The sequence below is a fragment of the Aulonocara stuartgranti genome, assembly GCF_965226115.1.
Source record: "Aulonocara stuartgranti genome assembly, chromosome: 15".
NCBI classification, from domain to species: domain Eukaryota; kingdom Metazoa; phylum Chordata; class Actinopteri; order Cichliformes; family Cichlidae; genus Aulonocara; species Aulonocara stuartgranti.
Genome location: NC_138951.1, coordinates 13,515,798 through 13,659,976, shown reverse-complemented (window position 1 = coordinate 13,659,976; position 144,179 = coordinate 13,515,798). Strand labels below are relative to the sequence as shown.

The window sequence follows — 144,179 nt, the reverse complement described above, 5'->3', positions numbered from 1 at the left end:
ACTCAGTCATACCCATTCTATATCACAGCTTCCAGTAGGTTTGGCAGAAAGTTTGGTGTCTTGGTTTTATTTGTCCTGAACTCTTCGGGCTCTTTTTGATGTTTTCTGGTAAATTTTTATCTGGCCTTGCTGTTTTTGACAGTAAACTGGTTTTTATCTTGTTGTAAAGCCTCTTTATTTCAATTCATGAAGGTTTTTCTTCATTGTAGACTTTGATACTGGTATGTCTGCTTCCTTGAGAGTTTTCTACATTTGGCGAGACGTGACGAGGTTTTTCTTAACCATGCTATCATCCTAATGTGGTCCTTCTGGCCTTTTGGCTGTTGCTGAGCTGACCAATGCATTGATTCTTTTTAGGAATGTAGCAGATTGCTGATTTTGACACTCGTAGGGCTTTATCTCTCTGATAGGTTTATTTTGTTTTTCAGTCAAATTATGGCCTCCCTCACTTCAATCAACATCTTCTTGAACCTCATATTTATAGCTCCAGTGATGTTTAATATGTGGAATCAAATCCACATCTTCTATCTGCTTAATTTGTCATGAAATAAGAAAGAAACAACCATGGAATTGCTTATCTGTCACTCGCCCAATTACAATTATCAGCCTCCCAAAAACATAAAATTGTTCAACCTCAATTCCAAAAAATTTGGGAATTTTTGGGGAATTGGCTTATAAAACCATAATCTACTGATGACAACAATCCTCAAGAGGTTTTAGTAGACACTCTGGGTCACTCTGACAGATAATAAGTAATTAAGTAAATACTGCTTTACCTAAATTTCGATCAGGACTTATGTCAATTTATTTGGCAAATAACTGAAGGTTACAACCTTCTCTTACAAGTTGTCCATTTTTTTCAGGCAGCAAAATTAACATAAACATTTTTCCAGAATCAACTGAATGTAGTGTAAGAGCGATAAACCTACAACCTACACACCTACAAGAAATAAAGCTTTTTTTCTAGTCTTTCTTTATTAGATACTAGCCCTCGCCTTAAGATGTTCTACAAATTCAGTAATATTTTTAAGTAATCCAAGTGCTTTCTGAAGGCATTCCTGCACCATGAACAACATTTGAGTTCACAAATGGCTGTGGTGTCACACTGTCAGATACTAGAGTGTAATTTTCAATATTTTTCAAAACAGAGCTTTAACAGCACACTCAATTGGAAAGACCCAAAAGAAAAGAGAAACTAAAGAATGGGGGAAAATATGAGAGTCGGAGAAGCTAGTGGTCATTTAAAATGACCAGTCATGAACACTTTAGGGTGAATGGGTTCTATGGTGCAATCAAGCAGATCTCAGTGCTACTTACTAGAGATTAGCTTGCTGGTGCACTAATGGGCAACACGAGAGAATCAGGAGTGTTAATGTGTAAAAACTGAGTGCTATTTGGTTTTACAAAAGAAATAGATTATATCTAATATTCTCTCCAGCTCCATTTTCTATAATTCCTCTTTTTGTCTTCTCTTTCTTTTACTCTTTCCATCATTCCTTCCTTCTTTCCCAAACTTTAGATAGTGGCAGCTCAGTCGACCAGAGTGAGTGCATGTTTTTACATAATCTCAAAGCCTAAGCAACAGATCTCCTGGTTGATACAAGGAGCTGCAAGCCAAACAATTCTACCCAGATTTATGACTTGGCACAATTAACAGAGCTGGCAATCTAGTACTTGTTGCCCAATGCATCCAGCATCCAAATCCTTCCCTTTCCTTTCACAGTTGGCCAAATAGTATTGGCAAATATGACAGTGATTTGTTTTGGTAGTTTTACCTCCACGGAATAACAAAAACATATACGGAAATTTTTTAAAAAGTACAGATGACGTTTGAAGAATATGTAAAGGGAAATTATAGGAAATCTTAGTAATATTAAACTCATGTTAACAGAAAAGGCATTATTAAAGCACTAAAGATTATACATCTTCTAAAAATCTCAAAGATTCGCTAATTAACTGAGTAATGAACTTTCCAATGACAATGTATAAAAATACAAGTACTAAATGTTGGTCTGTGAAGGTTCTCAGTCATCCAGGTCATCGTAGTCAAAGGAGCTTGCAAAGAAAAGCGTAAACGCTTTTCTTTGCAAGCTCCTTTGACTACTAAATGTTGGCTTTAAATGAAATAATCTATCCTTGTTTATTCTGTCTTTTGCTGTTTTCTTGACCGTTTTAAACAGCGGTTTGCTTAAAAAAATACATATAACTAAATTTGGCACTTTTTATTAGAACAAAAATGTTTAAATGCTACATTTTTAAGGTATCTGACTGTGACACTGTCAGTCACAGCTGTTTACTTTAAAATCAGATTCACGTTCATTCTTTATCTTGTTTACGGTTGGTGTTGACAGTTCGGTCCTCTCTCTCGCTCAGCAGTGGCAATGGTATCACCAGACTCATTTCAGTTGAAATCAACTGATCTAATTTAGACATCTTTGTAAACCTTGACTTTTATGTTCTGAAAATAAATGGGCAGACATGCTGCAGGGTAATATGCAACTTAAATCTACATCTTCCTCTTCAATTTGTGTGTTTACATTGCGAGTAAACAAAGGGTTCTTTTTTTTTTCTTGCTTGAACTTAAAAAGTAATTTTGTACTTCCCCTCTGTGCTTTGGCAGTTTTATGACCTTAGGGACTATGCCTCATTTAACATCGTTTACACAAGGAAGTCATTATTGCTCACTAGCTGACACAGAAAAGGCCAGCTCATGAATATAAATAAAGCAAAATCAAACCCATTTGCAAAAGTTTTCCGACTACTTACTAAAACGTAGGAGAATGTCATTTAAACGTTTTGAAATGACTGCGAGCAATTTAATCACTCTCAAAAACATTTATGCTCCAGTTTTTAGAATAATTAACACCATCCATTTTTTAATTGCACTATAATTTTGATGCTGCTGATAGATTTTTTAAACATAAACTGGCCACTAAATTAATTTGGATTTTCATTTTGTTTTTGATTAAAATAAATAAGCCCACTTTTTTTTTATTTTAATTTGTCAAACATTTGTGTGTATGGCTGCTTCATTTCTTTGTATTTATTTATTTTTTACTATCACAAATGGACCACTGCCAGACAAGAAAGGTGTTCGCTACAAACCCAGCTGTGTAAATTGTTAATTTTGAATCAGTAAACAAAAAACCTGAGTCGTCTGCTGAGGCAAATATGATAATTGTTTGTGGATTATGGAGATCTGGCTGGCAACTCGGCAGAGGCTGTGAGTAAACGAGAAGAAAGCTCAGCTCAAACAAATGCACTTACTCAGTCAGTCCGGCATGATCCACATGGGAATATCCAGCCTGTGGACCCAGGAGGGTTTCTGCTTGGAAGATTGGTTCAATCAGTAAAACACACATGAACATCTAGAAATAACTGGATTCTGTTTGGTCCCTTCAACATATGTTACAACTTTAAAGCACAGCAAAAACCCTTCCACTTTCCATATTAAGCTATGTTTCTATTAGACACTAGCAGCGCCTATGAAATGAAGGAGATATTCAACAATTGCTGTTGTTTTGTGCAACAGATTTTTTTGGGGGGGAGAGAGAAAGCGGGTTAAAAGCTACCTTAAAATGTACCTTTAAGTCTCAGTCACACAAAGGAGTATAAATGCTACATTAGGAAAAGAATGAAAGAAAAACAAATGAATATGTATTTTCCTTTTGGCTTTACTAACAAGGAAATTACACGAGTAGTCATTTTGTACTGTGATGAAGCCATTTTTACCTTCAGAATCGCTTTAATTCTTCATTCCAACCCCATCATCTGAATGTTGGAGGATAAATCAAAACTCATGAGACCAAAAACATTTTTCCAATCTTCTGTTGTCCAATTTTGATGACTCATGTGAGTTGCAACCTTGGGTTCCTGTTGTTAGCTAACGGGGGCAGCACCTGGTGTGGTCTTCTGCTGCTGTAGCCCACGGAACCATTCCTCAGAGATTTTGATCCATATTGATATGATAGCATAAGTTGCAGCTGCAGACCGGCTGACTGTGGAGATGATGTGAATACAGTGAACTTATTGTAATGTTTAAGAAACTAGTCTGAGATGATTTGAGCTTTGGGACATAGTGTGTTACTCTACTGGAAGTAGCCATCAGATAATGGGTACGCTGAGGTTATAAATGGATGGACATAGACAACACCAGATACTCAGATATGCCGTGATGTTTAAATGTTTTATAGTTTGCACTAAGGTGCCAAATGTTTGTCAAGAAAATATCCCCCACATGGTTATACCACCACCAGCAGCCTGAACCTGTGATAGGAGGCAGGATAGATCCATGCTTTCATGTTCTTTATGTAAATTCTGAGCCTAGCATCAGAACATTATATCAGAAGTCAACGCTCATCAGATCAGGCAACCTTTTCCACCTTCAGCTGTCGAGTTTTGGTGACCCTGTGTGAGTTGATGCCTCAGTTTCCTGTTTTTAGCTGACAGCAGTGGCACCCAGTGTGCTGTAGTCCATTTGTTTCTAGGTTCAGTGTGTTCTCTATTCAGAGATGCTCTTCTGCATACCTTGGTTGCAACGACTGGTTATTTGAGTTACTGTTGCTTTCCTATCAGCTCAAAGCACTCTATCTATTGGCCTCTGACCTCTGGCATCAACAAAGCATTTTCACCCTGAGAACTGCTGCTCACTGGATGTTTCCTGCTTTTCACACTGTTCTCTGTAAACCCTAGAGATAGTCATGCTAGAATCCAGAAATCCAGTAGATCAACAATTTCTGGAATATTTAAAGCAGCCTGCCTCGCACCAATAACTATACCACATTCAGAGTAACTTAAATCAACCATTTACAGTTTCTCACTTTGAACTTTAGCAGGTTGTCTTGAACATGCCTAAATGCACTGAGTGACTGCCATGTGATCGATGAATAGATATTTGAATTACAACCAGTCTAATGGGTGTACCTAATAAAGTGGCTGGAGAATGTATTTCTGTATTTCTCTGCCTTTATGAACACACCATCCTAATCAGTTTAAGGGCTTTAAAGCTACTACTCAAGCTACTCAGTAGCTTCCATTTAAATGGCAGAGCCAGAACATAAGAATTTAGCTTGACCATTTCAGAAACTCATCTTAAGCTCCAAGGATGTCCCTGCTGTAGCAGCAAGCGATCACTTCCCTAGCTTCACTTGATGGACTAAGAAAGGAAACCTTGTTTTTAAAACATTGTTCTTGAAAATCCAAAATAATAATAAAAAAATCCTTCCAATATAATTTTTTAATATGACACAAATACACCTTTATACCCTGATAAACATTATATTCATCTAAAAGCTGCCACTGTCATTGCTATAATGATGTCAAAATGTTACCAGGCAGGTAGAATTATAGAATTATAACTTATTTAACAAGTATACAGACAATCATATCAATATCAATGTCAGGAAAAAAAAGACAATATATCCTAAAACATGTAAATAAGTTTTATAAAGAGCAGCTCGCCTTTTTTTTTTGTTCATTAGTTGCAATGGATGGATAGTTCACAATGGGAAAGAGAAAAAGGTTCTTTCTATTCCCCTGCTCTGTGTCAAAGTCCTCCTTATTGTATTTATTTATTTAAATGAACATGATAAGGGCATGTATATGTAATCACCAGCCAATCTTATAAAGGTTTGCTTACTATTTCTCAAAAAAAGGTTTATTTTTTTTAATTTTATTTAATTTTTTTAAAAGATTTTCTCCATTGATTCCATAATCCAGTTGTTAATCAGCCATCTATTTGTTGAGTATTACATCTCTCTATACAGTCCCCCATCGTAGCAAGAGATGTATTATATATTACTTGTTACTTTTCTCAAAAGTAATGCAGTACATTACTTAATTAGTCGTTAAGTAGTTTGTTACAGTACTCCTTGCAGTACTTTCTCATTAGTACATAAAATTACCTTAAAAACATATTGTCTCATACTTACCAGTTAAAAATGTAAATCACAGGCCACAGCTCCACACAACAACACAAATCCCTATTCTAATAAGGGCATACCTAAGATCTTTATTTTAGCGTTTACATATGAACACAAAGCTGACATCACAAAGCGAAGATTCAAACCAGCTCAAAAAGACTTCAGAGCGATCACCACAGTTACTCTACTTTAGAAACATGAACAGGTAGAAATTGAAGCTATAAGCCTGACTGCTCATCACTGCCTTTGTAACTGCTGGTGTTCAGTTTCTGGATTCTAGGTTAAGGTCACCATTCACTTAGCTTTAAAATCACTCTGGGTTCTTGGCTAGCTTTGCATTAGCATGCTGTTTTTGCAGATCCTTGCAAAGAGTTGAACTTGTGTTAGCAGTATAATCTGGTTGTTTCTGTCCTGGATGCAGTTCCCATTTTACTATCACATGCAATAAAAGTAAAAGTAATGTCCATATCATCACTCTTCAGTTGTATTGCTGTACCACTCCACCATTTCTCAACCATCCTCCTCAGCAAATGCATTTTGATTTCTTTCTATCCACCCAGCATCCAGAGAAGTGATGAACCTTTGTAATGCAAGTAACCATATAACTGTAACTGTAATGTAACTATTGAATTTAGTATAGTAACAGGTTACATTATTGTGATTGCAGTAACATGTTGCTTTGTAATGTATGACACCCAGTACCCAGCAATTTTCCCATCAAGTTTCAAAGTTATGGCATCACAACAATATGATTTAGTAATGATGTTTGCAGGAGAATATCAATCATGATGTTGTAAGAATAATACCAACAGGAGGACTTCAGATGTGTTCCCTGGAGTGATTTGGAACATGATGAAGGATAAAACTGAGTTGGACCTGCTACCAGTGTGTTCTTAGGGTCTATTTCTTGCTCTTTTGACTAAATTGTATTTCTTGCATCTCACTTAAGTTTATTTTTAATATTCGTCATTCCGCCTCTTTTGTGTCTGCTGTCAAGGGTAGTGTAAGAAGCAAAGCATACAAAATACCACATGCAAATTTGCCAGCTGGAAGGGAAGTTGCAGCGTCACCCAACCGGCACTTGTGCATTTCTATTTTAGCTACAGAATGTGAGCAAAGCAGTTTTGTGGTGAATATACTCTGCAACACACTGGAAGAATTGTACCCTAATAACGTTTTCCCAGACATGTCATCTAAGTGCTGGGGCCTTGTAACGCTCCATGGGATTTATTATGAACGGGTCATGGCCAAGAGTTTAGCAGAAATGGGAACAAACTTTCCAGTGACATCAGCCTGCAGAAAAGGGTGCTTTAAAAATGCAATGGCATAAAAAAACAAAAAAATACCACAGGGAAAATTCAACAGTCTGTGATGTGCTGCTTATACAAACTTTGTCATTTTAAGTATGACTGACATCCTCCAGCGCAGCATCTATTAACCTTTAAAGTGGCTGTTGTAAGTAGCTGCTCTTTAAAGAACTGGTTATCTGATCTTTTTCTTTGTAAGAAAGGCAATAATTCTTTTTAGTCGTGAGATCATCTAATCTCTTCTCCACTGAGACCATGTATCCCAGTAAACCTTTAGATCAAAGCATGCCAGGGACTCCTCAACATGGTATCCCTTGATCGCCTTTTCTACTACAAAAACTAAATTCCAACAAAGAGTGTGTGAACTACCCACTCTGAGAAAAGTGAAAAAAGAGACTTTAATGTCTGAAACAACGTGAGTCGCTCGACACTCTTGTCATTGATACACACCCGCTGCTGCTGTGTCCCTTCGCTGTGTGAGGCAATGGTCTTCAAGGATGGGTGGTCCGTCTGGGACTCAAGTCGGACGTATGTGTAGGGGTGTGTGAGCTCCCTTTGTGTCAGGGGAGAGGGGCCTTTGTTCTCTTAACCAGGGAGGTGGGACCAACAGATTAAGCCTTTAGAAGTGCAACCGACCACCATGAGGGCACGCCACAAGGGAGAATGTGTTTTGTGTGTGTGTGTGTGTGTGTGTGTGTGTTTGAGTCTTTGCACGTATATAAGTCTGTGTTCATGCACAGTGTGTACTGTGGAGTTTGAGTGAAAGTAGTAAAAACATGAAAAATGAAAAGAGAGTGAGAGAAAGGGAAAGAAATCAACGGAACAAGCGAAACAAAAACAGAAAAAAAAAAGTCAGAGCAGGCATTTGTACCCATTTGCATCCAAATTAGGATGAGTTAGTGAGACTCTGATGCAGGTCACCAGGTCAATAGTTCTTATCCATCTGTCCTTCTGATGGCATGCCTCCCAGGTCAGTTTGATTCCTCTGTGAGAGAGCTAATCTCACCCCAGTGCTCAGTGAGCCTCTACAGCATCCTCTGATCTGCTCCTTCAAACCCCTTGCTCCCCACACACACAACAGAATGGGCTTGAGCTGAGGGGAGAGGAGGGGAGTGTCTCTCTCTCTCTCACACACACACACACACACACACACACACACACACACACACACACACACACACACACACACACACACACGCACGCACACACACGCAAATGGTTTAAGATGCAAACACACAGAAACAGATGGATAGCTGCCTTAAGTTCATTTTTACCAAAATATTCTCCTGAAACGCTTCAGAATGAAATATGTCAATTAAGTTAAAACTCAGCACCTATTAAATTAAGCGCTGAAATTTAATAGATGTTACTATTTCCAAAACATATTTTTTTTAAACCTGAGCAATTTGAAGGTAAATGTTCCACATAAGGACCCTTATAATAATGTTATAAACTTCTTAGTGATGTAGGTATTTCGTGTAGTCTTTTTTTTTTTAATGTAGGCAGGTTACAACATATGCTTAGAATTATTTTTAAATACTGTTTGACCCATCTCTGTGGAGAGTAAAGCTTTTGGGAACAGGACAAGCACACCATCTGTGATGTAAACCTCCATCCGTCCTGCAGCTCATGAAAAAGCATGACCTCCTCCTTCCCCTCCTCTCAGATTCTTGTTTCTCTCTCTCTCGCTCATTCCTTAGTTTTCTTCCTTCGCAGCGTTCCTCCGTCTGTCATGGCGGCTGTCTGAACAAACAAACACACAAGGGTCCATAGCGAGCCAGACGGCGTGATGAGGGATTGTTTGCTTTGGTTGCTCCCGTGCGGGCGAAAGTTTTCTTAAGAGGCACACAGAGGTCTGGAGCTGAACGGAGAGACCACAAAACAAATATTTACCCTCCTGCCTCCAGCGCCTGGGCCCTTTCCTTTCCTCCTTGGATGACAAACAAGAGGATGGACCCACTTTTGGTTCTGAAGAGAAAAAGAGATGTGGTTCAGTGATAAATAAAGATTTGACTCTTGATTTATGGGCTGTCATTGGTCGCTCAGATTAATAATTGAGAGTTAATGCTAAACTCAGCGTGTAATAATTGTACGACCGTACAAACCAAACTTGCATTTCCACTGTTACACACGTGGATCTGAAATCTGTTGCCCATCACTAGGTTCAGACTGTAGTTTATCACAGCCTAACGCTTCTCCTTCAGTGATGCCTCTTTGCCAGTTGTGCATTGCTCCTACTCTCCCCTTATAATCTCCACTCTCTTTGTGCTTTCCCGGTACCATCAAACTCAAATCAACAGACATCACTGTCCCTCCAATGCACCCATTAAGTCCAGCCTCTATCTGAATTTAAAATGTCTCTCCTGTCACTCTTCTGCCAGTAAATATGTACATGTTTGACTGTGGGGTCAGTGAAGGAGACAGGAACTGAGCAGAAATACCTACTTCCTGGAGGAGACAGCACAGCAGGCACTGCTCTCCCAATCATGTGTCAGCATGCTGTCACACATCTAAGATGAACAATAAAACAGAAGGTGAGAAAGAGGGCGTCCACAGGAAGTGGCTCATTCAACCTGCTGAAGAGAGAGAGAGAGAGAGAGAGAGAGGCCTGTGTTGGACAGATATGCAGGTGTTAATATTCTGTAGAAAGGAAATAGTTGTAAGCTTCACTAACCTTTAGTGAGCATGGGACTGTCCTCAGGCTGGGTACAGAATTCATAATGTCTGGTCATTCAGTCCAGCTCCATTGAAAGTGCTGACTACATTCTTAGATGTAGGTAGATTTAGAGAAATCGGTCCATATGCTTTAATTTTGAAAAAAAGAAGAAAATAAATATACATATTACAGTTAGCATATTTACAGAACTTCCCTTGCAATACCTTTACAGATATACTCCTTTGTTTATGTTCAGCAGCATGGACAGTGTGGACTATTAACAAGATTATCCATAGGACTGTAGTGCCCCCTTGTGTTACATATTATTCATCATTTTTTTACTAGCTGCCGGCAGATTGAGCACATTGAAAACATGCAGGCAGACAGAAGGATTTAAGAAAAGTATTTAGACAGAAATGTAAAGAATCGCCTACTGACTGAAGAAAATCTGTGTGTAGTTGACCGACCCTACCAGGGCTACAAAGCTTAAACAACATTTATCAAAAACTGATAAAATAAGACATATTTTTTGCAGGGTGGGAAACTATATAAGCCAGGCTGAATTGGGAAAAAGGACATTTTAATGAACTCATCCCTCCACTTTGAGTCCAGAGCAAAAACCAAACAAAACAAACAAACAAAAAACCCAAATTAAATCTCAAGGAGTTGCTTTGACAATATAGGCAAGTTGTAAAAGATGTTAAAATATAAATGTCTCTGTTTGGTTTTAGGCATTTAATTTCTTTACTCCTGAAGTTGTCATAGCTTGCTTTGCTTCATTCTATGTGATTTTATGTATATCTATAAATTTTCTCCAATTCCCAATGGGGGGTGCTGCAGCCTATCCCAGCTGTCATAGATAGTGAAACAGGGTATGCCATGGATAGGTCTGCAGTATATGACAGGGCTAACACAGTGACACAGAAAGCAATGTCACAGAAAGCAACACACCTACGGATAATTTAGAATCATCGGTTAACCTGATATGCATAATTTTGGACTGTGGGAGGTAAGCTGGAGTACTTCCACCCACACAGGCCAGTGGAGACCCAGAACCCAGGGCCTTCTTCCAGCAAGGCAACAGAGCTAACCATGTCATTATTTATATGTGTGCTTATTGTGTGTAAATCATTATATGTGTGTAGTTCTGTTACCACTGGTGCTTAAAATGCTGCTCCTGGCTAGGACACTTCTGCAAAATACATTTAAAATCTCACTCAGATCTCACTATCTGTTGGTTATATAAAGGTAAATGAAATGAATCAATGGATCAATAAGTGGCTCATTAAATAGACAGGATCCAGACATATGGAGCCTACCCCAGCCGCCAAAAGGTAAAAGGTGGTGTTCACCTTGGACAGACTACCAGTCCATCGCAGGGCAGTCATCCACACTGACATTCACACCTACGGCCAATTTAGAATAAATTATTACCCCATGCATGTTTTGAGGCTGAGGCAGGAAGCCAGAGTAGCCTGAAAAAACCCATAGAACATAGGGAGAACATGCAAACTCCACACAGAAAGGAGCTGGCCTAAATAAATAAATAACATCTGTTTTATCTTTTTGTCAGTCTGTTTTTATTGTTTCTAGCTCTCCCATATTCATTTGGGACACCCACATAAATTTGGGAAGGTCACAGAATTCTAGAGTGGCTCCATAATGTAGTGGTAAACATAATCACCAAAGCGAAAGACCCTGGGTTTGATCCTGGGAGGCGTCAGAAGTCCCTTTGGTGTCATCGGGAGGGGACTCTAGTGTTCTGGAACTTTTAAAACTAAAGACAACTAGTTATTGTATTCTGCTTGGATTCTTCACAAGACACATTTCAATCATTTCTAAACACATACTTAGACCTTTTAAATTAAAAAATAAGTTCCAGTATCAATTTGTATAGTATGTGTAAAGGGATTTTTGAATTTAATCTGGATTCCTGGGCCTGTGTTTTATTGTCTCAGTGTTTACATCACTGAGCTGTGCTCATTTATCTTTCCACTAGAAGCTTGTTAGCTGCAAAGAGGCTGCTCTGTGATTAATCCTGACCACTGATCACCCTTGAGGATGGCAAACAATAGCAGAACTACTCTACTGGGATCAATAAAAAAACCTTAAGGTAAAAGCAGTACTATCAGTAGGTGAAAGCCATTTCCTCCACTAGGTGTCAGTTTAGTTTTACCGTAAAACTGCAGAGGCGTAAACATGAGTCATAAAATTGTTGCTCTCTGAGATACAGAGTGAATAAAGAGTTGCACCCAGTGCAATAATGCACAGACATTAGTTGTTTGTTTATACAGCTCAAATAACATTTTCACTTTTTATGAGTTCTCACTTTCATTTGCTTCTTTCCCTCACGTCCTCCTTTCATCTTTCTCTCTTTGCTTCTCTGTGTCCTCAGTTAATCTGTGTATAATATTCCATGTTATGTCATGTAGTCTTTATTCAGTCTTTAGCATTTGAAAGATAAATGGTAACTCATTAGAATAAACAGGAAATGCTCAGCTACTGATTGCTACGTGACTTAATTTGAATTTATACTCTCCCATTCACAGTTAATTTAATTGACTGCTTTTGGCATGCAACAAAAAAGAACAAATTGTGTGTATTAACTTTGGCCTTCAGAGAAAAACTTACAAGAAACTATACATAACCAATACTGCATGACTACTATTACTGTTAACAAAAAAAGAAGGCAAGATTGAATGACAGGAATTAAGACAAGCATGACGATCCTCCCCAGCGACCTGTCTGGGATACACCCTCTTCTCATCGAACAAAAGTTGGGATAAGCTGAGCTTAAAATAACATATTCTGAATGCTTTTCTTCTGCATCGTCTACTGCATTAACATATTGAACTGCCACAATTATATTTTCATTCATATCTCAAAGAGCTTCCCTCATTTAAGCCATGTTTCCAGCTATTGACTAAAAAGCGCCCGGGTGTTCTGTCACAGACTTCCCTCGATCCCTTAGGACTCAGGACCCGTCTGACCGTTTTTAGGCAACGAGGCCGCTAAGAAAGGACTGTCAGCGGATATGGATGCTTCCAGAGCTCATTAAATAGCTGTCTGCAGCATACCAGGCTCTGGGAGACAGAGCCGGAGATAGAAAGCAACATCATAAAGGAAATTCATCCATCATGTTCTTCCATGACATTAATATCTGTCACACACCTCTGACAATGCAATACTGCACCCCTGGAGTGAGACATCTTTCTATCAGAGTTGCAACGCAAGCCAAGAGGGGCACTCAAGTGTGCACGTTAGTGTTTATATGCATGTGTCCCTGTGTAATTTTGTTTGAAGGAGAGCTGGGATGGGGTTATGAATTTGGCAATTCTTCTGTCTTGTTCCTATTATAAAACACCAATGGTGATATTGCTAAAGGCGTATGTGCTTTTCCCTACCAGTATAGCAACAGTTCTGCACAAAGGAGGAACTTTCAGCACACAGACTACCTAAGATTGTTGCACCAAAACTGAAATTTGAACCACTACTCTGGGATCTTTGCAATGATTTGTTTACGGAGAAGTAACATTAGGGTAAAAAAAAAAATGAACCCAGAACATCATAGATATAAATGTGAATCTTTGCTGCAGGATGTCCCAGCCCCCTGTCCTATTTTCTTCCCCACAGAGCTCAGACGCGTCCCCGAAGTTTTCTTGCAACTTCCTAGTCACTGACAGGCTCTTGATTATCAGATGAGATAATCATTTCTGTGTGACTTTCAGATTTAGACTCCACCTTACCTGGATACAGTGTCTTGCTTAAGGACACATATGGAGTAGGAACTTAAATCAGATATGGAGCTATGGATATTCTATGTTTGTTCACCTGGTACATGCACAACATTCATTCTTTTTTAGCTTTGCTTTTGGGCTCTACTCACCTTTTTTCATATCCACCACTGTTGCATTTTTTGTATGAATAAATGCTATAATTTGGCACCAGACTACGAATAGGTCTGGAAAATATACTGTTTCATTTATTGCTATTTTGGTAAACAACAACAACTGCCACTGAAAGCTGTGCTTTGTCATGGCTGCAGAACCTCCTGTTTCTGTACCCAAGCTCATAATGTTATGTTCTTTTTCTATTACTCCCCAGACTGAAATCAACCAGTGAAGAATTCAGCTCACATTCATGTTATGGTATTATTCTTCAGATGCCTTATGTCTAGCATGAGGTCTCCATTTGCTCGCTCTCCCTCTTCGCCTTCTCTCCCTGTGAATCATAACCAGACTCAGCAGTTTTAAAGTGAATAATTAGCCAATAAAACTCTATATCAAGGCATTGTGGATGGATTTTCAATTGCACACTGCTTTTCCCTAAAGCAGATACCTTACACATAGCTTATAATGAAGCCAGAGTTTCGCGAGCTGTCACGGTCATTGCACATATGGCTTTCTGCTGCATGGTGATGCCGCATCCCTTCTTCCCAGTTTATCAGCTTATGTTTTAGACAGTTTTTTTGCAAATCCTTCAGAGACACCTGGAGGGTTGGGAGACTGTCAGAAACAAACAAATCCCACAGGTTGTTTGTGCAAGCAGTTCACTACAAACCATAGTTATGTTTCTTTGTGACACTACCCTCCAGTAGCCCAGCCTGCCTTTACTCAGATTGATGCAGCAGCACAGTGCTGACTGGCTCTGACAGGACTCTCCTTGGACCTCTACTCCAGGTCATTTGTCAGCAGGCAGGCTTTGCACAACAGAGTACAGATTGGCAGTTGACTGTAACAGCGTTCAACATGAACAAGCATAGGCACCATAGGGGCTGTGAATGAGAAATAATACAGAGCCAAGCTGAGTAAACATGATACTCCAGTGTAATGAATCAGCTCATAGCACTTCCTTGACAACAGAAGCCTGTCGGGTTTAAACGAAAACACATGCATAAATATTCTCCCTAGTTAATATTTTATCAGCTACACCAGCCCAGCTTTTACATGAAACACCACATTGTGATGAACCAGCATCCATCCGAGCCATGACCATATGCTGTTCCACATTTGTTGTTCACCGTTTGTGAGTTCGGTGTGAGGCGCAACCTGTGTACTACAAGTCTCTTCTTCCAAGGTGATTAATCATAATTTCAGACATATCCCTAAAGTGAATAACTCCTAATTCTCAGGAGTGTTATTTGCTGTTCAGCACCTGTGAAACTTATGCAACCAAAAGCTTTCGACAAACACTCATTTTGCAGCAGGTTAGTTAAATCCCAGCTGGTTTAAAAGAATAGGGGACTAGTGGATTTTTTAAAGAAAAGAATGGAGACATGTGGTTCCAATTAGAACAGTAGCCATCTCTGCAGACTTACTGTCACTGCTTGTGCTCTAACCCTCTCTTTAATTACACAGAGACAAAAGAGGATGTCAAGTGAAAATAGCAAAATCGGCTCCATGTAAGACATTCTGTATGATTTCTGCTGTGGGGTAGCAGAGATTCAGAGTTGGCATAAATTCTTTAGACACTCAATCAATCACAAAGCACAAAATGCAGACTGAAACGATATATATGTTGAAATGGCTTTAAAACCCAAGAAGTATATTAAGCAACAGCTTGCAACTTTAACAATGAATTATTTTAATGTTATTTATTTTATTTTATGAGATTCTTGGATACCAATCTTAGTTAGGTAACACATAGGCTGACATGTCGCAAGATATTTCAGCCTATGGCATACCTACAAGGAAATTAGCCACATTGTTGAAACCACCTGCCTCATTATGTGTGGGCATGCTGCAAAAATAACTCTGTTGCAGCCTGGAAACAGGACATGCACATACTCTGTGGTGTCTGGTTACTTTTGGTCCTCAGGGTACTTGGGTGGGGCCTCTGTGCATGGGGTTTGTAGTGACACATCACCAAGATGCTCAGCTGGATTTGGATGCAAAGTGTTTGGAGGCCAAGTCATAGCTTTGAGCTCTTTTTTTGTGTTCGTCAACCCATTCTTGAGCAGTCTGGTGGGGCACATTGTCCTGACAGGGAAGGATGCTGCCAGTGGGGGAACACCATTGGGATGGAGGACCACGTGGTTTGCAAATGGGTAAAACTGTGCATGTCAAAACCTCTGCAAATTTGCCTGGAGTCAGTGTTTCCAGAACACTGTTTTATAATTAGATGATTAATGTTTCTCACTTCACCTGTGAGTGTTTTTAATATTGTGGCTGATTGATTTAGTATAAACATTAATGGTACTCAAATGATAAGTCTGTAACCTGTGAAAAACACAACATAAACTAACCTAATTAAACTAAAAATTTAAGCCAGGTAGCAAAAACTGATATAGAAACTGGTGCCGCCTTTTCTGTTTAAATTAGTCATAAACATAGTGACTAATTCAACCTTAAGCTACCTTCTTGAGAATCGCAGGCACTCTCATATTAAGCCAGGTGCAAACTTAATACGAAATGTAGCATGAATTTATTATCTCTAAAATGTCATTACCGTGCTGCCTAGCTCCATCTTGACATGATGCTGTACCAGTGTTGTGAAGGAAAACTAGTTTCAGATTTTCCAGGCTGACAACTGATGGGGAAATCCAAGTATCCTGACACCTATAGCATATCACAATTACCCACAAGCTTCAGGGCTGTAACTAAGAGCGGGGAGGTATGTGCTTCTCCCACATGGGAAAAAGCAAGAGAGAAGGAAACAGGAGGAGACAGATACACAAACACAAAGTTGGTGTTTTCTCAGCGAAAAACAAACCCAAACAAAACAACACTGCATTCTCTGGCTTGCTGGTGGGTCGCACACCTCCACAGTTACCATAGTAACAGCCGTCCCTGTGGAAAAGGGTTTTGGCTCAATCCTGGAGGCCAGTGTTTGATTGAATGGTTGTCAGGAAGCAAGATGAATGATGACGTGTAAGAGCCCCGCTGACAGACACACTTCACACAGAGGCACACTTAAGAGCAATACAAGGTTTGTGTGTATGCACATGTGTGTGTGTGTGTGTGTGTGTGTGCGTGCGTGTGTTCGGGCAGTGTAAGTGTGTAAGTGTTTTTACAGCATGTATTAAATAGCGGGTCAGTGGAAGGTCTGAAAGGATTTTTGAAGGCCTGAGAAAAATATAAATGAGCCCCAAAACTTTTCACTCACTGCTCATCCTTGAAAACAATGTCTTTTCTTATCTCTTAAATTCTGTTAGAATTAATGACTTCAACCGTAAAATAACCCAGCAGAGTATGGGCAGTACGTGTAATACATATTTACTGCAGCACTAACTGACATGCAGGAGACACAGTAGCATATTTTACCAATACCGTGCAAAGGTTCCAAAAACTACATTCTACATTCTACAGATTGGAAAAGGATTGATGCAATTTGTGGTAATAGTCTGCACCATTATCCTGTTTCTTTCCTGCTTCTTCCTTGCACTCACTAATAAGCAGCACCAACAAATAACCAGCAAGATATCAGTAGCCCAACATTTCGTGTGACCTGAAAGTGTCGCAGTCACTGGGAGCTGCATTCGAAAGGAATATTACCAAAATCTGCATTTCATAAGTGCTGTGTCTTCCCTGCCTTCATGCGATGTGAAGTTCATTCCCAGTGATAATTAAACCCTTAGCACATTTTCATCTTCTTACCTCTACTTTACATAATTATCCTCAGGCCACTTTCTCTTGCAGGAGATATTAACTGCTAGATATAGAAGGCAAAGATAATCCCAAAGGATATAATGTGTATACAGGAAAACATTCTCTCTCTCCCTCTCTCACTTTCTGCTTGTATCTCAGAATTGCAAGATTTTAAATTAACAGATATTCCTATATCAACCAAAGATGTGTAGCATTAGGGAGGAGCTGGGAGCAGCAAAAGCTCCTGCCAATAGCAGGACTAATTTCCTTTGTTATAGTTACATTTATATGTCACTTCATGCCCCCTTTGACCATCTGTTTCATTAAAAAACAGGCATACAGCAGTTACACTTTATGCACTGTGTCAGTGTGAACATTGCATCACAGCATCGAGCCACTACAGATGACTGTACTAATGCATTTTGCACTGAAGGAGCTGAGATTCTCAGTAATATTTATATAGATACAAAGGTGTGAGGCCTTTGTGCTTTAGCTTCATTCAGATAGGATGCAATGAATAAATTTGTCAAATGTGCTCAGGGCCTATACGCTTCTAAGGAGTAAGTGGTGGTTTAAGTGGTTCTTAAATAATGAATACATATAAATACCTTATTTTCAATTTTACATTTACATGACAGGTGTTCAGCTGACTCTCTGCGATCAAGTGACGGCTTAAGAATCAAGTCTGTGTTGTTTGCAAACTGAAATTTTACACAGTTTCCTGGAACTTTTCTGCGAGAGGTCAGATGGCCCAGTGAAAGCAAAATATAAGATAACACACCCTGATAGGCAACGTGACATGAAACCAAAATTGGGGTTTCCCCCCGATTTAATCACAGCTACCTCCGTCATCTGGCTTGAGTTGTCAAAATAAAATGTTTTTATTAAGCAAATAAATGCAGACTACCGAAGTATACCCTCATCAATCATTTATCCTCGAGATGTGTTGCTCAGTGCGTCATATCATCACCACATTACTTCCCACATGGTGGTGAAAGTCAAATATGTAAATGGGCAAATGGGGCTGATGGTCAACACAAACCCTCCTTCATTAGAGGAGCATGGAGACACCATGGAGACAAGGAGTTTGGGGGGTAGAGAGATAGAGAGGGTGGTATGTGCATGTTTGATGGGGGTGGGGGGGATGATGAATGAGTGTACACCATGCTGTCATTTGTACTTTGGCATCCAGTCCAAAGCACAATTTAGTGTAAAATATTGCACCAGCCCCTTCAGATGACAAAGTGTAATGCTGATGTATGAATAGACAGAAACCATCCCCAGCTGCTATTGAACAGTGGGAGGTAGATATTCTTCTCAAAGGGCATTTAATTAGCGTACACACAGCCACTGCAGAGGGTGAATACTGAAAAAAGGCCAGTCATACTCTGGTCCTTAAGTGCAACAAACAAACATGGCTAGAAAATAAAACAGGTAAGGTAAACAAGTTTGTTGCTCTTCATAGATGTGTCACATATTAATAGATTTAAAATCTTTCTTTTGTTGTTGTTGTTTTTTAGAAATTGTTCCCATTTCCTTAAAAGTGACTCATATTATTCTTTGCTGCTTTATGTCTTCATGCACTGCCTTTCAGCTATTTCAGAGAATACTATTTACACAAAAACTATCTTTTAAATTTTGTTCATCAACTTAGAGATTATCACATAAATGTGAAGAACATCCATCTTAATAATTATCTTGTAGAAGAACTTAATGATTTGTGACATGATGAAAATATCATGTGTGTTCCTTTTTCTGCAACTTTTATTTTCATTTTTTAAGCAAGAGAGTTCTGCATTAACAATATTTCATATTAATAGCGCATAATGTGTCGCTTGCCACAAATCTAAATAAAATCTTTTCGTACGCATTTCCTTCAGCCTATGTGGATTCTTTCAGCATCAAATCTTTTAACTTGTTGAATTGCTTTTAGATCTGCAACTTTAGCCACAGCTAGTTTTGTATGAAAAAATGAAAGTAAGATTGTCCTTAATATCTCTCAAATTGTTCAACTTTGTTGGCTTGCTCAGTATAATTTCATAAAGAGCTAGGCTAGTTTGACGTAAATCTGGGGAATGCACTTGGAGTACATGGGAGAGCTTTCCAAAACAGTTTAGTTTAACCTCATTTAGAATAAAACTTAATGTTCCCACACAGTTCCTGAGAAAGATTACCAACCTTAAATACCCACAACAGTGAAACTGTATCCAAAATAACACTATTACTGCTTCTGACTTAGGGTACAGGTGCTATGCACAAATTCCTATCAGCCACTTGCACCTGAATCATCCTTTTATATTTGCAAAGATAGCATGACAGCTGCCTTTAACTGTAAGAGTGAGCCAAATTTCTGTCTGGATTATGGGATTCAGTGCAGCTGTGCAGTTTAAGATGCCACACAACCTTCTCTAAAGGACAAGAAGGTAAATAAAACGTTCTATCTATAATGGAGGATAGCAAACAGTTAATTATTAATCAATGGCACTTAGGTTATGTGAATTTGAGCCTACGTTACTTTGTTTTTTTACAATATACGATGCTTAAACCCCCTTGAATTTGTCTACATGAAACAGCAGCAAAATTTGTTTTAACATGACTATGAGAAGAATGGTGAAGCTGTCGACCTCTAACCAATATATTCTAATTTCCTTCTATTGGGATTTATGGAATGAGGAAATAAGTGAAATAACTATTGGCAAATATTCTCAAATTACATTTGAGAATTAGTTTCCTTGGGTGTGTTCTGGATGACGTAATTGCAGTAAGTGGTTTTCTTTACCCCCTACAGGTAACTAGATATGTTCCTGATTGTGGGCCGTATATAAGAGGAGAAGCTGTCAGAAAGGTTGCTCATTTAGCCAAACAGTACTTCATACAAACAAACTGACGACTGAGAACCCCTGTCCTGGGTCTCTTCTGGTTTGGCAGGGTAAAGGATTTTCTCTTTTAAATTTGTTTGGTTTTGAGCGTGATGCTTCTTGGTACTTATATTTAAAACAATACTTAAGAAACCTTGCAAAAAATACATATAATATACGTAGTACTATAATTTAGTAGCATTTTGATGTGGCATTATGTTTTTAATACAGCTAACTTCAATCGATATACAGTGGTGTGAAAAATTGTTTGTCCCCTGTCCATTCATTTTTGCATAATTTTTGTAATCCAGCCACATTGGAGGGTTTACAAGCATGAAACACCTTTTTATGGTCATGCCACAGCATATCCATGGGATTCAGGTCAGGACCTTGACTAGGTCACTGAGTAAGTCTTCATTTGGTTTTTCTTAAGTCATTCAGAGGTGGACTTGCTGGTGTGTTTTGGAACATTGCCCTGCTGGAAAAACCAAGTGCGCTTCAGCTTGAGGTCAAAAACTGGACTGGACATTCTCCTTCGGGATGTTTTGGTAGACAGCAGAATTCTTGATTCCATTTACCACACCAAGTCTTCCAGGTCCCGAGGAAGCAAAACAGCCCCAGGCCAACACACTACCATGACCATATTTTACTGTTGGTATGATGTTCCTTGTCTGCAACGCTGTTAGTTTTTATGCCAGATGTAACAGGACTCAAACCTTCCAAAAAGTTCAACTTCTATCTCGTCTGCATAAAAGAATGTTTTACCAGATGTCTTGGGGAGATGTTTTTGGCAATTGTGAGATGAGCCTTTGAGTTATTTTTGGTCAGCAGAGGTTTTCTCCTAGAAATCTCCCATTTTTGCTCATTCCTTTTCTTATTGTTGGATCATGAAGTCTGATCTTAACTGAGACATGTGAATCCTGAGGTTCTTTAATGTTTTCTGGGTTATTTTATGAACTCTTGGATGAGTTGTTGATGTGCTCTTGGAGTAACTTTGGTAAGCCAGTCAAGCCTGGAAAGCTTCACCACTGTTCCAGATTTACTCCATTGGTGTATAATGGCTCTCACTTTGGTTCACTGGAGTCCCAAACATGTAAGTGTGAAAAATATGCAAAAGACTGGAAAATCAGGAAGGGGGCAAACACTTTTTCACATCACTGTATTAAAAACTAAAATATTGATCTCATTGTCATTTTGTTTTAAGGTTCCTCTACAATCATGATGCGACTGGTAATGTATAACTTTAAATACATTTTAAGTTCAATTAAAATTGAATTTCCTTCTGTTCTGTAATACACATGTTTTCACATTACAAGCTCAATTCCGAAAATGTTGGGATTCTGCATAAAATCTAAATAAAAACAGAATGATATGATTTGCAAATTTTGCAAACTAACATTTTATTCACAATATAAAATACGTGAAATAAGTTTAAACTTATTAGTGGCTGATTTAAAATAGTATCAAATAGTAAAAGTTCTGGCCTGCAGGGAAACAAGTTCAGCATCTATACACTTCAACTTTAATATTGTCTTGTCATCACCATCAACACCCCCATCACCATCAACGGCGCTGCTGTGGAGAGAGTGAGCAGCTTCCGGTTCCTTGGCGTACATCTGGCTGAGGATCTTACGTGGTCAGTACACACAAACAAAACAGTGAAGAAGGCGCAGCAGCGCCTCTTCTTTCTCAGGAGACTGAAAAGATTCGGCATGAGCCCCCGCATCCTCAGGACCTTCTATCACTGTGCCATTGAGAGCATCCTCACTGGATGCATCACCACCTGGTATGGCAACAGCACCGCCTACAACTGCAAAGCTCTCCAGCGAGTAGTGCGGTGCTCTGAACGGATAATTGGAGGTGAGCTTCCCTCCCTCCAAGACATCTACAGGAAGCGCTGCCTGAGGAAAGCGGGGAGGATCATCAAGGACTCCAGTCACCCCAGCCATAAACTGTTCAGACTGCTTCCATCAGGAAGGAGGTTCTGCAGCATCCGGTCCCGTACCAGCTGACTGAGAGACAGCTTTTTCCATCAGGCCATCAGACTGCTGAACACGTCATAGACACCTCAGCTTCACTACTGGAACTTCAACATTATGCACTCCACACTGTATATAAATGCCACTTGTTTTGCACATATTCAACTCTGTATATTTTATATATTTTATTATTATTATTATTATTATTATTATTATTTTATTTTATTTTTTTACTATTTAATTTGTAAAAATGTGTATACACACACACACACACACACACACACACACACACACACACACACGCACACACACACACACACACACGTAGGAAAATATTTAGTATACACATCCAGAAATGCATACACTATTATATATTGTACATATATTTATTAGTTTCAGGTTGGCCATTCTTGTATTTTGCTCGTTTGTGTTGTTGTGTTTGCACATCTCTGTTGCTTGTGGGGCTCGCACACAAGAATTTCACTCGCATGTGCTGTGCCAGTGTGCCTGCACATGTGATGTGACAATAAAAGTGATTTGATTTGATTTGATTTGATTTGAAATATGTAAGGCCTTGACCAAAAGAAACATAATATGGATGGGAGCACATGTTGCTCTAAAACCTGTTCACAGCTTTCAGCACTGATGGTGCTTTTCCAGATGTGGGAGATTTAAAATTATCTGACTGTAGAAGTACACGCCAGAAACGATGGTTCTGCACACTGTTATTGTTTTTTATTGAGAGTTATGCACACAAAGAAGGCAGTCCGTTTCAGTCTAGCTCTCTCCTCCTCCCCGCTCGACTCTGCCTTCACTATAGAGACACGGAAAAGAGACACCGTCATCAGACAATCGCCTGTGGCTCACCTGCCTCCCGGTGCCGCCCCCTTGAGCTCACTGCACCACTCCTCCCTTGCAGCTGAGCCAGGGACCACGCCACCACCACACTGATATATTTCATGAAATAGCAAAATGACTCAGTTTAAATGTTTTTAATGTTCTACTGAGAATAAAGTGTCAGTTTATGAAATTTGCAAATCATTGTATTCTGGTTTCAGTTACATTTTACAGAATTTCCCAACATTATCAGAATTGATTTTATACATTCAAGACAATATGTATAAGCAGAATGCAGTTTTATGTGATTCCAACATAATTATTTTTTCTATTTTTTCTTGCAGTTGGTTGTTGCCATTACTGGCATTACTTTTTGGTGGGTTGTTCTCAATAACTATTAAATTTGAACAATTCTGCAATTTATAAGCAGTGCATTTAATCAAAAAATATGCAATTAAAGCATTATTAGCAAAACAAAATGTTATGATTGTGTTTACCAGAAAACACATACAAGGTGGACAGTGCGCCCAGCTCTGAAAAACAAAAAGATAAAAATGGTAAGACCCTTCCCAGTAGGATGCTACATTTCATGACCAATGTCCTGTATCTTAGCTAATGTAGAAAAACATTGTAACATGTTAATTGTATATTCAGATTTGACAATCTTAAAATAGTAACATCCTTCATCACAAGTTGATTAATGTTACATACAATGTATGTTATTTCAGTCTCAGATGAAGAACTTTGTATCTACTTCTAAAGTTAATAGTTTCTGACAAGACTATAATATCTCAAAAGTGTTGGCAATTGCAAAAATACAACATTATTCTTCTTACTAGGAAGTGAAAATCAGGCTTCCAGTGGCTCCAGTTCTAAGAACCCAAAGGATAAAAATGGTGAGATCCTTCATTACAACTTGAATAATGTTGTAATTAGTTTTATGTGTGTACATAAAAGGTTTATATTTTCTTCTGAAGAGCTTTGTATCTTCTTGTAAAGTTGTTTTTTGGCAATTATGTCAACTGGCAGAACTGTATACAGTCACAAAAAACAATAGAAATAGTTCGATCTTTCATAACAATTTCATTAATGTCAATACATTGTGTATTATTTCAGTCAAAATCACAACATTATTCTTCTTAGTAGGAAGCGACCAGCAGGCTCCCAGTGGCTCCAGTCCTAAGGACCCAAAGGATAAAAAAGGTATTGCAATATGATTAATGTCACATAAAATGCGTATTATTTCAATCACTGCAGAAGAGCTTTGTAGCATTTTGTAAAGTTATTCAGTTTTGACAGCTGTGCCATCATAACTGTGCACAATCACAACAGACATCATTTTTTGATTATATTTACTAGAAAACTCCACGGACTCCAGTCCTAAAGACCGAAAGGATAAAAATGGTGCGATCCTTCATTACAACCTAATGAATGTCACATAAAATATGGATATTTTCAGGCGGTGCTGAAAAGCTTTGTATCTTCGTGTAAAGTTGCTCATTTTTGAAAATTACCTAAATTGGCAGAACTGTAAAAATAGAAATATTGAGATCCTTCATAAAAATTTCATTAATGTCAATACAGTGTGTATTATTTCAGTCACTGGTAGAACTGTACAACATCACAACATTATTCTTCTTACTAGGAAGCCACCAGCAGGCTCCCAGTGGATCTAGTCCTAAGGCTCCATAGGATTAAAAATGGTAGATCCTTCATTGTAATATGATTAGTGTCACATAAAATCATATTATTTCAATCACTGCAGAAGAGCTTCGTAGCATTTTGTAAAGTTATTCAGTTTTGACAGCTGTGCCATCATAACTGTGCACAATCACAACAGACATCATTTTTTGATTATATTTACTAGAAAACTCCCCTCAAACCAGTCCTAAGGATCAAAAGGATAAAAAAGGTAGATCCTTAATGAGAATTTGATTAATGGCAGTACAGTGTGTATCATTTCAATCACTGCAGAAGAGTTTAGTAAAAGTTACTCATTTTTGACAATTTTGCACAATCACTGTGCACAATCACAACAGACATCATTTTCTTACTATATTTACTAGAAAACTCCACTGACTCCAGTCCTAAGGACCAAAAGGATAAAAAAGGTCAGATCCTTCATTACAACTTGATTTATGTCACAAACGTGTATGCACATAAAATGTGCTGAAGGACTTTTCAGCTTCTTGTAAATGTATTAAATTTTGACAATTTTGTAAACTCCCAGAACTGTACACAATCACAAAAGATCTTTTTATTCATTTTAACTAGAAAAGTCAAGTGGCTCCAGTTCTAAGAAACAAAAAGATAAAAATGGTGAGATCCTTCATTGTAACTTGATTAACACCATGTAAAATGTGTACATCTTCAGTCTCTGTTGAAGAGCTTTGCATCTTCTTGTAAAATTATTCAAATTTGACAAGAATTGTACACTGTAACAAAGTACAACATTATTCCACTTAATAGGAAGCAAATTGCAGGACTCCAGTGAATCTAGTTCAAAGGAAGAAAAGGACGGTAAGAGCCTTCAACACTGTGTATCAGTATCACATACAGTGTGGTGTATTTTAATCACGGTGGAAGAACTTTGTAACGTCTTGGAACTCCATAAACTGTAAGGACTGTTATTCTTCTTCTGTTTACTAGAAAGGAAACAGCAGGACTCCAGTGAATCTAGTTCAAAGGAAGAAAAGGATGAAAATGGTAAGACCCTTCACTATGTGTCACACCCAACGTGTAGTCAGTGGCATACTTTGAAATGAGAGAAATATTTGCTTATATTGTGATGTCAAACAATGCCCCCAAAATGATGATGTATTATTCTATACATTTACATCTATATTCTACATTTTTTAATTGGTTGCTAAAGCTTGGTTGCTAAATGCACATTAAACTGTTTACTGGAATATGAGTTAAATGTGTTGATGTGACAGTGGAAATTCAGATTTTTTCTTATCTTATCTTATCTTATCTTATCTTATCTTATCTTATCTTGTCTTATCTTATCTTATCTTATCTTATCTTATCTTATCTTATCTTTTAAGGTGTATTTAATTAAATTAAATACATTTAATTAAATAACTTTGGCAGGTACACAAAGCCATTAGCACTGTACACCATCACAAATAAAATAACATTATAGCATTTATATTTACCAGAAAGCAACCTACTGACTGTCTGTCTGATTTTAAGGAACAAAAGAGGACCCTTCACTTTAATATAACCCAAAGTGAAGTGAAGTTTCTAAGTTCCTAAGGTGGAAAATTTAATGTTTCATTTGTCACACAGGAGTAGCTATTTTATCCTTTTTATCAGTTTCCTGATAAAATAGGACTTTCCTCTTTTTTTTGGTAATCACACAGTATTAACTCTCATTTTCTCACCAACTAAAGTATCGAATTCATTGTATTTGAAAAACAATCAATGCATTTTAATTGATCAGTTTGTGCAATTTTTAAAGTCTCACTTTCTGCTGTTTTTTCATTTTCTGCATTTCAGTAAAGCCCTGCTACTATCCCACCAACATTCGTAAGGAGATCACATTTTATTTTCTCATTTGCAGTTACAGTGTGAAAAAGTGTTTGCCCCCCTGATTTCCTGGTGTTTTGCATGTTTTTCACACTTACATATTTCAGATCATCAAACAATTGTTAATATTAGACAAAGATAACCAAAGTTAATATGAAATTCAGTTTTTAAATGAGGATTTCAGTGATTAAAGGAGAAAATAAGGCTTTGGGACTCCAGTGAACCAAAGTAGCAGCCAGGAACAACAGTAAAGCTTCCCAAGAGTGACCAAAATTACTCTAAGAGCACATTGATGACAGCTTAAGAAAAACAAAATGAAGACTTTGGAGCGGCCTAATCAAAGTCCGGACCTGAATCCGAAGGAGATGCTGTGGTATGACCTTAAAAAGCTGTTTCATGCTTGAAAACCCTACAATGTGGCAAAATTGCAACAATTATGCAAAGATGATTGGTCCAAAATCCCTCTACTATTGATTCCAGTTTTTGCTGCTAAGGGTTGGCCCAACCAGTTATTAGGTTTAGGGGGCAATCACGTTTTCACACAGAGCCATGTAGGTTTGGATTTATTTCCCTTAAATCATAAACACCTTCATTTAGAAACGGCATTTTGTGTTTACTTATGTTATCTTTGTCTAATATTTAAGTTTCTTTGATGATCTGAAACCTAATACTTTTTCACACCACTGTACATCACAGCCATCTTTTTTAACATTCACAATTTGTCTTAGTCAAATGAAAACATTTACAGAAAAGCTTTCAAAGTTGCTAAATTATCTGAATTTGACCCTTTTCCAGGATGCTGGACAGAATGGTTCGATAGAGACGACCCTTCTGCATCTGGAGACTGGGAAACTCTTTGCAGGCTCCGCAAAGAGAACCCTGGAAAGATCTGCCCTAGACCAGCAGCTATCGAAGCCAAGACTCTATCTGGGCTCACTGTGGCTGCAGCAGGGGACGTGATTTACAAGTAAGAACAGTACAAGAAAAAATATGTGAAAAAGTGTGTGTGAGTGATATATTCTATGGAATTGGCAGCATTTGCATCTTCACTGTTTAAGTTGGACACAGTTTGAGGATTCACCAAAGTGTGACATGAACCATATGCCACAGCAATCCATCCAGTGTTTTGGAGATACTGCAGCCTGTACCACAGTGGTGACAAATCAACAGACAGACAGATGGGCTGACAGAGTTTGATTGCCATGCCTTTAACCATGCATTAACATGTCTAAAAAATGCAAATACACTTAAGTGGTTACAGCTATTAGGCTGCTCTTAGTCAGTGTCATGCTGGTCTCCTTTTCTTTTTTCTTTTTTAGAAATGACATAACTTCAGGATTTATCTGCAGAAACAAAGACCAGATCAACAATAAGAAGTGCAACGATTATCGTGTTCGCTTCAGCTGCTATCCCCCGTTTTGTGAAAGAGGAGGTATCACTACATTCTGCATGTGGAATATTAAGCTCCTAATGCAAACTGATTTCTTGCTTTTTTTATTGCATAAAGAATAGACAGTCATTTAAAATGTTGCTTTGGTTCTGTAGTTTTCTAACAGGCATGCTTTGTCTGTATTTACTCACTGCAGTGTGTTGGACCAGCTGGTTTAATCGCGATGATCCTGGTACAACAGGAGACTGGGAGGTTTTAAGTGAACTGAAGAAACAAAAAAAAATTTGTGACAACCCTCTGTATGTGGACGCTGTTACCACTGACACAATGACCCCAGCCATCTACACAGGGGAGACCTTTTACATGTAAGCTGCCTCCTAAGAAAACAATAAAAGCTTCACGTGTAGTACAAACAACCCAATGATCAAACACAGTGTTCAGCAACAACGCCTCTTGCCTCAAGTTTCCAAATTTTAGATATGTTCTGCCTGAAGATATTTCTTAAACAACGAATGGGAATTCAGTTATATTTGTAAGGGTGATCATTTTTCCTGAGGGATTTCAAAATAATGTCAAAATTCATTCTTGTATTACTGGGTTTGACTAGAACAATATGTGTGTTATGAGAAAGAAAAAGTAATACATGACATGAAATGATTTACATGTGATTATTTTATCTTATTTAAATTGGATGTTTGAGACATTTCACATTTACACTTATAAAAAAACAAATTACACAAGACATTTTGAAGAGTAAAATTCATTTTTATTGGACCTGCCAACAGCACTATTGCGAAACCAGGTCATCTATTTTTATCATTAAAAAAAAGACAACTGCAACAACAAAAGTAAGTATGGTTTAACCAAAATGCCTCATTAAACAGTGGAAATGAACTGACATTTACATATTACTTTACCAGTCTTGTTGACTGTGGAGTATAGTGCTGGAGAATAGAAGGTAGATTTAACCATACATGTTTACTCTGCTTTACTCTGTGCACTTTAATTATTTTATGGTGGGCAAATTAGACCTACTAACTAGATATGTATGTCTTTGTACAATAAACACAAGTTCCTGTTTTAGATTATTATCGTCATAATAATAAAATAAGAACATTAAGCATATTTGTAGCTTACTTTGTGGTCATTTTTTTCAGGTACAATCCAACTGACGGATTTGTTTGCCGCAATAAGGACCAGACTACTGGCAAGTGCAGTGACTACAAAGTAACAACTGAGCCCCGATTGAGTCCACCACGCTTAGAATTGTGGGGAGAAAAGAAGTTCCTCTTCATATCACTTTAATTTTCCTCTGCTATTTCTTTTGTTTAATAATTCATTTTTTACTGGGCATAATATCGGGAGGAATTTGTAATGGGCCCCCTTCGCAGACATCTTCACTTAGCGGCGTTGCAAAAGCACAGGTGTTGCTAAATTAAAGATGATCTTGTTTCACTGAAACGACCATGGTGATGTGAACGACACAAAAGCAGCTAAAAATGAAGATTTAGTGTTAAATATGTACGCAAATGTTTTCAGTGGTACAGGAGGAAGTTTTTCTGCTTTAACTTTCTTTTCTTTTCAGTGATTATGAAAGCATGACATTGTTTGACTAATGAACCAAAATACTAAAACGAATAAAACCACTAACGAACAGCAAGTCGGTTTCTTCTCTTGAGCTTACATGAAGCTATGACTTGATGTGAGTTATGCAGATGTACAGTATATGTTTTCAGCAGATGGTGGGGACTAATGTGATACGCATGCTGTGTTGTTTGACAGGAAAGTGAAAATGTGGAAAAGCGCAACTCAGTAAATCTGAATTTTATATCAAAATAATTGGCAACACTAACAAGCAAACACACAGGTAGAACTAATGTCTATTTATAGAAAAAAAGACAGTTTGTTTTTTTAGTGCAGGATTAGTGTATTTACAGCTTCCCTTTCTCGCTGACCTACATAAGGCCTTCGCCATATTTCCTTTAAAATCAAGTATTCTTGATGCAAGCCTGTACGTGCACATAACCCCTGCAAACCCAGAATGTACACATATAGGCACACAGATACATATATACATGCACACACATACACACAGGCACTAAGGAGAGCAGGGAGATACAAGGTGATTCCATAACACCGCCAACAATTCCTCGGGAGATGAGCACTTGTGATAGGTGCTGAAAAGAAACTGCAGGGCACTGTACGGAATATAAAATAAGGAACTTTTCCACAGTCTGCTCTTGGAAACGAATCTGTTCTTTGGAGGGTTTTGCTAATGCTTGCATGTTTGCATTGCATCAACAGTTCTGTACTTGGTGCCATTTGGCTTTGAGCATGAACGCCTGTCTTCCAGAAGGCTGAAGACTGTGTTGAAATAGGCAACATATCAAAAGACGAAAAAGAAAAAAAAACAACCGAGAAGGACGGATGCAATCTGTTAAATTTTTCCTCTTAACTTCTCATGATAAAACTAAAGAGGAAAAATTCTGACACTGGTGGCAAAATAAAATGAAATTTGCATTATTGAAGTGCAACATAAGTGTCGAAGCTTTGCAGCACTATGGCGTTCCATTCTCTTCCATTAATCTACCAATATTCCATGGCTGTGAAGGCCTATTTATAGACCAGGGGATGATTAAGTGGTGAAGCTCTGTGCCACAAAGGGAACCAAGCTCATTTTCTTTTTCCTTCCTCTCTCTTCTTTGTGTATTCTCTTCCTACTTCTCCCTCTCTCTTTCTATCCCTCTGTGCCCGAGTCTTCTTTCCTATCGTCTCACTCTTTCTCTCTGCGCTCCTCTTTTCCATGAGCTTATATATTATATACCCAACTTTCATTCATATACTTTAGTTTAGCTGTCATTAAAATTATGTTAGACTCAAGGGGTAAGGATAAGTCCTTTAATTTCTTTTTTTTTTTCATTAGGCATTTGACAAAAGGATTTACAGCAGTGTTAATTGTTATGAGGCTTCACAGCAAAGACTGACAGGCTTAACAAGAGAGGATGGAGCTCAGTTCTATATGTTTCCATTGCTAAGGCAAGCTGGCTCAAGAATGAAAAGTGTTTTTAGTTAAAAGTAGAGGAAGAACATTTGTGCAGAGAGCTGCTTGCAAGGTGTCCTTGAGTGGAAGTGGAGCAATGCACAGGGTAAAGGGTTAAGCTCATTTTCATGTGTGCAGACATGATTAATGGAGGAGAGGAGAGGAGAAGAGAGGAGAGGAGAGGAGAGGAAAGGAAAGGAAAGGAAAGGAAAGGAAAGGAAAGGAAAGGAAAGGAAAGGAAAGGACCTCACCCAGTTTAGGACCAGCCTCGTTTCATCGTTTCCAGAAGAGCAAGGACATAAATGAGCTCAAACCCTCCTCCGTGCTTCCACACACTCCAGCTACTGGTCCATATCCAGATTTTTCCCTGCATTTACAAAGGCTTGGATAACAGCATTTTTGTGAAGAGTGGGCTTAGTGCAGAGCTGTAAATACTGATGACCTCAATAACACCCATTTGCCTATTAAAACCACTCAAAATATTTGTAGAAGGAGGTGAAAATGGACTATTTGAATATGCTGAAATGATACTTATTATGCCAGAAGTAGATTTATTTTTAATGCAATAAAAAATGGATTCTGTGTTAGAAATTAACCATAAAAAGTGCAGTCGTTTATATCATACATACTGAATATCAAAGCTTATGTGACAGAAATAAGTCACCATATTTGTCCTCATCAGAAATGTCTTTTTTCTCACTAACTGCAAGAGTTTGGGACTGAAAATAGCAACATTTAATGCATCTGAAAGCATCTCAGCATCCTTAAATCTAGAACAGCTCTTTGCAATCACCTAACAGCCGGAGCTTGTATTTAAAGACCAATTTGTTACACTATTTAGAATTTCTGTTTATTTGTCTAATATATTTTGGTATAGCTGCAGTCTTGGCAACCCATGAAAACACTTTAGCTGTACAAGGCAGTCCATGTACGTTGAGTTATTTTTAATAAATCCTTAACCAGGCAATTTGATAATTCCCAAATCCATCTGTCAAATAGCATTTAATTTAAAGACACAAATTTATCACATTCATGGCGGTGTAAATTTGATTAGTCCTGAATTATGTATAAATGAATAGCTCTGCCTCCATCCCTAGACTCCTTGGGATGTCAGACCCCAACTTTAAATCCCTCTCACCAAAGCAATATGAGCCTGAAAAGCTATTAGAGCATGACTCCTGAGAGATGAACAAGACAAAAGCGTTATGCCTGTACCTCCACGTAAGGTGCGAACAATACCAGGCTATTTTCACTCTGACAAGCCATATTAGTCGTGCCAGCTTTTGCCTGCTGGCAACTCCGACGTGATAGCTGTCTGGGACATTTTGTTTCCAGTCACAGTAGCTGATCCCTTGATTAAAAACATTGAATGCTGAGAGCGTGTTATCCCTGTTTGGAGTTTCTGATCCTGGGTGTCTCAGGCGACTGCTGGGCTTTCTCATCCCCAGCGGCAACAGCTGATCCCAGGAACTTTAAGGACGCAGAGTGGATTGCATTACTGAGGTGGAAGTCAAAACATGCCAGAAGTGTTTGCCTGTCATAACCCTTCGCTGAAAAAAAAAAAAAGAAAAATTCTGGTGTGTAAGCTGATTTCTAATGAGGAAATAGATGCATTGTTACCCAACTTTCACTGCAGTATCTTTAAGACAGCAAACGGTCTTTGTAAAAGTTGTTTTTTTCCCCCGCATCACACCCTATGGCCTGAAACAGATTTATATTATGTGGTGACATAATGTTAGCTTGGTGGCATTCATGTTCATGGGTGGTTTCCGTGTCTCTTTTGTCAATGGCTTATAAAATGGCAAGAATTACACCGCTCCCCAATGAGTTACGACTAGGCACCAAGAGAGCCCATTAACAAAGGCCCAGATGCACACAAATCACCAATGTGTGTCCAATCTTTGTTTACACTATCACATTTGGCTTTGAAAGGCCCTCCACTTACACCCATTCATGGGCATCAGAGATGGAGATGTCTTTGGAGAAAGGGAAGTTTATTGGAGGCTTTCCTGTAACAGAATGCAAAGCCTTATGAGTTCCTCTCATATTCTCCAGTCTCCTTCTCTGCAGGCAAACCCTTGGCACTGGCTAGCCCAATAGGGAAAGTCACTTTTTGCAAGCATTGCCAAGATTTCTATTTGAAAGCCAAAACGTGTAGGCAGACAGATGCATCTGTCCACATTCTGTCTGTTCCTCTCTTTCAAACTTTCCTCACTGGCTCTCACTATCTCTCTCTCTCTCACACACATGCATATGCACACACATCCACTCGCTCACACAGGGGGCTGTTTCCTCATCGTTCACACTGAGAAATGCCCTGTAAGGATGTCCTTATCCTGCAAACCAGACTCTGCTGGATGCTATATAATAACAACTCCAGCCATCCACCATCCAATCAGCCAGGCTCACTGCTGTGGGTGCGCGCGTGTGTCTGTGAATATGCATGATTTTTTTTCTCTCCCTAAGATCTGAAACCACAGCGCACAGAAAGGATTTATTTTTCCTGACAAGATATAAACAACTCATACAAAATCAATTTTAAAAAGGAAAATATTTATTCATTTACAATTGTTTGTGGTCGGATAGAGGCTACTGTGTGAGGAATTTCAGCTGAGAACCATAAATATTACCACAATGATACATTAAAAAACAGTCCATGGTGAGCACAAGGATGGATAGAGGTGGATTATGCAGCAGGAGAAGTCTGAGAATTTTCTGTGGACATTTGGACTTTCTTGCTCTGGAAAAAGTGGGGCATCTTTTCCACTAATTATGGGATGAATCCAAGCTGACTACAACTGCTACAAACCTTTCAGACCAATATTTCAAACCAAAAATGTGTTAAATAAACTGTATTTGAGTTATTAATGAAGCATTCATTTTAAGTGGCACAATGAATCATAATCTGTAATGTTTCAATGGATATTAAATCTCTATGGCAATATGAACTATAATGTTTCATTAGTATAGCCTTGATGAATCTTTTCTGCACTTATGATGTTTTTTTTAAAAAAACAAAAAAACATGTGAAGCATATGGATCCAGAGTTATATTTAACATATTATGTTTTAAGCCTCTTTAAAGGTCTAATCAGGCACATATGATTCAAAACTGGGTGTGCACTGGAAGACTACAGTCAGGTGCTCATTAATCCAAACATCTAATCAAACGTGGAACCGGCTCAGTGGATTCGGGCATGTAGACATGGTCAAGAGGATCTTCTGAAGGAAGGAGCTGAGCATTAGAATGAACTGGGATTTAATTAACTGTGAATGGGACATGCTTGATAGTGCTAGACAGGCTGGTCTAAGTATTATAAAAACTGCTCATCTACTGGGATTGTTCCACACAGCCAGGGAGTGGTGTGAAAAAGAGAATCTATTCAGCGAGTAGCAGTTTTCTGTGAGAAAATGTCCTGATGATGTCAAAGGTCAGTGGAGAATGGCCAGGCTGCTTGGAGCTAATAAGAAGGCAACAGTAACTCAAATAACCATTCATTACAACCAAGGCATTCAGAAGAGCTAAAAACATCAAACCTTGGAGCAGAAAGTAAACACTGGGTGCTGTTCCTGTCAGCTAAGAACAGGAAACTGAGACTACAATTCACACTGACTCACCAAAACTGGCCAACAGAAGATTGGAAAACCATTGCTTGGTCTGATGAGTCTTGATTTCTACAGCAACATTTAGATGGTAGGGTCAGAATTTGATGTAAACTATGTGAAAGGATGGCTCCATCCTGCCTTTTCTCAATGGTTCAAGGTACTAGTGTTGATGTAATGGAGTTGGGGATATTTTCTTGGCACACTTAGTACAAAATGAGCATTGTTTATATACCATAGCCTACCTGACTATTGCTGCTGAAGATGTCTTTCCCTTTATAACCACAGTGGGATCATCTCAAAATGACACTGGTACTCAGATCGTCTCCGCAGTCATCAGATCTCAATCCACTAGAGCACATTTGGGATGTGGTAGAATGGGAAGATTGACATCCTGGATGTGTAGTCGACACATCTGCAGTAACTTTGTGATGTTATAATATCAATATGGAGCAAAATCTCTGAGGAATGTTTCCAGCATCTTTGTATAATCTACAAAAAAACAAAAAAAACAAAGCCCCAAATAAAATAAAAAAACATCTGAAGGCAAAAAGAGGTCCAACCCAGTAGTACCATGGTGTACCTAATAAAGTGACTGTTAGATGTATACACCACAGTGAATGTATGCTGGTGAATGTGTACATTATATTTTAAGTTACTTTAAAAGAAAGTAAGAACATTTATAATGCCTCAGTCACAATTAAGTGACTCAGTAGGCCGTGACTGTGAACCAGTGTGCACGAGAGCACAGCCCCGGAGCTGCTGAGCTAAACAAAAACGTTTCTGTTAATATTTCTGATTACACCTGCGCTTTTCCTTATCTTAAGTCATCTTCTCTATAAAAGACCCATATTGTGAAAATCAAGGTTACAATCACAATGGAGGTGTAGAGGCTGAAATTACTGTGGCAATAACCTCTATTGATTACGACTGTCATTTTACATTGCAGTATAAATGCACTAATATGGTAGGACTGCATTACTACAAAAGCACTGTTTAAATCATTGCATTTGAACCACTGTAAAAATAAATCAATAAATAGAAAAAAATGCATGATTCAAAACATAGCATCATACACCAGAACTGAGAAAAACAAATGCAGAAATGGAGCTTTGATTTTAAAATGTCTGTTTATTGTTTATATTTCAGCAACAGCAGCTCTTAGATATTGTGACTTTCATTCTAATGGGTTTCTTGGGGTGGTAGTTAACAGATTCACCTTACGCTTTGTCTCGTCTCTGGTTTGAGACCAGAATGACACACAAACCAAGATTCAGAGGATTTAAGCTACTATACTCCTTGTGCCAATCCCAAGTTTGGATAAATGGGAGAGCTGTGTCAGGAAAGGCATCTGTGCCAAATCAAATATGCATATCCATCCACTGTGGCGACCCCTTGGGAAATAAGGGCGCAGCCGAAAGGACCCAGATAATGTGTTTCTTAACCTCTACCAGGACTCTTTAAGAGTGGTGCACTCAGTGCTTATTGGGTATTTGACATTTCTTCAAACTACTTTTAAGGTTGAACAGCACCAAATAATTATTATTGATCACACCATCATTAGGGTAACTTCTAACACAGACTACCATTTTGTGCCTGGTAATTCAGCATTTATGGACGGGTAACAAATTCAAGGGAAAGCCTGAGTGCTTAAAACCCACAGTGAGGTGATTCACTTATTCTGTTATGCTGGAGGGAGCACCGTGCTGACATGTTTGGGGTCCACTAGTCACTCAGTACAAAGTTGTTCTGAGTGATCACCTTCATCCTGAAAGGAAACGTTTCCATTCTGATAAGAGGGGTCTGTACTAGGATGACACAGTGCTCATTCATAGGATAAGAGGGGGAGTAACAGAAGGGTTTGATGAGTTGGAAAATGATGTGAATCGTATGCTGTGGTCTTCACCCTCATCAGGTCTCAGCTCAGTGAAAAGCTTTAAGGGTGATTTCGGACAGACATGTTAGACAGCCCTCTCTCCACCACCTTCATAGAAACACCAGTGACTTAGAAAAATGGTATTCTATTCCTCCTGTGAAGCTCTACCTAAACTGTGGTGGTGGCATGTGGTGCCCTAACACATCGATTAGACACTTGATTTTTCCTTCAATTTGAAACGTGTCTACAAATATTATAGCTGTTAGCTTCTTTTATCAATTTAATAACAGAACCACTATTCTCACCTAAGATAGTCAAGTATCCATACTATACCAAGACAGTTTTGGGGTCCAGTGGTTACAAAATAAGATGCTAAATGGCCTGCGTATAATAACCTGACTGGGTAGTGGCACTGTCTGCTACACTGCAGCACCTACTGTGACTAAATAAGGAGACTTCCTCATGCCTACTTTATTTTCATTAACCAATAATGAAATAACTTTAATGTTGACTCACAGATAATATGTAATATAACTCATAATTGGACATTAAATGTTACTTGGTTTTAGCTTCAGTACTTGCACAATAAAATTGTGTCTTAAATAGGCTCAAATATATCATCAAGCCTTTGGGTTATAACCCAAGTGCTGTGTGCTTTTGTTTACAAATGTTATCTAGCTTCATACAAATAGCTTTGGCAGTTGTCTATGTTGTTACGTGATACCTTTGACAACTGATTTTGCATTTCATATAATCCTTACATGATTATCAGCTTATTAAATTAAATAGTTTATTATATATTATGCATGGCATATGCTACTTATGAAATCGCCTACCTTTGCAATCAATTACCTGCAAATAGAAGAAGCTTGCCTCCCAGGTTTTTGCCAGACAGTTTGAACAATAACATTTTTAAATGATCATGCTCTAAAGTTAAACTAGTCATGCAGCAGTTTTGTCTCTTATTCTAACGAAACTGCGACTGAAACTGAACACCTTAGGGTGCGCATCACCTTCATGAAGTGCACCCAACAGGGCAGGCGGGCTAATGTCAGGATCACTGCTCTGTGTGCAGTTCAGTTTAATGGAATCAAAATTTAATTAACGCTGCCTATTTAAAATATTTTGAGCAAAAATTGAGCATACAATATATAATTCATGAAGGCACTACTCACACAGTCTAACTGCATGAAAATTCATGCAGTCGAACTTCATTAGGGTGCATTAATTTTAGTTTCTATAAAGGTATTGAATAGAGTGGCGGATGAGTACAAATTTGATTTTCAAATTATTCTGAGCTGCTGTATCATTAGTTATTCTACAGGGTACAGAGCATTTAGTTATTTGTGACGATCTATCATGGCACATTACCACAATGGGCACAAATTGACCATAGTTCTCAACTATAGTTGCACTGAGTAAATTACCATGCCATTATTGAAAGTAATATGGCAGATAGAAGTTACAGATGGCTGTCACATTATAAAGTCAGAGCGCAGTACCAGAAGTAAGTCTGCCTGAGTCTAGTTGCCGTGGGGGGGATTTGTGGGCATCCATCAGCACTAACTGGAAGTGACAGTGTGCAGAGAGGTCCTAATTACTGTCTCACTTGACTAATTGTCGCCTCTGAAGAATGTATTCCCCACTGAGATCCCACCTCATTGACAATACTGCTCAAGACATATAGACCAGGGCTGCCTTCCCCGCGCTCAAAGGAAGTGTCCGCAAATGGGAAATGTAAACACAGTACACTGCGAACTCAGTGCTACTGTCGCTGACAAAAAAAGAACAGGTTCAAATCATCTTTGTGAGTTCCAATGAAGAAAGAGTATGTGTTCCTTGTAGGGGCCCTTGTGTGGCTCACCAAAGTGTTAGTTACAGTCATCACTGAACAATGTGCTGATGAATTGAGACCATTGTTGCCTTTCTGGAGCCAACCATGTTAAAATAACTTGGGGTATTCAAAATAATGCTGTAGAGATGAGTCTTTAGTGCTGGGCTACTAAACTGAATGAATGTCTTCTCTTTCAAGGTCTTACCATTCAAAGTGCATCAGCTTCTCGTTTCCATGGTTTCCCCTCTCTGCGCCAATGCTATCTTTCCACCACTATGCCTGCGCGGGAGAGAGCGAGAGGGGGAGAGAGAAAGCGAGGGAGAGAGAGAGAGAGAGAGAAAGAGAGAGAGAATGACAGAGGGCTTTCAGCAGTGGTTATCTCTCCTTTGCATAAAGTCCCCTTTGCATTACTCAGTGCATGAATGGCGTTTGAATAAACACACCAGCCAGCTCATATGGAACCCTCCACGGGTTACAAGCGAGTGGGTGTGTATAAACTCATCTAATTTGTGGTCTTCTTCAAAAATGACAAGGTTTGATCATAGATGGAAGAAAGTACATTTCCCAAATGGCACAAGGGTATTTTCCTATTAGTCACAACAAGCTAAAGGAGCAAGAGTCATTTAACATCATAATGTGGCAATTATTTGATATTCCCATCTCCTTTCCCCTTTTATAACTGGTTCACACACAGTTATCTCCACCTGAGCGGCTTTCAGGGAAGTGAAAAAGGGTGTTAACCTGAGACATCTAATTGAAAACGAAGATCAAGATCAACACAGAAAGCATTAATCTAGTGCAGTGGAAATTGTATGTTTGCCCATGCATTCCCTGTGTTCGGGCTTAAAATATTATTTAGATTCTTGATTAGAAAATTAAGTCGCAATCATTTCTTGCTGCATTAATTTGCATGCATTGAGTGAGGAGGTACCTGAGGACTTAACGCATTTGCAATGCCTTAGTATTAGGCCAGAGGGCGCTTTAATTTTAAAAGGAAAACAGCGTGCCTGTCAGTTGATGTCTTCTCTCGGAGCTCAATAAGCATTCCTTTCATGCTGTGTGAAGCTCTGCTGACTTATATGGAAACCCTGAATTTCTCCATAATTATGCTAATGGTCCAGATGGTAGCATCACGAGTGCCATTCTCTTTGATATTCTCACACTGCAGAGGGCTGGTGTGCAGACCCACGCAAACCAACACACGCTCAAAGTCAGTGTTCACACCACCTACTTGAGCCCATGTAAATTAATTCGCGGATCCTTTAGCTGAAAAAAGCCCACTCGTCACTATTAAATGCATGTGCTTGTATTTGTTTTGGGGATTTGGCAATTCTTGTAAAGTACAATAGAGTCGCACTTCAACAAAAGGCGGGTGTAGGTGTCAGTATCCTTTATTTATCTACACATTTGCTCATGATTTACTACGACTTTTACAGTCTAATAAAAAGAACAATAAACGGCGATGTGAGTGCACTTCAAGAACATTTCAGTGACATTTGTGAAGGTTGAAAAAAAAAAGCATGCCAAGGTCATACGCTGTAAGGCCATGAATAAATATTCCAGCGAATTTTATTTTAGAGTCCCCCCCCACCCTTTAACCACACACTCGCGCACAAACATACACATACGCGCGCACAGGCCAGCCATTCACTCACTCGAGCCACACAATAACTGTGTTCATCCAGGCTTGGACTCTGGTGGCGCCCATCAAAGAGCTCCTTTCACATCTCCGTGGGGATTAAATGGGACCTCCACCCTTTCTGGGCGGCTGTGCGCCGTTCTACCTATACCTCCAGCTGATGCACTGGCCCATGAAGAACTGCCCATTTCGGGCGGATGCTGATAAGGTGCATGTAGTGTTAAATCAATAGCACAGGCCTATACGCAAGAGCGGCAGATATCCATCTTCTCGGTGCAATGCATAGCATAGGATAGAAGCTGTTTTTGAACCCGTTAATCAGATAGAAACGCGATATGCTCAGCAGATATTGGATGTCTTTCCCCGTGAAATTTAACCAGCGGTGGAGTCTTTGTGTGTATGACGCACACACCTTCACTTCGGAGGATGGCTCGCACTTGAGAACAGTCTGTTGCTGGAAGGCTTTCAAGTCTAAAGTGGAGTTATTTGCATAGGTTAAATATTCGTGCCTTTCAGCAGCTTCTGTCGATATTACGGATTTGCTGTTCTGCCAATTTTAATTCCTTTCATTCCACTCCTCCCACATTTCTGGAATGATGGTGAAAATTGTCGGAAGGTTGATGCTTGAAATCCCGTAAAAGAGCTTCTGAAAGGGAAGTCACGAATGACAAAACACAAAGTGGGCCCACATATCCCACTGGGGTGCAAAGGAGGAGGGGGGGGGGGGGGGGGGATCAGTGCAAAGCTATCCTGCTGACATCACATCGCTTGTGCACGGTGCATGGCCATTTAGAGCGGTGTATAAGCTTTACAGTGTTTTCTTTATCTGCCGAATTCAGCAAAAATACCTGAAGTGCTAAATCACTGCTGGTTGTTTGAACCCTGAGTGAGATTGCTGCTTATTTCTTTGACTAGACTGTCTCTGGCCGTGGTGCTGAAGAGAGATCAAGCGGAAACGTACTAATCGAGTGTTAAATAGAGTTAACATTTGCCCTTTATCACATGCCACTTCGGTTACAAGATAATTTAATTTGATCAGTGGCATAACTTTGTTTGATAATTATATAGTCCAGAGCCTCCTGTCTCAGATTTACTTTGCCTTCATGGGTGCATTCAAACCTGGTAGTGATTTGAACTGGTTGCAAAAGTTAGCTACCATTACCGTGTGCACTTTAACGATTGCACATTTATAGACACACCTATAAATGCCTGCGAACTTGGTGGGCAAGTTATGAGAGGAAACTGGGAAACAGCTTCCTAGAAACGTGGTACGAAGAGAGAATTAAAGTTTTACACTGCTAGCTTTCAATTATTTTTCTCCCTTATTCCGCCATTCCATCCCTCTATTTCCCTCCTCCCTGCTCGGCATGTCTCTCCGTCTTTCTATCTGTAGTCTATCTCCATCTCCCCTTTCTCCCCTTCTCTCTCAGTCGCGCTCACTCTCTCTCGCTCTCTGTTGCGCGTTCACAATACTAACCTTGGCTCGACGTCAGAGCCTGTGCAGCAGTGCAGTATAATGGGAGCGCAAGGAACCCAGAGCGCCTCATAGGGGGGTGCATATCGCTGCTGTATCCTCTGCTTGGCGCTGTCTAGCTCCTTTCCAACCCACTCCAGTTCCTCACCTATAGCCCATGCTTGGGCTCCCTCCTCCCCACTGGATCCGTACCCTTCGACATGGATGTCCCGCCGTCCCGCGACCCCGAGGATTGCTGTTTCTTGGCGCAGTGAAGAAGGAAGAGGAGAACGGGAAGGGGAAGGAATCATGCCGGGACTGCTAATGGATTTAGGGAAAGCGCAAGTGACCATGCCGTGATCTTGCGCATCCAGGGCCGCCGTTACCCTGCCTTGCCCAACAACCGTAGAAGAATTACGAGGGAATCGAACCCGCGCACCGAGGGGAATAACCACTGTGCATTTTTTTTAAAACAACATGAAGATTACCTCCCATCATCTGATGATAACCAGTCTTGCTTTCAGGTCCAACCTCAGGCTGATCCCGCTTCTGCTGCTGTTTCTTGGTTACTCTCGCGGGATGCCACACGTTTTAAGATTTGGTAAGTAATCTGTTTATAACAATGTATCATCGACGTTACGATGTCTAATCACAACAACTACTCATAAGATTGGCCACAGCGGCACGACACATTGGCGGGATGCAGGCTGTGGAGATATTTTTGTCCCACTTTTGTCACGTTTTCCGTTAAGAGTTTGCAAATAATATCGTCTGCACTTTTAAAATAGCGTTTAGCCCGGCGAATATTTCATAGTGTGCCTTTATAATGTCACTGTATTTCGTAACAGTGTCTTCGTGGGGTTTTACTTAGTGCTTCATACGATCAGCGACGAATGACGCTTTCCAGTGAACTTGAAATCACCGTTACAGTAACTCTGGACGCTTAAAGGCAGGAGTAGTCTATGCAACAGTTCACGGCTATGAAGCTCACCACCAGAGCCGCCGCTTAAATCTCCTCACCCTGCAACCTGAATCATCCCGTAGGTCTTTTAAACTGCTGACTCTCCAGCACATCCTCTGCGGTGAATGTTTACATGTAACCATTAGCTTGCTTTCCGAGAGTGGATCAATTATTGATCTGTGAAAAGTGTCGATCAATGCGCCGGGCAACGGGCTACTTTATATCCGAAATCAGAGCGAAGAGCTTCCCATCAGGGAATTCCCACGATTTTGCTTAATTCACACGGTTGTTGCCGTTTAAACAGATACTTGCTTGTTTCCAGTGCTCACTGGATGTGCCCTTACCCAACACTGTGTCTCAGATTAGCTGTGTAATTCGGTAGTCTAAAAGTTGAGGCACTCCTTTAAAAAATATCCTGGTGAGTTAATTAGACACTTTAAAAGGATTAAAGAAGTAATTCTTCAACACTTGCCACTACGGCGAATTTTCCCCGGTACATAACTTCAAAACAGTGCCATTAACGCCCGTGTTCCTGTCTGGAAGTCACTAAATCGCAGCCTCCCGTGGCTTCCTCTGATGCTTAATTAGATCCGTCTCAGGGTGGCTCTTTCTGCCGCTCTCTGTTGCATTTACAGAGAACATCTTGGAGTGACAGGGGAGCCGCCACGACAGCGGATGTCATCAAGTGTTGACAACACATCCTTACAATCCCCAGTTCTCCTGAGGGTCCTGTTTAAGAGTCAGGCCGCGTCCGCAAGAGCCGCCGCTATGGCAACGGGATGTGCTTGTCTTCCTGCTTCTTCCTCAGCAAGACGCGCGATTTCCCGTCTCGCGTGTTCCCTGACAGACGCCGGGCGTCTATTCAGTAATCCCCGGAGGACGGTAAAGTCCTTGCACTGGCTAATAGCAAAGTTTTCAAGGCGGCAAATGATATCGAACATTCCCAAGAGACAAAATCCAGATATCATTCTGACCATGGTTACCGCTTTATGCATATTTATTGTTCGTGTGTGCGTGTTTTATCAGTGCAAAGGTTAGACGTGTACCTCCCCATACCAAAGATGTCGCCTGTGCTAACAAGCTGGATCTGTAAGGCATCTGGTATCAGCAAGACAGACAGAACCATGTAAGATAAGAGGTGTTTCGTGTCACTGAGATCTTTTGCCCTGGGTGAACCCATGCTTGATATTTTCTCCTTCTTCTGGTGGAAGTGACAGTCAGAGCGCCTGGCACGCGTCTACGAGCCGGGGCTCTGTCCGTGGTCCTGAACAAGCGCTTGTTTAGTCGCACGGACTTGGCAGCACGGCCGCCTGTTGCTGAACAACTCTTCCTTTTCACAACACACTGATACACCTTCTATAAACGACTTAGTCTTTGTTTTTTGTTTTTTTGTTTGTTTTTTTATGCACTATAATATCTGTCATTCAAGCGCCACACACGCTCTATTGTAAAATGGCTCCATTTTCTGCACTGTAATTCATTCTCCTTAGAAAAATAAGTTTATGTGTCTGTATTTGCTTCTGAAAGAGCCGAGTTTCCTAAAGAGAAATGTAGTTAAAATAGAGATTTATGTATCAGCTTATATAAAAAATAACACAACATGTCAGTCATGCATGCACACGGGAGAATTACAAATCCCTTTAAAGACATTAGAGTCCATCCAGTACATTTCTTGTCCTGGAGGATGTGCTTACTCATCAGATAATCCCAGCTGCTCCTGCAGAAGGCTGGCTAAATGAGGAGGTCAGCTCCCCTGGGTCCGTCTGTTCCTTTCCTGCCCCAAGATCCCTTTTGCCCAGACAGGCGGCTCACATTGTAAAAACCACTGTTCTCCTGTCAGGCTGAGACCTCTACACAAAGACACACTGTAACACTACGGCATAGTCAACCTTTTGCATTCATAGCTCCAGTCTCACCATGTAGAGCGACAAGTGTCGGAGGAGAAAGGAAAAAAAAAACAGTGTTCAGGCCACCAGCTGCAGGCAAATATGCTGAGCCCATTCCCATACTGAGTTGAGTTATTATGTTCAGTGTTCCTCATTTATAAATCTTACAGGTAATTTATTTAGTTAGATGCAGAAAATAGAGCCAGCCCATACAAGTTGTAATAAAAAACCTCTTGAGAAAAGATTCTCTCTTCATTACTACTTCACATTTGCCTTCTGGGAGCACTGAATTACACTTTTTTTAGCTACTGATGTTGCTAAGGGTCTTTGGGATAGAGAACAAAATGTTTCTGTCGTTTAATTTTCTTTTCCCACCCTTACAATGAAGGCTGCACACATAAATATGCAAAATGCCCGTTTTGAATATAATCTGAAACACAACTGCTTAAAATACATAAAATTCCAATTGTGTAGAAACATCTGAACTAGCTTCCTGAAATAATTAAATAGCTTAGTGTCAGACGCTTCTAAAGCTCAGTTTTTCTCACTCACAGATGGCCTGTTAAAATTCAGTGAAGTGGAAATTCAATGTTTTCTTTCAAATCTGTCCCATAACCTGAAGGATCTCATTTTATTTTTTTATTTTTTCCATGCAAATAACATTTTGTGCATGATCCTATTTAGCTGCCCCCAAATGTTCTGTCACACAAGCAGTGAGTCATCACATCTGCTATTCCAACCCAGATGACTTTGACTTACAGACCCGCATGTTACTCTAAAAATAAAGAAATTCAGTTGGAGAAATATCAACAGTGAAGCTGAGACCGCCTTTTAATTCTGATGTCCGTAGTCGGTCTGTGACTGTGAGGTTGAGTGATAACCTTATCACTGCCATTTGGAAGCAGCGCTGGCAGATGCAGTGTGTCCCTGGGCTGTCAACTCCTGCTGAAAGCATTGTTGACTCAGAGATACTCATTTCATTTGTTTATTTCCTGCTTATACTTACATTTCCCCAGTACAGACGTGTGGGAATATTTATGACTAAAACACAACATTCTTTTTCATTTTGGAAAGGAAATCAAGCTTTTTTTTCTCAGTCCACTGGCAAAAGACACAATCCCCTCGGGTAGAAGAGAAGTTTATCTAACTCCTTCCACAATGCTGTGCCAGAATATAGGCTCTCTTTTGGGTGTCTAATATTTAAACCGCTTTATCCCCTCGTGGTGGTAAAATTAGAAGGTTGTTGAAAACGAGCAAGGATAGAGGGAACACATTCAATGGGAGTTTGTGGTTAATTGACTTTATTTGCTTTTGCTTTCTGCCAGCCTGAATTATCAGCATGCTGGAGTTTAGTTTAGGATTGCAGGAATTATGGCTAACACCCTGTGCCCTGGCCCACTGCCAGCATGTTCACAGCAAACATATTTAAAATGGGCACAAAGCTGCTTAAAATATTCACGTGTCACTTGACCCAATCAAAGCTTATAGAAATATGAAACTATCTCTGCTCGCAAATGATTTCCATGGTATAAAAATACCCACCGTGGGTTTCAAGAACAAAGAGGAGATCTGTCTTACATTAGCATGCAGCACCACACATGGGCTTGAAGCAGAGAACTATCTAGATGGATTTCTAAAACATGTTTACAGTCCAGAGTCTTTGAAGGTCTTGCTGTCATGCCTCAGTTACAAAAGGCTCAATGGTGATTAATTCAGGGTACATATTTCTTGCCATTTTGAAATGGCAAATATCTTTGAGGTATGAAATTAGTTTTTTTTTTTCTTAGCATTAAGTCTTTTTCTTTTCTTTTTTTCTTTTCTTTTTTTTTTTTTTTTTGAGGTTTACCAGCAACTTTTGAAAAGATTATTTACATTGAAGGAGGCTTTAGCTGATTGACCTTGTTTGCAATGTAATCCTTTCTTGCATAACAGCCTCTTTTAACACAGTCTGCTTTTATTTATTTATTTTTTTGTTGAAAATCAAACAGAATAAATCTGAGACCTGTGCTCCTTTACTTCCCAGCGCAAGGCTTGCCTTATGTATCGGCTTTCATTATTCACAGTCTGTCACTCTTTGTCGTTGTCACTCAGGGATTTTGCCGGGTATCAGAAGGGTTAGAGGTTATATGTGCAATTGCTCTGTGAAACTGTCCCTTGAGAAGAGCCTACAGCACGTCTTGCTGCGTTGCTGCTGTGGCTCGGAGCCGACTGAAGGTCGGAGCTGAAAGCACTCACAGGGAATAATTTTTTTCTTTTCCTTTTTTCTTTTGCATCTTTTAATACATGTGGGACTGTCCTTCTCGCTATCTCACCAAGGGAGCTGGAAGTAAATTTGAAGTCACTGAGAGGTGTAAGAAAAACAAGAGTGTTTGTTAGAGAGGAAAAGAGAGAGAAAGAGAGAGTCTGTGTAAAGTGTGAGTGAGATGAAAAAACAGTGAGTGTTGAGTCGTATACAGAGTAAAGATAGATTAGTTTGCCTCAGAGCGGTCCACTCTCAGCCCACTCTCAGTTGTGGTCTTTTATTACGGTTTTTTGATGGCTTCTATGAAGAGAGACGGAAAGGACAGTAGAGTATGTGGAAATGTAGTGGGAGGCCAGGAGTCATGCACTGCATCTCTGAATAAATGTCAGCAGTATCATATTAGCAAGTTGAAAATTTGCCTGGGACTGCAGATATGTATGAAATAGCTTTTATAGGAGTGAAAAACTGAAAATAGGTTGGTAACACAAATGTCCTTGTAGTTCCTTAGAAGAACTAAAACCCAAAATGTGTTTTCATTAGCCAGTCGTGTGGACATGTTGGGTTTGTCTCCACTTCAAATAGACTATAAAATAGTGTGAATCAATAAAAATCAGCATGCTGGGTTGCTTCGTTGAATATTGATAAAGGAAGGAAAACTGGCAGCATAGCAAATAAGGAGTGCCAAATCCCGGATGTCCCCTTTTCGTGTATCACAGGTTACCATCTGTGAGAATACAAACATGAATATTACAAAATAAAAAGCAAATGTGTGCTCAAAGCAGAATATGAAGGATTGTGCTAATATTGCATTGTGCTGTGAATTAATGACTTAAACAGCCACAAGCAGCAGCAGCTTGAGCAGGACCACATGGTTTTGAAGTGTTCCACACTTCTGAACTGGCTGTACTTCCAGTGTTGTCACAGGAGACCACTCAGGAGCAGGAACAACATGTCATGTTTTGTGTTTTACTGTAACAGGAGGTAAAAGGTGCAAGATCTTTAACTTTATACTAGCTCAAGTGCACTAATTGCCTTTTAAGTGATTGCTTAATAGAAAGAAAATAAAACCTGGCTTGTCACCTGTTTATTACGGTAAGATGGCAACGGGGCTAATTGTTAGTAATTGTTTACAGTGTATTTGTTGTATGATTAATGCATTAAGACAGTCTCTGATTGCTTTTGTTGGTCGTGGGTTGTTTTTTTTTGTTTTGTTTTTTTGCTGAAGGGCTTGTTTACCAATATGTACTCATAGTTTTAGTGTTTTAAAGATGTGCCTTAAGTTGAGGCAGTCAGATGTGAATTTCAAACACACAGATCAGGTAAACATTTCTGAAGGCATATATGCCATAAACGATAGCAGTGATGTCCAAACTACATGGGATTCTGAAGTCAATCGATTGCAGAAAGCCCTCCGGCTGTGTTGGCTATGATGCAAGGCACCAAACAGGTCAGGATGTGGTGATTCACCTTCATTTCCAGCCAGCTGAATAAAGAAATAAAAGAAGGAGCAGAGCTATGGGTTGAAGGAGAGAAAGCAAAATTCGGGCTCCCATTGACAGCATAGAATGTCAGATGTATGAACATTTCTCTGTGTGAACCAAGGACACAGGGGGAAATGGGCTCTGTGGGAGGACATATTGAGGCAGGCTTACTTAAAGTCATGTTCTTTGAACCAGCATGACGCTCCATTGTCAAGGCTGCACAAGGGCTATGCAAAATGCCTCCCCCTGCAATGTTGAATTTATTTTTTCTCTGCTTTCACTCAGAGGATTTGTAAGTGTTTGGGTAGCTTTCTGATGTTGTTTTGATGACAGTTTTGAATGAAAAGATGAGATTAGACATATGTGAGGGGGGGGGAAACCGCAACAGTATAGGAAAGCCTAAGAATTATTAAATAAAGCAAAATAAACCACAGAGTTTGCAAAAGCATTTTTTGAAGCTTTAATAAGATAAGATAAGGCTTTAATGCTACCTGGCTTGGCTGCAGTAGGTTTTGATTGTGTTCTGCTGTTTGTCATCCACGCTCAGAGACAATCCAATTGAAATGACCTACTAAATCTGGCCCTTCTCCAAACATAACAGTGGACTGGAATAGGCTTGGTTTGATATTCCCATCTTGCACAATTTATTTTAAGAGCCTGAAGAGACATAATGGAGCCAATTGCTTCCATTTCTCTTACACAGCTTCCCATGAGATATACCCACAGCTTTTTAAAAATGACAAAGAACCCTGAATTTGCTACCCAACAGAGTTCGATTGAATGTGGGAAATGGTGAAATTACCTTAAAAAATAAGAAGCAGCAGATCAGGAGAAAGATTAAAGCAGGAGCCTTCATTTTTCACCCATTTCACCTCTTTAGCCTTTTTGCTTTTATCCTGAAAAGATGTTTTCTTATTTAGTTTGAAAAACTACACAACTGCACATATTTGAGGAGCTTTGCTTTTTAATCTGCTTTTTTTTTATCACTTGCCCTCTGGCTATTTTCCTGCTAAAGTCAGTGTGCGAGTCTCTTTCATTTCTTTCTCTCTTTGCTACTGCGCAGCTGCCTGTGTTTGCAGAACAAGCAAGACAAATTGACACACCTTTGCAGCAAAGTGTACCTGTAGCTCTGATTATCAGCTAGCTTGTGTACAACAGTGGCTGATGGGAGGCTGATGAACCCAAACTAGGAGCTGACATTTTCCTGCCCTGTGGCTAAGGGAGAGAGGAGGGGTGCAGGTGTCCGTTCGGGTCTAATGCACCATCCATTCAGTCGTTTAATTGAGTGTCTTTTATCTGCCTCCGGTGACCTCTTTTATTCTCAATTTCTCCCTCTTCGTTTCCTTCCCTCATCTATTTTTTCTGTGCCCCACCCAGCTCTCTCTTCTTCTGTCTCTCTCTTTTCTTCCCAAGTCAAAATTCCTCTTTTTGCTTGTTTGACAGCACACCCATCTACCTGCATCTAGCTCTGACTTTAGACATAATGGCCTGCTGTTTTCTAAACCAATCTGATGGGCTGTGAGGAGACAGTATCATGCTGAGGTGCACTTTCAGCATCGAATTAATATCCAGAAAATAGACTTTTCTGTCCATTTTCCTCTTATTTTCTCCATTTCTTTGCCTTTGTCCTTCACTGCCCTTCCTCTCCATGTCGTCTTTGTTTCCCCTTTGGCTTTCAGCTTGTCTGCTTGTCATTCCTCTACTTTGTTCTGTCTCACTGCGATCAAACCTTACTTCTCCCTGTCTCCTGATCTCAGCGTCCTTGCACACAATGATGAAAATCCCCGTACTTTGGCATACAAAGTCGAAATCTCAATTTCAAAGCAAGGAATACCTTTTCAGTCGAATATTTTCATTTTCGTACACCCAGTCTGGAAAAGGAACATTGTATTTGGGCTTTTATCACCATTTAAATTGTGCCCAACATATAGAGCATATGCTATCATTATTACCTCTACACTCTCCATTTCATTTTCACAGCAGAAATAGCTCTGGTTAACTAATATAGATTTACTGCAGAGGAAAAACACTCTTGTTTTAACGCATTGCAACCCACTAGCTGTTAGTGCTGTTAATGCAATCTTATCCACTGCACATATGTTTTTCTTTCTTTTTTTCCCTCAATATCTTTTTGGCTTGTTAAAGTTTCCAGGCATCCATGTCATTATCTCCCTGAAAACAATAATGCCCTTCTTTGCAAAGATCTCTAAATTTATGAAGATTAAAAATTATTATAATTAGATTCAGTAAATCCAGCGAACGGGCTCATTTTTCTACCCTTCTCCATCGCCCTGTGAAAGCCCAACTGTTAGAATTAAAGAGCTGCCTCCTGAATTAATTCTTGACCTTTGCCTCTAACGGGAGATAACATCTGCCCTTCTACAAGAAAGAAAGTCTAATTTACTAGCCATTTTGTTCAAAATTACATTGGTAAGGGTGTAATACAGGGCCATTTTGATGAACAAGAGAACAGTGCGAATTAGAATGAGTGCAGCAAAAGGAGCAAGGAGGACAATAGACTCTCATATAATTTGCCGAGACTTAATTGCAGCATTATAAATTGAACTTCTTTTTGGCTCTGCACCAGGGCTGGATACATATGATAAATGTTATATGTGTTGTAAGTTAAGGCTATCCTGTTAAAATATTCTCCCTATATCGGAGTGTTTTTAGCGCCTGAAATGAAATGTTAAGAAATGGTGCGATAGTGAGATGAGTGTCTTAACACCCTGCTTTTTGGCAAGTATGCTGGAGACAGTTAGAAATCCCTATGCTTAACTTTTAAGACTGTGAGATTACTGTTAGTCAAGTTCTTATCTATATTTATTTTGTTGAGTGATACAGCTTGAGGGCTGAAGTATCCAGGGATGCTCAACACACCAAATCCATCCTGCATTACGCTTCCCAGTTGCGATGCCGTAAATGGCGATATTATCACAGTGGGGAAAATTAATATAAACCAAGGATGCACATGCATGGTCACAATGTTCTCCAGGCTGGACTCCTTTAGCCTGCAGTGGATAATTAGCATCTCTCACACGTGCTTAGGCTTGATTAAAACTCAGTTTACAGTGAGCAGTGCTGTGAGGTCGCCATCTGTCACCTGCCGAGGCCACCATGAGATGTACTCTAGTCTGAGGGAGGGAGAAAGACCCTGTGTGTGTGTTTGTGTGGGTTTGTTTCATAGAGTAGAGAAAAAGATGAGGCATACGAAGAGAAATGGCAAAGACAGGTGAGGCATGAAGCAGCAGGAAACATTCTATTAAATAAGTTGCGCTGCTCAGTCCCTATGGCCTGTATATTAGACACAAATCACATATTTTCTGTGTGGGCAGAAAAAGTGTCTGACTGCACTTTTGAGATTTGTATTATTTACGTGAACTGCATAACCTTGTGACTGCAGTTTTAGGAATGCTCATGTTTATACATGGAATTCAGATGGGAAGTCTGAGAGCTCTAAGGCTCATAAAACCTACAGTGTGTGAAAGCCACTGTATTTTTCCCCAAATGCATGTGCATTAGTCAAATAAGACTTTTTGTTTTACCCCCCTCTAAAATACAGAATAAAAATACAATGCTGCAGCTGTAATATAAAGTACATCACAACTGCAAAGTGTATATTTGTTCTGATGATGATGAACCAAAGACATTTACATACCTCACCACAAAATGTGGAAACAATGCACATAGACTTTTTTTTCCCCACAAATAAATAAATAAATCTTATTTCCATAGTATCGTGAATATTTCATGGTATACCCTGGAACAGTTGGGCAGGTGGGAAGAATGCATTAAAAAATCATGCTGCAGCAATGAGGGGGCCAAGCACCTCACCGAGACATAGTTTTCACAACCTTGGTAAGGGTTGCCGAGTCTGTACACCAAGTTTGGTGTTAACACACTTGCTGAGATATGATCTTCTTTCTTGGGATGTACTGCTCCGATTTTTTCCATTTCTGATACGATACAGAAACCTTGGCTTCAGGTAGCTGCTGATACCACGTACTGCTCCGGAACCAGTGTTAAATTAGTAAGCTTTTCTCCTCACTGTGAGGCCGGGAATCTTTTATATGTAAGGCAGCATCCGAGCTCAACATGAAGATTGCTTTGCAAACTTTATAAAATATAATAAAATAAAATACGACAAATAAGTACGTCAAAGAATGTAAATTTACTGAATTGGTATTCATTAGTGAAATGCTAAATTACACAAGCCAATGAAAAGTTACAAAAGAAAATTACCAGTGTAATTAAAGCTTCTCATTGGTGCATCCCTACATATCTTTACAGATTTTGATTGGCTGTAATGCTTTGGTAATGTAATGTTTAAATCCAGATACTCCATTTTAAAAAAAAAAGGATTTGAAAAAAAATCCTCTACTTGATCCAAGGAGACCAGTGACCATATTTTGTCAATTTAGCATAGGTAACCAAAGTTATGTGCATAAGTGCACCTCCAACTTTGGCTTGTTCATGGCCCTCAAAGCACAGACATTAAGATAGTAGACAGTTCCCAGTCAGGATGGTGAGTTTCACAATGTTTTGCCATGACAGAACTGACTCCAATGGCAGAAAAAGAGGAAGATGTGATCATGTACATAAGAAAACGTAGAAGCCCAATTTAATCCAAAGCACTGTTGCCTGTCACCCAATAAACTCCCAGTCTCTGTATCTGTCACAGAGGCGAGAGAAAAAAAAGCCTTTCAATGTTCCCCACAGAGAAACAACATAAAGACAACTGAAAGCTATTTGCCTGCGAAGAGTGAAAATGACTCCTCTTCCCGAGGCACCACTGAATGATGCCTCAGCAAGAGCTCAAAGGTGTTACCACCTGTGTACATCTCATATTACAACAACCATAATGTCTTTTGTTGTGTACCTCTGATGATTTGTGTGTAGCAGAAGTGTCAGCAGATATTTTCTAAAATACCTCTCATCTAACCACCCCCATGGAAAATAGGGAATTGTCATTAGATTGTTTTAAACCATTTTTAATACGTTCTAATATACATACAGTTCTGATAATATATAAAATATTAATGTAGCCCAAAATGTAATTATCTCCACTTGTTCTGTAATGTTAATAAATCATTTTGGGGTAAAAAATGATTTCTCTGCATGCCTGTTTGGGAAGAGATTCTCACTGGGGGTGTGCAGTGTGCAATGTGGGAAACAGATTTGTGATACTAACTGAAATTTTAAAGCAATTTTAAAAAAATAAAGTAACCCTTATTAGTATTAAACTCCTTTGTGACCTTTTTATGGGTTTATAAGGAGCTTTTTAACAAGCTTTGTAGCATGTATCTATGTGAGCGTGTTTGGTCATACAGCAAAACAACCACAGAACGTGTTTCTTTAGGGAGGTTGTGCAATCTCAAGTGCAGGCACATATTTTCTGTGAATAGTCAGAATGTGTGTGTGCACCCTTATATGCCTATGTGTGCAGGCGAGTGTGAGCACTTAGTGCTTATACATCTTATTTTCACAGTAGTTGGTATTTCTTTTCAGTTGCTTTCACAATTCGAGAGCAGTGAAGAGGCTGGAAACCGCTAGCAGACAGAAGTCATTTAGGAATTCAGCAATTCAAGGCCTGTGGAAGTGTACTCACAGTTTGGCACAATTAGTACCAAAAGGGGTCCCTGCTTGACAAATTAGCACACAAAATGTCAGCCGGTAGTTTAGCACATCCACAATAAGCCCTTGCAAATTAGCACATACTTTGAGGAGGGAGCTGGCACATTATTATGAATAGAGAGAGCCTAGCAAATTAGCACATCTGTTGCCAGCGCCTGGAATTAATACATGTTATATGATCACTGGTTTCCCACTTGGAGCCGGGTCAGGGATGAGGGCCATGGCACACATTCTAATTGAAGACAGTATGTGCTCATTATAAGAGATTGATGAAATTGATCTTTTTGCAATGGATAAGCTCATTATTACTCTGAGTTCAGCTCAAGTTAGGCATCTTTAAATGCTGCAGGCGGGAGCTATAAATTCTCTCATCAGCCACATTTTCCTTGTACTCAGTGGATTCTTGCATGACAGCTTTGTTTAGTTTCAATCTTCGAAGTGCGTGATTGTGTCTGTTTGCACTTGTATGTTCAAGTGTGTGACTCACTCTGAGTCTTAGCATCCAGCAGTGGCAGGTGACAGTCCAGCCCAGTGTCAAGAGGCTTTAAGGTGACAGGAGTGATTCTATTCTGGAGAAAACAGCAACAAGCCAGACAAGCTAGATAAAAACTGTTGTTCACACACAATAGCTCCTATGGGTTTCATCTTCAGCTTCGAACGGGTTAGCTGATTATAGATTTGTTTTTTATTGATTGGTAGTACTTGTTTTTTTCCCTTATTTTTCATGCTGTATATCATATTCTGTTTTAACTATGCTTGGTACTTTTGCAGCAAATGTGCATTCCTGATTTTGTGCCACCAGTGACGAACGTCGCAGTTATTTTGATTCACCTAAACGTATTGACTTATCAATCTCTGGCAACCCCTCATCATCCAGTCCTTGATTCGGAGTTATATTTAGGAGCTGCTCATTAACAGCCCGTTAATTATCAGGTCGCTGCTGATTCCTTCCTCATTTGTTCCTCAGCTACATTTCACATGTTGCCTGCATCACACTCTAAAGTGCTACTCTTGGGCTCACTAGACACAACCAAAAATGTATTGAGCATCTTTCTAAACACAATATTGTTTTATTTGCTAGTTTTACAGTTTCCTCTGTCTTGCTCTTTCAGTATTAATGCTCATCAAGATAATAAGACCATAAAGGATGTAGTTGCCAAACAATGCATTGGCATGTATAGTCTTGGCTACAAAATGTTTAAACACAGCATGCATGTCTTATCGTGCACACAGACTAAAATAGTGAAGAATGTCACACCTCCAAAAGCAATGAATATTTACAAGAAGTATTTGACAAATAAGCCAACATCCTGCAGTGATCCAAATAGTTATAATTTTTGTACAGACTGCAGAAGATTTTTTGTATGATTGGCTGTCATAACACGAGAGCGCTTCCAGCAGAGTTTGAGCATCCTGTGTGCTGGTCAGATTTTCAGGGATCTTCAGGTCGAGATAGAATTGGCTCTTGTGTGGCATAGGAAGGTCAGTCATCAGCTCTAAGAAGGGGAGCTTCAGATTAACGACCAGGGGTGGCGAATCTCTGCAGGCCTTCATGCATCATGTCCCATTCACCGCCAAACATGTCAGGGTGCGCTCCCACTGGGAATTTCAGGGATATTTATGGAGCGTTTCCATCACTTTTGCCTCCTGCCTGTTGCACTGATCCTCTCTGGCTGAAAGATGGAGGAAGGAAGAAACGGGCCAGCGGGTTAGGGTGTGGTAGATGTTGGGGTGTGGTGGGTGGAGGTCTTGCAGCCAGACTGAAGGCTTTCATGCGCATACCTGGGCCATTTGCCTTAGCAACGCGGTTGCTCGCATGTTGCCATGGCAGCCACCCGACTGCCCACTGCCATCCTGCAGCTGCACTGCTGGTCATTAGTCACAGAGACAGGTCGTACACACTATCACAATGCCCTTCCTCCACCAATCAGCTCCTCACATGCCAAAAGTGCCGGTGCCTCTCAGCCATAGCATAGCTGCATGAGTCGCCATGGCAACATATCTAACTCCCATCTCTCATTGTACAAGAGCATCCTTCAGTAGAGAGAGCTAATTGTGCTAAATGTATTTTCATTCACAGTTTGCAATGCTTCGCAAGTGCTCACAATTCAACAAAGTAATAAAAAAAAAGTCTTAGCTTTAATCTTTGTTCCAAACAGCATGTGATCAGCAGATAGACTTTACTGAATGTGATTTTCAAGGTTGTCTGTTACTAGTGTTTTTCAAGTATGCCCTTCAGAGATGTACTTTTTCTGTGTACAGAAGTTAATTTAGAACAAACTTAACTTCTGAGAGATATTAAGCCAGTGAGCAAGTTATTGCATGAATTGTAATCCAAAATACACTTCATTAACAGTGATAAAACATTAAAAGGGAGGAAAGTATACAGACACCCTCCCGCATTACGCTTTGGTCTTGACTTTCCGCTCAGTCTTTCTCTCTTTCTTTCAGTGACACACAGGCACACACATATCCAGGCACACTGAAACACTCCGATCAGCGGGCCCTGTTTTCTCGTCAGAGTGATTATCCAGCTCATAACTCACTCAGAGCTTTCATTTGCACCATAATTCAAACCAATCCCAGTGATGGAAGCTCTATAATTCTTACATGCACACACACACGCACACACACAGGCTGATTATCTCAGCTGCAACTCATACACCTGCAGTCACACGGACCACAAAAACAAGAGAAAGGAGAAGATAAATGCAAATATAATAGGTAGAGTGTTATTAGACTTTAAACAAGGTAAATATACATTAACTCGTATGGGTTTTAATGTCACTTATGTCTCTTGAAAGATGCATAACATCTACTTTGGGAAGGAGCACGAGATGGATTAGTCTCTATAATCAATAGTGCAAATGAAAACCAAGGATTCATGTAGCACATTAGATTCAAAGGAGCACTAACGCAAACGATAACCACTGCTATTCCATTTATTAGCATTTTGAAATTTAACTGTAAATATTTTATGTTATCCTCTGCAGACTTTTATTTAATGTTTCTTCTCTGAGTTCTTAAGGTACATGATTTCTATCAAACCAGCATGCCCAAGACATACAGCTTGCCAGGGAAATCAGATGTGCATAACCTAAAGTCCTTATGCTAATTTTCAACAGCCCAGTGGAGCTCAGCCTGCTCCCTCAGGGCTATACTGTAATAATTATCTATTAGGTCAGACTGACATGATTTCTATCATCTTTAATGGTGATTTTTGGGTATTCGCTCCTTTGAAGATTAATGTGTCATTTCAGTAAAATGAAAAGCCATGAATAGCAACATGTTCGCATCACATCGCTGTATAGGAGGAGGATTTACACATGAAAAAATCATTAACTCAGCTCACTGAGTGACACAGTGACGCTCAGAATGTGTGCTTCATTGCCTTCTTAACTTTGTACATATCTCTTATCACAAACTGCAATGCTGGACTGGGCTATATATAAATGAAAATTCCATAAAATAAAGTAAGAACCCCCAATATATGGCTGTACTGTGGTGACAGTGACAAAGCTCCCTTCCCCGGGTTAATGACATCTTCTTTGCCCTCCTGCTCTCATTTTCTATCACTGCCTGCCATGGCCAGATGCTATTTATAGCCGCTATCTGTTACTGTAAAGCCCTCTTTCTTTCTGTACTCTTTCAAAAAATGTGCCACTCTTTCAGTTTTACTTCCCCCTTTGCTCCGTATAATTGAATCAATAAACAGGCTTTAAAGTTTTTCATTTTGGATTCAGTCAAACTGACTCTCTGTCCTCCAAGAGGATGGGATCCATAGAAGGACTCGTGAACTCTGCTCTCGTCTTCTGGAGTGTTTCTCAGAGCTCCTTTCACAACACCCTTTCATCTTTCCCCCCTCATGCATTCTCTTTTAAGTTTGATTTTTGTATAGCCTTCATGGGATTTAGACCACTTTCAAAGGTGTATCAGCTGTTGAAATGTGTTGTCTTCCTATGTTTTTATTTTCATAGCTGAAAGTGGCTGATTAACTCCAAAGCTGTTTCACATTCAAATATTGTTGGTGTGATTTAATATATTAAGAAGAATAATAACTGTATATGTATAGCACTTAAAAAAACAACACACAGTGACAAAGTGCTTTGCAGTTGGGATAAAAACACATTAAAAGCAAGTGTCCATATTTATACATGCAAACACAGAGTAATATGCTACATAATGCTGCATATCAGACCCCCTTTCACGCGGTTTTACCTCATCCTGTTGATGGATGTGTGAAAATTCTCTCTGACCCCAGTTACACCTGAAATTGCATATGTGCTGAGTGGCTGGCTTGTGGATTAGATGATGTGAACACTGATATATTTTCATAAATGTTCCTAAAACCCATTAAAAACAAAACAAAACAGAACATGCAAATTTGGTGCAATTTTTTATACCCAATTCCAGGAAAACATTTTAAAACTTCCTATGATTCAAAGTTCAAAATGATCCTTTTTTATTCTCCTCTTTGGTGCATTCCCTTAGTTTATCCACTTTGTGAATCAAGCTCCTCTTCCTTTAAGCCAGCGTTCCTCGAAATGGCTTGCAAACAGAAGGTTGGGTCAAAGCCAGAGCAACTACTGTAGGGATAGCTGCTCTAATTGACATCCTAAAGATCCAAGACTTGTGTGAGATGGGTGTTTATAGCAGTCTAAGAATGACTTGCATCACCTGTGGGACCATCTACAATTTCAAAAGGATCCCAAAGACAGAAAATAGGAGAAAGCATACCAAGTCCAGTGTAAATACATGCAGATAAATTATGCTTGACATAATCAGAAAACAAGACACATTTGTAGTGGCTCACTTTAAACATTGATATTCTTTGTCTCGGATCCTGAAGTGCATAAATAGACCAGCTGGAGCATTAATTGTCCCTGTTGTGCTCAGAATAACTGACAGTTCTGAAGGATGCTATTTTAAACTGACAACACCTTTCTTTGCAGCAGTAATTATAGTGTCTGGTTATGTAAAAGTTTTTATTTCATCAGTTACAGACACCAAAAAGGTAACAAGATTTGCCAGACAGCAACAGAACCAACCGAGTAAACAGTGAGATATACAGTTAGGTTCATATGTTTTTAATTAGTATTGTTAAAAATGCCCCAATGGCATCTTAATTTCTGATTTGATTGACCTTCTCGTTATCTGTCTTTCTGACTTGCCTCTATTTATACCCACTTTAAATATGTTTCTGATTTCCCCCGTGGCTCTTATTCTCTCGTCTACCTTTTCACTTTAATTTCCCTCTGCTCTTGCCCGGCTTTCTTTGCTCGCATCTCATTTGAGAATCATTTAAATCAATGGGACAACTGGTAGAGTGAACCTTTCTGTCAAGGCTGAGCGAGGGAGTTAAAGAAGGGCAACCACCCCTGAACTCACCTCCCAATGCAACTAATTGCCTATAATTACGCCGACGACTGCCACAGAATGCAAATCAGCAGGGATCCAAATGCCTACTCCGCATTGTAAATCTGTTTCATGTCAGCATGAAACTGAGCTGTGAAAAGCATTGAACACAGCAGCATCAATAATATGAGTACAAATACTTAAAAAATGATGCACTGCTTGAGCTGTAATTGCCTGCATCATATCCATCATTTACTTGAAGGTTTCTTGTGTTAAGGAATCTATGGCAATTATAGGAGGCTGGACTCGCCATTCAAACGTTTTGTTCTCTCCTGCTTTTTATCCCTCAGGAGGAATATTTGAATCCATTGAGAGCGGCCCCTCGGGAGCAGAGGAACTAGCCTTTAAATTTGCCTTGAACACAATCAACAGGAACCGCACATTGCTCCCCAACACCACGCTGACCTATGACATCCAGAGAATAAACATCTTTGACAGCTTTGAGGCTTCCCGGAAAGGTGAGTCAAGAGGAATGGAAAGGACGTTTAGCTGAATCTCACTGTGAGTGCTTTTTGTTCTTACATGAATTAGTATTTTACAGGTAGCCATTCAGACAAACGCTGCACACTCTACTTTCCTATTTGAGTGTCAAATCGATTCATGTTTTATCAGTTAAAAGGATAAAAGTAATGTCCATGTATAGCTTGTATTTTTATGCTGTAAAGCCCATGTGTAATGCATTAACCTTTTGTAAAGGAAACCTAAAACCTGCCCTGTTGGTCGCTGATGATGGACAAGCATTTGTGTTCATGGTGTCTGAAATCTCAATTTACTGCTCACAGTAAAGAAGATTATTGCATCATTATTATTATTATGAACGTGTAAACCTGGCAGTGATTCGAGATAAAACCACAGAGTACATCGTAGAATATTTTCTGTTATTCGCCCCATCTAACCACTAATGCAGTTTACATCCACAAACGACTTGACATTTATTTGTTAAAATGAGCTACTAATTGACAGAGTTTAAAGAGAGTTGAGCTAACGAAGGGGAGAAAAATGACCAAAGATACCTTGTGAAGTCCTCACAGTTGCGAGGCTTATTAATTTGCTATTTTTTTCCCCGAGTGTTCCCATCTTTTTTTTCCCCCCTCTCTTTGTTTGCCCACATCAATCACAACCACAGTGGAACAGTGTGAAAGATGTTCTCCTTCCTACTCAAACAGAGGTCCAGCTTGTATAAACAACGCTCCGAACCGCTAGCGGCTATAAAAGAAAATTCCACAGTCGGAATTAAGATTATCCGCTGGGCTGAGGAAATTATTAAGCACCGGTTCTGTTTATGTTTTGGTTGCTTCAGGTGACATGTGGACAAAAAAAAGAAAAAAATTGAGCAGAGAATATGAGATATAGTGAAACTTAAAAGCATAACCGAAACATGAAACTAACTGTCTTTTTGTTTTCTTTTGTTTTATTTTTCCTTGCTACCCCGTCAGCATGTGACCAGCTTTCCTTAGGTGTGGCGGCCATTTTTGGCCCCTCACACAGCTCGTCAGCTAACGCGGTCCAGTCCATCTGCAATGCTTTGGGAGTGCCCCACATCCAGACCAAGTGGAAGCATCAGGTGTCAGACAACAGGGACTCGTACTATGTCAGCCTATACCCTGACTTCTCCTCCCTTAGCAGAGCCATTCTCGACCTGGTGCACTTCTTCAAGTGGAGAACAGTCACCGTGGTCTATGACGACAGCACAGGTACAGGTACAGTCGGTGTCTGTCTTCATTTTCCACTGGTGCGTGTTTTGTGTGATGATGGATGTGACAATTCTTAAAACCAACCAAAAAACAATGTCCAGTAAGAAAGAAGTACCAGGTGATCTACAAAAAGCAGCAGTGCTGCTCAGAGTTCAGAGAGTGCTTTGTAACCTGTCAAGTTAATTCAGAAATCAATAGCTTACTGTTCTGCCTTAGTCCTCCAGGTGCTGCCCATGTCAGTCTTCCAGGAGAGTGAGCAGCAGCACAGAAAAAAAACGAGAACCACATTACCCAGAATGACCCTGTGTCTCTTCAGATTAATGCAATGCAGAATTGTAGTATGTGGGCGCTGACAACAGCCATTAATAACACACAGAGACACTTGATCTCTGAGGGTGGCAATCAAATGAGTCTCTGAGCCATTTTGTCTATCCTGTGACTTTGCGGAGTGCCTCGTAACGTGCTTTTTAAAAGGCGAGTCGTATTTTAGCTGGAGTACAGTGAGAGTTTTACAAGGTAAAGTATAATCACTCTAGAGAAGATAACAATATTCAAATGCGTATTCACAAGTTATGAGCTTTTTGGCATGACGTGGTTGACAAGTAAATGTAAGTAAATTACAGAGCAGAGAGGAGGATTAAATTTTCAGGTTGCCTAATGAATTCAATTTCTTCTCTCCACCAGTCTATATAGTCTTGTAGTTGACATCCTATGCAGCGCCTCTAAATAGATACGAGAGCCCTTTTGTTCCTTTTGAAAGCATCACCTTTACAGCCATTTGACTTCTTCAAGTGTCTCTTCTTCCACATCTGTGATATATTGTAAATAGCCAATCCTGCAGCGTTCTAGCACTCATACATTAACCTCAGCTGATATCCCATTGGCTCGTCCCGCTTGCCACATTATTTTGACTCATCTCCTTGACCTCCCCTCTCTTCCTACCTTGGAGCTCAGTATGTTAACACCCTCACTCTCCTGCAAACTGTCCCGGAGAGATGCCAAACGGGGTGATCTCTCACCTCTCTCTGCATCAGATAGGAGCTGCTTGGGCCTCCTCTGTGGTACGTATAGGCTGTAACGCACCTGACGCCCTGAAAAGTGTGACAGCTGCACAGCCATGTTGTTTACCCCCTCCGTTTCCACCCGGTCTCAGGCTGTAATCACACAGCTTCATGCTCCAGAGCCCCGCGCTGCTGATTGGAGCCTATCTGACGGCTGACAGGAAAAACTATCAGAGGGGATAAAATATTCACACACAGCCGTTAGAAGATCCAGGGGGAAAGTCTGAAGGAATTAGCCAGAGCCCACAAACATCTACAATGACAGTGTTTCCCAAACGTTGAGCTCCCTTGACAGATTTTTTTTCCTAGCTTAACACCTCCCAAAGTGTCAGTTCGAACAAAAACAGGGAGACGCAGACATGCCCTAGAGTAGGGATCTATTGGGATTACCTGAGGAAAGCTGTATAGGTTCAGTATTCCTCCCTACAATGGTACTTTTCAAGGCGAGACCTGCATGTTCCTATTTCACACCAATCTTTCTATAGGCCTCAGGGAGACCCAGCCCCACTCACAGTAAGACCATTAAACTGCTCACACAGCACTTCATTTCAAAATAAAAAATAGGCTGAGCTATCTTAAAGTGGTTGAAAAAAAAAATCCTATCTCTCTCCAGTTCCCTCTCAAACTATCCTTGCTGCTCCATCCATTTTTATACCCATGACAAGTAATCATCTCTCCCATCAATCCAGCCTCTTTCATCCCTGGACTCTGAAGTTCTTTACTGAGGGAGAAACTCATTGTAATCTCATCACAGTATCTCCCGGAGAGCTTTCTACCTGAGCGTGTGGTCGAGAAATGAAAGGTGAAGATTGTAGCTCAATGTGTGACGAAGGCGCCGGGCTCCCTGGGGGCAAGTACAAGCTGGGCAAACAGAGCCTCTCTCATCAGAACACGTCTGAAGTGTATGTGAGAGAGGCAGAAGAGGCAGGATTGACCACGGCTTTCCATCTGGATAAAAATTGAACCTATTCCGCGCTATTCTATGGTATCATGGAAGACAAGAGCAAATCACCATTTGGGAAGCTTCTTTCAGGATGGGACTTTCTGTAGGAGGTTGCAAAATGAGGCGCTCTCTGTATTGTGGTTTTTGTTATGAAAGAGTGCAATGTGCTGGCTTGGTGTAACATTCTCTTGATAAGTCTGTAGCTGTCTGTTTGCTTGCCAAGCATGAGTAGGAGGATCAATAGACTGCGGATTAGGAAGACATGCATATGAGCATATTTTTTCTGCTGAGAATACATGACTCCAATTGGTCTTCGTGGCCTCCTTAGAATCAGAGTTACTTCAAAATGGTGGCACATCAAACACACCATATTGCTGCATCTTTAAAATGGTCCTTTCACACTATATATGTATCCTCTTTGTCTGCAGGTCTCATTCGACTGCAGGAGCTGATCAAGGCACCTTCACGATACAACATTCGTTTGAAGATCCGACAGCTGCCCACAGAGACCAAGGACGCCAAGCCACTTCTGAAGGAGATGAAGAAGGCAAAGGAGTTCCATGTCATATTTGATTGTGGACATGAGATGGCTGCCTGGATCCTGAAACAGGTATCAACTCACCTTAATGAGCCCTGATACTCTCTTAGACTCACGGATGTCTGCAGCATTTGTGAACAGCATAAGTAATTTTATCACACTGTTTCCTGAATTTAGTTAAAAGTAAGTTAGCTACTGTATAAAATTTACATAATTTCCCCTTAAAGAAATTTTCACATGTTACTGAGTACCCAGACTCATATATATACACATATATATGTGCTAAAATAATCAACATAAGTCCATTCGTGATCCCTATCTTATTTTTTCTCTCTTTAAGAACTGCTGCAGATCTGTACATCTTTAATCCTTGTGTGTTAGATATCTACTCGTGGCCCGTCATAATGGATGCTTTCCATTGTACATATTTTTTTTCTTTTAAATTATAAAGTCTAATTCTGCTCACAGGCATGTTCAATTCATTTAGCAGAGGCGCATTATTAATGAGAACCGTGGGGGTTGTTGTTGAGCTCAAGTCTTCTCACAAGCATATTGCACAGTTGGAGTTCTCTCTATAGCTGTGTGTCAAAACTAATGATTCTTTATTGTGGCGCATATTTTGTTTGTTATTTATCGTTGCATGCACAATGCAGTGCCGAGCCCGCATGGACTTAGGATATAATGTACAACGTATTGGGAGAAACGTGAGCAATGTGGACGCATAGACTGATTTTTTCAAGCAAAATTACTGTCAGTGTCATGATACCGTCTCGGCTCTGAGTGTAATAATAACCGAATAAGTCTGTTCATCAGTCATCAGGACAATTAAAAATGCCTTGGCAGGCCCCCGCTTTCACATTTTTTCCAGTCTCAGGTGCCTTTCTGACAGGTGTCAGGGTGGCAATATGTATTAAATAACAGGTCAATTAGTAATTCTAATACCACAATTCATTAAGCTATTTGTAATTGACTTTTAGTTACTGCTTGCTTTTTATTTCTCCCTGTAGGCCCTGGCAATGGGTATGATGACGGAGTACTATCATTATATATTTACAACCCTGGTGAGTACCCTGGGACTTTTTTGTTGTTGACAAGATGTGATGATAGACTGTGTTTTGTTACTTTTTTTCTTTTTGCACAGCCCCGTCCACTTGATAACATGCTGTTTGGAGATATTTCATCTTCTGAGCCTATTGTAGTGCAAACATTAATCTGTTTTTTTTTCCTTGTTGCAATGAAAAATTACCTGTCACTTTTTCATTTCTGAGAATACAATTTAATACCGCTAACCGAGAACTAGTCAAAGAAAAACATCCCATTATTTTCATTTTATGTGAGGCGTTTTGAACCCGAAGTGCAAGTTGACTTTGCGATCACAGAAACCGATGCCCTTGAAAGGCTGAGTCATTGCTATGCAGTCTATTATAAATATACCCTTTGCATTCCACTGCGTCTGCTGAGAAAGTTTAACTTGAATTTATTTTCTAAATTCTGAACAACCTTCTCACCTCACCTGGCTGACCACTACCCAGAGTTTAGGAAACAAAAGCAGTTGGAGGTATTTTATTCTCACTCCAGCAGCGATTGAAGTTTGCTAAATTTCTTTGATCTAGCCACTACAAAGATTGCTTCTCACACTCCAGATGAAAAGCAGCACATCTTCACTGAGCCCAGAGAACAGAAGACTGAGAGCTTAGATAATAGCCCTGAGCAGATGAGACTGTCACCCATTTGGTCCATTATAGCTCTAACAAACAAATAGCCCGCTGTGTTGTTTGGAACACAGTTGGAAAGGGTGAAGAAAAGGTTAGAGAAAACTGACCTGAAAAGACATTTACCATTGCAGAGGACATGTAACTATCCCTAGTGCATCCACATACAGTAAGAACCTGACTAGATGAAAGGGGAGTGAGTGACAGCAGGTATGTCATTGGGAAAGGGAAGAGAATAGTGATTATAGGCCTCTTTCGGTGGCATGCTGTTTCTTGCCGGGATGGAAGCATGCCTACTTTAACATCAGTCAGTGTTTGGCAGAATTGGAAGCCAGTGTGCTGGCCCGAGATGCTGCACACTGGTACCAAGCCATTCATGCTGCTCTCGGAATAGGACAGCAAACATTGACCACGGCAGCCCCATTCTGCGTCCATCACCCGCTGTTTCTCTGTCAACTGTGTTGTTGCATCCCAGAGACATCTGCCTGGTGAGATGCCAGACATGCTGCATGCGGGACAATTGGGTCGTCCTTTTCCGTCCACATGATAGATGGCAGTCCACCAAAAGCATGCCGGTAACCTTGAAAGGCTTGCCTTTATCAAGGCTACTGTCTCAGCGTAAGATGAAATAGCTCCTGAAATCCCTTCAACTGCACCCTTTTGCGCTCCCTCATTTGGCAGTGGCTGCCGCTCAAACGTCGACTTGTAATTATGAAAATGAGCGATGTATAGCAGTGGAGGAGGGAAGATGAGGAAATCATGATTTTTTTTTTCAGTTACATTTTGATCTTTGTGCCTCTAGGACCTTTTCGCCCTTAACATGGAACCATATCGCTACAGTGGAGTCAACATGACCGGTTTCCGCATACTCAACACAGAAAACTCTCAGGTGTCGTCGATCATCGAGAAGTGGTCAATGGAGAGATTACAAGCCCCACCCAAGCCAGACTCGGGCCTGCTGGATGGATTCATGACGGTAGGCCCAAACCTTTTTATCTAAGATGTGTACATCTTACTGTCCACATAAAAATAAAAACTGCCCAAATAATTTGGATGCCATACATAAAGTTTTTTGTTTTTGTTTTTTGTTGGTTTTTTTTGATTGATGAAACAAAATGAGTGTTTTGAAATAGAGCGTAGCTGTGGAGGAAAAGAACTGTAACTGAGTACCAGTTGTCAATCACAAACTCAATTGTGAGGGGCTCCTGGGGTGGGTACCGCGTGGAGCTTTTGAGTTGGTGCTCCTGGGTCTAAATGCTCCGTAATGAGCTGGTGTGAATGGTAATAGCCGTTTATCTGCCCTCCTGCCTCTCACAACTCTCCTCTGGGAGCGTGGCCAAAATATGACAATCTGTCAGTGTTCATGCAGAGAGAGGGAGCAAATTGGATGGAAATTATGGCCCTGGTTTTTTAGGATGGCATCCAAAAAAGCATGGGATAAGGTGATTTGAAAGTGAAAACGGGAATGGAGCTCGTCATGGACATTCAAGGTCCCTTTCTGGGTCTGTTGTTGTAAACAGTCAATTTACTCCACCTCCCTCACAACACCTTCCTTTGAGACAAACACCTTTTTTTTTCTTCTTTTAGCCTGCCTCTCTTTGTTCTTGGCAGACTTAAGATATGGTTTCTAAAATCTGTGCAATGAAAGAAGAATCTTTTCATTAGAGACTTTAAAGACAAGCCTTTGAATTAGCCACAGTGCATGGTGTCTATTCATATCAATCACAGCCTTAATTCAAGCTTACACATGATCAAATATGAACACACACAGTTTGTGATGAATTTAAATGTGTGGGGTTTTTTTATGTATCTACATATATTACAGCCTAAGTTGTGTCAGAAACATTCAGCATGCACGGCTTTAAAACAGAAATGTAATATTCTATTTCCCTCAAGCATCGGCATGATGCACTTGATTTTTTTTTTTTTTGTTTTTTTACATCAATGGAAATTAATTGATTTCAGTGGAGATGGCTGAAGTGATTAATTAGCATTGCATGAATCATTTTGTCAGATTCTATCCTATGTATTGACGTATCTCATTGGATTAGAATCACTGGGCTGAATAATAAATAATGCATCCAATAGCATGCTTGACGGAGTGCATGCTAGTCTTGGGTATTTTCGTTTCACCTTAAGACAGGTCTTTGTAATGAGCGAATGCAGAGAGTGCAGCCTGAATGTACAAACACTGCCATTTTGATGTTATATTAAATACATAATGGAGAAACGGTTTTGCTGCTCATATAAAATGATTCTGTACTTAGACGGAATATGAACGCGTTTTAAATAACAATCTGCTTTTCCGTAACGCAAATACAATTCTTTTTTTTAAGTCATTCCATAGATTTTCCTGATACTTCAGCTATACCGCCTCGGGTTAAAGGTGACACCTATAAGGGTGTCATTAAATAAAGTGGTAGAGTGCTGCAGCGGCCAGCGTGTGACCTTCCGCCCCCGACCTTGCCTCTAGCCTTTTATTTCTCCTCTCTGGTGCCGTGTTCCTTTTCTGTGCAGTACAGAAGCCTTGCTGGGCTCTGGGCTTGTTTGTGCTCGGTGACCAGGCAACAGTTGTGTAGAGATGGTTACCAGGACAACGCCATCTGTGTCACCTTGTGATTGACTGAGATGAGAGGAGGTAGGGAAGGGGAGGGGTGAGGTGAAATGGGTTGCGGCAAAAGGGGGTGGTGGTGGGGGGGGGGGGGGTTGATGAGGAGGAGGGGCGAGAGAAGATTGGACAGGAAAGATGGGGGAGAGGGTGTTACAAATATTGAGAGGTGCATCTGATGTTTGCTTACGCCACTAGCCCGGTGTTGCAGGGTAGTGAATAATCACACAGACACTTGGTGCTTTGGGTGAGGCCAAGTGTCTGAGGAAAGGACGCATAATGAGAAGCCCTTCCTCAGACTAGGCAAGCTCGAAGCCGCAGACACACTGAGCCCCTGCCTCCTAACCCTGTTTGGCAGAGGTATCTCTGACATGGAAGGACACATAATCAAAGTAGCAGGGCTAATTAGTCCAGTTATTTTTGCGTGCGTGTGTGCGTGCGCTGTTGATCTTGCTTGTTTGTGTTGACTCTTTGACAATATCCCCCAAGTAAAGTGAAGCTCAAGTTGTTTTAACCCTGCGTCGTGAGGTGAATTTACAGCAACTAAAGACCCGCAGCCCGTGTACTGAGAAATGCACCCAGCAGATTTATTAGATATCTCGTGTCTAATCTGATTATTATTTTGTCCCATCTGTTTCTAATTATTGCCTTCAGCTAATGAGATATTTGCTTTTAATGCTTTGTTTTAATTTGAATTATTTTAAATCCCCGATCGCTGAGCTAAGTATATACCAGGATTTAACTAAGGAGAAGGAAAAGAGGGAAAAAAAAGATTTTCCCAGTTGTACGCCTCGCTGAGGTTTTAGGCCTGGATATTTTCTGCATCTCCACCATTTCATTTATGTCTGCATTTCATTGAGCTATAATTACCACCACAGAGAGCTGGATGTTCTCCAGTGTCATCAAAACAATTGAAAATTCTGGTGTAATAGCTCATAATTATCACTCTCTTATTAGTAGAGAGCAGTTGTTTGGATAATATGTTGGCTATGACATGGGTGTTGCTGCTCCTTTCGATCACATGGGACAAAAATAAGACACATGGGTGAAATTAATTGAAAACAACAAACACTACACAGAAATGCTCCTCAACAAAGGCCACTGTAACCATTATAATAATAATAATAATAAGGATAAAGGTGTTAGAGTTAGATTTGTAATTAATATGCACAGAGTTGTTGGATAGCTACCTTTTAGGTAGGTAGTACACAAGAAAGTGCTAAATCTTTGGAAATCCTGAAGCTGTTCATATTTAACAGTGTATATGGTGATCATTTTTAGCTATTCAGTGTAATTGCATTGCATTACTGCTTTGATGTGTAATTGTTAGTGGCAGCCTGGTGTTCCCCCGTGGGATAAAAATTACACGCCTAACAGAAAACGTTACATGCATTTACCAGGTCCCATTTGCCAGATTTGCAACTTGCAAGCTGTGATTTGTAATATGAGATGATCTCCTGCATCCTAATTTTAACACATTTCATTAGGCTAAACAAACGGCTCGCACGTCGTGCCTGAGCATGTGAGAGCCCTTTAGCACTCGCACATGTACTAGTGAGTAAAATTGACTTGTGAAACGCGGCGCTGCCAAGTGCACACACCAGTTGTTTTTGTAACACGTGCCTCTGGATGCTATTCTGAAAAGCAAATCTGGAGCACGCATGCATTTAAACAATGCGAAATGCAACATTTAATCGTTTTCTTCATTAGACTTCTCTCTTAATGCCGCATGACACGATGAATCCTCTGTGCCCCAGTTCCAGTCGAGACGTGTTTGCTTTCTCCGGTGGTTAACGCGTTTAAACGAAATAATTGCATGCGTATTATTGGAATGATCTCGTCATTACCACCAGTAACTACCAGATCAACAACGACTCAAATTCTATCAGCGGATTTAAATGCAGTGTTTGTGTGTGTCACAGATTGTGCCTTTTAAAATAATTTGTGATAAGTATACTTCATTTCTGTTTGGGTTCAAATTAGGGATAATGGGAGCAGAAAATGAATTAGGAAGAGAAAGAGGAGGAAGCAGTTTTGCCCAGAAATGGTGCACAGGGGGTAAAGAGCAGCAGGGAGAGAGATGAGAACAGATACCTAGCTGCATTAACGAGCACTGCTGGGAGTAAAGTGGGAGACACCCACACAGCGAGAGCAGAATGAAGGAGCTTGCTAGGTGGCTGCTACATGCCATTAACAATGGGTTTACCATGGATGTTTACATTTAAATGTGTGTTTGTGGCGCACAGCATGTATGTTCGAAACACCTACAGGAGGATTCGGTTGCCTGTTCCAAGAGGGGAGGACTTGGCTCAGATTTGGCATCACTACTGGGTTTGATACAGAGCATGACTGCCTGGAAACTGACAATAGGAAGACAATATTGACACACGAATCCCTCTCCCAGTGAGCTTCATTCATACAATATTCCAGCCAAATGAAGGTCCTTGGTGTGGGTGTTGAGCCAAATGTGGTGCTCCCCAGTGAGAATACTATTGAATGCATACTGTAATTTTGCTTGATATGAGTCACACACAAAAAAAACTTGCTTGAAATTAAACTGAGCAGTTGAGGGAATCCTTTTATTTGTTCAAACTGACTTCTACCCCACAGCTGAAAGTTCAGCAGTAGCATAAATATTCACATATTTGTTTCATCATTTATTATTTAGTGGGATTTTTTTTAGAATTCTGTTTTGTACAGAATTCAGCTGATACATATTATTTTGAAATGTAAAATATCTCCTTCTTACCATCTCTGATAACAGCATTTATAGATTTTCTCAAACCACCTCCAGTATCAGTCATTTTCTAATCAGTCGTCATTACAACCTGGTCTGCTTTATATCGACAAACCGCTTTTCTTTGCGCGGAATCACAAGGCGCTTAGTTATTGTATTTGATATAGTACAGACAGAGCTAGCAGAACAAATGCCACATAGGTTCGCAGGTTGGTTGCGTCCATTAGAGCAATGTGATCCCCCTTCCTCTGATCCCGGTTGGCAGAGGAGAGAGCCTTTTAAAGACAGCGACTGTGGAGAGCAGACACTCGATGCCCTGTGCCGGGCACCACCAGCTGGGCTTGGCACAGTATCAACATTATTAGCACCAGTGCTCCCTTGGTCCATAGAAGCCTTTTGTGAGTGAGAACAGCCAGGGGGAATTAAAAGGCAGATTTATTATCCTGCTTTCCTTTGGTTTTACTTTCTCAAACACATTTTACTTCACTGTCTTGTTTGCTTGTTGTGTTTACCTTTGTGTTAATAAAGCAAATCAAATTAAGCACAGTACAGACACGTTTTTACCTTTATATACATGCGTAAAGATTAAACGCAGACCACACTACACATGCAAGGCAGAGATTCCTCTGCAGTAATGTAAGCACACCCCCGCTGGTGTTATGTATAGGACAATAAGGGAATTTGCAATCAGAGACTGCAACCATCATCAGATCCCTATCATCCAAATAGCCCCTGGAGGCCAGTGCAAGCAAAAGAAGCTGTGTATTATGGTTGCACTTAAGCTCAGGAATATTGGGTGGCCTTGGGATCACTTGGCAAGCTATCATCTTTCAAGAAGCCATCCCACCCACCTACACTCACAATCACAATCACATGGATACTCAATATACATATATACATAATTCTTTTGCAAAAATGTATAAATTGCCATTTCTTACTAATAACTATATTAAGGTAAAAATAAATATCCTAAAAAATAAGAGAGGAATCCAGTAATCTTCTATAAGCAAGAGCTTTCAGACACATAAACACACAAACATACACAGATGTATACAAATGAGATATTAAAGAAAAAAACTAAAGAAAAAACATCGACCACAGGTCACTGTAGCGTCAGCAATGATTCTGACACATAGCTGTTTATTTGGTTGACTACTAACAAAGAATATGATTCAGATCATTTTCATTCTAATCATAACATTCAAAGACCTCCTCAGGATAAAGCTGATCACTCAGATTTCGTATTGATTTGCAGTGACGCGAGAAAAATAACCCACAGCATTCTGGCAACCCCGAGTGCAGGGTAAGAACCTGAAAAAGGCTCAGGTTTTTTCTTTCATTAAATATGAACATATTTTGGATGTTGTGCTGTTTACTTCTACTTTACTTTATTTCCAAATACCAGTTACTAATTTAGTTTCTAATTTCCAATGTGCATAATTGGACAACTTTTAATGTTTGTCCAGACGATTAAAATTCTTGTGTAAATATAATGCGTGTGAAAACTTTTGATAAAAGTATGTCTCTCGTATGCACCCATGAAAACCAAGGAGTATTTCATGTCATTCTGCAAACCAGTTATTGCAGTTCATACACAAAAAAACTGCATCGCATAAACAACAGAGTTTCTTGTTGTTGTTGTTTTTTTTTAATTGATACCATCTTACTACTCTGGTAATCTGGGGAAAGACCCCCTAACAGTAAAATGGCCACTGTTAGCATTAACCCAGATGTAATTAACACTGCCTGTGTTGTTTAGACAGTGGATCAAGTGTGGACTCCTACATCCTCCATTTTCACTCTTCTCTCCTCTCTGGGCATGCGAGTCCAACAGATGGTAGGGAATTAAGAAGGACTGTTCAGTCCTTTAACAACCCTCCTCTCCTCCTTCACCACACTGCCGTTTAGATCTAGCATTCTGTCATAGCTGAAGCGCAGCTTTAAATGACCCCCTCATTTAATCATAAAACATGTTTTTTCTTCTTTCCGAGAGGTTGAATAGTAAAAGCTTTGTCACTCTGGAAATTTTGGAAGGCATTTGACATGAACTGAGGGAGATAAAAATCTTCAGAACAGGCACCTACTAGCCTCTTTAGCAAAACCTGGCTGGATGCTGATTAAATACGAGAAAAGGCCATCATATTAAACAGGCACTTAATCAGGTGAGGGTTAGGCTGCATGGTGTTAATTAAGGCGGACTCTGAAATGGACCGTGCTGCCAGAAGCATGCTGTTGCCTGAAGGGTCTGGTGGGACACCACTGCTCTGAGCAATCACGGTCTCTTTTTGTCAGACTTGATAAAGTAGTCAGGCACGGCATCATATTTGATATTTCGTGCAGTCGCAAGCTGTGATATTTTTAACCATGCTCGTATCTTGGCTCCAGAGATGGCGGGCAGTGTGTCACTTGGCTGGTATGTCGCGTTGTGGTTTTGAGTGAACATTTTTTTGGATGGGACTGTCAGACATTTTTTGCTACAGTCATTTCCAATTTAGGTTCTTGGTCTTGTTATGTGCTGAATTTTTAAAAATGGAGGGGAAAGTAAAACAAATCTTTGTAGGTAAACCCTAGCATTCTGGCAGCAACACCAGTAGTTTGTTTGGAGCAAACAGAAGATGGACTAGATAGTTGGCACGCGCTGCCTGGGCATATTTGAACTGCTTCACCAATTTAGCTGTGTAAACCAACTGTTTACAAAATCTGACTGAGATATAAACCTCTTGCTCTCTCCCCTTCTGCCTTGAGATTACAATTCATCAGCATTAAAGGGTTAAACAAGAAAATAGCATGAGCGGAGGTTAGCAATAAAAGAAGTATTTGAAGCGAAAAGATCACTTAGACATTAATAAAAGCACTATGTAAGGTCAAAATGGAGGTTTTGTCAACATTAAAGCATCTGTCAATGTATGATAAGGGCACCTTAATAATTTTACATCAGTACTAAATCAATATATATAGACATCAAACAGAGTTCTGCTCGCATTCTCATGATTCCCAGTGGACCCTCTCTTTCAAACCAAAAACCTCTGCAGTGTAGTCCTTTATTCCCCTTTAAAGTGTGCTTAAATCTACAATAAAACCATGAATGTGCTTTCACATAAATCCAGCCACCATCAATGAATCAGTTACCCAGGGGTCCTTGTTGGAAGAAGCGAGTTTTACTTCCCTGTGACAAAAACCTCATTTAAAAAAAAAAAATTCCACACGGCTGCTGCTCTGTTGCTTCAGCATGTGGAAATGCAATGTGAGAAAGGGATTAAACCTCTAATGCACAAAAGAAAAAGGGGGAAAAAAATAGCAGTGACGGCACTGGCAAAGCCCTCATACATTCATACTCTGAGCAATACTCACACACGGCTCTGTGAAATACTTAAGAGAGCAACTGGGGAAGGCAGAGGGACGACAAAGGGGATGAAAGGGAGGAAGAGCCAGGCTGAAGGGGGGAGGGATTGGGGCAGAGAACAGGCAGGCAGAAAGCGAGGAAGAGACACGGAGTGGAAAAGTTACGGACGGAGAGAGCGACGGCAGTACACTGAGTCGCAGTCACCCAAGGGTTTTTTTTCCTTCCCAAAATGATGTGAATGCCTGCTCTTCCCTCTCTGCTAGGAAACCCAGAAAAGCCATAATATGCCCCATAAATCACATATGTCACATTTCTGTGTTTTTTCCACTCTAGTCTTTTTCTTTCAAGAACCGAACATTTGCACAATTCTCAGTGCAGTGACTTTCATCACCCAGGGTCTCATGTAAGACGCCACTGCAAGAAATACAGCACAGTGCAAAAGTTTTTGGCACCAACTTTTGGAAAGCTGGTTTCAAATGCTACTGGGATTTTTTCATATTCAAAAACACTAAACACTTACTCAGTGTTTTAGTGGCCACTGTTTCACAGGATCACCTTTCTCAAGTACACTTGCTGAGAATTTCTCACTGAACTTGGCATTTAGGTTGTTAATAGCAACTTACCACAGTTTCTTGTGGATTTAGGCAGCATTAGTGTCTGTTTTCCTCACTTCATGCAGTCTCACGCTGACTCAAAGATGCTGAAATCTGGGCTCTGTGGGACCCATACCATCTGCTCTGGGATTCCTTGTTATTCTTATTGCTGAAAATACTCCCATCAAGTCTGGCTGCATGTTTAGTGTTATAATATTAAATTAATATCAGGCGTCTACCTAATGGTAGCGCATGATGAATGAGAGCAGAACTGCAGCACATGCTATATTGCAATTTATTTGTCAGTGTACTAAAACTAGCAAAAACATGACAATGTAGACAGATTTTCTTAGGCATCAGAAACATCTGTAAACTGTTTTCTTCTTGGAAATGTTGGAATCGTCTGTTATTTGTCACTTGTTGGAATACATTTGCATTATTTTAACTCCAAAATCTGGCTAATGTGTCTCTGCTTTTGTGCAAAAACACAGAAAAAGAATTTGTAAAAACAAAAAAGTTTCTAATATGAAACTTTAGCTTTAACAGGGAGATCTAGTTAACCCGTCTCCAGCATTATCTTCACACCAGCTCGTCAAAATATGACCAGTTGGTTATTTTTGTGCAAAACCACAGTTTTTATTACCTCTTCTATCTGCTAGCTGAATGCATCATAGGTGTTGGTGCCAGACGGGCTGGTCTGACTATTTTAGAAACTAATGATCTACTGGGATTTTCTCATACAACCATTTCTAGGAATGATAGAATAGTCTGAAAAAGAAAAAAATCCAGTAAGTGCCAGTTCTCTGGGCAAACATGAAAGCATGGATCCATTCTGCCTTGCCTCAGTGCTTCAGTCTGCTGCTGCTGCTGGTGGGGGGTATTTTCTTGGCAGAGTTTGGGCCCTTTAATACCAACTGAACAGTGGTTAAATGCCACAGCCTACCTGGGTGTTGTTGCTGACCACGTGCATCCCTTTACGACCACAGTGTACCCATCTTCAGATGACCGCTACCAGAAGGATAAAACGGCATGTCACAATGCTCGGATCATCTCAAACTGTGGCAGTGAGTTGACTGTACTCAAATGGCCTCCACAGTCACCAGATTTAAATCCAATAGGGCAGCTTTAGGTTGTGGTGGACCCACAATTCAATTCATGGATGTGCAGCTGACAAATCTGCAACAACTCTGTGATGCTGTCATATCAATATGGACAAGATTTCTTAGTAGCACCTTGCTGAATTTATGCCATGAAGAATTAATCTCCTCTGAAGGCACAAGAGGGATCAATCCAGTACAAAGTGTACCTTTGTATGTTTAAGCCACTAAGCATGAACATGTTGAAAGATTGTGGCTACGGGGTTTAACTGTGTGGTTCTGAGTAAACATGCCTAGAGGAGTCTCCTTTTGTGTCTTGTTTCCGGAAAGGAAAAGTGCTTGCTCCAGTGTTTCAATCAACAAACGGTGGAAAGTGGTATTGATCTTCTGAGTCTCATCAAGTAATTAAACATCGAGCAATTAAGTATATTTTTCTAAATTGTTATTCTAAGTAATGGAGCTGGAAGTGACAGAGATGCTCAGCCATTGTCAGTGAGCTCATATTTGTCTGAGCAGGCAGCTCGCTTTTGTTTTCCACACTGGTTGGAATTCAACGAACAATTATGTACAGACATTTCCCATCAGTGTCCATACTTTACACGAGAATTTAAATCTCGGCAGATTAAAAATAAATGCAATATCTCTGTGAGCGGGCCTGTGAGTGAGATCGCACGCCCTGATTGAAGTTTAAATTATAAACCATTCCGGGGATTTTTTTAATAACAAAAGAAAAATCAAGAGACGATGTGGAGACGTAATTGTTAAAAAAGTTTAGAAATGCCGCCATTTATCTGACAGCAGAATCTGAGACTCTAATGCTTCCACAGACGGTGCAGTCAAGCAGCACAAATACATATAAAAAAATGAAAGAAATGAATAATTACCTCCTTCTTCTATCAAATCATCAAACCCCATGGGTCCGCGTGTGATCCGAGGGCAGAGTGACTTCAGCTCCAAGAAAACCAAGAGCTTCCCTCTCTCCTGCTGACATTGTGACTCTGATGCTGACGGCAATGCTGTGGGGATGTGTGTTTGTTGGGGTGCATATTTTTACATGTTGTGTGCGTGTGTGTTGTTGATCTGTACCTGGCATCTGCAGTGCAGTGATGCATGATAAATAACAGGTCATTCCAAATCTCATTAAGCCTAATCAGATGTATATGATATATATAAATAGTGGAGTTTCACTGTCCATAAGCAGCCGTGGTGATTGTGAGCACGTGTGTGTGTGTTTATGTGTGTTTTGTTTATAGGAATGCTGCAAAGAGGATAGCTGATAGCTGAGGTGAGAAGAGAAAGAGAGATGTCGTTTTTCATGGCGCTACATTATCAGAGGAATTATGGCATTATGCACAGGTGGAGAGCCGGTGTGAATACTGATGCAGCGAAAATGAATATATTTGTATAAACACACACACAGAGACAGACATGCACTCAGCAGCTTGCTCGGTGGAGTTTGCAGTCCACCTGATTGAAATGAGGAAACTGCATGAAACTACGGCAAACCAGGCTTGCCTGTAGGAAGCTTGCACATTGAGGTCGGTCACTGTCTGAGAGCGATCTCCTTCATGTGCGTGTATTCAGTGTCCGCACGTCTCACTAATTGGTTCTCGCATGCATCTTAATATATTTGCATGTTACTCACGTATCAAGTTTGAGAGGGGGGGATATGCAGAGATGAATTAAGATATAAAGGACTGGAAAGGAAGATGTACTGTGCAGAGGTAAAATGCAAGTTGTAAATTGAAAGACAATTGTTTCTGGACTGGTACATTTAGTGATGGTAATGAGCAGTGTTTGATTTCAAATGGTTATGTGGGTGTTTGAGTGAAAGAGAGCGAGAGAGAGAGGAGTGGGGAGAGAAAAGAGAAGGACAAGGAAACAAAGGTTTTGGGCATCTTCTTTGAAACCCTTTCTCTGCTGTATCTGAGTGTCCCAGGGGTTTGAGATTGGTTCCACTTAAAGCACTTAAAACACCCCACAGGACCTGTGCTTGGCTCTGTAATAAATATCAAGATCGCTCTTGGATTGTTTTTAAATTGAATGCAATCTGCCAGAACTATGAGCCATCATTTCATATTTTTTCCTCCTTGATCTTTGCTTCCACTTGATGCCAGCCTCGTTTTGCTTCCATCATAAAGGGATTTTCAGGAATAGTTCTGTTTCAGAGTCAGAAAAAGATCTTTGACTTATAAATCATTTGAGCCAGAAAATATCTGATATATCACAGAGATCAAAAGTTAAGAGATGTGGGAAATATCTCCACAAATGATTTTAAGAATGCTACCCATTCATTAGGTACACCTATTCAACTGCTCATTAGTGCAAATACCTAATTAGCCAATCATCTGGCAGCAACTAAATACACTGAGGATTGTAGACATGGTCAAGATGACCTGTTAAAGTCCAAGCTAAAATAAAAAAGAGGAGGGGGCGATTAAAGTGACTTTGAACATGGCATAGTTGATGGTGCCAGATGGGCTTATCTGAGTATCTGCAGAACTACTGATCTAGTGGATTTTTTTCCCACACAACTATCTCCGGGGTTAACAGAGAATGGTCTAAAAAATAGAAGATATCCTGGAAGCAGCAGTTCTCACTGCTTGAAGGCAACAGCAACTTAAATAACCACTCATTACAACCAAGGTATGCAGAAGAGTTGAAGCACTGAAGCATTAATGGGCTACAGCAGCAGAAGATCACACTTAGGTGTCACTCTGGGCATTTAGGAGCTTTAAACTAAGGCTTCACACGGACCAAAACTAGATAACATGGGAAAAGAAATGTTGCCTGGTCTCAGTTTCTGCTGCAGCATTCGGATAGTAGCGTCAGAATTTGGTCTAAACAACATGAAAGCATCAATCCATCTTGAATCAACACTTCAGGCTGCTGGAGGTGGTGTAATAGTATGTTGAATATTTCCTTGGCTCAGGCCAATTGAGCACTGTTTAAACACCACAGCCTACATGAGTGTTGTTGCTTACTGTGTCCACCCCTTTATAACCACAGTGTATCTATATGTTGATGGCTGCCTGCAGCAGGATAATGTACCATGGCACAAAACTCTAATCATCTCAAACTGGTTTCTCGAACATGACAATGACTTCACTGTACTCAAATAGCCTCCACAGTCACCAGACCTAAATCCAACAGGGAAGAAGAACAAAAGATTCACGACACGGGTGTGCAGGGGACAAATCTGCAGCAACTGTGTGATGCTATCATGGCACTGACTGTTTCAAGCATTCTGTTGCCACAAAGAATTAAGGGAGTTCTGAAAGCAAAGGGGATCCAACTGGTACTAGAAAAAATCTACCTAATAAAGTGGTTCAAATAAAGGGGTGGATGGAGAAGTCAAAAGTGCAAACACAGCAGTATGCAGAACTGTGTTTATACTATAATACATGAAATATCCCATTGTTACTTAAACAATACCTCATGTAGACAAACCTGTCTTCTGTGACCACAAATAAATACCTGTTGCCGATAATGTTTTTTTTTTTTAATCTAATTTTGCCATGGATGTGTACAGACAGCTCATCATAAAGTAGTCTGGCATTTATTCTACTATCCTAGCTGCTGTTTGTCAATTGTACTCATACTACATGGATTTCACCGTAGCATGTCTTCCTTGCCACTCTATTATCACATTTACTTGTAAAGCAGACATAATAACATCACAAATAACAATCAAAAGCCCTATGTAAATTCAGAGGTCAGTCATAGTAATTATCATGTGAATGTGCGACTCCACTCGGCTGTGCAGAGCTTTATAGAGAGTTTCAGCTCAGTAAAACAGCAAAACAGAGCAACTGTACTCTTTTGGTTCAGTCTCACCCCCCTCGTCGCAGCATTGACTGACACTGCTGCTCTGTATCAGCAGGAGGTATAAAATGCAACTGTTTACTAAAGGTTTATGATATCAACTGGAAATGGGGCACAATTTCACAGCTCATTTCAGCTGCCCCGTAAGTCAGCAAAGAGTCTTTTACTGTTTATGCAGGTTTAAAACCTTTCATATTTCAAAGCTTAGAAAATATTTGCCACTGAGGAAGATACCCTGCTTGTCTCCAGTGCATATTTATGTATTTGTGCTTAAGAAACTCTCCATATTTTTTTAAAAGGAAATAAATAATTTGGACGAGAATAAAATCTTTATGGGTAGCGCTTTCTAAGACAGCTTGGTAATCAGATGGACAGAAGGTAATAATAATGAAATAATGTGTTATTACCACTTAGTTACAAAGTACTAATAACCAAGTACTGTAATAGCTTGTATCGACAGTGGCTATTGTGGTTATATATGTCTAGCTGGGGGTTTTCTTGCGTGTTTGTTTGTTTGTTTGTTGGCTTGTTTTTAAATATACTGACTTTCAAGTGGTCGTAACCTGATGTGCTGCGATAGGTCTAGGCTGCTGAGGGCCTTCCCATGATGCATTGAGTGTTTCTTCTTCACTCACCTTTTGTAATCACTGTGTGCTTACACACCACTCTGCATTTAATCATTAGTTACTATTAATCTCTGGCTCTCTTCCAGGCCTGTTTTCCTTCCTTCCGTCACCCCCAACCGGTCATGGCAGATGGCTGCTTCTGCCAGAGGCTTCTTCCTGTTAAATGAGCCTTTTTTTTCTTCTTCCTATTGTCATCAAGTGCTTCCGCAAAGTTTAATTGTTGAAATGTTCTTTGTATAATTGTGGGATCTTTGCCTTACAATATAAAGCACCTTGAGGTAATTGCTGTTGTGATTTGGTGCTATTTAAATAAAATTTAATTAAATTGAATTTTATTGATCATTATTAAGCCTACTTTCTGGCCCTTATTGCACAGTTAAATATAGTCCAATGTTACTTAGCTATAACCATTGTTGAGTCAAGATGTCATTTGGTAATTATTTAGATATTACTTCATAATTTAGTGTTATAACATTCTGTTTCCATATAGTACCTTCTTGTGTCCTTAATTCAATATTACCACATTATTACCAAGCTCTAATAGAAAAGTCTTCCTCTTTATGCTACAAATAGCTTAGGAATAAACAAACAGCTCAAAATCTGGCATTTCTTGAAGGTAAAGGCACAAGTTCATCTGTTAAGCTTTTCTAAAAATGAATCATCACTCTCCTGTCACACATCAAGCTTGTGCTTAAGCACTCCAATTTCACTTCACATGCAAAGCTATGAAAAGTGAACTAAAAATAGACTTCCAAGTAGAGAATTTTGATAGATTTTCGAAAACAAGATGTAAGACTGTTATTCCCAGAAGTGTATTTCACAGAACATCTTTGTAGCCAAGACGATTAACTGAAAAGACAGTGCGCACCGCAGTTTGACCCAAAAGAATAAAGAGTTTGTCAATGGAGGAGTTGGAATGTGATATTGACTGATTTTGGAATGGGGGAAAAAATCAAGTAGTTTAGAGGAAAGTTAAAAGGTCAGTGGCAAAATTTAAATGAAAAGGTATTTAAAAAAGAAATAGCATGCTCGGAGATTTAATTTGAATTTCATAAATTCTGCAATGCCACAGCCAAACTAAAATCAATCAAAGAATATTATCCATGGAATAAATGCATTCAGAATGTGTTACATACTTTTTAAATTCAGTGCAGTGGACGGGGATTGAATGTGAATAATACTTATATAACTTCTTTTTTTTTTTTACATAAATTGCTAAAATAACTTGATTCAGTCCAACAGCAAGTCTTAGTCGGCCAGCAAACGAATGATTGGACGTGACAAACTTTCCGTTCAAAGGAAAGAAAATAGTACTGACTGTGTTTAAAACTCCTCCTCGCTATTCAAGAAATAGAGTAGTGCAGTGACAGAGTCTTTTCCTAGTGAGTATTTGTCACGAACACCACACACACACACACACACACACACACACACACACACGCACACTGCTGCCACTGGGAGAGCAGATATGGCCCTAGCTGTTCCCTTTTCCAGGAAAGCATTGGGGATGAAAGAGCGCAGAGATAGGTCTCCCATTCTCTGATCTACTGCTGCCTTTGACATCAGCAGTCATCAACTCCAAAAGAAGAGGAGAAAAGGGGGGAAAGAAAAAAATCATCAATCTTCCCTTCACTGCAACCACACATGAACTCCATCAACTCTGTCTATTTTTCATTCCGTTTCTGCTACCAGGAAACTCTCTCTCTCTTTTTTTTTTCTTTGCTGTTAGAAGTAAGATGCATTCCTTTACCTGACCTCTCACCATTTATAAGGCTTGGTATAAAGTGCACAGAGAGCACACGCTTTCTCCTGCTTCTTGCCTTCATGTATGAAGTGGATGCTTCACAGCGCCTATAGAGCAAATATAGGGAACCAGCAGCTCGGCAGCCTCCTGCTACGTGTCGAGCTGCACTGAAGGCCAGCTCATTTTCTCTGGCAGCAAGCACATTCACAAAGATTCTATAGCTGCAAATACTTTGCGGTCTCAGAGTAACTCCTCTCACTTCCTTGCAGTTTGGTCATCCACGACTTGTCAAATAAGATCACCATAGTGTATTTCAGCCTGTGTGGGACCGTGGAAAGTGGATCTGCGATGAGCTGAGCGTGGAGTGTGTCAAACTGTGTGGACTGACGGCATGAAAAGAATTCATGTGTGCCAACTGGAGCGGTGGAGATAAATCACAGCTTGTCAGTGTGTGAGAAATTTCAGCTCCAGCGTTTACGCCCTTTGATGACTTATTATGAGGGTTATATGCATAGCTGTCTTAGGTGTTTTTCAGTGCAACCCTTTGTCCTTTGTACTTAGCATGTTACACTGAGTGTGCCAGAGAGAGAGTCGTCCTGTCTGCACCGGTGCCCGTTTTGCGCTCCCTCTCTCTGGGGGAACAGGCACACCCATCAGCAACCATTAGTCTTCACACTGACGTGGCGCCCTTCCACTGAGAGACTTTCCCTGGCAGAGCTTTCTGATTGCCTCAGACAGTGGTTGGATATTTTTACTAACAAGCTGAGACACTGTGCCATTTGTGTGGGGCATTTACTGCTGGCTCTACTCCTAATTCATGTTGTAGTGACTTATGACTAAAGCAAGTCATCTGAGACTTCACACAGTTTCTTATGTCCCTGCACAGGTGAATTAATGGGGAGATGAAAGGTTGTGTGGACAGAAGTATCAAGTGGTCTTATAAAATGTCTAATAGTATTACCCTCCTGTTTGCAGACCGATGCAGCCCTGATGTATGATGCCGTGCATGTGGTGGCGGTGGCAGTGCAGCAGTCGCAGCAGATCACTGTGAGCTCTCTGCAGTGTAATCGCCACAAGCCGTGGCGCTTTGGAGGGCGTTTCATCAACCTTATCAAAGAGGTATAAGGTCACTGTTTTCAGTGTGCACTCCAGCTTGACCTTTGACCTGTGGGATCTACTGAACATTGTACCTTTCTTATTGTGTTATATGGATTAGCGCAGTCATGTTTGCAAGCATTTTATGTGTGCATCTCTGGAATTATTTAGTTAACACATGTGATACAGTTTCAGTGCAGCTTTCCAATCAGCCTTTATTGGTCCAGAAAGCTGTGGTCATTTATCACAGAAACCATATAAGCATCTTAAATAAGTTTATTATCTAATCATTAATTCTAAATAATCTTTATAAAAAAAATGAATCCGCAGCATTATCCACAGTAACTACATTTTTTGTTGTTTGTGCCATTGTCTTTCAACCACACTTTCTCAGTGCATATCTCCACCCGTGTTTATATCAAAGGCTCTGCATGCCTCCTTAACTCTAGTCAGGGTCAGCCATTTGCTTTGTTCTACAAAGCTCTTTCATTCTCTGGATGGTATCATTGCAGGTAATTTTCAGAATGAGCCATTGTAGTAGCTGGTGCTTCCTCCCCCTCCTGTGTCTGCTATCACTCCCCATGCCCGTCTGTTCCTCCAATGGCTTTGAAGTGAAACTTCAAGCACAATGAACCACATGCATAATGAACTCTTACCTGTCAAACCTGCTTCTGTTCTCGCTGCTTCATTGTTTCTTGTTATGTTGTTGAGATAGACAGTAAGGGGAGAGCCAGATGGAATTCATAATTGGGAAAGAAAAACTTTTATGGTTAGGGGTTGGATTGATATTGCTGAGAAAGGCAATGTCTTAAGGTTAATGGAATGACTGCGTTCAGAGCTGAGGATTTTAGTTCATCGTGCTGTGTATTTCTATCTTTAGGCACACTGGGATGGTTTGACAGGACGTGTCCTTTTTAACAAGACCAATGGACTGAGAACCGATTTTGACCTAGATGTCATCAGTCTGAAGGAGGAGGGGCTGGAAAAGGTGTGTCACTCGTTGGTGTAGCTCATGCTTGCAGTCATGGCAAAAATTAAGTAAGCCCTCTTTCGATTCTAAGGAATCGCGTTACAAAAAAATAACTTAAAAGTCTTAAAATGATACAACATCAGATGATCTACAAAACATTAAATATTACACAGTGTCATTATTTATTTTTAAAATTAAGCCAAAATGCAAAGGTGGTGTGTGAAAAACTAAGTACATTGTTACTGCTTCCACAGGGATTAAAAGGGTAAGGAGCAGCCAAGTGCTGATAATCAAATGGACTTGATTGATTGATCATCAGTAAGTGTGAGCACCTCTATAAAAGAAGAAGTTTTGGCTGTTTGCTGTTCTGGAGCTTTCGCCGTGAAGAAAAGACATTAGGAATAATCCTAACGAAGCAGTTGGTGCTGCCCATCAATCTGGGCCATTTCCAAACGATTTGGAGTCTATCATTCTTGAATGAGAGAGATTATTTGCAAGTGGAAAACATTCAAAACAGTTGCCAGTCTTCCCAGGAGTGAACGTTCCAACAAATCCACACAGAGAGATCGCGCCATGCAATGCTCAGAGAAAATAAAAAAACCCAAGAGCTACATCTCAGACTCTACACACCACAGTTATCATGTTAAATCCTAAAGTTCGTGACGTTACAATTAGAGAAAGACTAAACGGACTAAATGGCTTGGTTTAAAGGGATTTCAGGGGAAAGTCTCCTCTTTCTAAAATTAACATGGCAGCACAGCTTAGGTTTACAAAGTTGCATCTGAACAAACTGCAAGGTTTTTGGAGCGATGTCCTTCGGACAGATAAGATAAAAGTGGAGATGTCTGGCCATAATGTAGATCTCCATGTTTGTTGAAAACCAAACACAGCATATCAGCACAAACACCTCACACCAGCTGTCGAGTCCAGTAGCGGAGGGGTGATGATTTGGGCTTGTTTTGCAGCCACGGGACCTGGGCACTTTGCAGTCACTTAGTCGACCATGAGTTCCCTTGTGTATCAAATTATTCTAGAGTCAAATGTGAGGCCATCTGTCCAACAGCTAAAGCTTGGTTGAAATTGGGTCATCCAACAGGCCAATATCCCAAGCACAGCTGCAGATCTACACCAGAGTGGCTAAAAAAGAGAAGAACTGAGGTTTTGCAATAGCTCGGTCCTTTTTATATACAGGGAGTGCAGAATTATTAGGCAACTTGTATTTTTGAGGAATAATTTTATTATTGAACAACAACCATGTTCTCAATGAACCCAAAAAACTCATTAATATCAAAGCTGAATGTTTTTGGAAGTAGTTTTTAGTTTGTTTTTAGTTTTAGCTATTTTAGGGGGATATCTGTGTGTGCAGGTGACTATTACTGTGCATAATTATTAGGCAACTTAACAAAAAACAAATATATACCCATTTCAATTACTTATTTTTACCAGTGAAACCAATATAACATCTCCACATTCACAAATATACATTTCTGTCATTCAAAAACAAAACAAAAACAAATCAGCGACCAATATAGCCACCTTTCTTTGCAAGGACACTCAAAAGCCTGCCATCCATGGATTCTGTCAGTGTTTTGATCTGTTCACCATCAACATTGCGTGCAGCAGCAACCACAGCCTCCCAGACACTGTTCAGAGAGGTGTACTGTTTTCCCTCCTTGTAAATCTCACATTTGATGATGGACCACAGGTTCTCAATGGGGTTCAGATCAGGTGAACAAGGAGGCCATGTCATTAGTTTTTCTTCTTTTATACCCTTTCTTGCCAGCCACGCTGTGGAGTACTTGGACGCGTGTGATGGAGCATTGTCCTGCATGAAAATCATGTTTTTCTTGAAGGATGCAGACTTCTTCCTGTACCACTGCTTGAAGAAGGTGTCTTCCAGAAACTGGCAGTAGGACTGGGAGTTGAGCTTGACTCCATCCTCAACCCGAAAAGGCCCCACAAGCTCATCTTTGATGATACCAGCCCAAACCAGTACTCCACCTCCACCTTGCTGGCGTCTGAGTCGGACTGGAGCTCTCTGCCCTTTACCAATCCAGCCACGGGCCCATCCATCTGGCCCATCAAGACTCACTCTCATTTCATCAGTCCATAAAACCTTAGAAAAACCAGTCTTGAGATATTTCTTGGCCCAGTCTTGACGTTTCAGCTTGTGCGTCTTGTTCAGTGGTGGTCGTCTTTCAGCCTTTCTTACCTTGGCCATGTCTCTGAGTATTGCACACCTTGTGCTCTTGGGCACTCCAGTGATGTTGCAGCTCTGAAATATGGCCAAACTGGTGGCAAGTGGCATCTTGGCGGCTGCACGCTTGACTTTTCTCAGTTCATGGGCAGTTATTTTGCGCCTTGGTTTTTCCACACGCTTCTTGTGACCCTGTTGACTATTTTGAATGAAACGCTTGATTGTTCGATGATCACGCTTCAGAAGCTTTGCAATTTTGAGACTGCTGCATCCCTCTGCAAGATATCTCACTATTTTTGACTTTTCTGAGCCTGTCAAGTCCTTCTTTTGACCCATTTTGCCAAAGGAAAGGACATTGCCTAATAATTATGCACACCTGATATAGCGTGTTGATGTCATTAGACCACACCCCTTCTCATTACAGAGATGCACATCACCTAATATGCTTAATTGGTAGTAGGTTTTCGAGCCTATACAGCTTGGAGTAAGACAACATGCATGAAGAGGATGATGTGGACAAAATACTCATTTGCCTAATAATTCTGCACTCCCTGTATATATATATATATTTTTTTTTTTTTAAAGTTAGAACTGAAAGAGGGTGTACTTTCTTTTTAGTATGACCTTAAGTATCAAATGTAAGTGGGGGTGATTTGAAGTGTTTCATTTCCCATCTGTAGACAAGAGGATATAAACTTGACTCTGAATTGTTTCAACAGATTGGAACATGGGATCCTCCCAGCGGTTTAAATATGACAGAGACTCACAAAAGCAAGACGTCCAACATCACTGATTCTCTGGCTAACAAATCCCTGCGTGTATCCACCATACTGGTAGACACGGCCGAATGAAAACACTAACAGCAGACATTCACAGTCTCAATTGCACCTGAAAAATATATAATACAAAAATCACAGACTTCTGCACTCCTACAGCAGTTTGTTTTCCCTGTACAGGAGGAGCCATATGTGATGTTTAAGAAGTCAGACAAGCCTCTATATGGGAACGATCGCTTTGAGGGCTACTGTATCGACCTGCTGAGGGAACTCTCCTCCATCCTAGGCTTCCGCTATGAGGTTCGATTAGTTGAAGATGGGAAGTACGGTGCGCTGGATGAGAGCACAGGCCAGTGGAACGGCATGGTGCGGGAGCTCATGGACCACGTGAGTCGGCACTCACCAGGGAGAAGACAACACTCAGTCATTAGAATAAAAAACTATTATAATAATTAAAGCGAAACACTTTCTGCTTTCTATTAATCATATTTTATAATGGTCCACTATTTTTTCTTCATGTATTTTAATAAAGCTACTCTACATTGCAAGCTGATTCAAAACAATAAGAATTGCATCTCTAAATGCTCAAATGGGACTTTTTTTTTTTTTTTAAATCTTCTCATTATTAAGTCATTTGTGTCTTCATCTGCTGGTACAGTCGGAATATTTTATTTCTAAAAGCCAAAATTTATTTTCCACTTAGGCAGAGCAGTCTGCCATATTCCTTCTTGTCCTTCTTTGTCTGAATGAATAAATCTTTGAAATTCTTCAATACCGAACTGAAATGGAAACAGGCTGAAATATTGCTACTAAACAAGCATATGTCTTTAATATGAGATTACAGTGTTAACAAAAAAGGACCTCTTACTGTGTCGAGTTTCTTTGTGGCATCTGAAACTTTGAGAAACCAAATTATGTAGTCTTTCAGTTTCAAATATAAGGGTAAAAAAAAGGTTAACTCCTGGGTTTTGCTGGTGCTACAGCCTCAAGATTGATTTATACTTTTGCATCAAAGCTACAGCACAGCTTAAAATGCTTCTCCTCAGATATGCAACTACGTGTTGCGTCGACACAGACCTCGACAACCGTGCTTGGTCTGCTTAGTGGAAAGACAGGATATTGATCAGATAAAGGCTCTGTGAAACAAAATGTAATAGGCTGTAAAAGCAAGTAACCTGCCAATGTAGCTATGTGCCGTTTTCTCGTTTTCGGAGTGCTGCCAATCCTTTTATAGACTCAGTTCGTATATCTTCTTTCCTTCCTGCCTTTCAGTAACTATCAATATTTATTAGCTCTAAGTTAAACATACTTAGAGCTGTTTAAGCACACAAAGTAGCTCAGCACAGTAAAAAGAAATGTCAGAGAAGCGAAGACGCACCAGCACACAAGTATGCTTCCAATGCTGTCTGCTCTTTGTGTAGGCTAGACAGTGGGAGTATAAAAAGATAAAGTTTTACTTGGCCTGATATGACCAGTAGCCTACAGTGGCTACCCTTAGGTCATATTCACAAGTTAACTGCTATTGTTTGATGAATAAACTTCTGGGTCCAGTGATCAATGTTTGCCGGCTTCCACTGCAGCCTGCAAGAATTAGGAAAAGGGATAACTGATACCAGGGAATGTGCATTTTAATGCATTTTTAAAATCCAGCAATAGACTATGTCATTATCACCAGTGAGTTTAACATTTTATCAGGCAAGTCCTTTTGTTTGCCTTCATGCAGCCAAAGCAGGCTGGCTACAGCCAAAGCTGTGATTGGTCAGCGCTAATCGAACTACAAATGAACTACAAATGGAAACCAGAAGCCTTTTAGCGCCAAAAATTGTGTCTCTCACTTGTAGATTCTTTGTCCTCATATGCAAATATATCTGTGTTTACAGAGAAGCAATTTAGCAGTTGTTGGGGTTTAATTGACTTGCTTGATTTTCATTGTTTATTACGGTTTATTTATTTATTGTGACCGTTTGTATTATTTATTACAGTTCTGCTTCCACACTGTGTATTACCATAGAAAGCTATCTGACAATTATGACATTTGGTGCTGTATAGGAAGCTTTTCTAAGCCTCAGATATATAGATGACTTCTTATGAGGAAAAATTATAGCAAAAAGCCCTGAAATCTTTCCCCCTGCTGAGATTGGTCGCTTGCTAGTTTGCAAAAGCGACTTTGGCTGCTTGAAACAGAATCTTCAAAAAATCTAGAAACTGTAAAAAAAAAAATATATATATATATATATATATATATATATATATATATATTTTTTTTTTTTTTTTTTTTTTTTTTTTACATCAAGTTACGGCTTGGAGCAATTATGCAAAAATACTACAGAGCAAGTGCTGAACTGTGCAGAAGGCTAATTTTCTATTCTGAGGCAACTTGAGGTTGAATTGTTGAAAATTAATCTAATCCTAAGATTGTTGCCCCTTATAAAAAAGGATCAGACATATAACCTGTAATTTCCAGACCAACCCAGCCTCCCACCTAATAATCTAGTCGAAGTAATGATCCTAGCTACGTTTTTTTCCCTCATGTCATGTCTCTGCCTCCTGTACATATTGAGCAGAGCAGCTGCTGACAGAAATCAGATCTTAATTGAATTGGCTGGGATTTTTTTTTTCTACTGGTGAACAAACACCCATCCCCCTATTTGACGTCGCCGCTGTTTTCTCATTGCAGAAAGCAGACCTTGCAGTTGCTCCTCTGGCCATCACTTACGTCAGAGAGAAGGTCATCGACTTCTCCAAGCCCTTCATGACGCTGGGGATAAGTATCCTGTACCGCAAGCCCAACGGCACCAATCCTGGGGTCTTCTCCTTCCTCAACCCCCTCTCGCCTGATATCTGGATGTATATTCTGCTGGCTTGCTTGGGTGTCAGTTGTGTGCTGTTTGTCATAGCCAGGTAACATGTCAACCCCCCTGTTTGCTTCCGTTGCTTGACTTCACTCTCCCCCTCCTGCTTGCCTCCTTTGACTAACATGCAGCAGTTGATGACTTCTGTGATATGAAGATGTGTGCTGAAACAAAAGGATATGAAATCTGCAGTAAACATATAAGAAAGGACCATGGCAGCATTTTTGCCAACATTCGAATGTTTTGGAAAAGTTCACATTTTACCAAAATATAATTGCAATAATGGATTTAAACATGGTCCACATCCTACTATGGTCCTGATAAGTATAGAGCAATATTTCAGGCATATTTGCACAAGCATCAGCAACTGTAAAACCAGCAAACTGATATTTATTGTAAGAAATGTGCAGTAATCTAAGGTACACTGCTGATACTGTACAAATACATTTCCTACAATATTTTAATCGACCTATCCCCCGAAGAAAAAAAAAACCCAGATGCATGACCAACGCATTATGATGTGTGTGTGGGCTTTTCTTCTTCTTCTTTGATCCTGAGAGGTTTTGGTTTAACACACATTTCATCAAATGTTACTGGCAAAATGATCACATGAGAGGAAAGCAGCAACTGTCACCTAAGTTAGTTCAGAATATGCAAATTAAACCCATAGTTATTTGCTCCCACATTTATTCATGGTAAGTAAAAAGCATGCAATCCTATTGATATTATTCTGGTTGCGATAAAAATGACCTTGAGATCTGATATTTCTAATTTTGCTTCTATGAAATTATAATGCGTATATCTGCATCATGCCATTTTTGCACACAATAGCAATACAGAGTCCTTTGCGTCACTCTATGTGACAAAAATATCCAGCAAAGTTTAAATCTTAAGCACGGTGTTCTCTACAGCTTGCTGATCTGGTTCCCTCATAATTACAGTATTGATTGCGCGGCCACCGGATGATTGGCCGATCCTCCAAATGCAGAGTATATTATTTTCTTTCTCAAATATAGCAGGAGTTGTGAGCTTATGAAGTCCAAGTTTGCACAATAAAACACTAAACAGTACATCGTTGAACTGCATCCCACACATTAACACACTTTTTTCTTTTTCCTAAATAAGCTATCGGATTTCAGGCTCCAGAGAAATACATATCACTCAGTGCATCCTCCCAGCTCTGTTTGCGGTTGAATTGATTTCTCCCTTTATTAACAAAACAAATGGTATTATTTCAGCTCGCAAAACCCTTTTTCATGGTAGAAAATGTCCACTTGCAAACAAGAATAGATTATATAAATTGTATTAGACCGTGTTTACATGAATTGCAGGCTCTTGTAATTTTACATTCCAACTTCCAGATGTCTGTGATTTTTTAAGACACCAAACACAACCTCTTCACTTGGCCTGAGACAAGAAAGGCAACAGATCTATAAAGCCGGGCAAAGTAATTGAATTGAACAGACAGCTAATGGAGGGCGTGCGTTTTGTGTTATTGTGGCCAGGGACAAGCGAAGGGGAAGAGGGACAGGAGTAGGGGAATGGAGAGGGAGAGAGAGGGAAAGCGTCTTTTTAGAATTCCGTGTGCAATTCGACATGTCCCCTGTGCTGGATGTGAGGAGGTGACCTTACGTCCTCGTGTTCCACATCCTCTTCCTCCTGCTGATCGGTGTGCAGAACACGGCCTGCAGGAATACGGGCCAGCTGCAGACAAAGGTCATACAGAGGAGCCATCAAACCTGGTACATACAGAATACACATGTAGACACTGGGAGAAACAAACACTGTCCAATCAAATCTGCACCAGCAACCTACATACATCTGTTGTGTTCTACGATCGGCTGCGGGCTACAGCAATTACGTGCATTGTCTGTGTACAAAAACATAACGAAATAATCAGAAAACACGTTTGACTTTGAGATGCAATCGGTGCAGCCAATGCAAATACCCAGTTGCTACCACATGAAAAACTCACCCACACAGATGTAAAGGCATATTTATGCGCCAGACGCTTGATGCACGCAGGCATAAGTGCATGTGACCACATAAAAACATGCGAGCGCGCTCACTGCATTCTGAACAGCTCTGCAAGGCCATTGTGTTGTTTCAGTTGCCTGTGATACCAAGGAGACAGAGCTCGTTGACATTCCAATAAATCAGGCATCCTGATGGTGTTGACATGAAGAATTATAGCGTGCCATCACAGCCATGTCCACACAGATGATTTTCACTGAACGGAAAATAACTGTAAAGGAAGGGCATTGTGACAAAAATGTTGCCATGTTCCCAGTGCTTGTAAAATAAGAACAGTAATTAGCGTGCTCCAAATGGCACTCATATGTACAGACGGAAAGCAAATTGTAGGAAAACCAAAGTCTTTGGCTGTTACAGTGGGATATTTTTTTGGCACAGTTTGGGTCCCCTGAGAGCATATGGTCACTTTAAATCTATACAAATCTGTTCTGACACATATACGATATATGCTATATAAACACATTTATTCCCTTTCTGTGTCTAAGAGGCACAGCTGACAAATGGCGTCACATGTTCACACAGTATAAAACCTTAAGACTCTGCCTACAGGCTTATTAGCATGCAGTATATCTGGGAAAGGCTTCTCAACACCATTACCTGTCAGGCCCCTCAACTCTGCATAAGCAATGTTCCCTCTATCAGCCACTTCAGCACAAACTCAATCAGTTCCTGATGCTTAACACTAACCCAATCACCTTGTGCTAATGCCATGCCACTTTTGCTTAGGATAATAAATGAGAAATGTCCACAAGTGACCCGAAGACACTGACAATCAGCCAAGGCGGGCAGCGTGTTCAGCAGGAGGAGGTTCATGGGGGAAGCAAAACAATCTGGAGGAAAAAAAATGAAGCGTGGGTTGCTGGGAAGAGAATGGTATAGGAGGATGTGAGGGGATGTGATGTGGGGGATTGCGAGAAAAAGGGAAAAGGAGAAGAACAGAGATTGCTGTTGGGAAACCAGAAGAAAAAAAGGAGAGCACAAGTCCCACGTTGGGGTGTTAAAATAAAATGGTATCCGCAGAGTAACGATAATTGTAGCTGCTGGGGGAAACACTTAAAGGCTCCTGACTAAGTGAATTGAAATGAGCTCCAAAGATCATTACACACAGGGACATTATCACCAGTGACAGTGTTATTCCAGTCTATTGATCCATTCTTACAATAAACTGATACCACTTGAATATGCCAATAAGTCTCGGCAAAATCTCAGCAAAAGCTGAAACGATTTGCTTTCGTCTCCGCAGAAGCGCTGATCCACAAAACAGGTTTTCTACACATTCACACTCCTTCTTCCTGCTGATAATGTTTTCAGATTCATGTCTTATCAGCCATTTAATCTGTACCACTGAAAACACTGTTCTGTCCTTTTGTGCTGACATGTGTGTCTTTCTGCTCTTTCCCTTATAGGTTTAGTCCTTATGAGTGGTACAACCCGCATCCATGCAACCCTGACTCAGATGTAGTGGAAAACAATTTTACGCTGCTCAATAGTTTCTGGTTTGGAGTTGGGGCACTCATGCAGCAAGGTAGTTGCCTCAGCCTGTGGCTACAGTTGCTTTGTGGAGCTGGAGCTCTCTACACCCCACTGTCCCTAAGGGTTGGGTTTGTTTTTTTTTAACTAAGCCAGAGGCAATAGAGAGAGACCTCTAAAAGACCACACAGAAATTAGAATAAATGTGCATATATTTTAAAATAAATGTAACAGACTTAGGCTCATGGGAGCATGGGCTAAACCCGAATATGTAAACTAGGAACATGTTTCTAAAAACAACAGTTTTACAGCCTTTAGTCCACTTGAGTTAAATTAATGAGAGTGAGAGTGATTCTTGTATAAAATGCATAAAGCGATTCTGTTTGCGAACAGACGTGTTGTTGAGCTCATTAGCTGAAAAAGACTTAAAAATAACATTCGCTTAAAAGTAAAGCTATTTTTGTTACTGTAGCAATGCCACTAATATCCGAGTGTCCTCTTCTCTTGCCTCTGGCCTATCAGCACCTAGAGATCAGTGGGGTGTGGAGTCAGGATGTGAGGTTACCTTGGGTACATGACTCTCTGGCCTAACCAGCCTGTTACCTCTCCACACAGTACTGCACCATCGATGTTGATGTGTTTAATTTGATATATGAGATTTATGCAAACACCTTGTTCTCTTTGAATGGCACTTTCCGGTAACTCTTGCATTATTTAAAGCACTCCCTTGTGACTGAGACGAGATAATTTCACTTGTTTGAGATCCAACAATCTGCTTGTTTTGAGAGCTCTCTCGAGTGATTTAATCTTGATGCGAGTGGCACATCTGCCTGCGCTGAGAACTTGATGAGTTCTCGAAACAAGCCCGTTTCTAAAGGCGTTAGTCCTCTCTGGTTTTTGCATGTTAAAAATAAACGTAATGAGAAGATTGGAATGATAATGACTTGTTGAAATGAATGCATCTTGCTGTTTAACTTTCATTCTTGCCGCCTCCTTCACCCCAGGGTCAGAGCTCATGCCCAAGGCCCTGTCGACTCGAATAGTGGGAGGCATCTGGTGGTTCTTCACCCTCATCATCATTTCCTCCTATACAGCCAATTTGGCTGCTTTTCTCACTGTGGAGAGGATGGAATCGCCCATAGATTCAGCCGATGACCTGGCCAAACAAACTAAAATCCCATATGGGGTGGTGGAGGACGGTGCCACAATGACATTCTTCAAGGTAGCTGGATCTACGACGATGTTTGTGCAGTGGCTCTGTGAATAATGTTATTTTCTCACACATCAAATTTATAATCCTTTTAAGATTTCTCTCCTGGTTGATTTTCCAACACCTGTGTTTGCTGTGCAAATAGCAAACACTCCATGTGCAGTTAATTTGTCAGAAAAATGCAGAAGAGCAACTGGTGTTGAAAGTGCAGCCATTTTTTTTTTAAAGTAGTCAAAGTAATCCACTGAATATTGCACCTGCAAACATCATGCATGGGTTGCAACTGCAGAGAACAGTGGAGTTTATTGTCTTCCTAAGAAGTAGTGCCACATTTATAACTGATTTGCTGGTAAAAATGCAGGAAAATTACTTTCCTAGCCATACAGTTTGTCGTTGCAAACATTTGTGAAAGAATGGTCCGTTCTAAGAGCTCACTGAATTCGACTGTGGTAGTGTAATAGGATGTCACCTTTAGTAGCCTTTGTGAAATTTCTTTTCTCCTAGACATTCAGCATTCAACTGTAAGTGGCATTATTGCAAAGTGGAAGCACTCTGGAACCACAGCAACTCAGCCACAAAGTGTTAGACCACATAAAGTTACAGCTCGCAGAGTGCTAAGACGCATAGTGCTTAAAAGTTGCCAACACCCTGCTGACTCAGTAATGGCAGAGCTCCATACCTCCTGTGGCAATAACATCAGTACAAAAACTGTGTGCCGGTAGCTTCTTGACATGGGTTTCCAAGGCTGAGCCATTGCAGTAGGTAACATGTAGTTGGCCCAGTCCTTGTGCCCATTTCGTACATATATCTGTTTTAAATTATAAATGCAACATTCATCAAAAAGATGTGACTGCTTCACAGCAAAAAAACATACAGTAATTCCCTGGTTGAAAGTGCCTGATGCAGCAGCATTAGGAAGTGTCTGGTAACAATAAATTAAACATAAACCAGATTATATGAATTGCCTCCAGTGAATCATTTGTGCAAAGCTAGGCAATTTCAATTTAGCATGAAGAGCCTCCACCATTAAAAAAAAAACACTCTGAAAGGTACTTATATAATGTGAGAATGACAAATACAAGCTATAAAAAACAGAGCTTGATTTATAACAAAAGAAAAGTCGTATTTATGGCTCATCTAAATCACCAGGATTTAAACTTTGAGTTCTTTTCATCATAGAAATATTAATATCATCATTTCATCATATCGTTTTTCAGACATTAAAATGGACCTATGATGCTTTTCCTGAGTTTCTGTGACAGTGTTGGATGATCATTGTAACATGGCCAAAATTGTACACAAACAGCTAAAAAGCTCAAGGTTCATGCTTTGCTACAGACAGGGTTTTTTTTTTTTATCTTGGACATGCGTAATGTCTCAGAGAAGAGATACCCTTGATGGTCATTTCAGGCACCCGGCTTCGAGCACAGCAGCCTCATCAATTTGCAGTCTTCTGTTTGTGACGGGAAGCCAATAAAAACCTTAAACAGAAGGTGGCCGTAAAAGGGGAGGACCGTAAGAACTTAGCAGCTCCTCAAAGCCTCAGAAGAAAATAAATAGGGTATATTTTTGAACTGTGAGTCATGCAAAGCTATTATAGTCTAGGAATAAGAAAAAATGTGCAGCTGAAAATGAACATAATAGGTCCCAAACACTGTGCAAACGATGATATGATATTTTCTCCTAATACTTCTTAGATTCTCATTCAGATCCCACTCTCTGGTTACTTGCAGAAGACAAAAATCTCTACCTATGACAAGATGTGGGAGTTTATGAACAGCAGGAGGCAATCTGTGATGGTAAAGAACGTGGAGGAAGGCATCCAGCGTGTCCTTACCTCAGATTATGCCTTCCTCATGGAGTCCACTACCATTGAGTTTGTCACCCAGCGCAACTGCAACCTCACGCAGATTGGAGGCCTCATAGATTCCAGAGCCTACGGCGTGGGAACACCTATGGGTAAACGACCTCTGCATCCCCCTGTGTTATAAGCCACTCGGATTAAGTCTGCAGATACTGCAGATACTGTGTGACGCATTAAGGTGTGTTGTGGGAATGATGGAAAGCTTTGAAAAGGGAAAGGTTGATCTTTATCAGCGAGGTCACGGGTATAATGGTTAGACACAGTGAGGTGTAAAAGGTGTAGCTTAATGAAAAGTGAAATGCCTAGAAGGTTGAGTTTATGGATGAAGTTAAAATGACTCACTGCTTCGGCAAGATCTTTCTATTCATGGTGATTTTCTCACAAGATTGTTTCAGAGGCAGGAATGGTGTATCAAACTCTCTTCACAAATACTTTTAATGGTCTGTTTTCATTTTATTTTATGTTCACGTAAGGCAACACTGTGAGTGTCGGTTCAGTGCAATTCCCTTTGACTTACTTGACACCGGCATTAATTTCAGCACTAAACCACAACTAAAAAGCACTTCAGAGAGTATAAAACAAACTCTAGGAGCTTGTTTTCAGAAGCCGCTTTGACCCAGCTCCCATCAAAAATTTTGTATACTGACATTTTATACCATCATTATCCAGGAATGAGGCAGATGAGCTAAAAGTATCACAAAAACAAGTACAATCATAAGAGGTTTGGTGCATTAAAAGCATTGTTTGTCAGGGTTAATCAATGCACAGCTCACAGCTCCAGGGACCCTGACTGAAAGCCGTTGATGGTTCCCATTCAAGTGTCACAGAGGTTAGAGTGGTCCTGACGAGGCCACAGAGAACTCTGCTACCAGCTGTAATGGTCACATCTATCATGAATGATATGAAGGCCATCAAAATACGGAGGATTAATTTTGGCCATCCGCATCTGGACCGGGCTGCCGCTGATGAGTATGGGGCGGTTATGAATCTGCAGGGATGCCGTGATTGCCGTGGCTATAACAAAGCTGAGGGGCTGCTGTGAAATATAGGCCCACTGTGGCTCCCTAAGTGCTGAAGTACTTAGACTGATGTCCTTGAAATGGACACATAGAGACTGGAGCATGGATCACTTCTTTTTTCTTTTTTATTCACGCAGTAGTATACTTTATATTTTATATATCATATATATATAGATAGAGAGATAGATAGATAGATGGATAGATAGATATATAAAATAGGAACACATCACTTTAATTCAGCAATAAATGGTTCTGCATTTATATAGAGATAAATATTCACTCTGAAGAATATTACTTCCCACTTTCTTCTTTCTGTCTAATCCTTATATTATTTGCTCAGAAGCCGATTATGGCCTGCAAAAAGATCTTGAGATCGGAATCTCGATGACTTTATTAGTTCAGAAGTAATTTTGGCAGAATATAAAAATTAGTATTTTTTTTTTTATTATTATTTTTGATGGTGGCCCTCTCCTTGTGTCCTTTTTCAAAACCATGTGAGCTCTTCAGCTATCACGTTAGCCACCGGCTCATACCTTTTGGCCTCCTGAACAATATTTAGCAGCTTATTCCCTATAGGGCTTTTACAGCAATAAAGCAGAGCAAGACATAATAACATTTTAACCTTTTAGTGCTAGATGGTTTCCCAAATCACAAATGCTTCATCCACTGCTATCGACTTAAACTGTGATCGCATTAATACTTGAGGCCAGACAGTGTAGGAGTGATGGATGATCTCTGGTGTTGAACATCTGTCAGGTAGTTGTGTATGCACAGTGTGTCAAGCACGGCGCTTTTCCCATTCGCCCAGGCCCCGCTCTCCATATCCTCCTCTCTAAGGACCCATCCTATTAGCATTTATCCAAGGCCTGTTTTGTTAAGCCATCATTAATCATTTGAAATATGAGAGGAGCCTGAATCAGGGGACCCAGATACTAGAGAGATCTCTGATTTTTCAAATGAAGCAGGCATATGTTTCCCACATACATAGTCAATTGCATCTAAGGGGCTGTGCTTTACACGCTTTGCATATCGACCGTATGAAATGCACGGAATATACCGTGTGTTGCAAGTCTGCTCTGGTTTATCATGTCAGTGTACTCATAAGCTCAGCACGGGGAGAAAAACACAAGGTTACAAAATAAGAGAAGAAAAAAAACAGATGCTGCTCCAAAGTCAGTGGCATTGTGTAATTTTCAGTTTTCTAGTAATGTCTCTTTTGTTAGTCTAAACACAGAGATTTGGAGATGAAAGGATGATGGATGGCATTAGATTAATGATAGATGAGACAGAGGAAGACTCAACTAACGGGGCTGACAGGCAAAACTGTATGAGATCAACAAACAGCATGATGGTACTTGTTACCTGGAGCCTGACTCCGTTCATTTCCTTTGGAGTTCTGGCACAAAATGTTCTCTTCCTTTTTAAAACCATTTCTATTATCCTTGAATTATTTTTTTATTTTTTTTATTTTTTTAACATTTCTTTTGTTTCTTTTAAGTCACTCTTAATTTGCACACGAGGCAAATGCCTGAAATGAATATGTGCACCCAGGCTTCATTATGCATGAGTCCCATAATCGCATAAATACACTAACAAGCTCTTAAAGCAGTGAAAACATGAAACATGAAGGCTCACAGTAAGAATTAATCTTTCTTGGCCCGGTTGAAGCAAAGTGTGTGTGCGCTGCTCCTGGATCAACCCAGCCGTGTGTTGTGGCGCACACGCTGTGGATGGGAGAGGAACATGACCCCACTCGGCTACCCTGCAACGATTATTCCCGCTTTGATCAGGCCAGCGCCCGCTGCGCCTTAATGCCTCGTCGCTAATTCTGGCGCCTTCCTACTTTCTGTGGATTTGAGTTTGCTCAACATGCATCAAAAAACAGCAATGCAGAAACCCAATCATCAATATACACGTATAATCCCAAACACATATGCATCCATATAATGTACCCCTCACTGGGCTCCTCTGTTCATAGGGACTATTTCTGTCATATGAAAGCGTGTGCAAACAGCAGCTAAATTGTGAGAATCGACAGCAGCTCTGCTCCCCCAAGCCAAGTTATTGTTGCCAACTCCCTGTGCATTATAATAAACACACTGCAGAGAGGAGTGAGAATTTTGGAATAGCTCTGTGAATATGGCGGATTAGTGGGATTTGAAGAAGGACTTACAAAAAAACTCTCTCTAAGCGGCTAACAATAACATGACAGGTTATATGATCACATGCAAGCCTGAATGTGTTTCTTACACCCACTAACACAACAATGACGATCCTAGGCACATGAGTATTATCTGTGTTTTCCAGTTTCACGATACGCTTTTTGTATTCGCAGGATCTCCATACAGAGACAAGATCACGATAGCTATTCTGCAGCTGCAAGAGGAAGGCAAGCTGCACATGATGAAGGAGAAGTGGTGGAGAGGCAACGGGTGTCCCGAGGAGGAGAGCAAAGAGGCCAGCGCTCTGGGAGTACAGAACATCGGTGGGATCTTCATCGTGCTGGCTGCGGGACTTGTGCTGTCAGTGTTTGTGGCTGTGGGGGAGGTCCTTTACAAGTCTAAGCAGAACGCCCAGCTGGAAAAGGTACAGGCGCTATTAGAGAAGAGATTTTAGGCTTCTGCTGTAGCGTGTTTGTGTCAAGGTATGGCTGTGTGGCAGGCAGGATGGGGATCTAAATGAAGGACTCGGGGAGTCATAAGTGATCTCAAAACACAGTCTTAATGCTGGTAATTTACAAAGAAAGAGAAGAAGATCCAAATCTCATGGAACACAGAGCCAAGGAAACGCACAAGCATGAGGGGTGACGCAAAAACGAACAGAGGGAGGCTCAGACAATATCAACATACGCCAGAAGAATAGAAATGGGGAACGGGTGGAAACAGAGCTGAGGACAACTAACACTTAAAAGGAAGTAAAACTGAAAAATAGAGCACATGAGACAAAAGATTAACGAATTAAAAACAGGAGGTAACACATGCAGAAACACAAGGGAGGCAGGAATACACAGGAACTCACAGAATTAAATACGACCCAAATAATAACCACGAACAGAAGTAGATAGGAAACTAAAACCTGAGAATCTAAATATAAAGAAAAATTTAAGAAAAATACAAAACCAAAACTCAAAAGCGGTCTACCTCTCTTGCTCTGCCATTTTAGAAATCAAACTGTAAAAACAAGACACCAAACCCAAGAGACATCAAATGAAAGTGAAATGAAAATTTGTCTTATAGCCCTAAAGTGCATTTTTACAGACCAAGCTTGTTTTTATTTTAACAATTGGCTACTTAAATTGCTTTCACTCTTCATAATGGCTATAGACCTGTGGTGTGGAGACAGAAATCCCCCAGTGCTTTAACCTGTGTGAGTTTTTAGCAGTCAATATTTGCTAAACCAAGCAAGCATTTTCCGAAACTAACTTCTGTCTACGCATGGATAATTTTCTTGCTGATTTTAAATGGGGAAAAATGTTTTACTTGTTTGTTGTTTTTTAGTCATATATTATATTGAATCATCATTTCAATAAATTAACAATTACAGCAACTCCTTCATCACAAACACCAGCATAATAGTATTAAACAAATACAAATCTATTTTAATTCACCATGTATACATAGAGTGCACTGTATCCACAGCTTCTTTATCCCCCTGGTTACGTTTCTGAATATTTTTCAGGCTGTTCTGTTTGTGCTCTATTTTCGTACTGAGCGCACATGATTCATCACACAGTGTGGAGTATGTATTTTAGTGCACTTTAACTCGTGCAGTGATGTTTCCCAATAATTGTGAGAGTCCTTTTGATAGCGTCTGTTAATTATTTACGTCTATAGAATTAGCACAGCGCAGCAGCGTGTTACTTTATTGCAACAGTAATTAGTTTCTTGCTTTTTTTAAGGGCTGCAAAAGTTTCACAGCACATCTTAGCTATCATTAATCAAGAGCTGCAAGACTGGGTCACAATATTCAGATAATTTGCAAATGCCAGAGTCTCTAGGCTGACAAGGTGCTAGTAATTTGCATGCTGACAGCAAGCCTCTCCTTTTTTTACTCCCTGCCAGAGTCCTCCACCCTAACATCACGAGCTTTTTCTCTCTCTCTTTTTTTTAAAACCCTCCTTCTCATTGTTTTTCAAAATTTATTTTCTGTTATCCTTCTTGCCTGTCTGCTTTTGTAATCAGTCTTCCTTCAGACTCTAGAAAATATTTCATTCATATGGCAGACAAATATATGTAAAAAAATGTTGCTAAAAAAAAACACACCCTAAGCCACCTACAGATATCCATCTCGCACACCTACACACATACACAAACAGAAAAATAATAGCTTCATACTTTAATGCTCCCCCTCCTCTTTTTATCTTCTCCCCTCCTACACTCTTTGAATTTGAATTACATTTTGCATAATCAGAAAAGGAATGTATGAGAATTTGACTTGGCAAAGTTGGTGCCCGGGCATATTGACATTTTATAGGATTTTACACCACATACATAATGCAGGGACAACAGAAGCTCACATTACACAAGTTGCATAAGACTGTGATGTTTTAAAGTGGGTAGCAGTATATTTGGATTTAATCTGCCGAAGTGGATGCTTTGTCCTTTATGCTGTCTCTTTAGGTTTTTCACTTTCATGCCAAATTACAAGTGTTTAATGTTTCTCCCAGAATCCCGTTCTTGGCAGGGTGCAAATGGCTGTGAAACGCTATTTAGACGTTTGTGTGACAGTGACGATTTAAAGGGGGAATCTAGGACATATCAAACCCTTTAAATGAAGGCTTGTTTTCTCAAAATATTCTGTCGAAAAAAGCAAATGAATAGATGCTTCATGTTCTGTAGCTGTTGCGCAGTTACACGATATCAACTGACTCAATGGTTTATTTTATCGCATGTACACATAAAATAAAACTGAACACGTTGACCTTTGTTTTCCCAGAATAGTACCACGAGATCCTTTTTTATTATTTATTTATAACCTTACAAATTATGTTACAGTACTGTGCAAAAGTCATGAGTCCCCCCTTATTTTATATAGTTTGCTTCTAAGAAGCCAGACTTTCATGTGGCTTCCAAGTAATCTTGAACAATAGCACTCTGGGCTTTCTGAAGGTCTTTCAAGTTTTTCTTTCGACAGTGGTTGCTTTTTCACTTAACACTGACTTATGAATCCTACAAGCAGAAAAGAGGCACCTAACCAGTGTTGTGTCTACATATAACAGATAACTTAGCAAAGAACCAAATTTAAATTGCATCTTTAGGCACTTTGGCATTTCTATAGTTGAATTTATGAAAAATACAAAACGTAACACAGTCTGACAGGCATAAAATAGTATTTTTGCACCAATGAGGTTATTCCCAAAGAACTGTTAGCTGAAAACTTGGCATATCAAAGGAAGGTCCAAAGGAAAAAGGACAAAATCTACACCAGTACCTAAGAGATGTATGTGGCACTAAATCCTCATCAGAAATGGTCACAGTAAATGGGCAGCTGTCAAGAAGCCATTCTTAAAGAAGAAAAACAAGGAGAAAAGGTTGAGGTTTGCCAAATTACACACAATGCGACTGAAAATCAGTGGCAACGGGTCTTACAGAGTGATGAATACAAATTTGAAATTTTTGGTTCAGACATCAGTAGGTAGAGAGAGAACAATAACAGTCTACACGGTGAAAAAGAATGTCCTTCAAGAGGCTATACATGAAGACTGCATAAAGAAATTACAAAACAGCTTGCCTAAGAGAGTTCAGGCTGTGTGAAGAATAACGGTGATCATACCAAATATTGACTTTCACATTTTTCAATAAATCACCGCACCTATTTCCCATTTTCGTAGCAAACTTTGAAGAAATGAGGGGCAGCTTGAGACTTTTGCGCAGTACTGTACATACATATGCTTGTCGTAAAACCAACATAAAGCCAATAAATACAAAAGAAGGAGGAGAAACTGTTCAGTTTGGCTAATTTTTTCAAGCTTAAAATAGAATAGAGAAGCTCAGCAATTCCCCTTTGAGTGTATGTGGTGACAGTGGAAAGGAAAAAAAAGAGAAAAAATGAACACTGAGAAACAACCAATAATAACCCCAGATCCAAAATCTGAATGCCAGAGACAGATGGCGAAGGATACAGAGACAGAGAGGAGAGCGGGTAAACTACCAGGGCAAAAAGACACACAGTTGATCACACGCAGTTGTCATCTATATGCATGGGGAGTTAAAGTGAAAGGAGGAGTTCAGTAGATGATGGAAGAGCAGCCTGGGGTCTGCAGCAGTATAACTAAGCGAGGGTCACCTGACCCAACCCCACCTATAAGCTTTATCAAGGAGGACCTGTTTTTTTTAATCGTGTAAAAAGGCTGTGTGACTTTGAACTCAAACTGGAAGCTGGTTTTACATCTGAAGGTCAGACCTCCTGCTGTACTTTTGGAACCACAAGTAAGAAAAAGGCAGAAAAGGAAACATATTGTACAGCATATAAAAAAGTATTTTCATGTTACACAACATATTAAGGTGAGAGGATGCGCATGGTAAAGCAGTGAAACTGAATTTATGTAGACATCGACTGATTCTGGTAGAATTAAAGTCACTAAATTTAGAATATCCCAGTGATGGTGCCACCTGGTGGTGAAAAAAGGACACTGTGGCAATTACCCAAGAATACTGAAATGTAATGGACAGGTCCATTACAAAAACATGAGTGGAAAATAAAAAACAACAACAATACCTTGGAGATACTCAGAAAGGACCTCATGCCACCATTAAGAAGACACTGGTTAAAAGAGAATACGCGGCACAAAAACCATCACCAGCCCTCCCTCATTAAACAACCCTGTAGGTCATTTGTGCAAGCTGTTAAAATGACCTGCAGCTGCACTTTAAAGTTAACTAACCTCTGTCGCCCATGTAAATAAATGCATGTAAAATGTGCACTGGTGTCATCAGCGTTTTGCCACACCAGGCTTACGCTCAAGTCTCCTGGCTAAAAGCCAGCGGTTTCATTGTGCCAAAACCACTCTGCCCGCCTCCTAATGCAAATACTTTCCCCTTTCTTTTAGACAGTAAGAACAAATGATCCACTATGACTGTATATCTCAAGAATGTGTTGAACTTTTTTTTTTCCTTCTTCTTTTCTATTTCCTTCTCGCAGCGATCATTCTGCAGTGCCATGATGGACGAGCTGCGCGTGTCTCTAAAGTGCCAACGCCGTCTCAAACAAAAGCCTCAGCCACCTGTCATCGTTAAGACAGAGGAGGTTATTAACATGCACACGTTTAACGACAGGAGACTCCCAGGAAAGGAAACCATGGCATGAACACTGAATACACCTGGACTACACCCCTCAGTAAAAACCACGAGTGGGGAGACAGGGTTGAATTAATGCTGGCTTAGTTACAGACTGAGTTTAGCAGGGGGGGGGGGGGACAAAAATTAAAAAAAAATACAAAGAAACAAACAGGATTCCTTTCGAACCCACTTGCTTATGTAGACAGATGTTTCCTGTGGAAATATAGATACCTGAGCAGTGTCACCTCACTGTGACATTCACTTTTTGAAGGGAGATGTAATCGAAGGACTTACTTATGGGTTTGGTTGGTGATATATGTAAAATGACAGAAGAGCCGAGCAATTTTATGACACAACATTTGATTAGTCCACAGTAGAAGTGGACTTAAACATACGCATACACACAAAAAAAACTAATGAAAAAAAATGTATGCACACACACTGACACACACTGACACACACACACTCTCATCTGACACACTTGACAACTGTGCAGAAGGGAAAACTATTGTGACACTTACACCAGATGTAGTTTTTCTGTTGATGTCAATACCCTTTCGTCTTACCTCCATGTGTGTGTGACCCGATCGGTCCCCTCTCCTCGGTGGCTTGAGTTTCTCTCAGATAATTTGAACAAACACTAATCTTACACCAACAAAGGGAACAGTAGTCAGTGCCAAATGGTTTGTTATGAGCTGATGTATAAAAGTGATATTTAGTTTTGAGAACCATCTATGCCGACTTTGTCAAATATCCATCGTTTTCTTCTATAATGCCTTTCTCGTGCCAAAGTTCTGCCATTGTAAAGAACTTTCTGCCATGCCTATTATTATGTTCAAAGCCTCTACAAGAAATGTATACTGTCAGAGTCCTTATCCATGTCGGTCCTTGCGCACAGTCTGCAGTTTTCACTCTGTATCAGTTGTTGTTTAAAATGCAGGATTTCTACAAAAATGTTTGTTTTTGTACAAGAACAAAAAGTTTTGTAGTACTTTGTATCATGGTAGCCCCTTCTGTGGACAAAATATGTAGCAGATACCAACTCAGCCCTCAAACTCTGACAACTGGTGGCTATGGGGCTTCAAACTCTGCTGTGTAGGGTTCATCATTCTCATCTTTCAGAGATTCAGTCTTTTGTCTTGCCAGTCTCATGGGGCCAGCTGTATATACTATCTGGAGACGATGTAGTGGATTTTGGCAGGTAAGAAACAATAAAACCAGAAAATGCAACCGTTCTGCTGTCAGTGAGAGTTGGGTAGTCACCATAATGAGTCACCATGAAAGACGTAGTAAAACATGCAAATGCTCTACGTCTAGAAGGTGTTCATAACTGTGGTTGTGTAGCACCAATATACAGCAAAATTGTTATTTTTATTATGAGTTGTTTAATTTTTGTTTGTTTTGTTTTTCCTTTTACCAGAATCAAGTCCTAAAAGTATTATTTCAAAACTAGGGGAAATATTTACAGCCAAAAGTAACACAGATATTGATCTTGAAGAGCCAAAGGAAAAAATACCCTGCAGTAATTTCTTTAACATAAACAAACAAGCTTGATATTGATCTCTTGGATGTGTACACTAACCGAGGCATTTTACAGTTGAAAATTCCACTTTTCTTTGCTGTCTGGTAGACATGCAGTATAATGTGGAATGACTGTTCCTAAATTACCTCACACTGACTATAGCTTTTTTTTCCCCCTCCCTGCGAATCCTTGCAGCTTATCAGTATGGATCCATACTGGTAAATCTGCTACAAACCTGATTGAGTTGGCCTGATTGATTGATTGATTGATTGATTGATTGATTGATTGATTGATTGATTGATTGATTGATTGCTGTATAAATAATCTGACACTGCGTGAATGACATTCTCAGTCTCAGTATGGCCATGTTTCCAATTCGTTCCAAGGGTTTGTTAATATTTCATGTTGGTATCAGTAAGTTTGATTTATTAATGCATATTCCTGCACCAGAAGGTGAAAAAAATATTGAAATGAGGCCATTTGCATTTTGAAACTGGTCGAAGTAATCTCACGGCACTGTTGGATATTTTTCAGTGCTTTCAGAAAATATTACTTTTAGGACTCGCTAACAGACAAAGATGACCTCAGTCAAAGGGGAACCTCACTGATGGGCAGCTTTTGAATGTATAAAACTGTGCATTTGCAGTAATTCTGATGTTGGCGTAATTAGAGCTTTGAGACACTCGTGTGCTACATAGTAAATCTCTCACCTCTGCTCAAATGCCAGGTGTTGCTTCACTCACGGTGCCTAAAAGGGACTTGATCAACCTTGGGGCGCAATTTTCGAGGATAACTCGTGGGCCGAGCGAATCATTTATCCACTAATTGTCTCCAGATGCGTGTTCTCTTCGCCAAGCGACACATCACATTTGGCCCCACAACACTTCTGTGTCTGTTAACTCTGTTCCGTGTTGTGAAATGACAAGCATATCTGATAGGTTACTCCACCAGTGCCCCTGTCTTCCTACACTATTCGGTTAATCATCTGATCTGATATTCCAGGGATGATTTCAAAGACAAAAAAAAAAAAAAAAAAAAAATCAAATACGCCCACACACCTGTGTTGTACACGAGTGGCTCCCCTATATTTAATGACTTCTTTAAAACAACCGCATCTACGCTTTTATGAGAAATGACAGGGAAGACATGCTCCTTTAACTTGTCAGCTATCTACCAGTGTGGCTTGTCATTTTTTTTCCTTTTTTTTTTTTCTACACACGGCTAAATCTAGCAGTGTGAGCTCAAGTGGTTGAATAGTTTGGGAACATTGCTGTGGGAAACTGATGTGTGCTCGTGGAATCTGACATCCATGCAAGGTTTTACAAATAATGTCATTAAAAATGGTCATAATTGTAGATTTGCCTCTTAGCTTTACTCCAGACTTTGCAGTTCTTTTCCACCCAAATGAGGAAGCAACGGGATATGCCAAGTGAACCAGATGCCATCTAGCCCATCGTGTCTCTAGCCATGTCTTGTATTGTTATAAAACATCTGAATATAAAATATGAAAAGGGTTGATTTATGTAATCAAATCAAATCAAAGCAAGGACTGTAGGGAGGCTTAACCAATTATTTTTCCAGCTTGCTCACCAGCTATTACTGCATCCGCCTGTCTGTTTACAATTTTCTCTGACTACTAGTTTCTAAAATATCTCCAGCTTATGAGGAGGCTGCACAGTCTAACAAAATAGCCCAGGAATGTTCCACTGCACACACTCTGGTTTTTTATTGTTTATTGTTATTTCCTTCCCACAGGCAGCAGTGGACAGTGAGGCCGCTCTGGATTTCAGACAAGGGTTTTTTTGGGTTTTTTTTTTTTTTTGGGGGGGGGGGGTAATGATGAAAACTGTTTCTGCAGCCTGAGCTCTACCATAACAACATAAATGGCCACCCTGTCTGCCCTCCAGATTGACAGGGAAGGTCAGAGCATGCATCAATGCGTTCAGCACGAACCATTTAGTCTGTCACACTTATTCCATCATATTAAGTCCTCTTCCTCCTTTTCCTAAGTGCTCATTGGAAAGGTATCCTTGAATAACATCTTGTTCATTAGCCAATTAATGGCCAAGATTGCATTGTGAACAGAAAATTGCTTTCTGAATGTGACTTTGGTTTGTCGTGCAGATATTATGACCTAACAGAGCCTGCCAAGGAAGGTTTTTTTAAGGTAGGGAATATTCTTCACCTCATTTCCAAGTGATTTTTAATAATTCAGGATCCCAGATTAGGAATCATTAAAAATCTTTTTTTTTTTTAACTAGCAGCACATGTATGTGTAAAGTTATTAGATATGGTGGGCGTGGGGCAACAAGATGTTCGGAATATGCCCTCTGTCAGAGAGATAATTAAATAGATTGTTTACACTGAGCATGGGTGCATTAGGCAACTGTGTGCAATGGTACAAGCCAAAAATAGCATTGCATCATGTTAAAATGAGATTTTTCTAAAGAAGTTTTCACTAGGGTAATGCAGTAGTAATGCATTCATAGTTTTATTAGCTAATTAGAGAGCGGCTCCAGGGGTGGTAGTGTTGTCAGACAGCCTAGTCGGTCCAGATTTAAATATCTCATCAACTGTTACATGGTTCGTCTGTAAATATGGACTTCTCATCATGGCTCCCAGATGATTTCTTTTCCTCGAGTGCCACCACAGGTTTAACATTTGTGGTTATGATATACACTCACCGGTCACTGCTTGCTAATGCAACTATCTAACCAGCCCATCATATGGCAGCAGTTTAATACATTTAGGAATGTGCACATACTCATGATGACCTGCTAAAGTTCAAATCAACCATTAGAATAGGGAAGAAATGAGATTTTAGTAACTCTGAATGTGACATGGTTGTTGGTGCCAGATGAGCTGAGTATTTTCGAAACTGCTGATCTACTGGGATTTTCCCACATAACCATCTCTAGGTTTTACGGAGAACAGTCTGAAAAAGAGAAAATAGCGAGTGGCACTTCTGTGGGTGTAAAATGCTTTGTTGGTCAGAGAGGAATGGCGAGACTTCATAGAAAGGCAACCACTCATTATAATCAAGGTATGCATCTCTGAATGTCGAAGACCACACTGGGGGCCAATCCTGTCAGCTAAGAACAGGAAACTTAGGCTACAATTCACCAGAATTGGACAATAGAAGACTGGAAAAATGTTGCCTCGTCTGATGAGTAAACAACCTTAAAGCATCGATCCATTCTGCCTTGTATCAATTGTTTAGGCTGCTGTTGGTCTAATGGGAGATATTTTCTAGACAGACTTTGGTCCCTTTAGTATATCCCGAACATTGTTTAAACACCACAGTCTACTTGGGCATTGTTGCTGGCCATGTCCATCCCTTTATGGCCACAGTGTGCCCATTTTCTCATGATTGCTTCCAGCAAGATAATGCACCATGTCCCAGAGCTCAAATAATCTTAAACTGGTTTGACAATCAGTTCGCTGTACTCAAATGCCATCGACAGTCACCAGATCTCAAGCCAGCAAAGCACCTTTGGGATGCGGTGGAACAGGAGATTTGCATCATTGACGTGCAGTCGACAAATCTGTTGCAACTGTGTGATGCTAACACATCAATACTGCCCAAAATATCTGAGGAAAATTTCCAGCACCTTGTAGAATCTGTATTAAAGCAGTTCTGAAAACAAAAGGGGAATCAACATGGTACTAGTTGGGTTAACTGATCAAGTGTCTGGTGAGTGCATGTTCCATGGATTTCCATAATATTTGGCACCACATTTATGCTTCACTCCAGACTTTTGTATATACTTTACTTTTCATTTCTCCACACTACTGGGTAGAGCTCTGACCTACTTTAAAGACCAAATACCTGCAAAACTAAAAGCATCCTCGTGAGTCTTGGCTGTACTTTGTGTTGAGTGCTTATGAGTGAAGATAAAATGTTGGTGAAAGTGCTAAACATGTTTACACTGAGCTCCAAGTGCCGCTGCGTCTGCCTCACAAAGCTCCAACAATAGGGTCTTTGTGCGAATGTTTAAAGTAAAAATGAATCAACGTTTAATGCTGCTCTCATGTGAAAAAATACCCCCAAAAGATCAATCATTTCACATCGTTTTATTTCCCTTTCCTCCAATGTCAAATCATCCCTCGTTCTCCATCTGTGTAAGTAATTTAATGATTTGTTACCATGTGACTCATATCAACAAAGCTAGTGGCAATTTTTGTTGCAATATTTGGTCTGCAGTGAATGATTCCATTTCAGGTCTAGAAATGAGCTTTGACTCCTTTCTGTGGAGTTCAGCATGTACAATATGAAATCCTGGGGAATGCAATAAAAGGGGAATTGCAGCAGCTAGAGTTGGGCAGGCGTTGTTGGTAGAAAAGTGATATTTGATGTGCATTAAGACCAGCCAGTGGCATGTGTCTGCCCAGAGACAGCACCTGGGCAGCGAGCTGGAAGACTCACTAGCCTCACACAAAGAATGCTCTTGCCTTAAAAAAAAAAGTGTATTTTCTTTGTGAGAAAGTGTGTGTTTGTATGTAGCCTCCACTTTTGCCACCTGTGTGTGGGTTTCTGCAGTCACACACGTGCGCCCTGGGGGGATGAACCCCGTTTTGACTCCAAATGAATTTCAATTTAAAGAAGTGATCTTTTGTGTCATGTAGCAATTCGTTTGGATGCGGTTTTCTATCTGAGTGTTTTTTTCCCAGTGGCAGATGTGTTGCGGTGGGTGGCAGCTGCAGAATGGAGGAGCACAGCTTGCTAAGTGATTCACCCTGCTCCTGGCATCTCTGTTACCCCATGAGTCTTTTCCCTGACAATGTTTTCATTTCTATTTGCTTTATCTGTAACTGGGATGGTGGGCTAGATGCTTTGACAGCTCTGTCAGAAAAATGACAGTGCTGGTTGCCTGCTCGAGAAAGGGTGAGAGAAACTAATGGGACGTTTGGAGGTTACTTCCTCTTCGTGACCTCTTCTACAGGAAAAAACGGGGGGGAGGGGGGGGAAGGTGGGGTTGGGGAATGTGGTGTGGGGGCAGAGGGGAGCTGTGGCTGAATGTACCACCAAATCACACTTTGAGATGGATGCGTTGATGGCGCTCGGTCTGATAAAATCCCTAGATTGATACTGCAAATGAGCTCTCTATCTGATGACATCTGCTGCATTTTTATGCACGCACCCGGAAATAACAGTGTCGAGTGTTGAACCAGTCACATCTCCTGACGGGGGAATCATGTTTTGTTCGCTGCTGTCAAATAGTACTTTCATTCCTCTCCAAAATCCCCCATTAGGTTCTCTCAGACAAATGTCCCCCCAACTCCCCCCTCTTTTTCTCTGCCTTTGAGTAATTCATACTGTTGATTCCACCTCTGGAGGAATACATCAGGCATAACGTCTTTTTCTTTCATCAAGGCAGCGGCTTTAAAGTAATTTTCCTCCTCTCATAGGGAGCCAAATGGAGACGAGAAGATGTCGATTCTCTCATCTCTTTGTCTGTCCCCTTTGATCTCTTTCAACATGAATTCCCAATGCACAGAAAGTAAATGGGATTTTTTTTTCTTTTCTATTTTTTGTCTTTCTCTGGAGCATGGTTGATCATACAAAATTGACCAGAAATGACTTCTAATGACCCCTGTGTTTTACTCAGTAAAAAGAATACCCAAAAAACACACTCATAGCTATCATTACTCATAGTGCATTTTAATAAAGGATGAATAATTTAGGGTGTGCTTGTAGATGTAATAGTCCAGAGCACTGATGCTGTGAACATCTTCATGGAGGAATTACCAGCTGTGTGTGGTGTGTGTGTGTGTGTGTGTGTGTGTGTGTGTGTGTGTGTGTGTGTGTGTGTGTGTGTGTAGGGACAAGGAGGACTTTGTGAGAAGGGACAAAGGTTTCAACAGTGCCTGCATGCAAGTGTGTATTGTTGTCTGTTGCATTAACAGACAGCAGTTGTGATTTATCTTGTATTCCCAATGTAGTAGCCCCCTCTATCTAACTGGAAAGGTTAAAGCATACAGCCTGGAGGCAGTACTACAAAGGTCAACATCCAGTTTAAGAATGAGGAATAGAGAGAAAGACAGACAAGATATGTACTCTTCTCCTCTCTTCGACCTGCATACTGCATCTGACATCCTGAAAACATTCGCTATAGTGTCTGCAGCAAAGGCCCAGCAGTATTTATCCTTTGGTTCGCTCCATCCTTGCTCCCCTGGCTTCTTCTTCGTCTTATCATCGCCTTGCCGTGATACCTCCAGTACTGCACGCCATAAAAATAGCTGACCTTGACAAAGCCATCTCTAGAGATAGTGTTTGAAAAAGGGGAGCTGTGTAGGAAAATGATGGTGGTAACAAAGAGAAACTGTAAACAAAGACAATTCATTTAATGGACCCCCTCAAGCCTGGATGTGCTTAGTAGAGAGAAAGCGAATGAGATGGATGGTTATAAAAAAGCAAGGCGCGAGACCATTAAAGAAGAGCAGCAGAATAGAGAGAGGGCTGTGAAGAAACACCAGTCTCTTTGGTGAGTCAGATGTGTTGAGGTGATTAATCTGCTTTGGCTGTCCTTCAGGCCTGAGGGGGAACAAGGATACAGCAGCACTGGGTTGCCCCCTTGTGGAGACCTAGGTGAACTGGTAGAATAAAGAAACTCATTTTCTTTCACATAAAACTTTGTCATCACTGACCCTCACTTTCAGTGCCTTGTGCAATCTGTGATTTATGGCTCTTAAATGTTTCTCCTGTCAGATAACGGAAGAACTATAAACGAGTGACTTTATTCAAGGTCAAAAATTTTAGGAAGTAAGAAAGTGGATGGGGGGAAAAAGCTTGTAAGAGCACACAGGCAGTGCAGGAACTCACTTTTAAGAGGTGCATATAATATGTTCTTTCACTACCAATTAATTATCCTCAACTCCTGTTAATTTTATTATCATTATTATATTTATTATTAATAATTATTTCCAGACAATCCATTGTCCATATATACAGTTCAGGATCACTCTAGGGCTGGAGCCTATCCCAACGATTATAAGGTGAGATGCACAGTATACACTGGACAGGTCACCAGGCTAACACAAGACAACCATTTAAACCCATCAGTTAGACTAACCTAGAGTGCTGTGAAAAGGCATTTGCACTCTTCCTGATTTCTTGATTGTTTGACTATTTGACATCATTATAACCAAATTAAATATATAATGCAGTTTTTACATTTAAATTTTTGTTTTTTGTTATATCACGAGTTAACTGTGATTAACACATTCTTTTGAAAAGCTTATTTCAATTTCATTAGTCACACCTAAAATCACTCCAAGAGCACATCAACGACTCAGCCAGATGGTCACAAAAGAACTCAGAACGACATCTAAAGAACTGCAGACCTCCCTTTCCTTAGCGAAGGACCATGTTCATGAGTTAACAGTAAGGAAGACTAGGCAAAAATAGCATCGAAGGGAGATCTCTAAGGAGAAAACCATGCTGACCAAAACCAACACAAAGGCTCATTTCCACAAGATTTGGGGGGAAATATTCTGAGGACTGAGGAGACAAAAGTTTAACTTTTTGGAAGGTTTGAGTTCATGTAAAAGTATCACACTATTATAAACTGCAGTTAAACATGGTGGAGGTAATGTGACGGTCTGGAGCTGCTTTGCTCAATCGGGACCCTGGACGACTTGCAGTAATTGATGGAACCATGAATTCTGTCCTCTACCAGAAAATCCTGAGAGAAAATGTTTGTATCCTGAAGCTCAAGCAGACTCAGGTTATGGAGCAGGACAACGATCCAAAACACAAAAGCCGACCTCTGAATCCTGTTGCTTTCACAAGACCTTGAACAGGCCATTCATGTTGAGAAACCCTGTAATGTGGCTGACTTAAAACAATTCCGCAAAGAAGAGTGTGCCAAAATTCCTCTACAGCGATGTAAAAGACTCATTGCTGCAAATGCTTGGTTGCAGCCCAGTGGATTCAACCCCAGGATCTTCTTGCTGTGAGATAACAGTGTTAACCTCTGGTCCACCCCAAACCTTGTTGTGAATTATTAATTTCTCCTCTTTACTGTATCATGTGCTATAACTGTAGAATATCTAGCTAGTTATTGAGCATGTCATCTTATTTTCTATTCCCCTCCTCTAAATGGATAGCCAGTCTATCTATTGTGCATTGTTGGTCACAGTCCCCAGGGTTCCCTTTGGTTTCTATTGATCTAACACTTGAAATCTTTGGTTTGCATCTCAAGTTTGGATTCCTATTTTGATTTTATGCTCACTCCAGTAATGTTAAACCTTAGTTCTTGTGGTATTATTTGGTTACTGTTCAGTTTTTATTGAAGCTTTGTTGCCTGTTTGGATTGCTTTACTATTCCTGTGTTTAAGTTTTCGATTCCTGGCTTTTATTTGAGCTTTGGTTCAGATTCAGTTTTTGGTTTCAGTTTTTACGTCCTGCCTCTGTGATTGTCTCCGTCTGTTTTGTGGCTTTGTGTACCACACCCTTTCTGTTTTTATTCCTCAGTCAGCTCTCAGCGTTTATATGGTCTCATCTTCCCATTGTCCATTGTCAAGAAATGTATTATGCTTCCATTGTGTGCTCTGTGTCAATTGTGTTAATTAGAATTTGGTTTTGTGTTTTATTTTTGGACTCAGTTCATCCTATGATATTTTTGCCAGCAGCCAATACAGGCTAAGCTTCTTGTTATTCTTGTGGCATACATTTGAGGCCCCTTTAAACACAACTCATTACTGCTGTCTCTATTCTATTCTATTGTGAAAACTTAAGACATAATAGCCATGACATACTGTCATCCATCCAGCTTTTTAATCCCAAACCTAAGATTTTCAATTTACAAAACAATCCAAAAGCAGCTAACCTCTGATTTGTAGATCGTGGGCATTTATTCATTTCATCATCCTGCATTAAAAAGACCTAAATGGTTTTCAGAATTGTTGGAGACATACACATTATAACACACTCACTGTATTTCATTAATCAACTTATGGAGATACAGAAAGTTCGTTTACTTTTAAAATGCTTTGGCCACATAACCACTTTTTATTTCTCTATAACCTTACTGGAGACCAGCTTACCCTGGATTATGTTTAGCTACATAGTATTCAGCAGTGTGGCTGCTTATATCTTTTATGTTGTCACTCATTTTCTCTAGCATTCACCCATCTCATCTAAAGTTCAACTAATGTATTTGGTCTGGTTTAAAATTGGCAGGATGGACGCAAACCAATGATTGATTGATTATGCCTTTAATTTTCACTTGCAACGTTACACGTACATGTTACCTGCAGCGAAACGGGACCCCTTCGGACCATACATACATTACACAAAGACCCCCTTTTGGAAGACAGGTCAGAGAGAGGTAGGATGGTAAGAGAAACAATGAAATACACAATACATGAGGGGAGAGGAGGAGAAAAAAAAACTCTACCCAGACTGAGCTCCTGACAGAAGAGCAGTTTGAGAACCGAGGAAAAAAAACACCTCAGCACAAAAGCACATGAATCGTCACACCATACAACATAAAAACACGTGACTTGCAACGCATCGGTATCGGGTATGAGAGTGAGCCGATGTAGACAACAGCCATCCGGTCCTGCATGACTGTAGAAACAATGCAGGACTCTGACTTAAAAAGTTCAACAGGTGTATTTGCAGACAGTCAGAATCCAAACACAAAGCCGCTGTTAAGGAAGTTCGAGAAGGCAGGGAACTCCACAGATATAAAATATTCTCGAAAAAACTCAAGTTTCAGCTCACCACACACCAAACGAACAATACACTTGGGAATACTGTGCAGATGGAAACACTGGGTAAATAATTCACATGAAATCAAGCAGCCAGACTTTACTAACCAAGTTAATTCAACATTTCAAAGAAGACTGAAGCACTACCTTAAGAAGAGGTGGTAACGAGCTTATCAGGAACAAGTGCGTGGATCACTTCCGGGCGCGTGAAGCCTGAATGAGTCCCGCCCCTGAACACAGGTAAAATCCAACCACACACAGACAGCGGAGAAGAAACACAAACACTAAGGTGGAGAGAGAGAGAGAAAAGTGAGACAGCGTGGAGAGGACTGAGGGACTGTGGCAAAGGCAAGCAGTGAAAATGTCATAAAGCTTTCAAAATTAAATACATTTTTCTAGTAATTATTTTAGAACCAATGTTTAAAGTCTACAGAGATTTTCCCGAAGCACGAACTACTAGTTGGGATTGAGAAGCTACCAGTTCACTCAGTAAGCTAGCTGACGGTTGACTTGATCTTAATAATATTACATTTGCTGTTTAATACATATCCGGTTGAAAATTTTCCTTTAACATACAAAGATCAAAGTCAGGGAAGTACAATCAGAGGTATCCTGATATGCGATACTTAATTTGGATCAGGCTTTAAAAGTAGCAGATTCTGTTCTGTCCTTGTTTTTTCTTTTGAACACAGCTGTTACCTTCACGTGGGTTTACTTATCAGCCTAGCCAAATATACTATCATCAACCACTTCATTAGGTACACCATTAGCTATTAAATGTTAAATCTTCATACCATAGGTCCAACAAGGTGCTGAAAACACTCCTTATTTATTTATTTTTATCCATGTTGACATGACAGCATCACACAGTTGCTATAGATTTGTTGGCTGAACATTCATGTTGTGAATCCCCCACATCACCAGCTCTACTGGACCAACTGGTGCCTCTGGAGGCCATTTAAGTTCTTTATATCATGTTCAGGAAACTAGTCTGAGGTCATTTGAGCTTTCTGAAATGGCACGTTATCCAACTGGTAGTAGCTATCAGAAGATTTAGGTACATTTAGGTTATATATGTATGTAGGTTATGGTGTTTAAACAATATTCAGGTTGTACTAAGAGCCCCAAAAAGTATCCCCCACACCATTACACCACTGGCTGGTTTACAAGATAGGATGTATCACTACTTTTATGTTGTCTACACCTAAAGTTTGGCCTATCATCTAATTATCGCAGTGGAAATTGAGGCCCATCAGTCCAGGAAATGTTTTTCTAATCTTCTATTGTCTAATTTTAGTGAGCGTCTGTTTCCTGTTTCTAACTGACAGGACAAGCACCTGGTGTGCTCCTCTACCGCTGTAGCCCATCTGCTACAAGGTTCAACATGTTGTAATGAGTGATTTTTGAGCTACTGTGTCATAATCGGGCATCAACATGACATTTTCACCCAGAGAACTGACATTCACTGGATATTTTCTCTTTGTCAGACCATTCTCTGTAAGCCCTGGGGATGGTTGTGTGGAAAACTCTCAATAGAATCAACACTTTCTGAAATACTTAAATCTACATTCATCCCCATTCTGATGTGATGCCATTCAAAAGTTTGAACTTCAGCAGGTCATCTTGACCATGTCTACATGCCTAAAAGCACTGAGGCGCTGCCATGTGACTGGCTGATTGGATGTTTGCATTACCGAGCAGTTAAACAGGTGTACTTAATGAAATGGCTGTGTTTTCCATGTTTGTAGCTCAGTTACCCAATTAGTATATCCCTGGTGCTGAGCTCTCTGTGCGTGAAAAACAGCTGGATTTTGTAAAGATGTGGTGGAGCTGTGAGGCAAAGCCTGCTTTTTGCATAAAATAATTGAAAACATAATTACATTAGAATATTTAAATATTTTATATATTTTTAAAGTATGTGTATGACAAACACAAGTGTCCTGTATGAAATATAATGGGTTGTAATTTTATCTAGTTTGTAATGGAAGTTTTTGTCAATTGTTTTGTTAAACTTACCTTTTTGCTAAGCCACAGCTCATTCACTGTGTAAGTGTGGATTTTACATATAAGAATATTCAAACATTAAATCACCACAGTATCAAGTAAAAATTATACATATTTTAATGCCAATATAATACGTTTATTTTCAAATCAAGTGAAACATTTAAGACATATTTAAAAATCCAATCCAAGATTCACAGAAATAAAAATAAAAAAAGGCAGTACACTTACAGTATATTGGGGCTACAATAATGAGTGATATGCGCATAAAATGTTTTTTTCCCCATTCAAAAGCTATCAGTGCACGGCTCTCTAGGTGCTCCAGAGAAAAGAGCACAGAAGACTCCCCTGGCCACGATGTAAAATGAAAAAGCACAAACAGATTTGTGTAATGTTACATTAGCTATCAGTACAACTACATTAAACTGCCTTGGTTGAATTCATAGGTCCTTGAGTGGTTCAATCTGTCAGTATGACATGATACAGTTCAGTAAAAAAAAAATCATTATTAATGATATCTTCCCCTACAGCACATTGTTTCTCCTGTCAAGGCAAAGCACAGAGCAGCCTTCAAAGGCAGCATGAGGTATGTGAACTTCATTCTGTCATCAGTAACCTCCATACGAGAATCACCATATGAGAACCGAGGTTTCTGCTGAGGTTTCCCTGCCTAGGATCATGGCATACATCCAATATTTCTTCAGTGATTTCTGATGCATTATTAATAATAATTCACCTTGCAGCCTAGGCTGTATGGATTTAATGGAGCAGTTTAGGCTATAAACTTCTTGGTTTTCAGATCGATCTTAGAGCCATGTGAGTAAAAGGAGGTCTCTTTTAAGTCATTTTATCATATCATCACTCTTTACTTTTTCTTCGATTATACTGAATTAGCTTGGCCTATTCTGTTCTGAATTAGCAGCAAGGTGCCATTAAATCTCCAAATTGTGTAATTTCTAACTTCACATTCCAATAAAGAAGGGAAAAAGCTAATAAACCCCTGTAAAAGTCATTTGGGTTAGTTTGAAAGTATAGTACCTTAAAGCTGAAAGCAGATGTTAAGCATTTTAAGAAATAGTCTTTTCTAGGGCAGCTCCATACACAAAATAGTGTGTGGAACCTAACTGGTTTCACTATGAATTTTGCAGAGTGGACAGAGGGGTAGGCACATTTTAGTCTGTGCATGGCCACTCCCAGTTAGCCTTTGGCTCTAACCCTGGGCTAGGAAGATTGGGGTTTTTTTGCTAGCTACAACTAGATATTGAAGGGACAAACATGATCTTGTTATTCTTTCATTGAGTAAGCTAGACAGCTCTCAGCAAATTAGGGATTCTCAAGAATGATAAACAAAACTTTGAGATTCAGTTTTCACAGTAAAGCAGTCCAATTTTTACTATAGGCTACTCGAACTGAAGTCTCCGCAGAGTTGTTTTGACTTAAGGCAAAAAAAAAAAATGTAACCATAAAGATTTAAGGCAACAATTTTTCCTTTAGCTCCCAGAATCCTTATTTAACATGTCAATCTTTGTTATCACCATATTAGCCTTCTGTACAAGCCATTAAGGACACATGCTGCTCATGTGACATTTGTGTTATTTACTTCCGCCACTGTGGGGCACACTTGGGCAACTTTGAGATGGATTTACATTCAAATTATAATGGGATCTGTCAGATTTATTACGAAATTTCTTTATTTTGGTTTTCACTTTCCTCTGTGGTATAAAACTGCATCTGATAAAACCATGTTACTCAAACTAAGCACCTTCCAGGTACTAACTGTCTAGTGTTTTTGATGATTGCATGGAAGCCTTTCTTGCTTTTGTTTAAATGTTCATGTGATTTAAAATGGAAGAGGGTTTATTATACCACTTAACAAATTGTTTTTCTCGATGCAGCCTTGACAAACCTTCAAACAGCCATTTGATTATTACTACCGCAGCAAGATTTGCCTCTCATAGAAAAGGGTTTGTTGGCTGTGTCAAATACTGAACAGTACACAAGAGAATAATCAGTAGTTACATTGATTGGAAGAAAACACAAAGCTAATAACAACAATAATATCACAATATTATTCCAGGGTTATGCATTTTGATAATGACTATGTAGGCCCACTGCAACATAGTGATTCCCTCAGATGAGTATGAACTATAATACTGCAGTTATTTGAAACATCAGTCTTAAACCCTCAAGGGTTAGGTATAGAAAACAAACATTTTTTCCTTGTCATTAATGAAATTTCACCATTACCAAAAAAAAAAATCTACAAATTTTTATCTTAACTGTTACCCGCCGCTCTATACCACAAAAGCAATTTGCAAAAAGGACATGATAACACACAACTTCTGATTGGGCTGTAAAAATGGCTAACCAAAGCCATGACCTCACTGCTATGAAGCCCCAAAATAAGATGTTATCTACCGGTATTTGGTTTTAGGTCAAACGTACACAAAAAGAAAACTAGGCACTCCTTTCTTTGAGTACAATCCTTTTCCTTCTTAAAACAATCATCAAGTGGTTTCCAAAATGGTTATGACGAAATACAACCAAACAAAAAAACAACAGTTGATGGGGTTTTTACAGAGACAGTGAAATATATTTTGCTATTAAACACCTCTATAGCCAGTCCAACAAACTGAGGTAAACTCTCTGGCTGTTTGCACACAGATCTGGCAGAAAAACTTCACCCTGGATGCGTGAGACAAAATGCCCAATCTGACGACATGTGTAAAGGCGTCAAGAAAAGGGCTTTGATTGTAGGATAATATATTTGGAGTCACAAGTGATGTGCCGCTAGGGCTGATTTGCCGAAAATGCTGTGTGACTCTAGTGCGACAAGTGGCATTTTAACTAAGAAAAAAAAACTGCATGGAGGAGGTAGAGGACTTGGGAGGAGGTAAGGAGTTTGTGGAGGAACAGCGTTTATGAGGTAGCCTTTTGCTGTAAACAAAAAAAAAACTTTTGCGGTAAAAGAAAAACTCATTAAAACTGGGAAGGAAGACCAGGAAGTCTGTGGCAACATTAGGGAACGTCTTGCACAACACCTCAGTATAACAGAGATCTAAAGTTGAGGTCATCAAAAAATAAAAAGAAAAAGAAATAAAATAAAATTATGTATATACAAACAAAAAGAAATGCACAGCTATGTATAACTCAAGAGGTAGTTGCTAATAGTACATCAATCGGTTACATATGTTTCTTCGTCATTGCTTAACAGAGTTTGTTGAGAAAGTCAGTGGATGATTCCCAAAAGAATAAAATACACTTTTTTGGTTAATTCCCTGAGAACAGTTCATCATCCTGAGAGAAATTGTGTGTAAAAATGTAAAAATACATCATATAAAAAGATGTTTCCATAGAGTTTCGAGCATGGGCTGTGCTCCTTCTGTGGTTTGGTCATTCACTTCTTCTTTTTTTATCTCTGTCATGCTGCATTGTTGAGATTTGATCTTTAACGCACGCACACATTCAAATACACTGTACATTAAATAAAAAAAATAAAATAACAACAACAACAACAACTGCTCTAATGCGCTTTCAGCAATAAGTTCCTCTTATTTGAAAGAGCGAGGATAGCAAGCACTTCAGCAAGTCTTAACATTAAATGCCTTCAAAAACAAAATAAAGCCACACTCTTTGGTATGGAAATATACCAAAAAATGTTGCTTGTCTACTTAGAGCTTTTAAAAACACACACGCTAGTTTGATATAATCGTACAAAGTTATTTGATTTGTCAGAACATTAAGATACAACTCCAAAGCGACTCAACTTGAATTGTGTGAGGAGTCGACTTCAGATAAGCTCTTTTCACATTCAGTATGGTCAGAGAAGAGTTGTTAGGTCACAAATAAGTGCCACTAAAGCCATGCTTGGGATTCAAGTTATACCAAAAGCAGCACTCTTATTCTCTCTCTCTCTCTCTCTCTCTCTATCTCTCTCTCTCTCTCTCTCTCTCTCTCTCTCTCCTTTTTTTTTGTTTCAGTGAGTTTGAAGCAGCAGCAGTGATGTCACCTCATCCCAAAGAGGACTGCGCATTAACCTGGCTGGTGCTGGCTAACAAATGGTAGGCACAGATGGAAGAGGAACAGGTGGTTCGATCTTACTGTAACACGGCTGGGAGAGCAAACAGCTTGACATTCATTTTTCAAGAAGGATAGTTAGTGAGGTATTAAATAAATAAGATACAAAGATAGTATAATGGTCTGGTACTACACCTGTAACAAAACGGTGAGCTTTTGTGCTGTATCAAAGGCGATTTCTGAGTATCTGATTTAGCAAATAAGGGAAAATATGGAGTTTGGGGTTTTTTTTAAAGTCAGTTTGATTTGTCATGAATGAAAATGGTTAAATAGAGAGAGAGTTTTCACACACCAACAAAGCATCTCATGCAATATACACCTATAGATCAGAGCTAATTCCTTATAAATGCATTACTTAAAGTTAATAGAATTTTAATTATATCTTGTGACTTTATATACATATATATATATATATATATATATATATATATATATATATATATATATATAAATGACTTATACTATAATTTATAAACTGTGATGTTATTTTCAACTAATTATGCCGCAACCAAAATGGAAATCTAATGATCGGTTCATTACTTTGAATCTAAACTATGATCTAGATGGATTATATGATGTCTTACATAGACTGTGTCTATCTATGATAATAGGAAACATAAGGGTTAATAGTGTTGACTCACACCTGAGGAAGAGGTGCTTCAGTCTGACAGTTTTGCTTTCTGTTCGAGCATGCGTAACACGCACAGGACACGCGCTTTCTCTCAGTCTTGCACATGTTTGACGTCTGACAATCAGTTGGTCCGGTCTATATCATATAAGAGGTATGCATGTATGTATGTGAGTGTTTAAGAAGTATAGAGTGTGATCTAGCAGCTGGCTGTCTTTTTAAAAAAATTCCCTCTGGGATCCATAAAGTTTCCCTAAAGATCTTTAGAAGCCAAGCTAACGGTCCTGCGGGTCTGGATTATCGCTTAGAGGGTCTTGAGGTCTTGAGGTCTTCTTCTAATCCTTCTTAAGATGAGCTACTGTGTGTGCTAAAAGGATGCATCATGATTTTTCAGAATGATTAGGCCTACAGGATATTTTGTGGCTTTAAATCTGCAAGATAGTCGTGTAGAGAAAAAGCATTCATAATGGCCAACACTTAGGTCCAAGGGTACAAAGGCAAAAACAATCATCAAGACTAGACTTATATAGTGTTTTTTGTTTTTTTTCTCACTCTCGTGCTGCAGAGACTGAAACAAGAGTGATCCCCTGCAGTCACCATTCCAGCCGTGGTTGCCATAGCTGCACCAAATGACTGCAAGTCAGTCACACACATTCTTGCCCATCACGTACCCCACTGATCGTTGCCATAGCTGCGCTGGTTAGAAATTGTAAAAAAAAAAAAACAACAACAAAAAAAAACAAACAATAAAAGTAAAGGAATAAAGACCTCCCATTTTTCACAGGTGTGAGGTAGATGAGGGGAGCTTCAGGTAACCTTGATTGAGAGGAGACATGAGGTGTCAGAGGCTAGCGGTGAAAGATTCACCCCTATGGACTATTTCAGGATTTCCTCCACCTCTGGGTCCGAGAGCCACGTTGTGTATGGGGCTCCTCGGGGGAAGAGGAGGAGCCCTCCAGAGGAGACGAGCCAGAGCGCTCCTCTTCCTCTGGGAGAGAGAGGTAAGGCCCGGTCCCTGGGCTAGAGGCCGAGGTAGACGCATGTTGGTCCTGAGAGCCTGTGGCGGGCGCCAGCGCCTTGTGGGGACACTGAGCCACCATGTGCGTGATGCTCTGGCAGTAGTGGCATTTCTTTGGCTGGGGGGGCAGGCCACACTCCTTGGCATGGTGATCCAGACCTCCACAGTTATAACAGCTGCAGGGGACAGAGGAGAAAAGAACAGAAAGCATGAACAGGATCTTTGTTTTTAGCTTTTCCTTTTCTTTTTCTTAAAACAGAAAACAGACTTTGTAGTTTTGAATCTGCAAGCACTTTGCGGCTAAAATACAGTTAGTTCCATAATTTGTTGGACAAAGACACAACTGTATAGGAGTTATAGCAGTTGATACAGCCTTCCATTTGCAAAGGCCCAAAGATAATTAGAGAAACTAGAATAATTTTAAATAGAAGGACTGTTTTTGACAATCCTTTGCAGATGGCAGTCCTGAAGCCTAGAACTCAATGACATCACCAAAGGCTGTGTGTCTTCCCTTCAGATGCTCTGCTAGGTTTGTTCGTGGCTCTTTCTGCATTCACTTTTGTTTTCAGTAAGTGAAAAGCATGTTCAGTTAGGTTGAGATCAGGTTAGGTTGAGACTTGGCCACTGAAGAATACGCCATTTCTTAGCATAGGGAAAGTCTTGGTTTGCAGTATTCGATGGAGCGTTAACCATTTGCACTTTGAAGCGCTCTCCAATCAGTTTACCAACATTTGGCTAATTTTAAACAAAAGAGTATAGCTGTGTACATGTCACAATTCATTCTGCTACTTCTATCAGTGGTCACATCATCAGTAAACACTAGTGGTTGGTAGCCGTACATGCTCATGCCATAATATTTCCTTCATGTCTGGCAAGGATCATGGTATGCTTCATATCATGAGCTGTTCTCTCCTTTCTCCATACGTTTCTCTTTCGATCATTATGACACGAGCTAATCTTGTTTTCAAGAATCTTTTTTTAGAGCTGTGCAGGCTCGTTAAGGTGTTTTCTTGTAATGTCTAATCTGGCCTCTGTAATTACCCTCATGAAGGCATCTCTTGATTGTAGACTTTGGCAGAGTGTTAGATGTTGTGAGGTTGTTTTCTTTCACTATGAAAGTAATTCTGTCGTTGTGCACATTAGTTGTCTCCTTTGGTTTTTCCGATCTCTTGATGTTGCTGAATTACCCGGTGCATTCATTTGTTTTTAGAATATTTGGCGTCCCTCACTTGCACTGACATTTCTCTGTGCCTCACATTTAAAATCACAGTGAAAAATACAAATTCAACACATGGAACCAACTTCAGATATGTCTGCTTTATTGGTCATGAAATAATGAAGCAACAGATCTGACCGGGACATTAAAATGCTTTATTTTTAAACAATTAATACAGTGTTATATATAATAATTTAAATAACAAATGGAAGTATTTTTAAAATACTGAAATTCTTAAGCAGTTAATGCAAACTTTTTTTGAACCCTTTGAATTAAAGCTGAAAATCGGCACACTTGATTGATTTAAAAAGGCAAAACTACAACAAATATGGCCCTACTAATAACTATCATTTCTAACATGGTAATTATAATAATAATAACAATAAGAAGAAGAAGAAGAATTTAAAAAAAAAGAAGAATAAAGATTTTATTTCACTCTTGTCCATCATCGGCACTACGGAGTAGAAATGTCGGCTCCAACTAAAATTCCCCACTAGATGGGAGTGTTGTATATGATTTTGGTCTGGTGTGGCCGCTGTGGCATGCCAAACTGCATTATATTATTAGCTCTGAAAAGAATGCCAGCAATGAAATGGCAACAATAAAAGCATGAAGAGAAATTAGACCAAAATGTTAGCCCATCATGATGCCATCAGTTCTCTTTGCACTGCATTAAATAATAAATATTTTTTGTCATATTTTCTTTTTTCTTTTTTTTAAGGCTTTATGTCACGTACAAGTCACCGTTCAGGTTTTTAATAATGTCCTGGTGTAAAAAGCTTAATATCTCTTGGGCAATGATGTCTAGAACAAATGATTCTGGATTCATCAGTCTGTGTTAAATTTCTACTGCAGCAGTGCAAAACTCAACCACTTATCATTATGAAATAACTGCTTACTGCACACATTTTAAGGTGCATCTGATTTGATTGCCAATTAACAAAATAAGAATTGACAAGTAGACCCAACTGCAAATTGTGGCCACTAAATAAGAAATTGAACCATGACGGCCTTTTCTATGGAACCAGATAAATTATCTTTACTTAACCTGTTCTTTGCATCCAATAAAATAACAACTGGCTGTTTGAATTAAATAAGAAAAATTTAATGCAATGTTTAATTGTTCTTTGTAAAGAAAAAGTATTATTTTTCTACAATAAATAAACCATAAAGAATATAATAGAGACTACAGATAAGACTGCTACCTCACTAAAAGCTGTGACATTAATTAAGAAAGACTTAAAGGTAGGTTTTAAGAGGTAATTAGTAAGTGTCCTCAAAACCTGGATTCATACAAGTACAGTGATCTGATAAATTAATTCGTGCAATTAAATAATTATATTTATATACTAATTATAGTTCAAATCCCGAGGTAGCATGAAAATCCATCAATTTATTGGAGAATTTAGGTTTTAAAGTTTAAAATATTCACTCATGTAATTCAGATTTCTTGTATGTCTCAGGTCATGCACTCATTTAGTGTAATGAAAGCACAGTTTAATCTCAGCTAATTTGATTCAAATGCGTGCAACACAAAGAGAAAACATTGAAAAACTAAATTTCATATCAAACTGGGAAAAACCTGGATGAAGACAAAACAGCTCAAAATATTTGGATGTCCTTTAAGTTTAATATTGAAGAATGTTTTTATCACATATTAAGACTAATGAGCTTTAAATACTAATGGAATTTTTTTTTTTCAGGGAAATGGTTACAGATGAGTGCTTAATTAGTTTAAAGAAAATTCTGCAACAGCTGATGAACATTTCTCAACAATTACTGTTAAACATCGACTTCTCTGCTAATTTCTGTTTGATAAAAAATCAGCACTGTCATCACTAAAGTTTTTAGCCACTATTTCCACAACCGATGAATTGTTTACTCAATTTTTAAACTGAACAGTTTTACACAACGTGATCTGAGCAGCTCTAGAGAAAAGAAAGAAATGATCCGTTGCATAGCAGAATAACCCGCAGCGTAACCCACCAGTAGCTGCTCCCACTGACCAGCATTCACAAAGACAGAAACACACATCTACCTGCCATCACTAAATCCAAAACCACCTTGCTACCACATTAGCAGAAGACAGACACTTGACCTAACACTGGATCAATTATCCAAAATAAGCTGAATTATTCAGCTGTGTAAACCAATCAGGGAGCCTTCTCTGTCAGATACAGTTTCTTCCTTTCTAACAAATGCTTTTCTTTACCACTATTAAAAAAAAAAAAAAAACACAATAGTGCTGCATTGGAGCACTGAAGCAACAGTGATGCAGCAACATAAAGGGTGCCAGCGCTACACTTTCTCATGTAAATGTAGCCTTGAAATCATGTGATACCTTCCCACAACAGATACAGTACTTAGACTCTACCTGGCAGGATTTGCCGCACATCAAATGAGGGCACTTTCTTTCAGTAGGAGGACAGGAGGACTCTGCTTAGCGTTTTCAAGGCACTCCCTATGGCTCCCACTGCAGATTTCAGCAAAGCTCCCTTCAGGATTCAACTGAGGACAAAACAATTGATTTGGCTACCGCTGCATTGAGATGCATATAGGTCCAATCTACCCCCATGCTAATATAGTCTCTAATGTAAAAGCTGGCAAATTGATTTAAAATAGCGGCAATGGCAAGCGAAGTGCCCTATTCAATTCCTTATTATGGTGCACAATAACCATAGCAACAGGCATGTACCGAGGCGGATTGAATAGATTTAATCTATAATCTCAGCCCACTCAGAAGCCACTCACTGCGGGTAGCTGTACGTATAGAATATGTTTCCTATTGCTACAGCGTAGTCTTGCTTTCTCAAAGCTAACCACAGGCACCTATACGCATTCACGTATTTCACATTTTCAGGAAAACCATGCATACGTGTGATTACATTCATGCAGACGCAAAACATACACATACATTTTTTTTGTTTCAAAAATGAATAAAAACCTACCGGTCTCCCTTTGGTTTGCGTTTCTGCAATGGGACCTTCCCTTTGGGTCTCCTCTCACTGCCTGCACAGGGTCCCCCACCAGGTCCGGTCACCCGCAGGGACTCTAGGCCCTTAGAGGACTTCTTATATGTGAACTCCACCTGCTCACCCTCCTTTAAGCTGCGGAAGCCCTCCATCACTAGTTTGCTCTGTTGGAAGAATAAAAAAGGGCAATTATCCCTTTAAAAGAGGCAGATGCTTATTGCCAAATGCAAGACACAAGAGTGTGTAGGTAGGATAACGCCCTGTGTGTTATAAGCGAGAGTATCTGACACGTTAGGGCTCATGTTTGTTGAAATTGCTTTAAATTTAATGTCAAAGCATTTGTTTCCCTTAGGTTAAAATATTATAATTGCAAGCCTATACAAACATAAATCTTTAAAGGTTAATTTATAGGACGTTAGATTTTGTAAGAGCAAAACTGTTCCAGGAAAATGTAAATCTGATTCTTTTATAATAGTAAACCACGTCACTGAATAAGGTAGCTCGTTAAAGGCAACTGAAAGATCTCTATTATGTTAGCTTTAAAGGCTTTTTATACAGCAGTATCAGGGTGCGTTTTACCTTTGTTGGTTATATTGAATATTTTTTTAACCCCAGATGATTCATGGAAACTGACAAAGGCTATTACACTTTAATAGCCTTCAGTATGCAGCTAGACATAAAGACAGCCCCCTTCTTAGGCAGAAAATGCAATCTTTCAGTGAAAATGGATTAGTTCCTCTTTCTGTCTGCATAAGATAAAGCATTAATGTTACGCAAGCCCACACCCATTAGGTTAAATCTACACATTGAGCAGTTGCCAGATATATTATTACGTCTGCACACAAAAAGTTCCCCAATCAACTCCTTTTATTTCCACATAGCTCAAGAATCAACATTTACTTTATTAACACGGGCAAGTCCACGAGGTGGGCTTTTACACACTGCCACATGCAGCGAACACAACAAGTATTAGCAGACAATGAACATCGAGAGGCAAATACATTACTTCAAACATGGTGGATTGACTATATGTGGTTTGTACCAACTGCCGTGAAGGTTGCTCCACAGAGCGACTTATCTCACATGATATGTCCTTGGTTTACTCTCTTTATCTACTTTTTGCAGAGACACCACTTCCTTTTCTGCAGGCTTAAAAGATAAGAATGTTACACCTATACAATCTTTTTTTTTTCTTAAAGCATCCACCATCCATCTTATCTACATGATCGGAAATATTGATTTAGTTACTACATAACCACTGGACAATGATTTATGTCTTGTTGATCGCACAGCGCGGACGGCTGATAGGCACAGAATCCGTGACCTTCATGAATCGCAGCAAGCCCTGCGGCTCTTATAGGTAAACACACGCCCACATGGGCATGCAGTGTGCAGAGCAAACCTACTACCTACTATACATCAAGACCTATAAATAACACACAGGCTATCTGTAAAAGCAGTGCATGCTGTAGAGTCAGATATGTAGGAGACAAAGGAAGAGAAAGGCACAAATGATCAGATGATATAGATGTGAAACTATAGAAGAAGGAGAGAAATTGTGCACAGCAGCATTTTTCTGCAGCGACTGAGGTTACAGGAAGCTGAAGGCACTCTATAGGTGGTTTGTAGATAGAGATGAAAACCTAAGAGAGAGGAAAGACGTACAGAGGATGTGGGAATTAATTACAAACTAAGAATAGTGTTTGAACTCACTGCACTCGGATAATTGTCCATGTGAAAACCACTGTACAATAAATGACCACTGGGATACCACGTGGATTAAATGGAAGTGAAACGAAATACATTTAATATGTCTCTGTTTCCTTCAGGAAAACAAGTATGAAAAAAAGGAAAACATTTAACCTTGTTTCACACAGCGGAAAAAACTTCAAAACCTACCGCAAACACAAAGAATATCTCAATGTAAGAATATGCAATCAAATACATTTTCTTGGGATCTGTTAGGTCGCCTTTAAAAATTCAGGTAACACAAACTGTCGTTATTACAACACCCAGTTATTCAAAAAATCATTTTAAAAATGCTTAATAAAATGTATTCTAAAGGCACTCACATATCACAGCACTCGGTAAATGAGGGTCACGCCAAGACTTTCTTAGGATTAAAGAAAAACTTTCAAATAGATAAGAAAAAATAAAATATCCACTCTACATTAAATAAATCAGTTTATGTTCGTTTCTTTCTGTTTTTAAAGTAATTTTTGTGCATTTTTAAAAAATTATATATATATAATTTAGACAATTTAAGTAAGTTGCATTTTTTTTATATTTTCCCTTTTCTTATCTTTACCTCCCTTTACTTGAACTTTATTCCTTAAAAGAATGATATCAAAGACAAACTTTGACATCATGAAAAAAAAATAACTTCAGTTTCAAATAATAAAGGTTATTAGTTGTTGTTTTGTTTTTGTTTTTAGGGTTTTTTTAGAATTGGTATTTTTACAACTTATAGTTCAGTACAAAAAAAGTTTTAGAAAGCCATCAAATTTCTTAAACTTGAACAATGCTGATATATAATTATGTTATTTCCCTGCGTTTTAATCTTTTTTTTCATTAGAGATTTTTGGATTTTGATTTTTTTCATATATATTAAACACAAATTAGTACATATGAAACATAAACTTTTACCAAATAGCTATTAATCTGGATTCCAAAGGCCTCTCTCACAATGAGTAATAATACACAATTTTTTTCTTTACTTTTTTTATATAATAAAACAATAAATAGGTTTTCAGTTTAGTCCTCAGAAAATATAGATATATACACGGAAGAGTTGTGACTTCATATTTAACCTTTTTTAAACAATTCTTTCTTTTTTTCCCCACATTTGAACATTTCAACAATTTATTCGAAAGAGAAAATCGCCTTTTTTAGCATTAAAAGCAAAATGTCCAAAATTCACTCATTCATTCTTCCTCTGATGTCCTGCTTGATTCCCCCACTGCAGTAAGTGAGACTTACAGCCAAGGCCACTCTGCTTCTAGTCGATTTGTGATGGAAGACTCATCCATTTTGGGCATTCAGCTATTGGATTTGGCTTTGAGGAATAGATGAGAATCAGGGAATGGAAATGAGCAAGAGGAAAGATTATGCACCACAGATGCAAAAAGGGGAATAACACAGAAGGGACGGTGAGGAGAGTCACAAACTAAGCAAGCAGCATCATGATCAATCTCAGAACATTATGTTACAAAATAATAATAGTAATAATGTTAAGATTCCATATTCATTAACCTATTCTTTTATCAAAGTTCTCTGCTCATACCAGCAAAATAATCAACCAAATGAGAAGCTACAGCCGAGCTATATCCTGGTCATTCAAATGGAAACACCAATTGATTTTATAATTGCCATCATTAGACCATCTGAATGGCTAAAAGGCATTTGTTCAGCAGATATCAGTAAAAAGACAACAAAAGGTTGTGCCCATCCCCCATGAAACACAATATATTCAGAATAATGATAAATAAACATCAGCTGGTCTCTAGACTATGGCACACGAGCCCTTCCTCTTCCTCTCCTGTCTTCAGTCCAGAAGCAGCTTGTCTCTCCAGGTCAAAGTTGAGTGGTTTGTCTCAGCACTCTACCCCCCCTCTCCAACTCACTCAATTCCCACAATGCACCAGTGAGGAAACCACACATCCCCTTTTGTTCTGTAGAAATGCAGGAAAACACACATAGACACACACACACTAAAATCTCCTCCATATAGTTTATGGCATCATGTTTGTGTCAGATACGTTCTGACGCGTTCACTCGCAACAGCTCAGTCTCTGCAATTACGTAATAAACTGCAGCATATGGATCTGTATATACATGTGTGCCTCCGAGCTGCTCTATGCATGTGTAAGCGTGTGTGTGTGTGTGTGTGCGAAAACTTCGCAAATCAGAACCTGCAACCTGAGTCCCCTCCTCTCAAGTGACCTGGCGGGTGTCCTGACCCGTTTCAGTTTACGCAAAGAGGTCAGGAGAGGGCACGGCTAAGGTGAGGGAATGAAAGAATGCCAAGCAGAACGAAAAAGAGAGAAGGAGAGCAAGAGAGACTCTAACACAAAATGGGGGAGTGGCTTAGCACAGGGAGGTGGATATGGGTGGGAATCTGGAGGAAGAGGAGGACAAGGGTGGGGGGTGGGGGTTCATGGAACTACCTCCACCGCATTCTGTTCAGCTCCAATGGAGGAGCAACTCCTCATCAGTGGCTGGAATTGGGGGAGGCCAGGAACAAAACCACCATTTGATCAGGAACCCCACAGGTCAGCAGGAGAAATCCTGAGGTCAGTGGTATAACCATCGTAGCACCACCCCCAGCCTGCTGGGAAGACCACACCACCACTCTGTGCTTAAACTTAAGGGTCACCAGCAGCCAGCACCATGCCTTAAACGGAAGAAACCTATCCAACAAAAAGATCGAAAGATACTCTAAAAGGGCTTGATTATGCTTGCAAGCTTCCTTATGTGTAATAAATATCTTTAGGTCTTCATGCATGTTACCGTACATATATATATATGTGTGCGTGTGTGTGTGTGTGTGTGTGTGTGTGTGTGTGTGTGTGTGTGTGTAGGAAAGAGCCAGAGATCAATATCGACACTGACATCCTAGATAGAAATAGCCCTCCTTTTCATCAGCCGGCCCTCGTCATCACCAGACCCAGCAATCAATACAGGAAGCTGTAATGTGAGGGGATGGGGAAGCAAGAGAGAGGAGAGCCACCATCCTCCACCAGCCTCTCTCCGAGGCGACCACCAGCTATGGAATGGCTAATTATGGGATGCCTTAAATCAGAGGTGGAGAAGGGTATTGTGCTCGTTTCTAAGAGGAACGGGAATGTGCAGAGGTGAGTGAGTAGAGGGAGATGGTGGTCAACATGTGGCTTGGTGTCACTGAGTAGCTTTTAATACACAGGAAATGCTAAGTGGATAAAGCTGGGCTAGATCAGCTCAGATGGACATAACCCAACAGGATATATATAAACCAAAGAAGAAAGGGAGAGGAAACACACACACACACACACAAACATGCCAGTGAAAACCACCAACAGAGCCGCTCTTATGTCGGTGACACCGCAGCCCTCCTCAACACATTGTCATTAGTGGCTCTGACCTTTGAACCTCGCCCAGCCCCCATCAAACAGTTAAAAGCCTTCATGTTTCCCCTGCTTCAAATTAACAACATCCAACACCCCCGATTATGACTGGGCCAAATATTTGATCTGGGGAAGGAAGCACTAGATCATCCTGGTACATTTATCAGCATGAGAGGGGGAAATGAACCTCACTGAGGTGACTGGTGATAAAGCACACAGCCTGCTAATAACTGCACCTATTCAAAACAGAAACAGTCCAGTGTCACTGCAAAGATTCACTGCCAGCCATTTAAAGAGGTGTCACTTTCACAAAAGAACAAATGATGGAATATATCATAAATTTAAAATGACAGAAATCAATTTTAAAAGGTTTGAATTTTTCACGTTTTCTTTTAGGAAAAATGATGGATCAATGCAAACCTTTCAAACCTTACACGTGTACATTGGTAGTGCATACAATTTGAGTTGCAATCATTATTTAATTGGTTTTACAGTTGAATCCATTTACAGAGGCAAAAAACAGCAGCTGTCTTTTTTTTTTCTTTGTATGCCTTGGCACTGAACTCGCCCAATCTAACAAAGTAGACAGATGATGATGTAATGCGTGACAAACATGACACAAAAATGAGTGCTGGTTATTAGCTCGGATCTGATGAATTCTAACATGAATACAAAGAGATGAACATGAGATAAATGTAGTCAGATGTTTAATTGAGGGATTTTATACATTTTATTTACTATAATAGCTCTAATCTTTATCTTTATTTTTTTATTTGAGCCTTTGCAACAACTGTGTTTTTACATATAAATTGCTTTCATCTGTCTCTCTAGCAATTTTTAATAGAAATTTGACTATAGATTATCGCAAATTAAAACCGTTTCAGGCAAATCTCTCCAAAAGAAAAGCTTTTAAACGTCTGTTTACACATGTTGTGTCTAAATCTAACTTTTCTCTATCCTTCGGAAATGTAACAGTTGTTTTATTAATTAATTAGGTCTTTGATGATTATTATTTTTTTCCTTTTTGATGCTTTTCTTTGTCATTTTTTAGGACAAAATGATCAATGGAGAAACAAAGTGCTAATAAATAAAAACAAATTGCAGACTGTAGCCCTTAAAATCTATCAAGCATTGCATAGAAGAACTGAGCAGCCAAGAACATTAAATATTAAAGAAAGAACTAGAAGGAGCCTCCTGGAATTTTTCATTCCTGGTAATTAAAAAAAAAATAGATTAATTAAATGCTTAAATCCTTAATCAGCTCATACTGACATGACCAGCGGAACTGCTGCTCTTTTTTTTATTGTAGCCCTTCTGTGTCTACTCCATCACCCTTCCAATTACCAATCAAACATCCGCTATATGCGCCCAGCTCCTCAAAAGGAAGTCACATGACTTGTCTTTCTTCTTCTTTTGCTTTATTTGATGTAAAGACGGGAAGGGTGGCGGTGGTGTGGGTGAGTGGAGTGGTGTGGCTGCAGGAGACACAAAGCCTGATACTGGCTATCTGCAGGCAGAGATGGGTGGGGCCTGCATGCCAAACGGTGACACGGACCAGAGGTTAATCTCACTAGGGGCCCACTTTAACCTCACTACACAAAACACACACACTCTCTCTCTCTCTCTCGAGTGCGCACATGCATGATCAAAAACCTAGAACATTTTTCAACGGATCACACGTAGGCATCGACAACCTGGTGGCTGAAAGCAGAAAGTAAGAAGTGCTCACACACACACTCACACACACACATTCGTAAGGGATTCATAAACTCATGGGGTTTCAGGAGAATAGCAACAGCAAACTGTTCAACATTTCAAACTGATTACCGACAAAGGGCAGGCAGCACCCCCAACCCACTAAACCCCTCGCTTACCCTCTTGCCTTTTTGTCTTTAAGAAATTCCTCTTTTTAAAGAATGCCCAAGGAGAGACCCCCCCCAACACACACACAGACACACACACACACATAGTAAAAAACACTCAGCCCAGGTAGAGAAGTGGTTGACACACAGAGATAATGTAATAGTGGAATCACTAAGGAGAGAGCGAAGATGCTTAATTACTCTCTCACACCTTCCGAAAGGAAGCGATCAGATAGGAGCCGTGATGAAGAGGCCTCCCAGGAAGAGGCCTCGTGCTCTGGGGGGTGGGGGGGCTCACACTAACTCTCTCTTTCACACACACACACACACAAGCGCACACCCTCCCTCCTTTACCTCCCGCTCCACCACTCGCTCGTCTTTTTCCAACCTCTCACTCATGTTTTCCTCTTGGACTACCGCCGTCCCCAGCCCAGCACCCCCACCCCTCACCCACACTTTTTTTTTTCCCACATCCCTCCTCTTTCCCTCTCTTAAGGAAACTCCTCCTCTCTTCCCCCCTTCCTCCTGTCCTCATGCTCCCTCTTCCCCTCCCTATCTTTCTTACCTCAGCTTTTATCATGCGGATAGGGTCAATGTTGTGCAAGAATAAATCGGCATCCTTTCTGATAGTTTTATTTCAACAACGACCCTTTTACCACAAACGTGTAAAATAATTCATAACCTTTGTTTTAAGTTGGTTTGATTGTGAGCTTGCCACTGATTAAAAATGACAAAATGCATCCTAAAACAATTATTATGGCTTTAAGACTTTTAAATAATTTTCTACTTAAGATATAACAGGCCAGATCTGTATTCAATATTTCCAAATCTGAACATTTCTTTTAAACCTGGAAATAACATCAATATATTCAAATAGCTCCAGGCTGCTAGCAGAGAGACAGAGAGGGTGGAACAATCAGAGAGAATGAGTGACCGATTTAATACGAATGCACGAGTGTGAATCCTTCCAAAGAAATCACGGGGTTGTTTGCATTTATTATGACAGCGTGTTTATGAGTGCACGATGTCTTCCCCTTTGTGCTAAATGACAGTCGTGTCACTGTGAGCGCGTACAGCTGCCAGAAACACTGGGACACAAATGATCGAGTGTAAACATATGATTCACTGAATGCTATAATTTAACAAAAAGCTATATTAGGAACAATTTGGTCCCCACCATCCTCCCAAAATATGAAAAAACGAATGAATGAAACAGAGCAGCTCTGCAAACATTTTCATCTATACACCGCCATCATCACAGTACCTAATGAGCCTTTCTTGCATTGTGGATCTAAATATTTTTCCTATGTAAAGCAACAGTATACCGCACAAGCCTTTTCTGCCTTATAGGCTACAAACTACTGAGACACACAGTGTTTTGTTAGACTCCTGCTCAGCTCTTAAGACTGTTTCCCAGAGCACACCTTTATTCACCCTTGATGGCCTGATCCACTCCTAAAACATCTCTGAGCAGCAGGGAAGACAGGAGTCTGGAGTGTATGGACAGATGCAGTGCTTTCAGTTGATGAAGCCACAATGTGAACGTATCAATCAGAATCTGATAACATAGTGCTGTAGTCATCCACTTTCCCGAGCTTGGGCTTGTTTCATGCAGGCGCAGTAAGAGCGCATGAAAACATCCACATACATGTAAATGTTAACCAAAAAATGTAGAAATACATGTCAGGCTATATTATTACGTGCATATGAAGATGCGCATGAAGCAAAGCTCAACATATTGTTGTTAGTCACTGAATGTTTTTACTCCAGGATTTTAATCCAGATATTTTTATAACTCTCGATTATCACGTTTATAGCCAAACTAAATGCACTAAACAACCAGCTTTACCGCTGTCAGAATTCAATGGCAGTGAACACATTTGGTCAATCAAATACTGCGGACAATTTGAAATGTACATATATCTATTTTTTTTTTATTTGTATTTATTTATTTATTTTTCCATAAAAACTGAGCTGAATGCAGCATAGCTCAGAGAGGTGGAAACTACCCTGCTGGTGCAGAACACACTCAAATGCCATTCAAAAAGACATTGGATAGCAAACCATGTGAAACTGTGGTCCCACTTTCTATTTTTAGTCTGGCATGCAGCTTGAAAAAAACATACTGTAAGTGTTTGAGTTACATTATATTTTTTTTTTTTTTACCTAAATAAACTAATCCCTTTATGCAACTATAATCCATATTTCCCAGTGCTACTAATTTGCCTTATAGTAATCAGTGGAGTCATCTTTTCTACAATGAAGTGAGAGAGTGTGTCAAATGAAATGGCAACAAAAATGCCTCTCTTCGTCGTCTGTCGTTCCTCGAGAATTTTAAAGGCACTTTATAGGACCGTAAAAAAGGGCGATTTAACGGAGGGAAAGGGGAGCTAAAACAAGGGAGGACTTCACTGCTCTTTGTTTTCTGTAGCAGTCAAAAACAAGGCCTCTGAAATGAACTCCATGCACAATAAATCAGCAGTACACGCGGAGGGAGTGGGAGGGGGACACACAGGCTTGCTTCACGTCACCATTCGGTATGAAAGTAAAAGGATGTTTCTATAAACTGCACATACGGTTCAAGTACATCAAGCAAACAACAGCACTGAGCAAAATCCACCTTCCCAGAACAGAGCCCAGCAGTGAGTTAAAAAAAAACACGCTCTCCGACATGTTAGCTGGCTGGATATCAAGCAAGCTCTGCTGTCCATTACAGGGCCAAGTGTGAAACTAACCGTGTCATATCCACACGACATTTCTTTCCTTTCCCTTCACAGGGAGAAGCAAAGGGAGAGCTAAACGTGTGCCTCAGAGGAAAACTTTGTGTGTGTGTGTGTGTGTGTGTGTGTGTGTGTGTGTGTGTGTGTGTGTGTGTGTGTGTGTGTGTGTGTGTGTGTGTGTGTGTCGTTTGTTTGTTTTGGTTTGGTTTTTCCTGTCCCTTAAGCATGTGGACAGCATGTTGTTACACAGTAACGTGTCGGGCAAGGCGAAACATCCGGATGATACAGTGTAACTATCGCTGTGAAGAAGAATTAAAAAGGGGCCCGAGGACAGCAAGATGGGATCTGAGGTAACAGTAGCATTTTTTGGCAGAGGAAATAAAAAGTATTCAATCATTCGTCGCTTTTCCACGCTTCTTTTTTTTTTTTTTTAAAGAAAGGAAAATCCGGATGAGGCCATGCCCACCACATCACCACGACGCAAACGCGTATTCCTCGGTGCTTGTGTGTACGTTTTCATCAACTTACTTGGTGGACGAAAACATCCAGAGGGGGGTCAACGGGGCTCCCTTCGCTGTTGGTCATTGAGATAAATCCAAATCCCATCCGGACGTTGAACCATTTGCAGAAGCCCGATCCCGACAGGACCTGAGGTCGAGTGCGGTCCTCCTCCTGCTCGGCGGACTTGGCGGGGTCTTCTCCGCCACCTTTACCCGACCCTCCTGTAGAACGAGCGGGCAGTACAAGAGGCGAGTTAGAACATTTTGTTTGTGCTCGCAGACACGCCGCTCAACACTCACCGCCCTGCGTGCATACACGTTTATATAAGTTTAATGAGCTTTGTTGCGTAAAAAAAAAAGAAAAGAAATAAAGAAAACTTCTCCAAGAAGCGTGAGGGGAATCCCCTCCACTTCAAGTACAGGCTATGCGAAGTTCAGGGCCGGTAGAAATTTCCTATACTATTTTTCACATGTCACATAAGCGAAGAGGGACGCGTGGTGCTGTGAACCGATGTGCGTCAACCAGACATTCCCTCAACCAAAAAAAGGGGGGGGAAAGTTGTTACTCCATGACAGATGAATGCCTCTGATTCGTGCACAGGCATGCTCAGTGGTGTAACTTGTGGAGGGTTTTCCTCGTGCATCTACAGCCCGCTCCTGATGTGGAGTTGCATGCTATAAGGAAAAAAGGGCAGGTGTACACATGGTTCCTCGAGCTTTACTACTGGCTTGAAAAGCATATACGCTCTAACAGTGGATCTATCTTAATGCTGCCAGACGTGGTTAGATGTGGTGCTCGGCAGTGTGGCGGTTCAGGCTTTATTTTTTATTTTATTTTATTTTTTTAGGTTTGGAACAATAATCACGCTGCACCTTGCCTCCTTCTCCCTTCTCGCGCGAGCTCACGTGGAGCAAATATATGTATATATATATATAACAACAACAAAAAAACTAAGAGCAGAAAATAGAAAATAATTGCAGAATAACCTTCGGCCATGTTTCCCCGCGGACCCTCTGCGCCCAAGTTGCAATAGAGAAGCTTCCTCTGCGAAAACGGGCTGCGGTAGTCACCATTAATCCGACATCCTCGATCCCATCGGTCACCAGTTTAGCTCGCATGGTACGGCGTGCTTTCTGCCTTTTGATATTTTTGTCATGTCTTTCTCTCTTCCCTTCAATCCCTTCCTCACTCACACCACCTCTGTAGCCTACTGCTCTACCCCTCTCTCTCTCTCGGTCGCTGCCTCTCTCACTCCCTCTCTCGCTCTCGTCTTCGCTCTCATTCGCTCTCGAGCTGGCTGTGCCCGTTCCCGTAGTGAGAACACGTGACTTTGTCAATTACATGCTTTCTTGCTTCTCATTTCTGTCCCAAGATTCAAAGAGGAAAATGGGTGTGTGTTGTGGGGGGGAAACTGGACTCGGAACCATCAACAGCACGCGCCCAATAGTTGTGTAGATCATAAAACAACCCACGTCCACTGTGGGAAGCTGCAAGCTGTAACGTGTGCTATATGATATGCTATGCGCTGCAGTGCACTGCTTGCAATGTGTTTTGTTGAGGTCCTGTATCAAAAGGGGTTGGTGTAGCTACATAAGGCTATTATGCACTGAGATTAGATTAGATGATTGGATGGGATTAAATTACATTTTAATGAACTCTGCGGAATAATAGGGTGGCCATGACAACAGCAAAAACACACACAAAAAAACAAGGAAATAATGAATCAACCAATTACAATCAAAAGCAAATGATGAAGTTAGGCCCCTAATGGGTGTAGCTGATTAACCTACAGATTTGCAGGCTTGTTTTCATAGATCTTCCCATCATCACGTGGAAGTACAGCAGTGTGTCCTGTGTGGCTTTTGTTTGTTTTTTTACTTTGAGTATTTTGACTCATAAAAATTAAGTAAATTCAAAGAAAATCGTACATGTTTAAAATATGTTAGTCTACTGTTGGTTTGTTTAGACCTCCACGGGGTGACAAAAATAGTGTTAAATGGGTGAAAATTCACACATAAAGCATCACTTAACAAAGAAAATTCATCAAAAAAATGTTTCTTATTTTATTTTACTGCTTGTTTTTTGTCGATTTCTATTACTGTTTGCTTGTTTGAATCTCTTCTCCAGACCCTACTATTACCAAAGCCAAACTCTAAAAGATTTTCAAGACAGGGTTAACTTTTCTACATTTTATACAAAGTAAACACAGCACCATTAAAATACGTAAGCTTATTACAGCCTTTGTTTGCATTGCACAGCTCACTTCAGACTTTCACACCAGTGTATATTCAAAAGGGTGAAATGCAGCTGTGGCTTTAACAGAAATAACATCCAGCTATGCTAAGAAACCTAAACCTGTTTTGCTGGAAACTAGAACTTGTGAATTTTACAAAACAGTGCAAATGATCATTTCCCACTTTCATGCATGGACATGTGTTTGTGCTCATGCTCCTAACTCACAACCAGTTACCTCCCAGTATCATAGTGGGCACCAGAGGAGAGCTGAACTCACAGCTTTGGAATGTGACTGGAAAACTGACAGAAAGCAAAGCAGATATTTGTAAGTCTTGAGCCTCGTTTGTCATGAGGATACGTTCCTTACCAAGATTAGTTCTGTCTGTTTCTTTTTCTTTTTGAGCGGGGGAGGGTCATTTCTTTTTGTTTTGTTTTTTGTTTATTTTTTTTGGGGGGGGGGGGGGGGGGGGGTTAGAAATGCTTTTAGAAATACTATGAAGCTGTCAGTAAAGTTTGGAGCTGAAATTGTTAAGTCTTGTTTTTCCTTCTTCTTCTTACAAAATAACTTAGTTTGAGTCTTAAAGTTCCACTTTTATTCAAACTTAAAGAGATTTTTGTGGCATTACTAAGCTTCCTTAAAGAGAACTTTAACACAGGTGGCTTGTATCAATTCAATATGCTTTTTTAAAATGGTACTGTTAAAACACAGTATGTTTAAAACCACAAAACAAACACAAAAGCTGGATTAAATCAAGTTTGAGCACATTTAAATTCCACTACACGTCTTACTTCCTATTCTGGACATGGTTTACGTCCAACAGCATAGATCACTTAAGAGAAGAATAGCCCACGGAGCAGATCAACAACAAGAACAAGCCCAATGAGAAACTTTCCATCTTATCTCACTTCTGCCTTGGTGGGACGTTTCTCGAGGGGTTATTCGCGAGTATGAGGAAAGAGGAAAAACACGTTGGAGGAATGAAACAACAACAAGCCTGTCTCCACCCACCGACGCTCAAGAGCCCACCCTCCGGAATTCGCAAGCTTTGCCCCTACCCCCAATCCGTCCAACCCAGCCCCCGCGCACAAGGCCTGTTTTTGAAGATGCTTGTAGTGGAGGCCTCCTCAGCAGCCATAGAATTACTGTGTGGGTCACAGGATTGGATACCACTGTCAGATGTTATCCACTCATTCATATCCTGGCAGGACCTTTCTGATTAGGACAAGTCAGCGGAAAATACCGCAGTGCAGCTTACCGAAGTGTGCAAAAGAATGACAAGGAATGATTTAGATATGGGAGGCTCTGGTGTGCCTGTCGGTCAAAAGAGGGAACTGAAAGCGCAAAATGGTTGTTAGTAAAGATTTTATGGTGTGCTTTAAACCTGTGAAAAACAAATTGATTCATGAAATGCTTGTGAAACAGCCTTAACGATTGTAATGGTACAGAGGCACAGAAAAACCCGTGAAAGTAAAGCTTTGCAGATGTTCTAAGTAGTTTGTTTTCATAAACGACACAAACTAGAATTCTTCACATATAGTTGGGTTTCAACTGGTTTTAAACCCATGTCCATCTCTTTTATACTTTTCTTTATGCAGATTTATGATTTATGAAAATTCAGATTTTTCTCAGTTTGATCGGTTGCCTTCAAGCTTCAGCAGAGGAAAGTTTTCAACATTTTGCTTTTTCTCAACGTCCTTCTGATGGAGAAGTTAGAAGGCAGCTTCTCATTTGACAGCGTGACAAAACAAAACAAACAACAACAACAAAAAACCTTAAAGTTCCTACATCTGAAAAAGTGACATGGCCCAACTTCAAACTTTGTTTCTTTGCATTAGATGTTTGTTTTATAGCTGCCACAGATCCACAGTCACGCCTTTTGTTTGCACTTATGCAACAAGATAAGACTGTTTTGAAACCTCTTTTACTTTCAAACCTTTTCATTATATTTGTGGCGATAAAAAAAGAGAAGAACACTTTTCAACTGAGACTTTGCAAAGACATCTACAAACTGACGTATGTTTTTCTTTTCTTTTTTGAAGATTGTTTTTAAGCCGAACATAAAACTTGTAACAATCTCTGCACTAGTTTTGTCATGCTACAGAATAAGATACATTTTTCACACTCATTTACATTTATATAAGGATCTGTACTTTTTCCACTTCTATTCATGAAGATGAGCACTGAAAATATTTCACATATTAAGTTCTACAAAAGGATCTTCATGTCACATCTGTAATATTGCTAGGAAATGATCTGTTTCTGAAATGAGCCGAGCAGCTCCTTGTTTGCAGACGACCTTCGTTTTAAAACCAACATCACTGTTTGTGGGTTTTTTTTAGTTTAATATCATTTCTTATGATATGATCTAATTTTAGTACCTCCCTACATGTGAAAAAAGAGAGCTGACACTGATAAAGAAGAAACTTTTTATGTGAATGTTTGCGGGGGAAAAAAGGTTGAAGAGCTAATTCTTATGTAACAAAAATACATTTTTAAGACAAAGCAACTGCATTTTTTCCATTTATTATTTGTTTGAATGCAAAGCAGGAGCAACACTTTAACCCATTTGTATGTCTTTTTACTCTCTCTATTTCCATAGCTTTTTCCATACATGCTGTATCTTTATATCGATCTAATCCCCACCTGTTCTGTGGAGCGCTTTGTTGAACTGCCCGATTTTTAAGATGTGTGAGTTGCTGAATGGTTTTTATTCTTTCATCACAACTAGCGATGAGAGGGGTGATGTAAAAATTTGCCTCATATAAAAATAAGCTGTTTTGGAGAAGTGCATCTAAGGTTTTTGTTCCAATTTGAATGTCACAATAGTCTCTGTGAGACAATGCAACATCATACAAATGAGGCTTCATTTATTTTCAGTACAGTCCAATTCAATATGGTACAATTTATATATGATGTTCAGCACTACGAGTATAAATTTATCATGAGAGCAGAAAAAAAATGGCATAATATGAATCTCTGTAAGGCCTGCAATAATTTCAGGTGTAGAATTGAGAAGCTGTGTCTTGGGTTTGTTTTATTTGGCTTATTGATAAGATTTGCATAGATATATTTAATAAAACAAATGTAATATTTTTAATGGATTAGGCTTGTTTGATTTATTGTTCTTGTTGCTTTATTTTCTCAGTTAATAGCTCTAATCAGTGGAAAGAAATGTGTGCATCCAAGCTGCAAACTATAGGATCTTAAGAGCATTTTGTTTTCTTTTTTAAATAAAGAGAGATTTTTTTTTCATTTAATTGTGTTTTGGGGGTTTAGTGAAAACCAAGTGGAAGTCACATACCAGTACATATTCTGTTTAAATGCATCTTTTATAAGCCATCTTTTAAAACCTGTTCAAATGTTAATTCATCTGTATTGCTCTTTATTTTTAAGCCTGCAAGGAAAGATCAGTGCAGTGGCTCATTTAGATCTTCAGTTGTCTTAGATGAACTATATATTTATGAGCACATGCAGATTCCTGAGTTGTTTGAATACCAACTTTCTGTGCAGACTTTGAACTCCCTCTCCCCAGCTAACCTCACCCAACCCCCACTCTTCACCAAGTAGGCTCCCAGAGGAAACTTGCATTTTACCATGCATTGCTGTCAATGCAGTTCAAAGGGTTCATTGAGTCCCTCTCTCTTTTCTCTTTTTCTTTTTATGTGAGGAGGGGGTTGTTTTTTGTCGTTTACCTCATGCATTCCAGCTACCAATCCTTCACTTTTCTCTATCGTTTACAAGGATGGATAAACAGTGTTGGCAGAGCGGGGCCATCTCCCCTCAGGGTTATTTTTAGGACCAGAAGACTATATGCTTATGGAGTGTTTTAAGAGAAGAAGAAAAAACACGCCAAGAAATGACTTTTTTTTTCTAATTTTTTCATCTAGTTTCAAATTCGAAGCACAGCTCACTTTAATTTCCATCCCTGGATGTTGGTGACTCTCTGCAGACAAAGAAGAATTGATATTTTTTTTTCTCATCCATTCATCGAATATTTTCCTCTGTTTTCTTCACAGATTTCGTTAACAAATATTTAGACTCAACGAAAAAAAACATTCACACAGCACAGAAAAGCACACGCGTATTGTGTGGTTCATACTTGACCACAGGGGCAACTCAAAAACTTTCCCTTCGTTTTTCATGCTTCAAATCGTAAAATACGATTTTTTAAAAACCCCGTTCCATTTAAATTAG

General features: G+C 39.9%; 2 protein-coding genes and 1 long non-coding RNA gene across 8 annotated transcripts; 2 read left to right on the top strand and 1 right to left on the bottom strand.

Moving 5' to 3' along the window:
* The first annotated feature begins 41,610 nt into the window (after nucleotides 1-41,610).
* LOC309689913 (glutamate receptor ionotropic, kainate 2-like) lies at nucleotides 41,611-106,197 on the top strand. Of its 3 annotated transcripts, none has more exons than XM_082506613.1 (16): nucleotides 41,611-42,110; nucleotides 59,419-59,586; nucleotides 60,565-60,822; nucleotides 63,255-63,436; nucleotides 64,372-64,425; nucleotides 65,879-66,052; nucleotides 82,625-82,768; nucleotides 83,625-83,732; nucleotides 86,631-86,744; nucleotides 86,868-87,074; nucleotides 89,365-89,588; nucleotides 92,980-93,098; nucleotides 94,048-94,265; nucleotides 95,987-96,212; nucleotides 99,472-99,722; nucleotides 104,277-106,197. In XM_082506613.1, the coding sequence occupies exons 1-16, from the start codon at nucleotides 41,987-41,989 to the stop codon at nucleotides 104,439-104,441; spliced, it is 2,736 nt and encodes a 911-aa protein (XP_082362739.1). In that variant the 5' UTR covers nucleotides 41,611-41,986; the 3' UTR covers nucleotides 104,442-106,197. The 3 variants fall into 3 exon arrangements, with proteins under 3 accessions (XP_082362739.1, XP_082362740.1, XP_082362738.1); XM_082506614.1 differs by having other exon boundaries at nucleotides 60,565-60,828; nucleotides 89,365-89,534; XM_082506612.1 differs by having other exon boundaries at nucleotides 60,565-60,828.
* Nucleotides 106,198-115,129: 8,932 nt separating this feature from the next.
* Nucleotides 115,130-137,849, top strand: LOC309689920. 4 transcript variants are annotated; one of them, XR_014271554.1, is made up of 4 exons: nucleotides 115,130-116,000; nucleotides 118,184-118,239; nucleotides 121,634-121,714; nucleotides 137,306-137,849. It is a non-coding gene; the product is annotated as an uncharacterized lncRNA (long non-coding RNA). The 4 variants fall into 4 exon arrangements; XR_014271556.1 differs by lacking the exon at nucleotides 137,306-137,849 and adding an exon at nucleotides 130,530-130,549; XR_014271555.1 differs by lacking the exon at nucleotides 137,306-137,849 and adding an exon at nucleotides 132,145-132,480 and having other exon boundaries at nucleotides 115,867-116,000.
* lin28b (lin-28 homolog B (C. elegans)) lies at nucleotides 122,193-140,359 on the bottom strand. The gene is made up of 4 exons (XM_082506622.1): nucleotides 138,736-140,359; nucleotides 137,777-137,970; nucleotides 127,541-127,728; nucleotides 122,193-123,552 (listed from the first exon to the last, which is right to left on the bottom strand). Exons 1-4 carry the CDS (start codon nucleotides 138,743-138,745, stop codon nucleotides 123,240-123,242), a joined length of 705 nt encoding a protein of 234 aa, XP_082362748.1. The 5' UTR covers nucleotides 138,746-140,359; the 3' UTR covers nucleotides 122,193-123,239.
* Between the last annotated feature and the right edge of the window lie 3,820 nt (nucleotides 140,360-144,179).

Excerpts from the sequence above, each read along its gene's own strand:
- LOC309689913 (XM_082506612.1), top strand. The coding sequence starts at position 41,987 with ATGAAGATTACCTCCCATCATCTGATGATAACCAGTCTTGCTTTCAGG. Across the intron at positions 63,437-64,371 it reads CTGCCTGGATCCTGAAACAG|GCCCTGGCAATGGGTATGAT; the intron begins GTATCAACTCAC and ends TTCTCCCTGTAG. Across the intron at positions 89,589-92,979 it reads GTGCTGTTTGTCATAGCCAG|GTTTAGTCCTTATGAGTGGT; the intron begins GTAACATGTCAA and ends TTTCCCTTATAG.
- lin28b (XM_082506622.1), bottom strand. Across the intron at positions 127,729-137,776 it reads TGGATGTTTTCGTCCACCAA|AGCAAACTAGTGATGGAGGG; the intron begins GTAAGTTGATGA and ends TTCTTCCAACAG. Across the intron at positions 123,553-127,540 it reads CGCAAACCAAAGGGAGACCG|CTGTTATAACTGTGGAGGTC; the intron begins GTAGGTTTTTAT and ends TGTCCCCTGCAG.